This window comes from Dipodomys spectabilis, unplaced genomic scaffold, assembly GCF_019054845.1.
Source record: "Dipodomys spectabilis isolate Male_0828 unplaced genomic scaffold, ASM1905484v1 ptg000079l, whole genome shotgun sequence".
Taxonomy (NCBI): domain Eukaryota; kingdom Metazoa; phylum Chordata; class Mammalia; order Rodentia; family Heteromyidae; genus Dipodomys; species Dipodomys spectabilis.
In genome coordinates this window covers 1,749,970-1,886,371 of record NW_024870756.1, presented here as the reverse complement: position 1 = coordinate 1,886,371, position 136,402 = coordinate 1,749,970, and the positions used below count along the sequence as shown (strand labels likewise).

The window sequence follows — 136,402 nt, the reverse complement described above, 5'->3', positions numbered from 1 at the left end:
CGAACCCAGGGCTTCATGCAAGCTGGGCAAGCACTCTACCACTGAGCCACCTTCCCAGCCCCCAAACTGAACTTGTCTACCTTGAAGCTTCAATGGTTTTTGTCCCTTCTTGGGAATCCTTGTATCTCATACATTGTTATAAACTAAGATTACAAGCCGGGCCCCGGTGGCTCACGCCTGTAATCCTAGCTGCTCAGGAGGCTGAGATCTGAGGATCGCGGTTCAAAGCCAGCCCGGGCAGGAGAGACCGTGAGACTCCTATCTCCAATAAACCACCAGAAAACCGGAAGTGGCGCTGTAGCTCAAGTGGTAGAGCGCTCGCCTTGAGCTGAAGAGCTGAGGGACAGCGCCCAGGCCCAGAGTTCAAGCCCCACGACCGACAAAGACCGCAACTTTGCTTAGTGGTTAAAAGGGGGGAGTAGCGAGGCTGAGGAGGCCCGACATGTGTGTTCCTCACGTATTTTTTTTTCTTCGTATTTACTATAACGAACTTCGATAAGTTCCAAAAATAAAATGAAGGCGGAGGAAGGGGCACGAAGTGGACCGCTCACCCTCCACCCGCGCAGGGGCGGAGGAGGAGGGGGCGCCCGGGGCGCCGCGGGCGGGGCTGTCACGCGGCAGTCGCCCACCCGCCTCCGCGAGGTGACGTCAGTGGGTCACGTTCGCCGGGCGCCCGCTCCACCGCTTCCGGTAGCCTTGGCGGCTTGCTTCCACCAGGCGGCGCCACAGGACGTTCAGTGACGGACGCTGCAACGCGCAGCCGCACTGGTGTTCCAGACACGTCACCGCCTTCGCGTCTTTTCTGGAGTGCGCGGGAAGGGGAGCATTGGAAGGCGGTGACGTCACCGGGGTTCCCCGCGTGGCGCGCGGGGGCGGAGCGGGACTGGGGACGTGGCGCGCGCGGAGCCCCGCTCGGGGAGGGAATGAGGGACGGGAGGGAGAGAGGAAGGAAGGGAGGAAGAGGGTGGAAATTAACCGGAGCGGGAGATGGGCCGGGACGGAACCTGAGCTCGGGTCCCGCCGGGGCGGACCAGGCCGCACCCGCCTCGTGACTCGCGTTGGGGCCGAGCCGCGGGCAAGGTGCACACTAGGCGGGCGCCCGGCGCCCCGGCCTAGACTCCGGAGGTCGGTTGTGGGCCGGCCGGACGTCCTCTTCCCGTCAGCCGCCCGGGGCGGCCGCGCCCTGCGGCGGGCGGGCCCTGGCCTGGATCCCCGCGGGCCCTCCGCCGTGGCCCTGAGGCACGTGGGCGCGGGCTGCCGCGAGATCTCGCGCGTGCGCCGTGGCCGGGAGGTCTCCGTCGGGGTAGGGCCCCCCTCCAGCCGCGAGCTCCCCGCGGCGCCCTCCCCCTCGGCCTCCCCTCCCCCTCGCTGGCCGCCGCCACCCCCGCCCGCGGGCCGCCCGCGGCGGACGGGGATTCGGGCGCCCCGGAAGGGGTGGGCAGGTCGTTCTGGCCGCCGCTGGTGGCGGGCTGGCTGTGAGCAAGCCCTTCCGCCCCTCGGTCCCCGGAGCTGAGCCCTGCCCTGGCTAAAGCATTCCTAGCCCCGTCCACTTCCCAGACTTGAAGGATAAGAACCTGTCTTCCTTTCCGCTTCTTCCCGCCGGGCCCCCGGAGCCTGCGGGTGAAGGCATCCATTTCCCAAATCAGTCTTAAAACAAAAGGCTTTGTTCCCAACCCAGGCAGTCCCCTTTAGGAGCTTCCCTTCGAACGAACAGCTCCACGGCCCACTGACTGGAAGAAAAGGTGGTGAAGGGCTCCTGACACCTGCGACCCCATCAGAGTCGGGGGGGGCCAGAAGTGGTTACGAGTTTCGCACCTACATAACTCCTAAGCCCGAGGAGCTCCATCCAGAGCACCCTGCCCAGAATCCCTGAGCTCATGTGACATTGCCATGGCCAACTCCTCTGTGTGAGGATGGCCCAATCCCAGGAGACAAGCCAGACTCTGTAGCTCGATTGAGGCTGGTCTGGCAAGTTCTGACAGACGTAGGGTGAGGAAGGAAGAAAAGGGATGCAGCTGTTGCGTGGTTTGGGACTGACAAAGTTTTCCAACGAGAGATTTCATTTGATCACAAAAGTGCTTTGAGTTGTGAGGAACCATCTCTCTCTGCTTGAGGAAACTGAGTCAGCAAGTTTCAATAGCTCACCTCCCATCCCCATTGCAAGGATGTGTTTGGGGGTGCTCTTGGGGATTACTGGGGTTTTGTTGTAGGGCTGTTGAGCAGGAAAAGCAGCACTTCTTTCCTAGATCTACTCTAGGATCTGAGGTGTCCAAGACCATTCCGGGTGTGTGGATGAATGGCATCTTATACGTTGCAGACTTCCCTTCCATGTTCTGTCTCAGCTGCTGTTACCATTTGCATTAGAACCAAAAGCCCATGTTAGCTGACACATGAGGACAAGTAGAAGCCCTTAAAGGCAGAGGAGAGGCAAACCTCTCCCTCTTGGCCTTGGTCATGGAAGGACTCCTGTGAGTCACACTTAGGCCTTTTTTTAGCCCTCTCTGGCAAGAGTCACCCTGCCTGCACCTGCTGCTTCTACAAACCATTGCTCATTTGCCAGTCAGCAATGTAAAAGCAGATTCCAGGCATGGGGAGGTGGCTCTGGTAGAGTACTTGCCTTGCATGCATGAGGCCCTGGGTTCTATTCCTCAGTACCACATAAACGGAAAAAGCCAAAAGTGGTGCTGTGGCTCAAGTGGTAGAGTGCTAGCCTTGAGTTGAAGAGCTCAGGGACAGCGCCCAGGCCCAGAGTTCAAGCCCCATGGCCGATAAAAATAAATAAAAAAGGCAGATTCCATGCCGATTCAGTATGTTCTCTGCATCATATCAAAAGAGAAGCAACAGTCCCTCCTTCTTTTTGCCTCCATAATCTTAAACTTGGCTAGAGCATGGAATAGAGAAATACCCAGAATAAAGCAAACACATAAAAAAGTAGAGGTATTTCCAAGGAGTTCTTTGTAGGTAAAGGTAAAGGACTCATAGTTTTGCACATGACAAGTAGCTTCCGTGTTCCATATGGCTAGAGTATGTGAATGTGATTAATACAGGAATCCTTTAGATGGGAAGTAAGTCTTCCTTTTTTTTTTTTCTTTCACAAAGCAGCCTTTCCTGTCCTGAATTAGTTGACATACTTACTGGGACCTACAAGGCTTGGACCTCAGAAAGTTACAGACTGGACAAGAACTATTATAACTTAAGTCTAATCAATTGAGTTATAAGCCAGTTTGGAGAACTGAACAGGAAGGGGTTTGGCCATTGGAGAAGTACAGAAGTAAGCTCTAGCAGGACCTATTGATGGTCCTGTCTAGAGTAAGAAATTTTAAGTTCCATGATTTCCTTGGTCAGGTGCTGGCTCCTCTTAGCCAAAGGACAAGCTCCTTTCTTAAAAACGTAAGTGGTGGGGCTGGGAAGGTGGCTCAGTGGTAGAGTGCTTGCCTTGCATGCCTGAGGCCCTGAGTTCTATTCCTCAGCACCACATAAGCAAAAAGAAAAAAGCCGGAAGTGGCGCTGTGGCTCAAGTGGTAGAGCGCTAGCCTTGAGCTAAGAGCTGAGGGACAGCGCCCAGGGTTCAAGGCCCACGACCGGACCCCAAAAAAAAAACAAAAAACGTAAGTGGTGGGGCTGAGAAGGTGGCTCAGTGGTAGAGCGCTTGCCTAGCATGCATGAGGCCCTGGGTTTGATTCCTCAGCACCACATAAGCAGGGAAAAAAAGCCAAAAGTGGCACTGTGGCTCAAGTGGTAAAGTGGTAGCCTTGAGCTGAAGAGCTGAGGGATAGCGCCCAGGCCCAAAGTTCAGGCCCCACAACCGGACCTCCCCCCCCCCCCAAAAAAAAAAAAAAAAACCTAAGTAGTTAGTCTTTTTTGTTTTTTTTGTTTTTGATTTTTACTGTTTTATTGGTAGTAGGGCTTGAACTCAGGGCCTGGATGCTGAGCTCTTTTGTTCAAGGCTTGCATGCTACCACTTTAAACCACAGTGCCACTTCCAGTTTTCTGGTGGTTAATTTGAGACAAGTCTCATGGATTTTCCTGCCCAGGCTGGCATTGACCGTGATCCTCAGATCTCAGCTCCCTAAGTAGATAGGATTACAGGCCAGAATCACTGACACCCAGCCTTTTTATTTGTTTTGAGCAGCACCAGGGTTTGAATTTGAAGCTCAAGCTTGCCAGACTAGTGCACTAATAGTTGAATTACATCTCTAGCCCTGCCTTTTGCTGGTTATTTGGAAGATGGAGGCTAGAATTTTTCTCTTTGAACTACAATCTGCTTAGTAGCTAGGGTTACAGGCATGAGCCACTGGTGCCCAGCCAGTTTTAAGTTCACATTTAGGTTCTGGGAAGGTGGCTCAGTGGTAGAGCGCTTGCCTTGCATGCATGAGGCCCTGGGTTCGATTCCTCAGCACCACATAAGCAAAATGAAAAAAGCCAGGAGTGGCGCTTTGGCTCAAGTGGTAGAGCGCTAGCCTTGAGCTGAAGAGCTGAGGGACAATGCCCAGGCCCAGAGTTCAGGCCTCACAACCGGACCAAAAAAAAAAAAAAAAAGAACTTGAACCTTAAGTTCACATTTACTAACCATGGAGTAGTTAACTAATCAGGTTAGCCAACTAAAGCATTCCAGTCTACCTATCATGTCCACCATTCATCAGTGTGAATCAGTGTGAGTAAATTGGCATTGGGTTTATGTGTCCCTCAACTCTGTGTGACCTTGGTAAATAGATCGTTGAGACATGACTTCCCTTCAGTGTGCCAGGCCCACATCTGAGTGCTTACTTAAATTTAGCAGTGGCTTGTAAGCCATGGGAAAGGCCTGGAAAAGGAAGACAGGAAACCAGCTTTGTCCAGGAAAAACTAATGAGTGTTACTGTTAGCCTTACTGTAGTCATTCAGGAAAATAACAGCAGCACAAAAAGCAGGAAATTCTAGAGGAAGGACATGTGTTGGGTGCTCTGGAACAAGAGAAGGTCAGAATGTTGTGGGAGGGAGGGGATTGTGCCACAGGGGGGTGAGGACTTACAGAATGGATGAGACGTCCATAGCTAGCGATAAATGGTATGGAGAGGAACTGCCACCACTCCAGTATCGTCCACCATAGGAAGTGATTTAGACTACAGGGTCATCTAATTTCCTAGCTGTTTTAACCTACGGAAAGAAATGGTTATAGCTGGAGAGATGAATACTAGGTCCCAGAGAGAAAGAAGGAAAAACTCTATTCAACAATTTGTTCAACATTTATTGATTGGTTATTTGAACTGACTCTAAGATACAGCAATGAACAAGATAAAAAGACCTCATAAAACTTACAGTCTAATGAGAAACTATAGAACTAGGTGCTGACTCAAGCCTATAATCCTAAATACTCAGGAGGTGGAGATCTGAGGTTTGAAGCCAGCCCAGGCAGGTCAAGTCCCCTGAGATTCTTTTTTTTTGGGGTCCGGTCGTGGAGCCTGAACTCTGGGCCTGGGCACTGTCCCTCAGCTCTTCAGCTCAAGGCTAGCACTCTACCACTTGAGCCACAGCGCCACTTCCGGCTTTTTTTTTTTTCATTTTGCTTATGTGGTGCTGAGGAATCGAACCTAGGGCTTCATGCACGCAAGGCAAGCACTCTACCACTGAGCCACCTTCCCAGCCCCTCCCCTGAGACTCTTATTTCCAATTACCCAACAAAAAGCTGGAAATGGAGCTGTGGGCCCAAATGGTAGAACACTAGTCTTGAGCAAAAAAGCTCAGAGACAGTGCTCACCCCAAGTTCAAGCCCTTGGACTGGTACATACACAATAACAATAACCTAAACAAACAAAACTAGTATGTCAGATGGTGACAGGTGCTATGGAGAGTATAGAAACCAGGGATGGGGAGGCAGAAGGAAATGTTGTGGGGTTTTTTCCCCTCTTAACTTTAAACAGGAAGTAGAATTTCTTAGCTAGTATCAAAAGGTGCAGCATGGCAGAAAGCTTCAGCTTGCAATACCCACCACTTATCCAGAGGCTTTTACAGGGATGTATTTGACCCCAAAGCCATATAGGATAAACTGTCTTATCTTTTGCCCACTAGGAATATATATATATATATATATATATATATATATATATATACACACACACATATATATATATGTGGTAAATTAAATAGGTACGTTTGTTTAGGTAGCCCATAAAGAGGATACCATGAGGTATTCAGGCAGGAAGAGAAGTTTATTTATTGTTTTACTGAACTGCTGCAAGGTGGAAACTACCTGGCTGAAGGAGCAGAAGACCCCGCTTGGGTTTAAGTAGGGAAGGAGGCAGGGAGAAGGTACAGCCAGGCAAGGGAAAGTGTGGCCACACTGGATGTGACGTCCTGGCCTGGGACCCTCCCTCGATTGGAAGTGTGACTGGGCAGCCAGTCTGGGTGTGCCAGTTACCTAGATGACACAGGTACTAGGCAGAGACCTGTCTTCTCAGGGCTGACTATATTTTTTTCCCTTTTTTGTTTTTGCCTATCCTGGGGCTTGAACTCAGGGCCTGGGTCCTGTCCCTGAGCCTCTTTGTGCTCAAGACTAGTGCTCTACCTCTTGAACCATAGTACCACTTCTGGCTCTTTTGTTGTTGTTAGTCATGGGGCTTGGACGCTATCCCTGTGCTCTTCAGCTCAAGGCGAGCACTCTACGGCTTGAGCCACAGTGCCACTTCTGGTTTTCTAGTGGTTAATTGGAGATGAGAGTCTCACAGACTTTTCTGCCCAAGCTGGCTTTGAACCATGATCCTCAGATCTCAGCCTCCTGAGTAGCTAGGATTACAGGCGTGAGCCACCGGCATCCGACTCACTTTTGGCTTTTTTGAGTAGTTTATTAAGAGTCTGACAAGGACTTTTCTTGTTCAGGCTGCCTTCAAACTGCAATCTCAGCCTACTGAATAGCTAGGATTACAAGTGTGAGCCACCAGTACCTGGCTCCACTAGGAATATTTCTGTGTGTGTATGTGCTAGAGATTTAACCTGGAGGTGCATGTCTGCTTACCTAACCTGTGGCACAAAATAAATCCATATAGGACCCTGCGTGGAGTTTCAATCACAAATTTCTGGGTCTGCAGCTTAGTGTGGATGACCATGATGACTTGGGCTATGTAAACCCTGGCCACTGTGCCCTGAGGCTTCCCAGAGGCACCCTATACCTTTCTAGTTTCGGAACCACACAAGGTCAGAGTTATGAATGCCACTCGAAGAGGCAGCCCCTGCAAGGAACAGGCTGCATTGACTATCAAGCATGTTGTTTGCCTCCGTTTTACAATGGGCATACTTCCTCCAGACTTTACATAAATTTTGTACAAGTGAATATAAGGGTAAAAGAAGTATAACAGGTAAAAGAGGTCTTTAATAATTTTTGGTGAGTTGGAGGTGAACGTGTGTCATTGGAGACAAAATTTATGACTATGACTCACTGCCTGAAGAAAAATAAGCCAGGATCTCTGAATGGATCAAATTCTCTGAAAGCTAGAAATGCCAGGTGCAATGATAGGGAAAATGGAATTTTACCCTAAATATAAACACTGTAGTGTAGTTCTAAGAAAATAACAGTGTTGGCCTGGTGGGCTGTGTTAGAGCTAAGCAGGGAAGAAGAAAAAGCTGAAGAACTGCTTTCTCAGCTCCTTTTCCTGTCCAAGAAGCAGAGTTGGGGGCAGGGAGGAAGTCAGCCTGGAGACTGTAGATCATGTGTGTTTGCTCGGCAGGCTCCCTGCTCCCAGTTGAAGGCCTGCACCTGGAGAAAGGAACTGCTAGTTGAAGGCTATTCTTGGTGTGCCTACCTTGCTCTCTACATCACTGGTTTCTTTTCTTATATTTTTATTATCTTTAAGTAGCTGTACAAAATGGTTACCATTCAACAAATCAGTTTGTAAGTACAATGCACCTTCATAATACCCCTTTCATTATTCTCCCCCATCCCTCCTAACCCTCCCCTCCAATACCACTGGTTTTTGTTGTTGTTTTGTCGGTCATGGGGCTTGAACTCTGGGCTTGCGCGGTGTCCTTGCACTCTTCAGCTCAAGGCACATGCTCTACCGCTTGAGCCACAGCGCCACTTCCAGTTTTCTAGTGGCTTAAGAGTCTCATGGACTTTCCTGCCCGGGCTGGCTTTGAACCGTGATCCTCAGCTCTCAGCCTCCTGAGTAGCTAGGATTGAGTTTCAAAGCTCTAAAGATGATCATGTCAGAAATTAAATTGGAATACACACACATATGCACACATATATATACACACACACAGGCATTCTTGTGTAGAGATATAACAATGAAATCCTCCACCACCACATCTAACTAATATATGCCAATAAAAACTAAAAAAAAAAAAATCTATATGGTTTGATAGGTGAAATATCCCAGCATCTCAGGGATGGTGGGACCCAAACCCACAATCAGTGAAAAGAGTCACTAGCAGTCAATCAGCTAGGAACCTTTATTAGACAGGCCATCTGACCTCACTATGAAGCCCAGTCCTGAAGTCAAAGAGCTCTGGTATTTAAAGGCAAGATCCATGGGGGGGAGGGGCAGCTTGCTGGTGGTCAGTGGCAGTTTCATAATTGACAAGCAAGTTACAAGTGGCATCAAAGCAAAGTAAGGTGGCTGAGCCGAACAATTTCCTGGTGCCTAGGCAGGATATGGGGGCTGTGCACCCAGCTCCAAGGCCTGGAGGTGGGCAAGTCTTCCTTTGAAGTGCAGAAATCTGGCTCGGTGGGGTGTGGGTAGTAGGGCTCTGCTTTAGCCCTTAAGAAAACATTACCTCCCCTAATGGCCATCCTTGGAAATACAGATTCCTACCTTAGCCATCCCAGTGCTTAATTTAACATTTGGGTCTATTCTTAATCAATTCAAATGGTCAAATTTCAGTCACTGTCAGACTGTTCTGTTCCCAGGTTCTGTACCTATGTTTCTGAGGTTACTTGGGACTTGTTTGTCTCAGTTAAATTTCCTTGGTCTAATCCATACCCTATCTGCTTAATTTGACCTGGTCCTAACAATTGCACATTTTATATTCTTTTTTTTTTTTTTGGGGGGGGGGGTCATCACTGTCAACAGGGAACCACTTGGAAGCAGTCACCTCCCCCCACTCCCCCCCACCCTCACCCAGTCACATTAGAATCCGGGGTGGCCACACCCTCTTCCGCCCCTGGCCTTGATAAGTCCTGACTCAGCTGTGGTTCGACCCTTTTTTTTAATTCCTGCTTCTTGGGCTTCCAACTTGACCAGAGGTGGCCTACAAATAAACCTTTCCCTTGCCTGAATACCATGTGCTGCTCTCTTTCCTTGGCTGCCAATTTAATTTACCTAACAATCACAATAGGGAATAATGACAAGGAAAAAACAGTTGGCATTCTGAAGTGTTGGTGGTTTATGATTATAATGGAAGAAGACTGTAGAAGGAAGTAAAAGTTTGTGGTTGAGGAGAGAAAGATCAAGATCAAATACAGGATAGTGTGACTCCTAGTGTCAACAGATAGTACCCATATGATGAGACTGAGGTTTACAAGGTAAGAGTCTACACTGACCTGTATGACCTCTGGGACAATGGCCAGATGTATTAGCTTTGAAAACTTCGAAGCTGAGGAAATGGAGGAGTGAGGGCAGAGTATATTTCAAAACAAAACAAAACAGCTGGTAACTGAACTGTGTTTTTGTAACTTATGTTCCTGTTCCTGAATCATGTACCTCCTCTACTCTCCCCTCTGTTAATTTTAAGATTAAGGGGAAATAAAATGGTCCAGACAATAGTAATTGTTAGTATTATGTTCACCTTTGGTCCTCAGCTCCACCCAGACCGCCCCCCCTCCCATTCCTAGACTTCCTGCCATACAGCTGTCCCCTGCCTCTCTGTGCCCAGATCCACCTGAACTCCCCGCTACCTCACCCCCTATCTCTCAGACCCTCTGGCTACCTGGATGGGGACAGAGGCCTTGTGCTCCCTCTTGGGGGAAATATGGCTCCTCTAACAAACCTTATAATAATCTTTCTCCTGTGCCTGCCTGCCTCTGCGTGGTCCCCTGGGATGGATGTGTGGGATCCTCCTCTTTCAGTAGTAATGTTAAGTGGAAACCACCAGATTTTATACTCCAAGAAACAGCATAACTGTAGTTTTGAAGAATCTGCAAGTTGCCTAATACTTTCTACATGTTGTATGGTAATTACTGTAAGAAACAATTTTTTTTAAATCCATAGGGCTGGGAAAGTGGTTCAGTGGTATAGTGCTTGCCTTGCATGCATGAGGCCCTGGGTTTGGTTCCTCAGCACCACATAAGCAGAAAAGGCTGAAAGTGTTATTGTGGCTCAAGTTGTAGAGTACTAGCCTTGAGCTGAAGAGCTGAGGGACAGCACCCAGGCCCAGAGTTCAGGCCCCACAACTGACAAAAAAAAGTCCATAATCTTTGGCCTAAAATGGCAGCCACCTCTCCTTATATACATGCAGAACCTATATCCACCCACTTGTCCAATTCTCATTGGCACTGACTTAGTTCGGCAATCTTCATCTTTCTCCTGCAAGGTACTCCTGCTCTTCTTGATTCTGCTCACCCTCTTCAAGTCTTCCCCTAGCATGCCTGTCTGTCCACTCTACATGCTGTTTCCCTGCTTAAAACCATTCAGTGGCCAGGTACCAGTAGCTCATGCCTATAATCTTAGCTATTCATGAAGCTGAGATTTGAGGATCACAGTTCAAAGCCAGCCCAAGCAGGAAAACATCCGTGAGACTTCAATAAAGTATCCAAAACACCAGAAGTGGAGCTGTGGCTTATGTGGTAGAGTGCTAAACAGGAGAAAACAAAACAAAAATAAAAAGCTCAGCGATAATACCCAGGCTCTGAGTTCAAGCCCCAGAACCAGCACACACACACAAAAAAAAGCAAAAGGTATTGGAGGCATGGCTTAAGCCCCACCTCAACATCATACCAAGGATCTTGGTCACCGGGTTCTGTTCCTTTCTGCATCTATCCTCATCCCTTCCGCTATACCCTGTCTCACCCTTCATTCTCTCTTTATTCTCACCCTTCATTCTTTTGCTTGAGTCATTGGTTGTTCTTACTGCACCATACTTTCTCTCTTCTATACATGTTACAGTTTTATACATGCTGGTCCCCACTCAATCATCCTTTCCTTTCCCCTTTTTTCTGAACTGATTCCTCCAGGCTTCAGGTATCAGTCTCTGACTACTTTTCCTCAACTATCTGTGGGACACTTTTTTTTTTGGTTGGTTGTAGGGCTTGAACTCAGGGCCTCAGAGTTGTCCCTGAGCTTTTCAGCTCAAGTCTCTCTACCACTTGAGTCACAGCTTCACTTCTTACTTTTTGTGGTTAATTGGAGATAAAAGTTTCATGTACTTTCCTTCCCAGCCTGGCTTTGAGCCATAATCCTCAGCTCTCAGCCTCCTGAGTAGCTGGGATTACAGGTGTGAGTCACCTGTACTCTGCTTGTCAGTCCTGGGACTTGAACTCAGGGCCTGGGCATTCTCCTTGAGCTTGTTTTGCTCAAGGCTAGTACTCTACCACTTGAGCCACAGCACCACTTCTAGCCTTTTCAGTTTAAGTGGTACTGAAGAATCCAACCCAGGGCTTCATGCATGCTAGTCAGGCGCTCTACTACTAAGCTACATTCCCACTCCTTGCCACCATTCTTGGAGTACGGCCAGATATATAAGTGATAGCAGCAGTACTCTGAACATAAACCCATCATGCTGTCTTACACTAATGGCTCTCTGCTGTTAGACTGGAGACTTGTTTAATCTTTAAGTAGGTGTACAAAGAAATTCTCATTCTACAAAACAGTATATGAATACAAAGTGTCTGATAACCTTGTAACCCATTGCTCCTAACCTAGACCTGGTGACTTTTTTTTTTTAAATCAACTTTGTGTACTATTATTTTATTTTTTGTCGGTTGTGGGGCTTGAATTCTGGGCCTGGGCACTGTCCCTTAGCTCTTCAGCTCTAGGTAACTTGAGGTAGTGCCCTACCACTTGAGCCACAGTACCACTTCCGGATTTTTTCTGCTTATGTGATGCTGAGGAATTGAACCCAGGGCATCATGCATGCGAGGCAAGCACTCTACCACTGAGCCACTTTCCCAGCCCCAAACTGGAGACTTTTTTTTTTTTGGGGGGGGGGGGTCCGGTCATGGAGCCTGAACTCTGGGCCTGGGCGCTGTCCCTCAGCTCTTCAGCTCAAGGCTAGCGCTCTACCACTTAAGCCACAGCGCCACTTCCAGCTTTTTTCTTTTTGCTTATGTGGTGCTTAGGAATCGAACCCAGGGCCTCATGCATGCAAGGCAAGTGCTCTACCACTGAGCCACCTTCCCAGCCCCTGGAGACTTCTTAAAGCCAACAAATGAGCCATCCACTTCTGCATTTCCAGCACCTAGCACAGTGCTTGAAGCCTCACAGGTGTTTTTGTTGTTCTTGTTTTTATTTTTTGTTTGTTTTTGTCAGTCATGGGCCTGAACTCTGGGCCTAGGCCCTGTCCCTCAGCTCTTCAGCTCAAGGCTAGCACTCTACCACTTGAGCCATAGCACCACTTCTGGCTTTTTCTGCTTATGTGGTACTGAGGAATCGAACCCAGGGCCTCATGCAGGCAAGGCAAGCACTCTACCACTGAGCCACCTTCCCAGCCCCTCACAGGTGTTTTATGAATGTGTATAGAAGGACTGAAGTGGGTGAATAAATGGACAGGTGGCCTTCTGGTCCTGAGCTTACAAGATGAGTCCAGAGTGCAGAGTCCTAGCCACACTGCTATCTGTGGATTCGCCTTAACCCCACAGTTTTCTCCAGAAAGACAGCTTGTACCATTCAAATGTATATCCTTCAATGTATGCCAGGTAGTTAGGTATGCAGAGTTCATGGGCAATGGGGAATTCACAGGTAAGCTTCAGAAACAAGCAAAATAGGGCCTGCCACTTGAATGTAACATTTGTGTAACATGAGCTTGACACAAATTTGGTTCAAGGCCATTGGTTTAAAACAGAGCCCAGTCTACTTGGAATCTGTGCACAGAGCCTTCACCAAGCCATACAACTTGAAGCAGTTCCTGCCACATGTTCCTATGTTCCTCTGTATCTTGAGGAAAATATATTTGTCATGAAGTGGAATAGGTAATTTTCATACTAGGTTTGAACTGCATTTCACAAACTAATAGATGTATTACATCATCCTCAAGGACATGATCTAGCAGGTTCCCATCTGTCAGTTCATCATATGTCTTCAGTGACAGTCCTGTGTGGCAAGCCAGGATGTCCCGGCAGAAAACCTGGGTAAGATATTGTTCTTTCTTGTTGGCATGTTTTGTGTAGGAGTCATCAGTGTGCAATAGCTTCTTGCCTTTTTTTTTTTTTTTTTGTGCCAGTTGTGGGGCTTGAACTCAGGGCCTGGGCATTATCCATGAGCATTTTTGCTCATTTGAGCTGAGGCTCAAAGTAGTAGAATGCTGGTTAATTGGAGATTAGAATCTCACAGACTTGCAAACCAGCCTCCTGGATAGGGAGGATTACAGGCATGAGCCACTGGCACTAGACACTTCTTGCTTCTTAAAGTCTGTAGTATACCTGGGGTTTTCTCTGTCCTTCTTTCTCTTGTTCTCTCTCTCTCTCTCTCTCTCTGACTCTCTCTCCTTTCTTTCCTTTCTTCCTCTCTCTCTCTCTATTTTTGCTAGTACCAAGATTTGAATTCAGTACACTTTGTTCTCTTCTCTGATGCTCTACCACTTGAGAGGCCTCTAGTCTTGCTTTTGCTAGTTATTTTGGAGATGGAGTTCAGGAGACTTTTCTGCCTGGGCTGGCTTCAAACCATGATACTCTGGTTCTCACTCTCCTTAGTTACTAGGATTTCAGGCATCAAATACTAGAAAACAAACTGGAAAAGAATGTATCTCTAGGTGTTGTTCCTGGTGACCCTGTACAGGTGTGTTAGGGAGTGAGCATGCTGCTCACTGGCTTGGGGGTGGGAGCGGGGGTGGAATCTGGTTTGCATTTCCAGAAAATTTAACAGCACTCCAGGGAAGGAGGTGTTCTGACCCAGTATCCTGGGGTGGGGGTGGGGGGTTATGGTGTGGTTCTGTGTGAAATAGGTAATTTTCATACCACACTGCCACACTCAGCGTTTGTGAGAATTTGTTTTTATACTTACATTTAATGGGGGGGGGGCGGGCGGGGAAACCTCTCATTGAACACACCTGGCAGACATTTCAAATTTCCTGCAGATTAGCCAAGGATTTCTAAATGAAAACTAAAAGCTGAAAGCTATGACACTATTAGAGATTAATTCACACTCTGAAAGGTTAGTAGTTCATATAAAGATTACATTACCTAGAGTTTGATCTTAGCAATAGAAAAGCTTTTTCCAAAAAGTTTAAAAAGAGAGGGGAGGAAGCCATGCCTGTAAACATATTTCTGACACATAGATAGCCATGATTATGTCCACAATTCAGTGATATAATTGATACCTTGCAAAAAGATTGTTAAAACAATTTAAGTAGTCAGAGTGACAAACTGGAAGTCTCCTAACAGGATTGTTAAAGATTTGAGGTCAGGAACTGCATCTCATGGTTGCTTATTTCCCTGGGCCAGGACTTCAGATACACACTTGATGTCGGTGAACACTCAGGGAATGGAAATTTACTGGGGCTCACTGCAGGGTTAGGCTCCACACACAAATTAGGCCTGCCCCATGGGGTTCTTCACAACAGCAGATATTTTATGAGCACTGTCTCTCTGAGTTGATTGCATTGACAAAATGAAACCAAGGGATCGTGTTTCAAAACCAAATCGATTTACTCTGCTTGATTTTACAACAACATTTCTGCTTTGGGTTGGGATTTGTACAAAATAACTTGTAATTTAAAGTATCTGGGTTCTATAAAGAATGGAGGTATTTTGTTTTTGTTTTTTAAAAGCAGATGAACCCAGCAGGCAAGTTGGCAGGAAATCTCACTGCAGTCCTTGTGGGAAAGGATGACACAGGCCACAAAGAGAAGGAACACAAGGCAGCCAGAGCTACTAAGGCATTGAGTAAAGTAGTTACAGAGCTTTCCAGGTTTTTCTGGAAAAAAGAAGAAAAGAAGAGTAAAGGGCAGCAAGAGGATTGGTTAATAATTGCCTTCAGAAAAGCTGACTGGTGGATTTACCTCTTGGTTTTGTTTTTCTAAGTCAGAAGTAAGGCAGTGTTTGGTCCAGCTGCTTGTTGGTAGGGCTTTGACCTCAGTCTGTGGTTTGGCAGCCCCAAGACCTCAGGGGCCTATCGTCCTGAGGAACATTAAAAAGGGGACAGCAAATACTCTCCAAAGACACGTGCATAGGTAATACAGGAGTTTTGTTTCATTTTACTTTTAAGATATTTTTATACACATTTACTTCTTTGAATAAGTGATTCTTTTACATGGTTCAAAACACACACACACACACACACACACACACACACACACACACACCACATATATGTATGTCTCCTTTTCCTCTCCCTTATTTGCTCAGTTCCCTAATCCCAAATAGAAAACCCCTTTTTTAGGTTTTTGTTTATCTTCCTAAAATGGTTCTTTTTTGTTTGTTTGGTGTTAGGGGACAGAACTCAGAGCCTCCAGTGTGACAAGCACTGAGCTAAAGCCCCAACCCCTAACATTGTTCTTATGCTTGCACAGACTAAAAAAGTCTTTGTTTTACTCAAGTTTTAATGTAAACAACGTTGTGCTGTACACATGTTCTGCACCTTTAGAGTCCCCCCTCCCTCATTTAACACTAAGCTCAGTGACATTTTCCCATCAAGTGGAAAGTAACCTCATTTTTTTATTTCATTATGACTGCAAAATATAACATGGTAATTCCCACAAAGAAACATTAAAGTTGTTTCTAGCCTTTTGATATTACAAATAAAAGTATGGATAGGGCTGGGAAGGTGGCTCAGTGGTAGAGTGCTTGCCTTGTATGCATGAGGCCCTGGGTTCGATTCCTCAGCACCACATAAGCAAAAAGAAAAAAAGCCGGAAGTGGTGCTGTGGCTCAAGTGGTAGAGTGCTAGCCTTGAGCTGAAGAGCTGAGGGACAGCACCCAGACCCAGAGTTCAGGCCCACGACCGGACCCAAAAAAAAAAAAAAAGTATGGATATAAGAGTCTCTCTATGCAGCCTAGGCTGGCCTCTTGCTTCTGCCTTCTAACAGCTAGGATTATAAGCATGTACCACCACACCTGGCATCGAGCTTGGGCTTCGAAGACCGATGCACAGGTGGGAAAGACAGAGATTGAGCAGTGTGAGAAAAAGCCTGTTCTGGTATACTGTTTTACAGTAAGACAGTAATAGATAATAAATGTTTTGTGCATGTGTGTATAAATATTTTTTTTCATTTTATTAAAAGCTAGAAGAGGGGCTGGGAATGTGGCTTAGTGGTAGAGTGCTTGCCTACCACGAATGAAACCTTAGGTTCAATTCCTCAGTACCACATAATCAGAAAAGGGCAGAAGTGGCACTGTGGCTCAAGTGGTACAATGCTAGCCTTGAGCAAAAGAAGCTCAGGGACAGTACCCAAGCCCTGAGTTCAAGACCCAGAATTGAGGGAAAAAAAGAGTCTCAGGGACTTCACTGCCTGGGATGGGTTCAAACTGCCATCCTTAGATCTCAGCTTCCTGAATAGATAGGATTACAAGTGTGAACCACTGGCACTTGGCATTCATTTGTTTTTTATTTTTTATTTTTTTGGGTCCACTTCGGTGCTTGCCTTGCATGCATGAGGCCTTGGGTTCGATTCCTCAGCACCACATAAGCAAAAAGAAAAAAGCCAGAAGTGGCGCTGTGGCTCAAGTGGTAGAGTACTAGCCTTGAGCTGAAGAGCTGAGGGACAGCGCCCAGGCCCAGAGTTCAGGCCCCACGACCGGACCCAAAAAAACAAAAAAAAAGAGTCTTACAGACTGTCCTGCCTGGGCTGACTTTGAACTTTGATCCTCAGGACTGAGCTTCCTGAGTAGCTAAGATTACAATGTGAGCCAGTGTCATCTGGCAAGTGAGGGCAGTTTCAGAAGTAGTAAATAACATACAATGGAACAAGCAGTGTGCCCTTCAGCTCTCTGGCTTTTTCCAGTGATGATTGTGATCACCTAAAACTAGGCCTTTCTCTCTAGGCCATGTAGACACTGCTGCACAGCCAGGAGAGGTGGGAGAGGAAAGTGAAAGAGGCTGGCAGTGTTCCCACCTTCACTTTGGGCTCAAACAGTTTTTCAAGGTTGGATGCTCAACCCAGCTCTCTGAGTCATGAAGAATCAATTGTCATCCTTTGTGTGGCTAAAGTGGGGGAAGGACCTGTGCTGGCTGCTTTCCATATTGTTTTTCCATGGAGCAGGGGAAACAGAGTCAGCCCTGAGTGGAAGCTGGCCTTACAGGGAACCGGAGTAGTGGTCCCTTAACTTTACCTGAAGACATCGTTAGCCCTGGTCCATCTCAGTATCCTTTTCAAACTGTGCAGACAGTGTTGGATTCCTCCAACTCAGAGGCCTGCAAGTAACTCTCAAAGAATGCGTTTTGTGATAGAAGAAAACCGGTTTGCAGGAAGGGAGGGGAAAAGGTTAGACTCCCCCAACTTGGTCCTACTTCTCATTTGGACCCCTGAAAGTCTAGGTACATTCTAGAAGCCTGTTCAGAGAGACAGACTGGGGTAACTGGACTAGCTGGTCACCCACAGAGATTCTCATGGTATCAGCTCATCCCAGAGATTAGTCTGACTGGTTCTCAGCCTTGCCTGGCTGAGTTAGCAGCATACAAGGACTGGGTCAGCTGCTGAAGGCTGATTTCCTAAGCCAGCCAGCCAGCAGTATCACCCTGCATGTACAGCAGGTTAATACTTCATCTCCCATGCACTGGGCTTCCTTCAGTCTTTTCCACCGCACTGTGACTCTCCTTCCTCTTGGGATGGCAGGACAATGATGCATCTTTGCCTCAAAGTTCCACTATAAAGCCGAAAGCTGACAACAGAAGACAGGATTTAGAATAATCAGATGTAGTATCCTTCCCTACCTACCCAGACTAAGCCAGGCCCTTGTGACTCTTTCCTATAATCCTAACTACTGAGGAGGCTGAGATCTAAGGATTGTGCTTCCAACCACTCCAGGCAAGAAAATCTGTGCAATTCTTTTTTATTTTTTATTTTTATTTTTTTAGTAACCATCAGTTTATTATAAAAGGGAGATAATGGAAATTATTTACATGATGAAAGATCTCAGAACTTGCATGGAATGTGCAGCTTCACATGATGCCATTTCAGTGATATATTCACTCTACAAACTTCCCAAGAATGTCACCATCCCTAAATAAGAAATAATCCTTGTCATCTAGAACTACTTTGGTGCCTCCATATTTATCACCCACTTTCACACTAACTGGCTGAATCTCTCCACCCTTTCTTTTAGAGCCTGATCCCACGGCCACTACGGTGGCTTGCAATACTTTTCCTTGAGACTTTTCTGGAAGTGTAATGCCTCCTTTGGTTACAGTTTCGGCTGCACTCCTTTCGACCAACACCCAGTCAAACAGAGGAAGAAACTTCCTAAATGCTTGTCCTGCCATGACTGTCGGCGATCGCTACTTGGACTCGGCTCTCATGCCGATGCTCCAAGAAGAGACCCGCAATCGGGCTAGGGGACACCCAAATCTGTGAAATTCTTATGTCCGAGATAACCACTAAAAAGCCTGAAGTGGAGCTTTGACTCAAGTGGTAGAGTGCCAGCCTTGAGAAAAAAGGATAAGGGAGTTCAGGCTTCAGTACTGTCACAGAAAAAAAATAAAGTTTTCTCACGTGGGAAAACACATACAGACTAGAGGCATGACCCCAAATACCTGTGAGGGTCTGCGCTTATCTCTAGCTCCATACTCAAGGGAGTGCAACAGTAAACAGCAGGTAAACATCATGACACATTGTGAGATATTTGAAGAACAAAGCTTTCCCCCCTCCTTTTATTTAAGAAAGAGAGAGAGAGAGGAGAGAGAGAGAGTGCAACAATGATGTAGCTGTAGCTGACGGTGGCAGATAAAACATTCCCAAAGTAGATAGCCAGAAGTCTAAGAATATTCTGAGGTATTGTGGCTTAAGCAGAATGTCAGCCCTGTCCAAATTTGGAATAATATTGGGGACTATTTCAAGCCATGTGAAATGTCAACACCTGTGGCAGAGAGCTATCCACAAAGCAAATATGTAGTAGCTGCACATGGGACGAGAAGAGAATCGGACTCACTAGAATGGGATTGCTGGCTATGGGACTGCATTGGGAAGCCCAGGTAGAAAAGGTGCTGGGACTGGTCTCTCCCTAATCTTCACATCACAACAATCAAAACTCCTAGATACCTTCTTTGGCAAGAGAGCTGATCCCCCAGCTCTTTTATGTTAGGAGTCCCCAAATTCTAGTATTTTCAATTCATTTCTCAACAGTGGTATCTTATTTTTTTTATTTTTGATTTTAAAGAGTGTTTACTATAAGGGTGTCTTTTTGACCCCCTTCCCCCAATATTGGGGTTTAAACTCAAGGCCTTAAGCTAACTGCTGAGCTATGTCTCCAGCTCATGCTTTTTATTTTATTTAAAAAGCAACATATTTAGCTAGGCTCATGCCTATAATCCTAGCTTCTCAGGAGGCTGAGATCTGAGGATTGCTATGTGCAGCCAGCTCAGGCAGGAAAGTCCAGCAAAAAAGCTGGAAATAGAGTGGTGACTCTGGTGGTAGAGCACTAGCCTTGAATGAAAAGGTCAGGACAGCACCCAGTCCCTGAGTTTAAGCCCCAAAATTGGCACCATAAAAAGGTAGATGTTGCCAGGTGCCAGTGGCTTACACCTGTAATCCTAGGTACTTAGGAAGCTGAGATCTGAGGATCACAGTTCAAAGCCAGCCTGTGTAGGAAAGTCCATGAGACTCTTTTCTCCAATTAACCACCAAAAAACCAGAAGTGGTGCTGTGTGTGGCTCAAGTGGTAGAGTACTTACCATGAGCTGAAGAGCTCAGTGACAGTGCCCAGGCCCAGAGTTCAAGCCCCCTGACTAACAACAACAACAACAACAAAAAACGTAGATCTTTTATTTTACTTTGTATATGACTGGCCTGCTTGTCTCTCTGCCTGCCTGCCTGCCTTCCTTCCTGCCTTCCTTCCTGCTTTCCTTCCTTCCTTCTTCCCTTCCTTCCTTCCTCCCTTCCTTCCTTTCTTCTCTTCCTTTTTATGGTACTGGAGATAGATGGAATTCAGAGACTGTGCTTGCTAGAAAAATGCTTTATCACTTAAGCCATACCTGGATCCTGTTGATTTAGTTTTTCAGATTGAATCTTGAACTTTTTCTCAGGCTGACTTCTGAGCTCCATCCTACTATCTCCACCTCCACAATAACTGGAATTATAGGAATTAATCTAATTGGCTAATTTTCCAAAGTCAGACATTAAGAGTGCTAAATTGATTCTGGGCACTGGTGCCCACACCTGTAATCCTAGCTACTCAGGAGTCTGAGATCTGAGGATCATGGTTCAAAGCCAGCTGGGGTAGGAAAGTCTGTGAGACTTTTTTGGGGGGAGTCTGGTCGTGAGGCCTGAACTCTGGGCTGGGTGCTGTCCTGAGGGACAGCTCTTCAGCTCAAGGCTAGCGCTCTACCACTTGAGCCGTAGCGCCACTTCTGGCTTTTTTCTTTTTTCGCTTATGTGGTGCTGAGGAATTGAACTCAGGGCCTCATGCATGCAAGGCAAGCAATCTACCACTGAACCACCTTCCCAGCTCTCTGTGAGACTTTTTTTTTTTTTTTTTTTCTTGGGTCCGGTCGTGGGGCCTGAACTCTGGGCCTGGGCGCTGTCCCTCAGCTCTTCAGCTCAAGGCTAGCACTCTACCACTTGAGCCACAGCGCCACTTCCAGCTTTTTTCTTTTTGCTTATGTGGTGCTGAGGAATCGAACCCACGGCCTCAGGCATGCAAGGCAAGCGCTCTACCACTGAGCCAACTTCCCAGCCCTCTGTGAGACTCTTATCTCCAATAAACTACCAGAAAACCAGAAGTGGTGCTGTGGCTCAAGTGGTAAAGTACTTGCCTTGAGCTGAAGAGCTGAGGGACAGCACCCAAGCCCCCAGAGTTCAAGCCTCACGACTGACAAAAAAAAAAAAAAAAAAAAGCAAATACAAGAGTCTTATGGACTCTTATGAGTCTTATGCCTCAGCTGGCTTTGAACATTCTTAGATCTCAGCCTGCTGAGTATCTAGGATTATAGACATGAGCCACAGGTACCCTATAGGGTCTTGCTTTTTAACAAAATTGCTTCAGGGGCTAGGAAGGTGGCTCAGAGGTAGAGTGCTTGCCTTGCATGCCTGAGGCCCTGTGTTCAATTCCTCAGCACCACATAAGTAAAAAGAAAAAAGCTGGAAGTGGCGCTGTGGCTCAAGTGGTAGAGCGCTAGCCTTGAGCTGAAGAGCTGAGGGACAGCGCCCAGGCCCAGAGTTCAGGCCCCACGACTGGACCAAAAAAAAAAAAAAATTGCTTCAGATATTTGTCTTATTGTTTGAATTTCCTATTCCTATTTATTTGCAAGCACTTCCTATCTATGGCCTTAACTTCCAGGAATAATAGGTTTATGCAGTCTTTTAACTTAGTCAGTGTGGAATGTCTCCAAGCCATGTGATCTGATAGTAATGAATTAGGTCATCCTAACTATAATACCAAAATCTCATTAATTCAATTTTAGTAATCACCTAATATCTGCTAACAATTGTGAACATTTACTGAACTTGTACTAAATACTTAATATGCTATTAATCTTCAAAATTATCCTATAAAGTGGGCACTGTTATTAGTTCCATTTTATAGATCAAGACACAGAAATAGGAGCAAGTAATTTGCCCAGTTACACAGCCTAGTAAGAGATGGCATGCAGATCTAAAATGCAGACCTAGCCAGACACTGGTGGCTCACATCTGTAATCCTAGCTACTCCAGTGATCTGAGGATCTCCAGCCAGGGCAAGAAAGTGAGATTCTTATCTCCAATGAACTACTCCCCCCAAAAAAACTGGAAGTGGAAATGTGGCTCAAGTGGTAGAGTGCTACCTTTTAACAAAAAGAAGCTCAGGGACAGCACAAAGGCCCTGAATTCAAGCACCATGATTGGCACAAAATTAATTTAAAGAATGTGATCTATCTCATTATTAAGTTTTAAAGTATTACATATTGAAATAACACTACTTTGGGTATATCTTTTTTTTTTGGTAGGTCATGGGGCTTGAACTCTGGGCTTGGGCGCTGTCCCTACACTCTTTAGCTCAAGGTGCATGTTCTACCGCTTGAGCCACAGCGCCACTTCTGCTTTTCTAGTGGTTTATTGGAGATAAGAGTCTCTTGGACTTTCCTGCCTGGGCTGGCTTTGAACCGTGATCCTCAGATCTCAGCCTCCTGAGTAGCTAGGATTACAGGCGTGAGCCACAGGCATCTGGCTTTTTTTTTTTTTTTTTTTTTTTGCCATTCTTGGAACTTGAACTCAGAGCCTAGGCCTTGTTCCTGAGGCCTGACCCCAAGCTTCTTTTTTTTGTTTGTTTATGGTCCTGGGGCTTGAACTCTGGGCCTGAGCACTGTTCCTGAGCTCTTGAGCTTAGGGTAATACTTTACCACTTTGAGCCACAGTGCCATTTCCGGTTCTCTGGTGGTTAATTGGAGATAAGAGTCTCACAGACTTTTCTGCCTAGTCTGGCTTTGAACTGTGATCCTCAGATCTCAACCTCCTGAATAGCCTGTAATCCTAAAATGAAGGCTCCCTGAGCTTTTGCTCAAAGCTAGCACTCTACCACTTGAGCCACAGCACCATTTCTGGCTTTTTCTGTTTATGTAGTTCTGAGGAATCGAACCCAGGGCTTCATGCATACTAGCAAGCACTCTACCACTACGCCACATTCCCAGCCCTAAAATACCTTTTTTTCCCCTCCCTGGTTCTGGAGCTTAAACACAGGGCCTGGACACTATTCCTCAGCTTTTCAGCTCAAGGCTAGCGCTCTACCACTTAAGGCAAGCACTCTACCCTGAGCCACCTTCCCAGCCCACCCTCCTTTTTTTTTGGTCTGTCGTGGGGCTTGAACTCTGAGCCTGGGCACTATCCCTGAGCTCGGCAGCTCAATGCTAGCACTCTACCACTGGAGCCACAGCACCATTTCCGGTTTTCTGGTGGTTAATTGAAGATGAGAGTCTCCTAGACTTTCCTGCCAAGGCTGGTTTTGAACCACGATCCTCAGATCTCAGCCTTCTGAGTAGCTAGAATTACAAGCATGAGCCACCCACGCCAGGCTGAAAACACCCTTTGTGGTCCCTGAATTCTCTTCCTCAGTTACATCACACTGTTGGCACCTTAGAAGTTTGAAGTTAAACTAAACTTTTCTAGATTTTTAAAATTTGTTTTGAGTTTTTGTTTTGTTTTTAGGCAAAGTCTTGTTATAGAACCCAAAATAGCCTGTAACTTGCTCTGTAGTCTAGCCTGACCTCCAATTTATGATTTCCCTACCAGCTTCCTGAGTAGGATTACAGACCTGAGCCATCAGTGTCAGACTAGAATTTTGTTGTTGTTTCTTTTTTTCTGTAAATTGTAATCATCTCAGGTCCTCACTTTCTGGACCATTCTTAATTTTACTGTTTTTCATATATGATTTCTCATAGATAGGCTTCTGTCTTTCTTGTTGCCCACAATGGATATATTCTACCATCAAAATGGTACCGCAGCCCTCCAGAGGATCACTGATGATGCCTCCAAGTTTACAGAGACAGGAAGTGAAATGGAGGTTGGTGGGGGAAGACAGAAGGAATGGGGAATTATTGTTTAGTGGTACAGGATTTCAGTGTGGGATGATAAGAAAGTTTGGAGGGGGAAGTGGCGCTGTAGCTCAAGTGGTAGAGCGCTCGCCTTGAGCTGAAGAGCTGAGGGACAGCGCCCAGGCCCAGAGTTCAAGCCCCACGACCGACCAAAAAAAAAAAAAAGGAAAGTTTGGAGGGGCTGGGAAGGTGGCTCAGTGGTAGAGTGCTTGCCTTGCATGCCTGAGGCCCTGGGTTCGATTCCCCAGCACCACATAAGCAAAAAGAAAAAAGCCGGAAGTGGCGCTATGGCTCAAGTGGTAGAGTGCTAGCCTTGAGCTGAAGAGCTGAGGGACAGCGCCCAGGCCCAGAGTTCAGGCCCCATGACCGGACCCAAAAAAAAAAAAAAGAAAGTTTGGAGACGGGCACACAACCATAAGATTATATTTAATGCCATGGAACTAAACATTTGAAATTGGGTTACCAAATGGGGATGATTGTTGCTCAGTAGTAGAGCCAACCATCTCCAGAACAGTAACAAAAGGGAGAAAAGAAAGAAAAGGGGAGGAAAAAAAGAGAAAAAAAAAGGAAGAGAAAGGTTAAAATTGTACATTTTGTTAGGTGCATTTTACCATGATCATCTTCCGATACACAAATGTTCACAGCAGCTGTATTTACAAGGGTCCCAAATTGGAAATAACCCCAAGGCCCAACAATGGCCAGATGAATAAAACAAATTGTGGTATGGCCATACACTGGAATGCTTTTCAACAATAATTACTGTAATTATGTTTTAGGAACTGGAGTGGCATAACAATTATTTCTCCCAGTTCTATTGGCTAGAAGTCGGAGTTCATGCTGCGGTGGGATCTTGGTGAGGGCCTCCTGGGGTATCCATTCATTGTACCCTCACATAATGGGGCCACAATACTTTTTTTCTCTTAAGAAAGCAATGAATTTGTCACATACGCTATAACAAACTTCGAAAAAAAATTAAGCCAGGGAAAATAAGCGTGACACAAAGGACAAATATTGCATGATCCCACTTACACAAAATACCCTGACTAGGCAAATTCCTAGAGACAGCAAAAGATCAGCAGTTCTGGGGCCAGAGGGGAGGAGGAAAAAGGAAAAAAATCCAGGGGTGGGAAGCAAATGGCCGCGAGGAGGAAGAGGGGGCGGCCCGGTGGCTCCGGGTCGCGTGCAAGCCCTGTGCGCCGTGCCTTTGTCCCCTTTCCCCGCCAGCCTTCCAGAACAAAGGGCTTGGGGCGCCCGCGCTGTCACCCCTGGCTCCGGGTTCTGGGCTGAGCCAAGGGCCTGGGTGCGGGGTGCGGGGTGCCGGGTGGGGGTGGGGGGTGAGGGGTAGTTTTTCCACTTGGTCCATTTACTGTATAAGTGTCACGGATTCCCTCCCTTCCTCTTCCTCATCTGCATCACTCTGATCCAGCAAGCAGAAGTGAACGCGCACGCGCGCACGCGCGCACACACTTGCTTTTGTTCTCCAAACTGCATCAGGCGCAGGCGCCCGCTGGAGTCTGGCTCTGCCGGCACCGCGTGGACGCCCCGCTCAGCGCTGGCTCTGCCCACAGCGGCTCTGGCGCCCAGCGCCGGAGGCACTCGCTCAGATCATAAGCCCTTTGTTTCTGGGTTTGCCACCAGATCTGGGCAGCAACGACTACTCAAGGCCCAGAACGGGAACATGCCCGGTCTCTGAGACCATTGCTTTATTCTCAGCCCCTTTGGCCAGCGGGGCTTGGGGGTGGGGATTGTCCCTAGCTGTCCCTGGCTTCCACCAGCATGGCCGCTCCCGATCTGCTTTGCGCCCCCAAGATCTCTTTTCTTTTCCTTTTTGTGGATTGTGGAACTGAACTTTGGGCCTGGGCACTGTCCCTCAGCTCTTCAGCTCAATGCTAGCACTCTGCCACTTGAGCCACAGCACCACTTCTGGCTTTTTCTGCTTATGTGGTGCTGAGGAATCGAACCCAGGGTCTCATGCATTCAAGGCAAGCACTCTACCACTGAGCCACCTTCCCAACCTCTCTGCCACTTGTTCTTGAGCCAGTACCATGTCCTATTCCAGGGAAATGGCTCCTGAGTTTTAGGTGATACCTAAGGTTTATTGCATGAAAGGAGCACTGGCCCTAGCGAACTGAGGCCAAGTTTAGGATGTGGACCCTGTCTTTTCCTTTCTTTGCTTGACATTGCTTGAGCAAATTGCCCTACATCTCCCCTTTCCTAACAGATCTCCAATATCCAGGTGGCCCCAACCTCTCTGAGGCTACAATTGCAGTTCTGCTCCTCTCTTCCTTCCCCATTCAGCTATACAGCCCACTCCCTGCACTTCTGGGAAATCCCTTCTTGAACATCAGACCCTGCTCACTCTTAGGGATCCACTTGGGTCAAGCTTCTCCCTGGAGCCTTCAGCATGTCATTTAGTGAAAGGAACTGCTCTGATTTGCAAAGCCACTGTTGATCACACTTATCTGTATCATTCTAGAGTCTCTGACCCCTGAGCCTGTGGAACTGCCATTGATCTGTCCAGCTGTCTCCCAGCTATCCCCACCACTCCAACAGTGCTGTGCAAATGTGCAAGTACTTAGGAAGCAGGGTACAAATGTTTGTAGAGAGGTTTCAAAGCTCACACCTATAATCCTAGCTACTCAGGAGGCTGAGATCCAAAGATTTCGGTTTGAAGCCAGCTTGGGCAGAAAAGTCCACATAAGACTCATCTCCAATTAACCACTCAAAAAATGGAAGTGACACTGTGGCTCAAAGGTAGAGCGCTAGTCTTGAACACAAAGAGGCTCGGAACAGTGTCCAGGCCCTGAGCTCAAGCCCCACCACCAACAAAAGTGAAGAGACATTTTTCCACCACTCTCCCAAGCTTTTTACTAGGCCTCCAAATTGGGGTGCCTAGAGGCAAAAGAGATTGAGACACATTCCAGGGCGTGAGTCTTACACAAATTGCTCTTTCCCTGCCTCCCAAGAGCCAAGGATTGAGGACGGTGAACCAGGAGTCTAGCCTCTCCAGGGAGGCCCTGGCCTGTCCCATATCCAGGGACTGCCTTTGGCCTGCCTCTTTGTCCTGGTGGCCTGACATTCTAGCGCCCTCCTCTCTCCACTACATGGCCCTGGTGGGCTATGGACCTCACACAAATAAAACCTCAGCTCTTGCTTTGACACCATATCTAGAGTGGCTTTGTAGGAAGGGGCCTCACTAGCCAAAAGCAAGCTCAAGGTAGAAACGCTGGAGATAAAGATTCAGAACAGAGGTCCCATGTGCCACATGGGCAGACAAGAGGGAGGGGGAGGGAGAAGTAGAGGGGGTTCAGGAAGCAGCAGGGAGGTGCTGGTCTTCAGGGAAGGAAGGTATGAATTTGGCAAGTGAGGGGGATGGTTATTTAAATAAAGTTGTGTGGTTTCATTTCTTTGTTTTATGTTTTGTTTTTTTTTTTTGGGTCCCGTCGTGGGGCCTGAACTCTGGGCCTGGGTACTGTCCCTCAGCTCTTCAGCTCAAGGCTAGGGCTCTACCACTTGAGCTACAGCGCCACTTCCGGCTTTTTTCTTATGTGATGTTGAGGAATCGAACCCAGGGCCTCAGGCATGCAAGGCAAGCACTCTACCACTGAGCCAACTTCCCAGCCCTTATGTTTGTTTTTGTTGGTACTGGAGGTTGAACTCAGGACCTGGAACTTGCTAGGTAAGTGCTTTATCACTTAATTATATCCTAGCCTTTTTTTCTTTTCTTTTTTCCTTTTTTTTTTCCCCAGAGACAGGGTCTCAAGGGGTAGTATATACTGACTTGGAACTCATCCAAGTGCTGGGATTACAAGTGTGGACCACCATACCTGCCTCTGTCTTACATTTTATATTTCAGAGTATAGTATAGGATTTAAACTATGCTTTAATCTCTCATTAACTTTTAGTTCAACTGGTGGCACATTCCTCTAATCCTAATTCTAGTATTCAGAAGGCTGTGGCAGGAGTTCAAGGCTATCCTGGACCAAATAGTGAGACCTTATCTCAGAAAAGAAAAAACAAAGGACAGGGGCATAATTCAAATGGTAGAGCATTTTCCTCACAATTATGAGAAACTCTGAGTTCAAACCCCAGGACTATCAAAACAAACAACACTTTGTATTCTAGAAACCCTCTAAAATAAAGGTAAGAGCCAGGTGGCTTACGCCTGTATTCCTAGCCACTCAGGAGGCTAAGATCTAAGGATCATCATTTGAAGCCAGCCCACTCAAGAAAGCCTGAGAGGGGGCTGGGAATGTGGCTTAGTGGTAGAGTGCTTGCCAAGCATGCATGAAATCTTGAGTTCCATTCCTCAGTACCACATGAACAGAAATAAAACAGAAGTGGTGCTGTGGCTCAAGTGGTAGAGTGCTAGCCTTGAGAAAAAGAAGTCAGGGACAATGCCCAGGCATACATTCTGACCCCTCTAACTCTCACATTTTCCTCCATAACTAACAAAACCTGCCAGTCTACCTGACACATCTCAGTACCTTCTCAGGAATCACCGGCCCCAGTCACTGCCTCAGCAGTCTCTTAACTACTGTCCCACTTCAATTTTCAACCCCTGTATCTGACCTTAACTAAGTCTGTCCTTCATATTGCAGTCTCTGGAGTGATCCTTTAAAAGCATAAGTCAGGCCAGGTGCCAGTGGCTCATGCCTGTAATACTAGCTGCTCAGGAGGCTGAGATCTGAGGATTATGGTTCAAAACCAGCCCAGGCAGGAAAGTCCATGAGACTCTTTTTTTTTTTTGGGGGGGGGTCCGGTCGTGGGGCCTGAACTCTGGGTCTGGGCGCTGTCCCTAAGCTCTTCAGCTCAAGCCTAGTGCCCTACCACTTGAGCCAGAGCGCCACTTCCAGCTTTTTTCTTTTTGCTTATGTGGTGCTGAGGAATCGAACCCAGGGCCTCAGGGATGCAAGGCAAGCACTCTACCACTGAGCCACCTTCCCAGCCCCCATGAGACTCTTATCTGCAATTAACCACCAGAAAACTGGAAGTGGTGCTGTAGCTCGAGTGGTAGAGCACTATCCTTGAGCTGCAGAGCTGAGGGACAGTACCCACGTCCAGAGTTCAAGCCTCATGACCAAAAAAAAAAAGTGTAAGTCAGGTCAGGTAATCCTAGCTACTCAGGAGGCTGAGATCTGAGGACTGAGGTTCAAAGCCAGCTTGGAATCAATGAGATTCTTGTCTCCAATAAGCCATAAGTGGTGCTGTGGCTCCAGTGGTAGACTACCAGCAAAAAAAAGCTCAGGGACAGTGTCTAGGCCCTGAGGTCAAACCCTAGCACTGACATGAGAAACAACAACAGAAAACAAAAACAAAAACAACAAAAATCCTGGTGCAGGTTCTGAGTGAGACAGAGCCTCCATTGAAGGAAGTCATGCTCACACTTGCCAGTCAGAATGGCCTCTCAGACTTCCCCAGCCAGCCAGCCTTCTATTTCTGATTCCCAGGCGCTGCCAATACTGCCAAGTCTGAGCCTTGGGTGACCCTGGAAGCCGGGCAGTACCCAGGAGTCTTGCCCCCATTTAGTACCCCCTTTACCTGGCTCTGCTCCACATTCCTTCCTACCTGTAGCTCCTCCTGGCCAGGTCTGTCTGACCCATCTAGGGCCTCCAAGGAAAAGTGGGAGGGCTGAGGTCCATCGAGTGGCCTATCTGTGAGTAGGTAAGGACCTGAGCAGATTCTGCCCCAGACTGCCCTCTGTCCTTCTGCCAAGGTTGCCTTCCAGCTTCTGCTGTCCCAGCTCCCAAAAGGTTTATCTGGGGCAAGGGACTGTCCTGGATGCCTATTCTTTGCAGGACTCTAATTCCTGGGCTTCTGGCCTACCTTGATGGAACTTAGCCTGTGCTTTGTGATAAATGTCAGTTTTCTTTCTTTCATTTTTATTGTAAAGATGCTGTACAGAGGGGTTACAGTTACATGAGTAAGGCCATGACTACATTATATGTTGATCACTGTTACCCTTTCCTTGTTGTCCCCTATCCCTTCCCTCCCCCAAGGCACGTTTGTTTCTTGCCTCAGATGTTACATTCAATAAACTGCATTGGACAAGACAGAAAAAAAAAAGCAGCTTAAGTTAGGTCTTGTCCTTCTACTCAAAATCCTCCGATGGCTTCAAAGTCAGAAAAATCAAGTCCCTGGATTGGCCACAATGTCCGACAGACCTGGCCCTGCTACTCACTAACATTGTCTCCTTTCTTCTCCTCTGTGCTTACTGTACTCCAGCTACTTACTGTCTCTCAAATATTGCAAATGTATTGCTGCTTCAGGGCCATTGGATACCCAGACTATTCTCTGGCTAGTCTCTTAGCCTAGATTTGCTTTGGTAGTTCTGGTGTTTGTTCATTCATTAGAGGCATCTTCCTTGAATCCTCTAAATAACCATGCAAAGTTCACCTAGGGCCCACATCCCTATTCCCTTTTATTGTATTTATTTATTTATTTATGCCAGTTGTGGGGCCTGAACTCTGGGCCTGGGCGCTGTCCCTCAGCTCTTCAGCTCAAGGCTAGCACTCTATCACTTGAGTTACAGCACCACTTCCGGCTTTTTCTGCTTATGTGGTGCTGAGGAATCGAACCCAGGGCCTCAGGCATGCAAGGCAAGCACTCTACCACTGAGCCACCTTCCCAGCCCCCCTATTCCCTTTTATTTCCTATACTTTTCTCTTTTTTTCTCAGCACATGTATAATATCTTTCTTGCTAATCTGTAGCATTAGATTTACAGGCTCTCCATCTCTCCATATCTGTCATGGTTTTTGTTGTTGTTGCTGTTTGTTGTTGTTGTTGTTGTTGCCAGTCCTGGGGCTTGAACTCAGGGTCTGGGCACTATCCCTGAGCTTCTTTGTGCTCAAAGCTAGCACACTACCACTTGAGCCACAGTGCCACTACTGGCTTTTTCTGAGTAGTTTACTGGAGATAAGAGTCTCAGGGAAGCTATCGTCAGTTGGTCATGCCTGTAATCCTGGCTACTCAGGAGGCAGAGATCTGAGGATTGCAGTTCAAAGCCAGCCCAGGCAGGAAAGTCCAGGAGACTCATCTCCAATTAACCACCAGAAAATCCGAAGTGGCGCTATGGCTCAAGTGGTAGAGTGCTTGCCTTGAGCTGAAGAGCTCAGGTACAGTGCCCCATGACTGACAAAAAAGAACACGAAAAAAAAAGAGTCTCATGGACTTTATTGTCCAGACTTTATTGCCCGGTCTGGCTTTGAACTGCACTCCTCAGATTTTAGCCTCCTGAGTAGCTAGGATTACAAGCATGAGCCACTGGCACCCAGCTCAGATCTGTTATGAAAAGAGCTCCTCTGACCTAACATGAAACTATAACCCCTCCGTACATCACCTCTCTCTCTCTTTTTTTAAAGAGCTCCTCTGCTTTAATCTCAGACCTGTTTTCCCACTGAGATTCAACAGTCTCTTCATCTGCAGCTCCCTTCCCAGTCTGCACTCCCCAAACTTCCTCCTCCTGCTTTCAACCCTCAGCTGAAGAAAATGAACTCCCAAAGGAGGTGGCAGGCTTCTAGCCCCAAAATAGCCCATGCTCCAACTCCAGACCTGGCTTTGTAGCAAGCTGATTAATTCATTTGTTTTACTTTTTGCACTAAAAAGATTGCAACATCCCTATTATTGGATAGAGTCTTATTGGATAGAGTCTCCCCCCAACCCCCCCACCCCCCAGATTTTACTATTGTCCACAACCTTGAACACACCCATGATTATTTCCTTGAGATAAACAATTTGAAAAGGAATTACTGAGTCAAGGTGCTTCTGGTGTATGTTGCCAACTTTCCTCTAGTTTAGCTCATTATACTCCTATCAGCTGTATGTCATGGTTTTTGTTTGTGTTGTGTCAGTATTGGAGCTTGAACTCAAGACCAGACTATTCTCCCTTAGCTGCTCACTCTGAGTCACACCTCCACTTCCAAGTTTTTGCTCGTTAATTGGAGAGAGTCTCACTGACTTTTCTGCCTGGGCTGGCTTTGACCCAGATCCTCAGATCTCAGCCTTTCGAGTAACTAGGATTACAGGTATAAACCACCAATTCCTGGCTTGTATGTGATGACTTTTATAGTCATATGTCTTTGATAAAATCAGCTACTTTTTTTAAATTGGCATTTAAAATCCATTGTGAGCACTGGGCACTGGTGGCTCACAACTGTAATCTATCTAATCTGGAGGCTGAGATCTGAGGATCATGGATTGAAGTCAACCTGGGCAGGAAAGTTTGTGAACTTTTTTTTTTTTTTGGCCATTCCTCCTGGGGCTTGAACTCAGGGCCTGGGTACTGTCCCTAAGCTTCTTTGCTCAAAGCTAGCATTTTACCACTTGAGCCTCAGCCCCACTTCAGGCCTTTTCTGTTTATATGGAACTGAGGAATTGAACCCAGGGCTTCATGCATGCTAGATAAGCATTCTACCACTAAGCCACATTCCCAACCCAGCTGTGAAATTCTTTTTTTTTTTTTTTTCTTTTGGTCATGAGGCTTGAACTCTGGGCCTGGGCGCTGTCCCTCAGCTCTTCAGCTCAAGGCTAGCACTCTACCACTTGAGCCACAATGCCACTTCGGTTTTCTGAGTGGTTTATTGGAGATAAGAGTCTCACGGACTTTCCTACCCGGGCTGGCTTTGAACCATTATCCTCAGATCTCAGCCTCCTGAGTGTGAGCCACTGGTGCCTGGCTGTAAAATTCTTATCTCCAATCATCCACCAGAAAACTAGAAGTGGAGCTGTGGCTGAAAGTGCTAGAACTCTAACCTGAGCAAAGGAGACCAGGCTCTAAGTTCAAGCCCCATGACTGATTAAAAAAAAAATTTTTTTTTTTTTGGTCCAGTCGTGGGGCCTGAACTCTGGGCCTGGGCACTGTCCCTCAGCTCTTCAGCTCAAGGCTAGCACTCTACCACTTGAGCCACAGCACTACTTCCAGCTTTTTTTTTTCTTTTTGCTTATGTGGTGCTGAGGAATCGAACCCAGGGCCTCATGCATGCAAGGCAAGCACTCTACCCCTGAGCCACCTTCCCAGCCCTAAAAAAAATTTTTTTTAGAACACATTTTGACTGAGGATATAACTCAGTGCCTAGTTGTACTAGTACTTCAGGAGAAATAAAATGAATACATTTAGAAAGATGCATATTCAAGCCCAGCACTGGTAGCTCATGCCTGTCCTACTAGCTCTTCAGGAGAATGAGATCTGAGGATTGCAGTTCAAAGCCAGCCTGGGTAGGAAAGGTCTGTGAGACTCTTGTTTCTATTTTTTTGTTTTGTTTTGTTTTGGTTGTGGGGCTTGAACTCAGAGCCTGGGCACTGTCCCTGAGCTTCTTTTGCTCAAGGCCAGTGCTCTACCACTTTGAGCCACAATGCCACTACCAAGTCTGTAAGACTATTACCTCAAATTAACTGCCAGAAAACTGGAAGTGGCACTGAGGCTCAAAGTGGTGGAGTGCTAACCTTGAGCGTAAAAGCTCAAAGACAGCACCTAGGCCATGAGTTCAAGCCCCACAGCCTACTCAAATAAATAAATAATATAAAAAGACGCATAATCAAATGTTTTTTTCCTTTGTTTTTTAGTTACTTTATACTTTTTATTTGATTTTGTTTTTTTGTTTTTGTTAGTCCTGGAGCTTGAACTCAGGGCCTGGGCACTGTTCCTGAACTTCTTTTGCTCAGGGCTAGTCCTCTGCCACTTGAGCCACAGCACCACTTCTAGCCTTTTCTGTGTATGTGGTACTGAGAAATCAAACCCAGGGCTTCATGCATGCTAGGCAAGCACTCTACCACTAAAACACATTCCCAGTCCCATACTTTATACTTTTTAACACAGAACACAAATATTTATACAATCAAGTCTCTAAATCTTTCTTTTTGCAAGTTTTGATTTGGGTTTCATGTTTCTAGGTAGCAAGTTTTAAATAGCCTTACAATATTCCCTGACAGCTGAGACCTAATTTTAATTGGAAAGGGTCATAGATAGAAGACGTTGCTCAGTCCATCTCCCCAGTGGCTTTCAAACTTGTGTGTGTGTATGTATGCACACATGCACATACTAGTTCTGGGGCTTGAACTCAGGACCAAGGTTCTGTTCCTTAGCTTTTTTGCTCAAGGCTGATGCTCTACACATGAGCAATACCTATACTTTTGGCTTTTTGCTGGGCTGGCTTAACACTGAAATCTTCATATCTCAGCTTTCTTCTTCTTCTTTTTTTTTTTCCAGTCCCGGGGCTTGAACTCAGGGCTTGGGCACTCCTGAGCTTCTTTTGCACAAGGCTAGCACTCTACCACTTGAGCCTCTGCATCACTTCCAGCTTTTTCTGTGTATGTGATACTGAGGAATTGAACCCAGGGCTTTATGTATGTCAAGCAAACACTCTTACCACTGAACCACATTCCCAGTCCTATCTCAGCCTCTGAGTAGCTAGGATTACAGACATGAGCCACTAGTGCCCAGCCTTAAGCTATATTTTTAATTTTTATTTATTTATTTATTTGCCAGTCCTGGGGCTTGAACTCAGTGCTTGAGCACTGTCCCTGAGCTTCTTTGGCTCAAGGCTAGCACTCTACCACTTGAGCCACAGCACCACTTCCAGCTTTTTCTGCTTATGTGGTACTGAGGAATCGAACCCAGAGCTTCATGCATGGTAGGCCAGCATTCTATCACTGAGCCACATTTCCAGACCCAACTTTTTTTTTCTGACTGTGGCTTACAGTTAAACAAACAAACAAACTATGCTGCAAACCACAACAAACAAATCTATTAAAGGGATGAGGATGTAGCTCAAGTGATAGACTGCCAGCCTAGCAAGTGGGATCCTAATGCAGCTCAAGTGGTAGAGCACTTACCTAGCAAACCCAAAGTCCTAAGTTCAAGCCCCACTACTACCAAAAAAATTATTTGAAAATAGACATTGCATACTTCAGTTGTATATAATATAGTCAGAAACTTCTAAAGAAAAATGTCAAGCAGAATATTTTGTTTTCTTTTTTAAAAATTTTTTCTGGGGGCTGGGAAGGTGGCTCAGTGGTAGAGTGCTTGCCTAGCATGCATGAGGCCCTGGGTTTGATTCCTCAGCACCACATAAGCAAGAAGAAAAAAGCTGGAAGTGGTGCTGTGGCTCAAGTGGTAGAGCGCTAGCCTTGAGCTGAAGAGCTGAGGGACAGCGCCCAGACCCAGAGTTCAGGCCCCACGACTGGACCCCCCAAAAAAAAAAAAAATTTCTGGGCTGGGAAGGTGGCGCAGTGGTAGAGTGCTTGCCTAGCATGCATAAGGCCCTGGGTTCGATTCCTTAGAACCACATAAACAGAAAAAGCCAGAGGTGGCACTGTGGCTCAAGCAGAACCACAGCTTAGGTAGAGCGCTAGCGACACTGTGGCTCAAAATGGTAGAGTGCTAGCCTTGAGCAAAAGAGAGCTCAGAGTCAGTGCCAGGCCCTGAGTTCAAGCCCCACAAATGACAAAAAATAAAAATAAAAAACTAAATAAAAATAAAAAATCCACAGAGGGTTCAAGACTCGTGTAAGTGGACACTCAGGTTGAACAGTTTTGATTGACGGCTAACAGGCAAGAGCCCAAACTAGTTTTGAATTTCAGCCCTGAGATTAGCATGAGATTCTTTCTAATTCCACAGACCTGAAATCCTCCTCTTTGCTAGCCTTACTTTAAAGTAAGCCTAGAAAACTCCTCTTGACTACTGTGTAATCCGGAACTTGGCAACAAATGGTCCCCAGGATCTGTTCCAGCTCAGCTGTTCTTGAAATTAGAGCCTAAGAAAAAGGTGACACTACTTTCTTGGGCAGAGAAACTAATCCCATGCATTCTTTGCATGTACACGTAAGCTAGTATGAAGAAGCCAGTCCTACCCCTGAAGGGAAGAGACTCACTAGTTAGTAGCTTACTCTGAAAAAAAGATAGATGACATAAAAGAAATAAAAATGTAGGGCTGGGAAGGTGGTTCAGTGGTAGAGCGCTTGCCTTGCATGCCTGAGGCCCTGGGTTCGATTCCTCAGCACCACAAAAGCAGAAAAAAAAAGCCGGAAGTGGTGCTGTGGCTCAAGTGGAGCGCTAGCCTTGAGCTGAAGAGCTGAGAGACAGTGCCCAGGCCCAGAGTTCAGGCCCATGACTGGACTCCCCCCCGCCAAAAAAAAAAAAAAAGAAGAAAAAAAAAAATGTGACTAGCATTGGGCTGGGAATGTGGCTTAGTGGTAAACTGAAAGCCTACAATGCATGATGAAGCTCTCGTTCGATTCCTTAGTACCACATATAAAGAAAAAGCCAAAAGCCAAAGTGGTACTGTGGTTCAAGTGATAGAGTGCTAGCCTTGAGCAAAAGAGGCTCAGGGACAGTGCCCAGGCCCTGAATTCAAGCCCCAGGTTTGGGGGTTGTGAGTAGCAGAGCGCAAGTTCAAGGCCTTAAGTTCAGTATAAAAAGAAAAAGAAGGAAGTGGCACTGTGGCTCAAGTGGTAGAGCACTAGCCTTGAGCTGAAGAGCTGAGGGACAGCGCCCAGGCCCAGAGTTCAGGCACCATGACTTGCAAAAAAAAAAAAAAAAAAAGTTCTTTGGGCTGGGAAGGTGGCTCAGTGGTAGAGTGCTTGCCTTGCATGCATGAGGCCCTGGGTTCGATTCCTCAGCACCACATAAGCAAAAAGAAAAAAGTCGGAAGTGGCGCTGTGGCTCAAGTGGTAGAGTGCTAGCCTTGAGCTGCAGAGCTGAGGGACAGCGCCAAGGCCCAGAGTTCAGGCCCCATGACTGGACCCCCCCCCCCAAAAAAAAAGAAAAAAATAGGCCTAAAAAGTGACAAATAAGGGGATGGGAAGGTGGCTCGGTGGTAGAGTGCTTGCTTTGCATGAATGAGGCCCTGGGTTTGATTCCTCAGCACCACATAAGCAGAAAAATCTGGAAGTGGCACTGTGGCTCAAGTGGTAGAGCACTAGCCTCGAGTTGAAGAGCTGAGGGACAGCGCCCAGAGTTCAGGGCCCACGACTGACCCCCTCCCCCCCCTCCAAAAAAAAAAAAAAAAGTGATGAATAAGCTGGGCGCCAGTGGCTCACACCTGTAATCCTAGCTACTGAGGAGTCTGAGATCTGAGGATCCCAGTTCAAAGCCAGCCTGGGCAGGAAAGTCCATGAGACTCTGATCTCCAACTAACCACCAGAGAACTGGAAGTGGCGCTGTGGCTCAAATGGTTGAGTGCTAGCCTTGAGCTGAAGAGCTGAGGGACAGCACCCAGACCCAGAGTTCAAGCCCAAGACCAAAAAGAAAAAAAGTTATGAATAAGTAGGGTACTACCCGCTCACGCCTGTAATCCTAGTTACTAAGGAGGCTGAGATCTGAGGATTGTGGTTCAAAGCCAGCCCAGGCAGTCTGAGACCCTGATCTCCAATAAATCACCAGAAAACCGGAAGTGGTTTGAGCTGAAGAGCTGAGGAGAAAGAAAGAAAGAAAGAAGGAAGGAAGGAAGGAAGGAAGGAAGGAAGGAAGGAAGGAAGGAAGGAGAAAGCGATCCTGAGAGCTCAGCTTCCTCAGTAGCTAGGATTATAGGTGTGAGCCACCAGTGCCTGGCTTCTTTGAGACTTTTATCTCCAATTAACCAGCAAAAACCCGGCTCAAAAATGGTAGAGTGGGGCTGGGAAGGTAGCTCAGTGGTAGAGTTCTTATCTTGCATGCATGAGGCCCTGGGTTTGATTCCTCAGCACTACATAAACAGAAAAATCTGGAAGTGCCCAGGTTCAGAGTTCAGGGCCCAAGACCTTAAAAATAAATAAAGCTCAAGGAGAGCACTTATGCTCTGAGTTCAAGCCCCAGTACAAAACAGAAAAAATAAAAGATGTCAAACTATTGATTGTTGGATTTGGATAGTGATTTTGCCGGTCATGAGACTTAAACTCCGGGTCTGGGTGCTGTCCCTGAGCTTTTTCAATCAAGACCAGTGCCCTACCACTTTGAGCCACAGTTCCACAGTTCCACTTCTGCTGAGTAGCTAGGATTTATAAGCATTAGACACTGGCACCCAGCTCTTTTTGTGCTTATAATTTAACTCCAGTCACAGCTAATGGTTCTAAATGTGTGTGTGTATGTGTGTGTGTGTGTGTGTTAGGGTTTAATGTCAGGGCCTTGGTGCCTGCTAAGGAGGTACTCTACCACTTTGCCCTATACCTTCAGTCCAGCAGTCTTCTGGTTACTTGGAAATGAAGTCTTGCAGACTTTCCTGCCAGAGCTGGCTTTGAACTTTGATTTTCCAGGTCTCAGCCTCCTAAATAATCAGGATTACAGGTGTGAGTCACCAGTCCCCTGACTGCCATACATTTTTACTTTCTCTTGTAGACAGCCCTCAGAGGTTCCTGGAGAGCAGAGATAAGCTGGCTCCCTGTGGGGGTGCACCTTCATTCTCTCTGCCATGAGCAGCCCTTCACCCTCCAGGGTGTCTTTGGGAAATAAGCTCTAGAGCAGCAACTTTGGTGTGACTAGGATGAGCTTTAATACTTCAGGGTCACAGAGAGGTGAACATGGCAGATTCAGTGGTCAAGTTAGCAACCCCTGATAATGTGGACAGTAAATGCAGCCCCATTCAGCCAGGCTGAATTCAGAGTTCAGAACATTTCCATGAGGTCCTCTTGGATGTCAGCCAGGGCATTCCTATTGCTTTTTTCTCCTCCCACAGAAAAGTTCTGGTGGGTCTGGAAGCATAGTAATGCCTTTGCCTAGTAAGGGTGAGGTCTTGAATTCAAACCCAGTACAAGCAAAGAAAAAAGAAAACAAGAAGTTCTTGCTGAGTACTTCTGGGGAGACTGTCGGCTCACAAGGGACTTCCCTTCTCTCAAAAGAGCTGCACCTAGGGGACATAACTGTGGCCAGAAGCTGCTTCCCCGGGCAGAGCTGACGGAGCTTGCAGACACCTAACCCAGGCAGGCAAGCCGGATTCTCTCTCCTGGGAATTTGAAACTTGAACAGCAAGTCTCTGAGCTGGGCTGGCGTGGAGCAGTGTCACATGAGCCAGCATGCTTTAGAAAGAAGGTCCCCAGGCTGCCCCCGTTCCTGCCTGTCTGCTGTCTGATAGTTCTTCCTTTACCTTCCTGAGCCACCCCATTCTTTAAAAAAAAAAAAAAAGTCTCATTGCGTTAGATGGTCAGAGTTGCTTTGGGAGGACTTAGAAAACAAACAAAACACAAGCCAAGCATAAAAAAATTGATAAATATTATAGCATCCAATAAACAGGTATGAAATGGGCTGTGTGTGTATGTGTGTGTGTGTGTGTGTGTGTGTGTGTGTGTGTGTGTGTGTGTGTGTTGCAGGGACTGGGCACTGAATTCTTTCCCTTAAAGCTAGTGCTTTACCACTTTGAGCCACAGTGCCACTTCCAGTTTTCTGGTGGTTAATTGAAGACGTTTACTGACTTTTCTGCCCTAGTACCTATATACTCACACAAAAAGTTGTGTGTGTGAGAGTGTGTATGTGTGTGTGTGTGTGTGTTCACAAGTCCTGGGGCTTGAACTAAAGGCCCGGGCACCTTTTTTTGCTCAAGACTAGCACTCTACCACTTGAGCCACAGTGCTACTTGCAGTTTTTTCTGTGTATGTGGTGCTGAGCAATCAAACCCAGGGCTTCATGCATGTTAGGCAAGCACTCTACCACTAAGCCACCTTCTCAGCTCCCTCTTTTTTGGGGTGGGGGTGGGGCCTGAACTCCAGGTCTGGGCGCTGTCCCTCAGCTCTTCAGCTCAAGGAGAGTGCTCTACCACTTGAGCCACAGTGCCACTTCTGGCTTTTTCTGTTTATGTGGTACTAAGGAATGGAACCCAAGGCCTCATGCATAGCACTCTACCAGTGAGCCACCTTCTCAGCCCCACCCTAAGCTCTCTCTCTCTCTCTCTCTCTCTCTCTCTCTCTCTCTCTCTCTCTTTTTGTCAGTTGTGGGGCTTGAGCTCTGGGCTGGGAGCTGTCCCTTAGCTCTTCAGCTTAAGGCAAAGGCTCTACCACTTGAGCCATAGCTCCACTTCTGGTTTTCTGGTGGTTTATTGGAGACAAGAGTCTCACAGAGGGCTGGGAAGGTGGCTCAGTGGTAGAGTGCTTGCCTTGCATGCATGAGGCCCTGGGTTCGATTCCTCAGCACCACATAAGCAGAAAAAACCGGAAGTAGCACTGTGGCTCAAGTGGTAGAGCGCTAGCTTTGAGCTGAAGAGCTGAGGGACAGTACCCAGTCCTGGAGTTCAGGCTCCAAGACCAACAACAACAACAAAAAAAGAGTCTCACAAACTCTCCTGCCCAGGCTGGCTTTGGACTGCAATCCTCAGCTCTCAGCCTTCTGAGTAGCTAGGATTGGAGGCATGAGCCACTGGCTCCCATTTCTAATTGTACAGTTCAGTGACATAGACTACAGTCACATTGTTGACAAGAAAGAATAGGATGGTCTTGTTTCAATATGATTCCAAATATGTAATTGCATTGTTATTCAAATTTTTGTTGTTGTTGGTGGTTTTGGGGCTTGAACTCTGGGCCTGGGAGCTATCCCTCAGCTCTTCAGCTCAAAGCTACACTTGAGCCACAGAGCTACTTCCTGTTTTCTGAGTAGTTTATTGGAGATAAGAGTCTTTGGGAATTTCCTGCCTGGGCTGGCTTTGAACCATGAACCTCAGATCTCAGCCTCCTGAGTACCTAGGATTACAGGCGTGATCCACCAGTGTCCAGCCTGTCATTCAATTTTTACGCCTCTGAAAATGTATCATGTGAATGCAAATCATTTAAACCCTTTGTCAGCCTATCTGTTTTTCTAGTTTGGAAACTACAGTAGCTCTTAGTCTGAACTGGGTCAAGTTCTAAGCAGCTTTGAGCTCTGCCCTGGGGAACCATTCTCAGGAGTTAGAGCTTAGGGTTTGTGTAGTCTAAGGCCTCAGTATACATGGTCCTCACTCATTCAAACATCAAATCTTTATTGATTCCACATAGCAGGAACTGAAATAGGTACTAAAGGAAAGACCCAAGCCATTGTTGTTCCTGGTGGAGCTCATGACCATCCAGAGACTGATATGATCACAGGGCTGTAGGGGAAGAGGCTCAGAAGGCTGGAGAGCATAAGACAGGCACAGATCTCCATTAGATGAGATTACAAAAATAGCCTGGAAGCCAGGTACTGGTGACTCACACCTGTAATCCTAGCTACTACCCAGAAGCCTGAGATCTGAGGATTGCAGTTCAAAGCATGGGCAGAAAGGTTTAGGAGACTCTTATCTCCAGTTAATTAGCAAAAAAGTCAAAAATGGAAGATGTGGCTTGCATGGTAGGGATGAGAGAAAAAGTGAGAACTCTAGGCCTTTAGTTCATATATATCATACACACACACACACACACACACACACACACACACACACACACACACACACACACACACGTGTGTGAGCCACCAGTGCCTGACTCAGATATGTTTGTTTTGTGTGTATAGCCACGAACCAGATTTTTTGTTTTTTGTTTTTTTATGCCAGTCCTTGGGCCTGGGCACTGTCCCTGAGCTTCTTTTGCTCAAGGCTAGCATTTGAGCCAGTTGAACCACAGTGCCATTTCCAGTTTTTTCTGCTTATGTGGTACTGAGGAATTGAACCCAGGGCTTCATGCATGCTAGGCAAGCACTCTACCAGTAAGCCATATTCCCAGCCCCCTGAGTTTCTTTTTTTTTGGGGGGGGTCTGGTTGTGGGGCCTGAACTCTGGGCCTGGGCACTGTCCCTCAGCTCTTCAGCTCAAGGCTAGCGCCCTACCACTTAAGCCACAGCGCCACTTCCGGCTTTTTTCTTTTTGCTTATGTGGTGTTGAGGAATTGAACCCAGGGCCTCATGCATGCTAGGCAAGCACTCTACCACTAAGCCACCTTCCCAGCCCCCCTGAGTTTCTTTTGCTCAAGGTGTGCGCTCTACTAGTTGAGCCACAGTGCCACTTCTGGCTTTTTTCAATAGTTTTTTTTGAAATTTGAGTGTCACTGAGTTTTCTTTGTGGGCTGGCTTTGAACTGTGATCCTCAGATCTCAACCTCCTGGATAGCTAGGCTTAGAAGAGTGAGCCACCGGCACCCACCTTAGATTTTGGCTTTAAAGATAAAGTATTGCTGTAGCTAAAGCTGCTTTCAAACTCTCTATTCTCTTGCCTCAGGCTCCTGAAAGATGAAATTATTGGTATGGGCCACCATGCTTACCTAGCTCATATATACTTGGCAAGTGCTGTATCACTGAGCTGTATTCTTAGCCCCCATACCAGTTTTTTAAAAATACTTTATTTATTTATTTATTTATTTTTTACCTTTTTTTTTTTTGGGTCCGGTAGTGGGGCCTGAACTCTGGGCTTGGGCGCTGTTCCTCAGCTCTTCAGCTCAAGGCTAGCGCTCTACCACTTGAGCCACAGCGCCACTTCCGGCTTTTTTCTTTTTGCTTATGTGGTGCTGAGGAACCGAACCCAGGGCCTCAGGCATGCAAGGCAAGCGCTCAACCACTGAGCCATCTTCCCAGCCCACTAAAAATACTTTATTAAAAAAATTATTTATGTTTTACTGTTACTATAAAGGTGATGTATACAGAGGTTACAGTTACATAAGTCAGGTAATGAGTATATTTCTCTTTGGACAATGTCACCCCTTAACAGATTTTTTTTTGTCATGGGACTTGAATTCTGGGCCTGGGCTTTGTCCCTCAACTCTTCAGCTCAAGGCGAGTACTCTACCTCTGAAGCCACAGCATGACTTCCAGTTTTCTGGTGGTTAGTTGGAGATAAGAATCTCACAGACTTTCCTGCCTGGTTTGGCTTTGAACCATGATCTTCAGATTTCAGCCTCATGAATAGCTAGGATTACAGGCATGAGAACCCAGCACCCCCAGCCTACACCAGATTTTTTTTTTTTTTTTTTTTTTTTTTGTCAGTCATGGGGCTTGAACTCTGAGCTTGGGCACTGTCCCTGCGCTCTTCAGTTCAGGCGAGCGCTCTACCGCTTGAGAGTCTCACGGACTTTCCCGTCCCGGCTGGCTTTGAACCGTGATCCTCATATCTCAGTTTCCTGAGTAGCTAGGATTACAGGTGTGAGCCACCAGCACCCAGCGCCAACACCAGATTTTGAAGGGCTTCAAATAGCACAAAGAAAAGTTTAGACTCTTCAGCTGGGGTTAGAGTAGGGGTAAAATCAGATGTGCGCTTTAGGGCAAAGTCAGATTGCATCAGTGCAAAGAATAGGCTAAAGAGCTCAGAGAGAAGCCAGGGGATTCATCGGCTTTAGAATTATTAAATGTCTTTAAGCTAGTGCTCTGCCACTTGAGCCACAGTGCCAGTTCCAGTTTTCTGGTGGTTAATTGGAGATAAGAGTCTCACAAACCTTCCTACGAGGGCTGGCTTTGAATCAAGATCCTCAGATCTCAGCCTCCTGAGTAGCTAGGATTACAAGCTTGAGCAACTGTCACCTAGAGTCCCCGAGCTTCCTTTGCTCAAGGTTAGCATTCTACCACTTGAGCAACTGTGCCACTTCTGGCTTTTTCTGTTTATGTGATATGGAGGAATTGAACCCAGGGCTTCATTCGTACCAGGCAAGCACTCTATCACTCAACTAAATTCCTAGCCCTAAATGTCTTTAAAAATTACACAGTAGAGCCAGGCACTGGTGGGTCACACTTGTAATCCTAGTTATGCAGGAGGCTGAGATCTGAGGATCCCGGTTCAAAGACAGACCCGGCAGGAAATCTGTGAGACTTTTATCTCCAATTAACCACAAGAAAATTGGAAGTGGTGCTGTGGCTCAAGTGGTAGAGCCCTAATCTTGAGCTTTAGAGTTGAGGTACAGTGCTCAGGCCCAGAGTTCAAGCCCCAGGACTGACAGAAAAAAAAGAAAGAAAGAAAGAACCAAAGAGGACTTCCTTCTACTCTGTCAGAGCCCTTTTCAGAGCAGTCCCCTCCTAGGAGAACAGAGTTGGTATGAAACCTGCTAGAAAAATGTGAAGCATTCCTAAACACTACCTCACACCCCAGGCAGACTTTGCAAGGCTATCTTTGTATCTTTCAGATAAAAGAGACTAAAGTTTCTCAAGATCTGATTTCCCAGGCTGGTTTACAGGAGGAGGGGTGAGGATGGGGAGGGAAAGGGATAGGATGATCTGCGAGAGGAAGCAGATGGAAATTTCTGTTCCAAAGGTGAAGCCTCCATCACTGTTGGCAGACCTGCTCTCGGCTGCAAGATCACACACGAAATCTAGGTCAGAGTGTGGCCTCAATCCAGAACACTGGAAGCTTCAAATGGTAAGGGTCCATTTAAAGCCAACTCCCTCATTTGACAAATGGGGAAATTGAGTCCCTGAAAGTGTCAAACAGATTTAAAGCTTCCGGCTCTGTTCCTTCCCATAACCTCCAGCATCTTTCATCCAGGGCTTCTGGATATATTGGTATGTGTTTATAAATAAGGTGACCAGCAAAGGTGGTTCACTCTTGTAATTCCAGCTACAAGAAATGTAGGTAGGAGGATCACGATCCCAGGGCCCAGAAAAAGTAAGACCCTATCTGAAAAACAACCTCAAGCTAAAAGGGCTGAGGGTATAGCACTGAGGTGGAATGGCTGTTTAGATGGACACGCATGATAGATAGGCAGGTTGGTAGGGAGGTTCAAAGGAGGAATGAAAGCTGGGCGCCGGTGGCTCTTGCCTGTAATCCTAACTATTCAGGAGGCTGAGATCTGAGGATCACGGTTCAAAGCCAGCCTGGACAGGAAAGTCCGAGAGACTCTTATCTCCAATAAACCACTAGAAAACCAGAAGTGGTCCTATAGCTCCTGTGGTAGAGCGTTCACCTTGAGCTGAAGAGCACAGGGATAGCGCCCAAGCCGAGTTCAAGCCCCACAACCAACCAAAAAACAAAAAAACAAAGGAGGAATGAGAACAGAATGTCCTCTCTGATATTCAGTACCTTTTTTTTTGGTCAGTCCTGGGGTTGAACTCTGGGCCTGGGCGCTGTCCCTCAGCTCTTCAGCTCAAGGCTAGCAATCTACTACTTGAGCCACAGCACCATTTCTGGGTTTCTGGTAGTTCATTCGAGATAAGAGTCTCACGGACTTTCCTGCCCAGACTGGCCTTAAATCGTGATCCTCAGATCTCAGCCTCCTGAATAGCTAGGATTACAGGTGTGAGCCATCAGGCACCAGGTTCCAATTACCTTTTACTCCAGTGGTTTTCAAACACAGCTGTACATTAGACTTATCTTGGCAGATTCTAGAACTCTCAAAACCTTGGTTCTAAATTACAACAATTAGAGATGATTCTCTAGAGATGGAGCCCTGTCATCAGGATTTTTCAACTCTAGGTGAGCATTAGGAGGTGTGGCTCAAATGAGACAGTTTGCAGCCAGAGATAAAACCAGTATTGTCAAAATAAACAAAAATGGGGCTGGGAAGGTGGCTCAGTCTAGAGCGCTTGCCTTGCATGCCTGAGGCCCTGAGTTCGATTCCTCAGCACCACATAAGCAAAAAGAAAAAAGCCGGAAGTGGCGGTGTGGCCCAGGCCCAGAGTTCAGGCCCCATGACCGGAGCCAAAACAAACAAACAAAACTCTTCTTTTTCTTTTTGCCATCCTTAGGATTTGAACTCAAGACCTTTCATTTGCTCAGTTTAGCTTGCTTAGTTAGCTCTCCACCACTTGAGCCAAGCCTTCAGCCTGTTTGCTGGTGATTTTTTTGGACATGATGTCTTCCTGCCTTGATTGGCTTCTAACTGAGCGGCTGGCTAGGATTACAGCTGTGAGCAGCTGCCCAAATTACCTAAATACAGAAGAAAAGCTTGCCATCTCTGCCTCCATTTGTATGTGTGTCTGCTTTAGGCCATTTTCTACAGTCACTTTGGCTTCATCTTGTGATCCAGGAAGGACAGGAATGAGAGATATCAGGTTTGTGACTAGGGAAGAAACTATCCCTAAGGGAAGAACAGAACCTCCACTGACCTACCACCCAACCAGCTGACTGACTTCAGAGTCCTGACCCGAGAAGGCAGAGATAACTTCTACAAAGCCCCTCCAGATACAGACTAAGAAAATAGCCAACCTAGCCTAACCTGTGACTGACTAACCATGTATACCTTTTCAACGGCTGTCCCATGGGATCCCTGTCTAAGCATATGGCTCATGTCTGTACCCCAAAGATAGATGTAGATATACTAAAGTATCTCTTCCTGTGTCTCTTTATTTGGAGTAAAGAGGCGAGTGGCTAGACCTGACACATGGAGCTCCTAGAGTTTGGAACTTGAGTCTAAAACTCCCAGTTCTTAGTCATAGGGCTGGAACTCAGGGCCTGGCTGCTGAGCTTTTAGGCTCAAGGCTAGTATTCTATCACTTGGAGCCACAGTTCCACTTCCCTTTTACTTGTGGTTAATTTGAGATAAAAGAACTAAAGCCATTTTTGCCTAAGCTGGCTTTGAACCTGAATAGCTACAAGCAGCAGCCTTGGTTTCAGGCTTTGGTTGGCTTTTTGTTTGTTTTGGTCTTTTGCCAGTCCTGAATCTAGAGCTCAGGGGCTGGGCACTGTCTTTGAGCTTCTTTTTGCCTAAGGCTAGCACTCTACCACTAGAGCCATAACACCATTTCGGCTTCTTCTGTTTATGTGGTACTGAGGAATTGAACCTAGGGCTTCATGCATGATAAGCAAGCACTCTACCACTAAGGCACATTCCGAGCCCTTAGTTGGCATTTTTATTTATTAATTTGGAGAAACAGTGCAGGGCTGGGAAGGTGGCTCAGTGGTAGAGCCCTTGCCTTGCATGCATGAGGCCCTGGGTTCGATTCCTCAGCACCACATAAGAAAAAAGAAAAAAACTGGAAGTGGCACTGTGGCTCAAGTGGTAGAGCACTAGCCTTGAGCTGAAGAGCTGAGGGACAGCACCCAGGCCCAGAGTTCAGGCCCCATGACTGGACCCCCCCAAAAAAAGAGGCCCTGGGTTAGATTCCTCAGCACCACATAAGCAGGAAAAAAAAAGCCGGAAGTGGCACTGTGGCTCAGGAGGTAAAGTGCTAGCTAGCCCTGAGCTGAATTGCTGAGGGACAGCACCCAGGCCCAGAGTTCAGGCCCCACGACAGGACCAAAAAAAAAAAAACAAAAACAGTGCAGACAGATTACTAAGTTTTTCAATCAGGTTAAAAACAATCAAAAGCAAATGTCAGCTAGGCACCAGTGGCTCATGCCTATAATTCTAGCTACCCAAGAGGCTGAGATTTGAGGCTCAGTGTTCAAAAAGTCAGAAGTGGTGCTGTGGCTCAAATTGATGCTAGCAGTGAACACAAAAGCTGAGGGACAGTACCAAGTATGCAGTCTGGAGTTCAAGCCCTAGGACTGGCACAAACAAAACAAAAAGTAAACGTCTTTCTTCAGATGGTATTCTTATTTGTTTAAATATGACCTTACCAATTTTTTTGTTTTGTTTTTTCCCTGACACTGTTTTTTTTTTTTTTTTTTTTTTTTCTCCTCGGTCGTGGGGCTTGAACTCTGAGCGCTTGGGCCCTGACCCTCAGCTCTTCAGCTCAAGGCGAGCTCTCTACCACTTGAGCCACAGTGCCACTTCCGGTTTTCTAGTGCTTTATTGGAAATAAGAGTTTCACGGACTTTCCTACCCAAGCTGGCTTTGACCCGCAATCCTCAGTTCTCAGCCTCCTGAGTAGCTAGGATTACAGGCGCAAACCACTGGCACCTGGCCCTGAGACTGTTTTTAAGTATTCTCAGCTTTGGTTGTGTCATGATGAGTTTTTTTCTGGTGAACTCCAAATAGAATCTTTGCTACCAAGAAGGCTATTTGACCTCATGGTCAATAATAGGGGTTCTGAAAGTGGCATACTAGCTTTCTAACTACGGCAGTTTATTAAATCAGAGCAAATTGCTTGGTCAGTCCTCAACCCTGTAAAGACAGGAGCTATTATTGCTATTATTATTATCATTAATTGCTTTGCCAGTCCTGGGTCTTGAACTCAAGGCCTGGGCACTGTCTGAGCAGCTGCTGCTGCTGCTGCTGCTGCCTCCTCCTCCTCCTCCTCCTCCTCCTCTTCTTCTTCTTGTCGGTTGTAGGGCTTGAACGCTGGGCCTGGGCGCTGTCCCTCAGCTCTTCAGATCAAGGCTAGCACTCTACCACTTGAGCCACAGCACCACTTCTGGCTTTTTCTGCTTATGTGGTGCTGAGGAATCAACCCAGGACTTCATGCATGCTAGACAAGCACTCTACCACTAAGCCACATTCCCAGCCCAGGAGCTACTTATTATTATTATTGTTGTTGTTGTTATTTAGGGGTGGGGTTTGAACTCTGTACCTGGGCGCTGTCCCTCAGCTCTTCAACTCAAGGAAAGCACTCTACCACGTGAGCCACAGCACCACTTCCAGTTTTCTGGTGATTAATTTGAGGTAAGAGTCTCACAGACTTTCCTTGCTTGGGCTGGCTTTGAACCGTGATCCTCAGTAGCTAGGATTACAGGCATGAGCCATCAGGGCCCAGCTATTTATTTTTTAATTATCTTTAAATAACTGTACATTCATTAAACCAAGTGCCAGTGGCTCATGCCTGTAATTCTAGCTACACAGGCTAAAATCTTAGGATCTCAGTTTGCCAGCCTGGGCAAGTCCCAGAGACGTTTTTTTGTCGGTCGTGGGGCTTGAACTCTGGGCCTGGGCGCTGTCCCACAGCTCTTCAGCTCAAGGCAAGAGCTCTATCGCTTGAGCCACAATGCTACTTCTGGTTTTCAAGTGGTTTATTGGAGATAAGATTCTCATGGACTTTCCTGCCCGGGCTGGCTTTGAACCGAGATCCTCAGATCTCAGCCTCCTGAGTAGCTGGGATTACAGGTGTGAGCCACCGGCGCCCGGCTGAGACTTTTTTTTTTGCCTGTCCTGGGCCCTGAACTCAGGGCCTGGGCACTGTCCCTGAACTTCTTTTGCTCAAGGCTAACACTCTACCACTTGGGCCACAGCACTACTTCCAGTGTTTTCTGTGGTACTGAGGAATTGAACCCAGGGCTTCATGTATCCAACTTCATGTATGTTCAGCAAGAACTCTACCACTAAGCCACATTCTTGTCCTCCCAGAGATTCTTTTTTTCCCCTGTTCTGAGGCTTGAACTCAGGGCCTGGGCACTATCTCTGAGCTTCTTTTGCTCAAGGTTAGCACTCTACCACTTGAGCCACAGAGCCATTTCTGGCTTTTTCTGTTTATCTGATACTGAGGAATCCAACCCAGGGCTTCAAGCATGCTAGGCAAGCATTCTACCACCACGCCACATTCCCAGCCCCCTCCCAGAGACTCTTAACTTCAATTAACTTCCAAAATAGGTAGAAGTGGAACACTCACTTTGATTAAAAGAAACTCAGGGGGACTGGGAAAGTGGCTCAGTGGTAGAGTGATTACCTTGCATGCCTAAGGCTGTGGGTTCGATTCCTTAGCACCACATAAACAGAAAAGGCTGGAAGTGGCACTATGGCTCAAGTGGTAGAGTGTTCACCTTAAGCTGAAGAGCTGAGGGACAGCATCCAGGCCCAGAGTTCAAGCTCCATGTCTGACAAAAAAAAAAGAAAAAGAAAAGAAATTCAGGGACAGTGCCTAGGCCCTGAGTTTAAGCCCCAGGACCAACCAAAAAAAAAAGTCTCTGGGAGGGCTGGGAATGAGGCTTAGTGGCAGAGTGCTTGCCTAGCTGTTGTTTTTTTATATCTTGAGACTAATCACATTTCAAGTCTTCAAGTTGCCACCCATGTGGCTACTCTGTTGGATGGACAGTGTAGGTTCAGTGTAGATTTCCTTCCTATCCTCAAACTTGCACACTGTTAAGTTCCCATTAAATGTGTTCCTCAGGGTAGTCTTTTTTTTTTTTTGGTCGGTTGTGGGCCCTGAACTCTGGGCCTGTGCGCTGTCCCTCAGCTCTTCAGCTCAAGGCTAGCACTCTACCACTTGAGCGTCAGCCCCATTTCCGGCTTTTTCTGCTTATGTGGTGCTGAGGAATCGAACCCAGGGCCTCATGCATGCAAGGCAAGCGCTCTATCACTGAGCCACCGTCCCAGCCCTCTCAGGATAATCGTTTCTCCTGTAAGGTCCCCTCCTCGTGCCATCTCCTGTGCTCTGCCCTGGCCTATTGTTCCAGGTTGAGTATGTCCTGGAAAAGGTGATGCAGGATTTTTTTAAATTTTCCAGTCTTGTGGCTTGAACTTGGGGCCTGGGCACTGTCCCTGAGCTTCTTTTTCACAAGGCTACCTACCACTCTACCACTTGAGCCACAATGCCACTTCCGGCTTTTTCTGTTTACATGGTATTGAGGAATCGAACTAGGGCTTCATGCATACTAGGCAAGCACTCTACCACTAAGCCACATTCCCAGCCAAGGCTATATGTTTAACCTAACTTGGTACACCCCAAATCTTTGCAAGATTGCTGGTTAACACTGGTACATTTGTGATGGTAAGAGGAAAATTACATTTTCTGTGTAATTTGATTGGTCCTAGAAGCAGCCCCGTGAGACAGAGTGGGAAGAATCTGTAACCCTCAACTCTCTCCACCCACCCAGGCTCCACCCCAGTGAGCGGAGGCAGGCCTGCGGGCCTCTTAGCTCAACCGGATCAATCATCACGTGGTCAGTTGTTAAGCTACACACACACACACACACACACACACACACACACACACACACACACACACACACACACACACACACACACACACACACACACACACACACACACACACGGTCAAAAAGATCAGTTACTTCTTTTTTTAAATTAACCACACTGCTCTTTTAATCAATGGACGCACCCCCCCCCCCCCCCTTGCACTTAGCTCAGTGTTGATTTGAATCAAACACCAAAGAAAAGCCCAGAGAAGTTTCTGTACATAAACCAGTGAAGAAAATGTGTGTTACACATTGTCATCATAATCACTCCATGAAGAGGGGAGGGAAGGGTCAACATGAAGACCAAGGCTCAGTTAGATTTTCAGTGGGAGAACATTGAGGTAATTACTATCACAGCTCTAAACCTCTTCTTCCACATCACCAGAGACTGTGTTAAGGAAGCTGATGGTTTCCCTTAGGGTAGGAGGTTGGGTGAGGCATTCAGATCCTGTCTGCTGGGAAGAACAAGGCAGAAATCCTTCCTGTTCTGACTGTGGAACTGCTCAATTCATCCTCTTTCCTTAGTCTTTTTTTTTTCTTCTTCCTCTTCCCCCTTCTTTCCCTTTCTCCTCCTCCCCCTTCCTCCCCTTCCTCCCCTTCCTCCTCCTTCTTCTTTTGCTAGTCCTGGGGCTTGAATTCAGGGCTTGGGTTGCTCAAGGCTAGCACTTGACCACTTGAGCCACAGTGTCACTTTTTCTGCTTATGTGGTAGGAGAAATGGAACCTAGGGCTTTATGCATGCTAGGCAGGCACTCTACCACTAAGCCACATTCCCAACTTCTCTTCCCTCAATCTTTTGCCCACATTTTCAAGGAGGTTGATGTTCTTCTTTTCACATGCTTTTCCTTATAAATATCCTTGAGACAATACTTTAAAAAATCCAAGTTCTAACCAGATGCTGGTAGCTCATGCCCTTAATCCTAGCTACTCCGGAGGCTGAGATCTGAGGATCGTGGTTCAAAGCCAGCCAGGGCAGGAAAGTCTGAGACTCTTATCTCCAATAAACCACCAGAAAACCAGAAGTGACTTTGTGGCTCAAGTGGTAAAGTGTTCAGCTTGAGCTGCAAAACTCAGGGACAGCGCCTAGGCCCAGTGTTCAAGTGCCATGACTGGAAAAAAAAAAATCCCTCCTTTAACTTAGTACCTGATCTCTTGCTTATGTTTATTTTTATTTTATTTTATTTTGTCGGTCGTGAGGCTTAACCTCTGGGCTTGGGCGCTGTCCTTGGGCTCTTCAGCTCAAGGCGAGTGCTCTACCACTTGAGCCACAGTGCCACTTTCGGTTTTCTAGTGGTTTATTGGAGATAAGAGTCTCACAGACTTTCCTTCCCGGGCTGGCTTTGAACCGAGATCCTCAGATCTCAGCCTCCTAAGTAGCTGGGATTACAGATGTGAGCACCGGTGCCTGGCTTATGTTTATTTTTAAATTTATTTAATTAAGTCTTTTTGTTGTTGTTCTTGTTGTTCCAGTACTGGGTCCTGAACTCAGATAATGGGCACTGGCCCTTACCTTTTTATTCAAAGATTGTGCTTTATCACTAGAGCCATACACCTCCAACTTCAAGCCTTTCTTCTTTTTCTTTTTCTTTTTTTCCTCTAGTCATGGCACTTGAACTCTGGGCCTGCGCCTGTCCCTGAGCTCTTCTGCTCTAGGCAAGCTTTGGACCACGAGAGCCACAGTGCCACTTCCAGTTTTCTAGTGGTTTATTGGAGATAAGAATCTCACAAGACTTTCCTGCTTTGAACTTCGATCCTCAGATCTCCACCTCTTGAGTATATAAAATTACAGGAGTAAGCCACTGGCACCCGGCTAATTTGTTTACAAATTTTTGCTAGTCCTGGAACTTGTATTCAGGGCCTAGGTGCTTCCCTTAGCTTCTTTTGATCGTGGCTAGTGCAATAGCACTTGAGTCACAGCACCACTTCTGGCTTTTTCGGAGAAGTTTATTGGAGATAAGAATCTTAAGGACTAGGGCTGGGAAGGTGGCTCATTGGTAGAGCGCTTGCCTTGCATGCATGAGGCCCTGGGTTCGATTCCTCAGCACCACATAAGCAAAAAGAAAAAAGCCGGAAGTGGCGCTGTGGCTCAAGTGGTAGAGCGCTAGCTTTGAGCTGAAGAGCTGAGGGATAGTGCCCAGTCCCAGAGTTCAGGCCCCACGACTGGACCCAAAAAAAAAAAAAAAAAGAAAGAAAGAAAAAGAATCTTAAGGACTTTCCTGGCCAGGCAGGCTTACGAATGGATCTTCAGATCTCAGCCTCCTGAGTAGCTAGGATTACAGAGTGAGCCACTGGTGGCCAACAGTTTGATATTGTGTAAGAAAGTACAAGAACAGCACAAGCTGGAAAGAAAGAAGTTATTAATACTTGCAAATATAGAACAATTCTGAGAATCATGTAAAAAAAAATAACTAATCAGTTTGGCAAATTTGCATGTTGCAAAGAATAACACACAAAGGTAAAAGCATTGTTTTATTCTATTATTCATTAAAAAAATAAGCTAAGTATGATGGCAAATGTCTATAAACAGCACTCAGGAGGCTAGGGCTGGAGGACTTCAAATTCAAAGTGGGCATGGATTACATAGTGAAACCTTTCAAAAAAATAACAAAAGGTTTTTGTTTTTATTTTTGGTCAGCCGTGAGGCTTGAACTCTGGGCCTGGGCACTATCTCTCAGCTCTTTAGCTCAAGGATAGTATTCTACCACTTGAGCCACAGTGCCAGTTGTGTTTTTCTGGTAGTTTATTGGAGATAATAGTCTCATAGACTTTCCTGCCCAGGTTGGCTTTGAACCATGATCCTCAGATCTCACTCTCCTGAGTAGCTAGGATTACAGGTGTGAGCCACCAGTCCTTGGCAGCATTGTTTCTTAAATACTTTTTTTTTTTGCTTGTGGGCTTGAATTCTGGGCCCAGGTGCTGTTCCTGAGCCTTTCCAGCTCAAGGTGAGAGCTCCACCAATTTGAGCCACCGAGCCACTTGTGAGTTTTCAGTGATTAATTGGAGATAAGACTCTCAGACTTTCCTGCCCAGGCTGGCTTGGAGCAGTGATCTTCAGATCTCAGCTTCTGGTTTTACTTTTTGGCAGTTCTGGGGCTTAAACTCTGGGCCTGGGCACTGTCCCAGAGCTTCTTTTGCTCAAGGCTAGCACTCTACTACTTAAACCACAGCGCCATTTCAGGCTTTTTCTGTTTATGTGGTGGTACTGAGGAATCAAACCCAGGGCTTCATGAGTGCTAGGCAAACACTCTACCACTAAGCCAGTCTCTGAGTAGTTAGGATTACATGTATGTACCACCGATGACCAGCTGGCCTTTCTTTTTCTTTTCTTAAATTCTAAGGGTGTACTTATATACAAATGATAGAGCTTTTATGAAGCTTACATTGTAATAGAAAATTAGAGTGGAGGGGCTGGGAAGGTGGCTCAGTGGTAGAGCGCTTGCCTTGCATGCCTGAGGCCCTGGGTTCGATTCCTCAGCACCACATAAGCAAAAAGAAAAAAGCCAGAAGTGGCGCTGTGGCTCAAGTGGTAGAGCACTAGCCTTGAGCTGAAGAGCTGAGGGACAGTGCCCAGGCCCAGAGTTCAGGCCCCACGACTGGCCCCCCCCCCAAAAAAAAAAAAAAATTAGAGCAGAAAATTATACTGGAAAAAAAATTCTGCCAGGTGCTGGTAGCTCAAGCCTGTAATCCTAGCTACTCAGGATGCTAAGATCTGAGAATTGCAGTTCAAAGCCAGCCCAGGCAAGAAAGTTCTTGAGACTCTTTAATTAATCACCAGAAAAGCAGAAATGGGGCTGTGGTTCAAAGTACTAGAGTCCTAGCTTTGAGCAAAAGAGCGTAGGGACAATTCCTAGCCCCTGAGTTCAAGTCCCATGACCAACCAAAAAAAAAAAAAAATTCCACCAATGGCCAGGCATGGTGGCTCATATCTTCAATCCTAGTCCTTAGAAAGCAGAAATGTAGATCATGTGGGCTGGGAGGGTGGCTCAGTGGTAGAGTGCTTGCCTTGCATGCATGAGGCCTTGGGTTTGATTTCTCAGCACCATATAAGCAGAAGAAGAAGAAAAAAAAAAGAGTCTCACAGACTTAAAAAAAAAAAAAGAGGGGGGGAGGGAGGGAGGGAGGGGTGGGAAGATTGGATGAGGGGGCGGGAGGAGGATGGGAAGGGATGGGAAGGGGAAACAAAGGAGGAGGCTACAATGCTTGGTAAGAAATATACTCATTATCTTGCCCATGTAATTGTAACCCCTCTGTACATTATTTTCACAATAAAAAATTAAATTAAATTTGAAAAAAAAGAACTGTAGATCATACTTTTTGAGGCCAGCTGGTGTGTATGTATGTGTATGTGTGTGTGTGTGTGTGTGTGTGTGTGTGTGTATACATGTATGATAATGAGAGCTGATGTAAATCAACAAGCCAAGTGTGGTGGTTAATCTGTCATTCCAGCTATTAGGAAGGCCATAAGAAGGAATTTAGGCTCCAGGTGAGTCCAGGGTAGAAATCCAAGACCCTATCTGAAAACAAACAAAAAACTAAGGCAATCAATTAATGAATGAATGAAGAAATGAAGAGGGTAAAGGTTGGAGGTATGACTCAAGCATTTGCCTAACAAGTCTAAGGTGCTAAGTTTCTTTTTTGTTTTTGTTTTGTTTTGTTTTTTGGTTGGTTGTGGGGCTTGAACTCTGGGCCTAGGCACTGTCCCTGAACTCTTCAGCTCAAGGTGAGCACTCTACCATGTGAGCCACAAAGTCACTTCCAGTTTTCTGGTGCTTAATTGGAGACAAGAGTCTCATGGACATTCCTACCTGCCTAGGCTGGCCTTGAACTGTGTCAGATCTCAGCCTCCTGATTAGATAGGATTACACGGGTAAGCCAACGACACCCAGCTTAAACCCCAATAACACCAAACAAACAAAACCTCCAACCATAAATGTGAAACTTGAAACAATAAATGTAACTAGTAATGTTAAGGGCCTTGTGCTTGCTAGGCAGAGTGCTCTTCCACTTGAGCCATTCCCCTAGCCCAAAAAGCTGTTTTTTAATAAAGGCCTCACACGTCAACAGGAAAAAGGATGGATTGGTAGGGAATGACAACTTTCTATTTTTCTTCAACACATGTCTCTGGGGTAGAAGGTGGCTGCCAGAAGTCATAGTGAGGCTGCCGGGGCCTAGTCTAGGTTTAGTCAGGAGTTCTGTGATTGATTAGAAATGTCTTTCAGGGATCCTGGTGCAGGGAGACTGGCTGCACTGGGCCATTTACTGGCTATTCATGGATTATTCATGAATAATCCTGGGACAACATCCCAGCAATTTAGGGGCAAAATTGTCCTACTCAAACTATATGCCCAAACAAATTGTATTTCTTGATGAATTAGATTTAAATATTATACATACATGAAAACTACAGAGGGAGAAAACAAAAACAGGATTTATTCCAGACCAAACAAAACCAACTCTTAGCAAAATTAAGATTAATAGACTTTCCCAGAGAACCATGCAGACATCCAGGTACAGAGAACAAAGAAAAGTTTATTGCTGGGAAAAGGGGCCGGCAAAACTCCTTCTCACAAGAGAGGAGTGAGAAGAAGCACTGGCTATTGTCTGGAGTGACCTATATAACCTCAGAGGTTTAGGAGGGGCTAGAAGGGGGGCTGGGAGGTGGAGATCCTGGTTTGGACGTGTGGGCCAGGGGCTTCATCGTGTTGGACTAGGATTTATGGTTGCTATGCTAATAGCAGGGCAACTGCTCAGACCTGAAGGTCACTCTAAGGGGCTCCTGTTGCTTTATACGGTGGTAGCTGCCCAGAGAAGTGCCATCCCAAAGTAAAGGGGGTTAGAAGTTGATTATTTACTGCCCTTACTACATGGGCCTAGCGTTGCTTAGGAAGGAAGCATGCTAAGCTGTGGAGAGGGGAAGGAGTGGACTAAGCTGTAGGAAGGGACTCATTTCGCTCACATTCCAACCAACAAAACAAAAACTCAAGTGCTGATCTTAGGGAAGGGCTTCCCAAGCATAACTTTAAAGACAGAACCTATGAAGTTAACGATTGATAGGTTTAGAAACTTCTCTCCAGTAGAGTGTAAAAGGAAACTGACAAATTAAGAATTCAGTATATTTTAGTATTTAGTGAGTCCCTCCATTAATAAGGCAAATATCAACATCCTAGTAGAACAAAAAGTAAGGAAGAGACAAGAAATCAGCAGTCCACTGAGAGAAACGTAAACTGCTGAGGCACAGGTTAGCAACCTAAGAAATGAAAATTAAAATGATATTATACCATTTTCATCTGCCAGAGTGGCAAAAACATCCTAGCTGGGCACTGGTGGCAGATGTCTCTTATCCTGGCTACTTGACAAGCTAAGATTTGAGGATTGAGGTTTGAAGCCAGCTTAGGCAGAAAAGTCTGTGACTTGTGTGTGTGTGTATCGGTTGTGGGGCCTGAACTTGGGCCCTGGGCGCTGTCCTTCAGCTCTTCAACTCAAGGCTAGCGCTCTACCACTTGAGCCATAGCACCACTTCCGGCTTTTTCCGCTTACGTGGTACTGAGGAATCAAACCCAGGGCCTCATGCATGATAGGCAAGTACTCTACCACTAAGCCACCTTCCCAGCCCAGTCTGAGACTCTTATCTCCAGTTAACCACCAAAAATCTGTAAGCAGTAAGCAGAAAAAGCTCAGGGACAGTGCCCAGTCCTGAGTTCAAGCCCCTGTACCAGGACATACACAAGTTCAAGTCTCAGTACCAACACATACACACACACACACACACACAATCACACAATAACCTTAAGGATGTGAGAAAGGTTTTGTTGGGTTTTGTTTGTTTGTTTTGGTCAGCTTTGGGGATGGGCTTCAGAGCCTTGGTGTTGTGCCTGAGCTATTTTGCTCAAGCTAGTGCTCTAGCACTTTGAGCCACAGTACCACTTCCTGTACTTTCTGGTGGTTAACTGGCTGGTTTTGAACTGGGATCCTCAAATCTCAGTCTTCAGTAGTTAGTGGAGTCTGGCTTTGGAAAACATTTGAAGAGCAGAAAAACTCTTGTTTGTGAGGTCTAGTTCCTTTAAACACAAAATCCACTCTTCTTTTTTATAATTGTTATTTGTTTTGTTGTTTGAGAGCAGTCAAGCAGCAGAAGATAGCTTTTACTGCCTGGATCAGTCAGAAGTTGTGGAAAGAGATCTCTGTGGCTCCATAGTTAGCAAGGACATCCTGCCTGCCAGTTCAAGTTTCTTTTTTCTTATGCTAAGAGGTATTGCCAGAGGAACTAGGTCTGTGCCTGTAGGCTATTTCCTTAAGAAAGCTTTCACTTCTTAGATACCTAAATCACTGGCTAAAATGTTAACTCTCAGCTTGCCCCACTTTTGGGTAAGCTTCCCTAAGTCCCTCCTGAGGCCAGGAAGCCCACTCAGAAGGATGGGCCCCTCCCCTGCACCTGCAGACATCCAGCCTCCAATCCGTACCTCAGGTCATCCGAGACCCCCACACCTTTGTCACTTTGTTTTGGTGAGCAGGAGCTTGCTCCCCTGGGGCATTTGGTGGGAAGCATCTTGGGGTGGTGTCAAAGATCATCTTTATTATGACTCAGATGTGATATCACTTTCATTTTGAAATACCCAAATAACCAACAGAATGAGAAGATTTTATTAATACTACAAGGGCTGGAGGCATGTTCAAGTGGTAGAGTGCCTTGGAAGCTTGAGGCCTTGAGTTAAAATTTGGTTCCACAAAAACAAGTGAATTAAAAAGATATGTGTAGGGCTGGGGAGGTGGCTCAGTGGTAGAGCGCTTGCCTTGCCTGCATGAGGCCCTGGGTTCGATTCCTTAGCACCACATAAGCAGAAAAAGCCGGAAGTGGCGCTGTGGCTCAAGTGGTAGAGCGCTAGCCTTGAGCTGAAGAGCTGAGGGACAGCGCCCAGGCCCAGAATTCAGACCCCACGACTGACAAAAAAAAAAAAAAAAAGATATGTGTATGTGTACGTTCATGTACTTGTACATGCATACAGAACTGATCATCTACTAATGCTTTCCTAGGCCAAATAAGCACTTTCTCCCCCGTTTTTGCCAGTCCGGGGCTTGAACCCAGGGCTTGGGCACTGTTCCTGAGCTGCTTTTGCTCAAGGCTAGCTCTACCATTTGATCCACAGCGCCACTTCCAGCTTTTTCTGTTTAATTGGTACTGACTTCATGCATGCTAGGCAAGCACTCTACCAATAAGCCACATTCCCAGCCCAATAGGGACTTTTTTTTTTTTGGTCATTCGTGGGGCCTGAACTCTGGGCCTGGGCACTGTCCCTCAGCTCTTCTTTTGCTCAAGGCTAACGCTCTACCACTTAAGCCAAAGAGCCACTTCCGACTTTTCTGCTTATGTGGTGCTGAGAAATCAAACCCAGGGCCTCATGCATGCCAGGCAAGCACTCTACCACTGAGCTACCTTCCCAGTCCCCCAAATAGGTATTTTTAAACACTGGTGGCAAGAAATTAAATTGGAGGACAACTTATTTCATATGACAGAAAACAAAAGCAAAGGATGTTGGGAACCAGGCACCAGTGGCTCACACCTGTAATCCTAACCACTCAGGAGGCTGAGATCAGAGGATCACAGTTCAAAGCCAGCTAGGACAGTAAAGTCCAATTAAACACCAAAGGCTGGAAGTGGAGCTGTGCTCAAGTGGTAGAGTGCTGGCCTTGAGCTGAAGAGCTCAGGGACAGAGCCCAGGCCTAGAGATCAAGCCCCATGACTGACCTCTCCGCAAAAAAAACGAAAGCAAAAAACCATAGACCTGGGTTTTCTCTCTAATAAGGGGGAAAAAAAAAAAAGCTCTTACAATCAGTAAGATGTACCACCCAAGGAAGAAAATACGCAAAAGATGTAAAAAGACAACCATAAAGAAAAGGATATATAAATGAGTGTTGTGTTTAACAAATTAGCAAAGGCTAAAATAGCCAAAACCCAAACCAAATATGTAATGAGCAGTGTTGGTACAGATACATTAAAATGGGCAATGGCGGGGGGCTGGGAAGGTGGCTCAGTGGTAGAGTGCTTGCCTTGCATGCCTGAGGCCCTGGGTTCGATTCCCCAGCATCACATAAGCAAAAAGAAAAAAAAGCCGGAAGTGGCGCTGTGGCTCAAGTGGTAGAGTGCTAGCCTTGAGCTGAAGAGTTGAGGGACAGAGCCCAGACCCAGAGTTCAGGCCCCACGACCGGACCACCCCCCCCAAAAAAAAAAAAAAGGGCAATGGGGAAGTGGCGCTGTGGCTCAAGTGGCAGAGCGCTAGCCTTGAGCTGAAGAGCTCAGCAAAAGCGCCCAAGCCCAGAGTTCAAGCCCCACAACCAACCAAAACAAACAAACAAATAAATAAATATGCAATGGTGAGAGTATGGCTCAGTTAGATATTTCTATAGAGCAAGGCTTCTCAGAGGCTCTAGAGATGCTTTCCTGGCTCTAGGAAGTCAAAATTGTTTTCATAAGCCAGCCCAGGCAGGAACGTCCATGAGACTTATCTCCAATTAACCAGCAAAAAACAGAAGTGGCACTGTGGTTCAAGTGGTAGAGTGCTAGCCTTGAACTGAAGAGCTCAGGGACAGCGCCCAGGCCCAGAGTTCAGGCCCCACGACCAACAACAAAATAAAAGAATTTTAGGTTTTGGAAAATAGTTGTCCTTGACAAAAACAATATATATGCTAAAATGGTTATTTAGCATATTTATTCATATATATACTAGAAAGATTCTTATCTGCAGTTAACCACCAAAAAGCCAAAAGTGGAATTATGGCTCAAGTAGTAGAGCACTGGCCTTGAGGGGGGAAAAATGCAGAAGACTAGTGCCTAGACCCTGAGTCCAAGGTCTAGGACTGGCACACACACACACACACACACACACACACACACACACACACACACACACACACTAAAAATAATAAAATAGGGGCTGGGAAGGTGGCTCAGTGGTAGAGCACTTGCCTTGCATGCATGAGGCCCTAGGTTCGATTCCTCAGCACCACATAAGCAAAAGGAAAAAAGCCTGAAGTGGCACTGTGGCTCAAGTGGTAGAGTGCTAGCCTTGAGCTGAAGAGCTGAGGGACAGCGCCCAGGCCCAGAGTTCAGGCCCCATGACCGGACCCCCCCCCCAAAAAAAAATAACATAATAAAATGAAGTGGGTTAGTATGAGGACTGGTATGGCACAAGTGGTAAAGCACTTGCTTAACATGCTTATGGTTCTTGATTCAATCATACATTGTCAAGAAAAAAAAAATAGGTGGTTGTGTGCTAGGTCCTGGGTTCATCCCAAGCACCAGCATAAAAAGGAAGGAAGGAAGGAAGGAAAGAAAGAAAGAAGGAAGGAAGGAAGGAAGGAGGGAAGGAAGGAAGGAAGGAAGGAAGGAAGGAAGGAAGGAAGGAAGGAGGGAGGGAGGGAGGGGAGGAGAGAGAAAGAAAAAGAGAAAGTAAAAGAAAGAGAAGGAAAAACAAAAAGAGCCCAGTGCCAGTGGCTCACGTCTGTAATCAGGAGGCTGAGATGAGGATTGAGGTTTGATGTTAACCCAGTCTGTGAAACTCTTATCTCCAATTAACTACCAAAAAGGCAGAAATAGAGGGGCTCAAGTGGTAGAACACTGAAAAAGCCAGGCCAAGAAAAGCCCCGCAATAGCCTAAGGGCCTGAGTTCAGGCAAAAAGGTGGGGGGGGGGGGGAGGGGGGGGGAGAAAAAATCCCAGCTTTGGTGATTGCAGATACTGACACCCTGACACCACAAGACTAATCCACGGAAGGTTTACTATCACTGAAGTAGAATTGCCTCAACTTCCCACAAGGGTTCAACCAGCCTGGTAGCAGATGTCAGCCATGAGGAGGTGGGGGTGGGGGGGGAGGAGGAGGAAGGGGAAGAGGGGGAGGAGATGTCAGGAGGCGTAGTCAGCCATGGGGGAGGGGGAGGAGGAAAGAGGAGGAGGGGAGGAGGGGGAGGAGGGGGAGGGGGCTGCAGTAATACTTTCCCTACTAACTAGACACAAAGTTTAGGAGATCATTTGGGGAGCTACAGCCCTCTGAGAGCCAGTCTTTGGGGCGAGGGGAAATAAGGGAAAGGGGTCTTGGGTCTGCCTTTGGGGACAACTCCTCATTGTAATCTTCTCTATAACGACCCTGTTTGTTCTTCTCTCCTCTTTTGCAGTCTGTGACAGGCGGGACTGAGGATGTCAGCACAAGTCTTTGGCGTTCATTGCTTTCTCTGTCCTTCTCCAGCAAACGCCGGTGGATAGTTCCCAACATGCCAAGCTGAGGCTACCGTTACCAGTTTTCGGTGAACTTCCCCTTTCCCCCGAGTGTTTACAGAAGGCCTGTGTGGCAGCAGTTAGCCCTGTGACAGGAGGTGCAGTAGGGGTGCGTGCCCACAAAGGCAGCTTTATTTCACCAGGCAGCCAGACAATTGTGCATAGTATGTCGTCCAGTCGTCTCAGATAGAGGACTGTGCCCCAGAAAAGGGGAGCATCCTTGTTCAAGATCACCCAGAGAATCAACGCTAGAGCCAGGCCTATGTCTCAGGTCCACTAGCCCTCAGCAGAGTGGAGTTTTTCTTACAGAATGTTGATGTTCAAAACAGGAACCGCATAGCCTCAGGTAGATGTGGAAGAGTATAGTCATGGTCAGAAGGAAGAAGAAACAATAGCTGGGCGCCGGTGGCTCACACCTGTAATCCTAGCTACTCAGGAGGCTGAGATCTGAGGATCACGGTTCAAAGCCAGCCCGGACAGGAAAGGCTATGGGACTCTTATATCTAATAAACCATTCAGAAAACAGGAAATGGCACTGTGGGTCAAGTGGTAGAGCGCTAGCCTGAGCAGAAGAGCTGAGGGACAGCGCCCAGGCCTATGACTGACAAAAAAAAAGAAAAAGAAAAGAAAAAAAAGAAACAATTATATCCTCCAGGTTAAGAACACCCAAACAGAATGACAAAAGGAACTTTAAATGGTTTGCTACTTGGGGTAGCTCAGAGCGGTGAAGGCTGAGGTGGATTCAACTCAAACTTAAAGCTCTTAGGAAACACTGCTTACTTCCCAGGTCATAGAGACTAAGGAGGGACCTCAAAAATGACTTACCACAAAGGTGCAATGGCTGTGTGCCTCTGATCATACAAAATAATACTTATTCAAGCTGGGCACTGGTGGCTTACACCTGTAACCCTAGCTACTCAGACAGCTGAGATTTGAAGATCACAGTGTGAAGCCAGTTCAGGCAGAAAACTCCCAGTGAGACTCCTTTATCCAATTAATCACTCAAATGATTAAAAAAGAAAAGTTAAAAAAAAAACCCAACAACAACAACAAAAAACTTGTTTCCATTACTTGGAGTTCATTTCCATAAATGTTATTTTTACATTTTTTAAATTTTTACATTGATTGATTGTTGGTTGTGGGGCTTGAACTCAGGGCCTGGGCACTGTCACTGGGCTGCTTTTGCTCAAGGCTAGCACTCTACTGTTTGAGCCACAGCGCTACTTCCAGTTTTTCCTGTTTATGTGGTACTGAGGAATCGAACCCAGGGCTTCATACATGCTAGGCAGGCACTCTACCACTAAACCATATTCCCAGCCTTATTAATTTTAGTTATCATTAAGTAGTTGTGCGATGGGTTCAAGTGAACATGACAATTTTTGAGCACAGTGCATCTGGCTCAGTGTCATCCCTCTGCCCCCTCTTCTGCTCTCCAAGCATACCCATTCCATTGAAACTTTTGTCCAGGGTTTTTTTTTTTTTTTTTGGTCCGTCATGGGGCCTGAACTCTGGGCCTGGGCGCTGTCCCTCAGCTCTTCAGCTCAAGGCCAATACTCTACTTGAGCCACAGTACCACTTCCAGTTTTAGAGTCTCTCAGACTTACCTGCCTGGGCTGGCTTTGAACCATGATCCTCAGATCTCAGCCTCCTGAGTAGCTAGGATTACAGCATTGACCCACTGGCACCAGGCCTTTCAGTATTTCTTAGCTCATTGAAGAAACTATTGGAATTTAGACTTGCGTTTATGTACTTAGTGATGCTGAGGTTTGAACCCAGAACCTCCTTGTACATATTAGGAGAGTGTTCTATCATTTAGCTATATCTCCAGCCCCATAATCTTGTTTTTATTTTGTTATGCCATATTTTTGAACTCAGGGCCTAAATGAACAGTACCACTTGAGCCACATATTCACCCTGGATTTTTGCTGGTTATTTTTGTTTTTGCCGGTCCTGGAACTTAAACTCAGGGCCTGGGCACCGTCCCTGAGCCTCTCTGTGCATCTGGCTCAGTGTCATCCCTCTGCCCCCTCTTCTGCTCTCCAAGCATACCCATTCCATTGAAACTTTTGTCCAGGGTTTTTTTTTTTTTTGGTCCATCATGGGGCCTGAACTCTGGGCCTGGGCGCTGTCCCTCAGCTCTTCAGCTCAAGGCCAATACTCTACTTGAGCCACAGTGCTTTTTTTTTTTTTTTTGCCAGTCATTGGGCTGGAACTCAGAGCCTAGGCACTGTCCCTGAGCTTCTTTTGCTCAAGGCTAGTACTCCAACTTGAGCCACAGTGCCACTTCTGGCTTTTTCTGTTTATGTGGTGCTGAGCAATAGAACCCAGGGCTTCATGCATGCCAGGCAAGCACTCTACCACTAAGCCACATTCCCAGCCCTGGTTATTTTTCTTTTTGTTGGTCATAGGACTTGAACTCAGGGCCTAGGTGCTCTCCCTGAGCCTCTTTATGCTTAAGTCTAGGGCTATATCACTAGAGCCACAGCACCATTCCCTTTGTTGGTTATTTCATTTTATTTTATTTTTTTGTTAGTCGTGGGGCCTGAACTCTGGGCCTGGGCGCTGTCCCTCAGCTCTTCAGCTCAAGGCTAGCACTCTACCACTTGAGCTACAGTGCCACTTCCAGTTTTTCCTGTTTATGTGGTACTGAGGAATTGAACCCAGCTTCATGCATGTTAGGCAAGCACCCTACCACTAAGCCACATTTGCATATTTACTTATGCATCCATTTATTTTGCTGTGCTGGGGATCAAACTCAGGGCCTTGTGATACTTGGCAAGCGCTCTACCCCTGAGCTATATTTCCTGCCCAACAAATATTTTTCTAAGCTCTATTGTGTCAGATATAGTGACAGATATACAGAAGACTACTTGTTCCCTCATCTCAAGGTTATACCCCAACATTCAGCCTCTACTTCTTTACCCTTTTTTACCTCTCTCTGTCCATGTAGCTTTGACTTCTTTTCTTCAGTCTCTTTGTCATTTCTAGATACCAGTCAAATTGGGCTGGGAAGGTGGCTCAGTGGTAGAGCGCTTACCTTGCATGCCCGAGGCCCTGGGTTCAATTCCTCAGCACCACATAAGCAAAAAGAAAAAAGCCGGAAGTGGCGCTGTGTCTCAAGTGGTAGAGCACTAGCCTTGAGCTGAAGAGCTGAGGGACAGCGCCCAGGCCCAGAGTTCAGGCCCCACGACTGGACCCAAAAAAATTGTGGATACCAGTCAAATGTTTCTTCTGCCTGCCTATGCTTCTATTACCATGTCTAGACTCATTATTCCTGGCCTCTATACTGAGCATCAAACTCTTGCTTTGATTAACTTGTTCTTTTCACTTTTTCTTTCTTTCTTTTTTTTTGTTGGTCCTGGGGCTTGAACTCTGGGCCTGGGCGCTGTCCCTCAGCTCTTCAGCTCAAGGCGAGCGCTCTACCACTTGAGCTACAGCACCACTTCCGGTTTTCTGGTGGTATACTGGAGATAAGAGTTTCACGGTCTTTCCTGCCCGGGCTGCCTTTGAACTGAGATCCTCATATCTCAGCCTCCTGAGTAGCTACGATTACAGGCGTGAGCCACCAGCATCTGGCTTTCACTTTTTTTTTTTTGGTTGGTTGTAGGGCATGAACTCTTGGCCTGGTTGCTGTTCCTGAGCTCTTCAGCTCAAGGCTAGTGCTCTACCTCTTGAGCTACAGTGCCACTTCCGGTTTTCTGCTGGCTAATTGGAGATAATTGCTTGGGCTGGCTTTGAACTGTGATCCTCAGATTTCAGCCTCCAGGTGGATTACAGACATGCGCCACTGGTGCTCAGATTCTCTTCACTTGTTTTGATGCCACATTCTAGCCTATGTTATAAACTCCTTTTCCTCCAGATTTAATTTTTTTGTGCTGGTTACTAGGACTTGAACTCAAGCCTCAAGTTCTCACTTGGCGTTTCCACTCCTGGGTGGCATTCTACCCCTTGAGATATGCCTTCAGTTCTGGCTTTTTGCAGGTTGAGTTTTAGAGATCCTCAGATCTCAGCTTCCTGTATAGCAAGGGACTTCAGGATCCTGCCTTTTAAACTGTCATTTTTTTTTTTTTTTTGGTCTAGTCGTAGGGCCTGAACTCTGGGCCTGGGCGCTGTCCCTCAGCTCTTCAGCTCAAGGCTAGCGCTCTACCACTTGAGTCACAGCACCACTTCCGGCTTTTTTCTTTTTGCTTATGTGGTGCTGAGGAATCGAACTCAGGGCCTCAGACATGCAAGGCAAGCACTCTACCACTGAGCCACCTTCCCAGCCCCTTGGATCCTGCCTTTTAAGGTGCAATTCATCATATGCTTTGCTGCCCAAGTCGTTTTACAAATTGTTACCAGTTTTGCACTGTAAGGGAAATGGCAGAGAGGAGAGTTTGAGGTATGTTTGCCATATATATATATATGGGCCTGGGTGCTGTTCCTGAGCCTTTGTGCTCAAGGCTAGCACTCTAGTACTTGAGCCACAGCACCACTTCTGGCTTTTTCTGAGTGGCTTACTGGAGATGAGTTTCAAGGGGACTATTTTGCCTGGGCTGGCTTTGAATCATGATCCTCAGACTTCAACCTCCTCAGCTAGGATTATAGGTGTGAGGCATGGGGCCCCAGGTAGCTCCAGGCCTTTTCTCTTTTCTGCCTAGATAACCTTTTTTTTCCCCCAGTCTTGGTGCTTGAACTCAAGGCCTGGGCACTATCCCTAAGCTTCTTTTGCTCAAGGCTAGCACCACAGCACCACTTCTGGCTCTGTTTATGTGGTACTGAGGAATGGAACCCAGTGCTTCATGCATGCTAGTCAAGCACTCTACCACTAAGCCACATTCCTAGTCTCTACCTAGATATTCTAACAACCCTCCCTACCCCCACAAATACGGCTTTTGGTAGTTTCCTGTTGTAAGCACTGCTCTGCTTTACATACACACTTTCATTTTCTTCTCAAACACAGAGGGTATTTTTAACATTATATAAAGGCTACATGCCCAAGGCTGTGAGTGGAGTGAAAGACAAATATGAAAGCAGTCTAAGTTGGGAATTGGGGCTTCTTTCAGTGACTGGGTCTCACCAGGTCAGTGGATGTTAAGTACATGGAAATCTCACCTCCAGGAACTCTCAGAACAAGGCCTATACCTCAGGAAGGAGACGTCCTGTAGAACAGCTTCAGCAAATATTTATTATGGATAATACTTCCCTCCCACAGGAATTTCTTTGATGGTAATGATATCCTACATAGTGCCTGGGATTTGATCTGCACACTTAGGCACTAGCTTTTGTTTACAGTGCTGCCTTAGACTGATAAAAACTTTTTCCTCTCTCCTCAGGCCCAGCCTAGTTTTATTGGCTGATGTGCCATGAGGCTACCAAGCCTTCACATCTTCCTCATTCACGAGAGACACAATGGCACTCAAAGACCCTTAAGAACATTTAAAAAGCAAATTTTCAGGTTGGTTTTTAAGTAGGACCCAGAAACCTGCCTTCTGGACACCAGGATCCTCCTTAGGCTGTAGTCAATGATCAATCTCTAAGCTGTGAGGAATATCCCAATTAAGGATTTCCTGACAATTCTCCAAAACACTGCACAGCTGAAAAATTAGAAACTGGGCCTCTTTTGTTTCTGAATATGCCTGACAGGTGTAGTAACATCCTGACAAGCCGCTAGCCACAGGTGCATGCTTGCCACGTGGTTGATTAGTACCAGCCCCCTCCCTGTCCAAGACCCTCTTATTCCCACCACCCTGCAGCTGCTGCCCTCCTCCTACCCTTCCCTCCCTCAGGCTGCCCCACTTCTAATACTGTATTGTTCTTGGATAAGCTTTTCCAGGGGGGGTGGGGGATTGGTTGGAAAGGTAGCTATTCTTTTTTCAGGTCTGAAGAGCGGACATTTTCCTCCCGAGAAAACCTGAGGTTTTCTACCAGAAAAACGGGCAGAGGCTATTCTCCGGCACTTGGAGATATCACTCCCAGGAAAAGACCGTTGGTCTTTGTACACCAACATCCCAAAGCAGGCCCAACCTGCTGTTTCTTTGTTGGGGCAAAGGGAAAGGATTCTTAAGAGATAAGGTGAAAACAGTTCCAATACCCAGGGTCCACCCACCCTTCTCCCTTCAGCCTCCAAACACTTACACTGAAAGGGGGGAAAAAAGGCACCAACAAAGAGTTTTAAGATAGTAATTCCCAGGTTTTTTCAAATATGAAGCGTTTTTTTTTAACCAATCCATTTTTTAATTCTTAAATTCTTGACATTACAGAACTAAACTGAAATTTATTAACATTCCACTCTTACATTTCTTTTTATCGACAAACAGAAATAAAATCCATGAGCCAAAAAACCCAAACAAAACTAAAAACAGGGAAAAGCTTATAAAACTAAATATGGATCCCAGCATTAACAGCTGAACAGAGAATGTGATTTTTAAATTCTTAGCGGATGATAAAGTGTAGAAACTGAACACTTACAAATTATTTAAAACCTGGAATCACTGACCAGAAATTACACAGTTGGATCATGGGAAAAACAGCAGAAGGGGGTTATGAGTGACCCTACACTGTTCTAGCTGCACCCCATGCCCTTCTCAGAGGAAAGCCTGGCATTAATTAGATACTGGGCCAGACTAATACTGGCAGCCGAGCCAGTGATAGTAACCTGCCTACCAGAGGAGCCTTCCACTGGGTTGGCAATTTTGATCTGGGCCCCCGACATCTGGCGGATCTCATTGATGTTGGCGCCTTGGCGCCCGATTATGCAGCCAATTAAGTTATTTGGAATGGTGAGTTCATGGGTGGTTTGAGTAGATGCATCCAAACTTGCCCAATAGCCTTTCACCTCTGGAGAGCTGGAGTCAATTCCGGCGAATCCGGTCCCGCCGTGCATCATGGCAAAGTGCGACTGTTGTCTTGCCACCTGGTTCAGCTTGGCCAGATCGAGCGGCGAAATGGTGTGTTGTCCTTGAATGGAGTAGGCATCTAGAGGTGGTCCCTCCAGGTCATGGGTGGCGTGGGGGTAGCCCGCGGCGTCGCTGCACCGATCTTGGCCGCCCGCGCAGATGACGGGAGAGCTGGCCGGCATGGGCTGGTACGGAATGGTCATGACTCTCCCTTGCGGAGACTGGGAGAGCGTCTCCAGCATGACCAGGCAGATCTGCTTGACACACTCGGTGACAGACTGCGGTACACCAGCGATGGTAATGGCCCGCTCGGTGGAGTTGGGCAGCATATCCCCCGCCACCTGGACCTGGGCCCCTGTGCTCTCGCGGATCTCTTTGATCTTACAGCCGCCTTTCCCAATCAGGGAGCCGCACTGGGTGGCCGGCACCACCAGCCTCAGGGTGACCGGGGGCCTGCTGGCCGCCGTGCTGTTGGTCATGGAGCTGTTGATATCTTCCTCCAGCTTGTCGATGATCATGGCGAAGGCCTTAAAGATGGCATTGGTGGGGCCGGTCAGAGTGATGATTCTCTCCGGACAATTCCCCTCCGAGATGTTGATCCGCGCGCCACTCTCCTCGCGGATCCTCTTAACCGACTCCCCTTTCTTCCCAATGATGCTCCCCACTTCCTTCCCGTGCATAAGCAGCCGAATGGTGAGAGTCACATTTAGTCCGCTTTCGGTCACACCGGCGTCCATGGCGAGCGGCGGGCGGCGTTCGGGGGAGTTGGGCTCGTTACGTGGTCAAGTCTTTGGTGGCTGGCGGGGGGAGGGGAGGTGTAGGCCCAAAACTGCCGGCGCGAGGCGAGCGAGGGCCGCGGGAGCGAGCGGGTGCGGGCGGGAGGCCGCGGCGGCGTCGCAGGGGCGGGCGGCGGCGGCGGAGGGGGCGAGCGGGGCCGGGAGCGGCGGGCGGGCGGGTGGGCGAGGGCGCGGCGGTAGCGACTCCGGCGGCAGCCTCGGCGGTCTGGGCGGGGCGGGAAGCCCGCTTTCAACCCCGAGTACCCTCTGACCCCGGAAGTGCTTGCCGCGCAGGACCCCTTGAAAAAAATGAGGACCCACAACTTTTAGGTCCCAAGTTCGTGCCCACCTCCACGCGGTACTACAAAAAAATGTCCCAACCCCACGGTAGTGAAGCTGATGCACCCGGAGGGTGGGTGCTGCGGGACCGGCAGACTTCTAAAGCGAACATATATTTTACCGGCTTTCACGGCCGCGGGGCCGCGGCTGGAAATATTAGTGTTTAGTGTGGGACACGCATATCATTTCCCGGCTTTAATAAAGGGACTTCTGCATGCGGAACGACACAGGCAGCCCGGCGGCCACTGCAGGCGGTAGCTAGGACGCCGCGGGTTTAAAACGTGCGCGTGAGGTGCCCAGAGCGCATGCGCACAAGCGTGGGGGGGGGGGGACGGGAGGGGTAGCCTCCATCTTCCGGGGGGGAGGGGTGGCGAGGCGCGGCCTGGCGCGCGGGTGCGCGCGCCGGCGGGCACGTGGGGCCTTTTCGTCCCTGGCGTCCGAGCGCCCCGCGCCATCCCCCATCCCCCCCCAACCCCTACCTAGGCTCGGTCGCGGCGGCTGAGGAGAAAGTTACTAAACTGGGCTCCTGTCGCTGGCAGAGCTCCGGCTGTGGTGTTTTGGTGAAGCGTTAGAAACACGGCCATAAAAAGAATGGCGCCATTTATATAATGCTTTGTTTGCACTTTCCTGCTCTCTTGGCAAAACCCGGAGGCCCCCCCCCCATCTTTTGCCCTTGTGTCGTGCCTGCTGCGGCAGTGTCGCGCCTTGGAACAATAACGGGCCTCGGTGCAGGCCGAACTCCGAGGGCGCGGGGTGGGACTGCGGGCTCCGCGGCCTTCCCGGCGCGGTGGGCGCTCGCTCCCGCCGCGGCCGCTCAGCCGCCGCCGCCGCCGCCGCCGCCGCCGCGCCCCGCTCTCCGGGGGCGGCTCGAGGCTGGGCCGCCATCTTGGGAAGCCTTTCTTTCCCGAGCGCCTCCCGCTAGGAAAGGTTGAGGGCGCTGGCGTCGGAGTTGGGCTTTGCCCTTTCTCTTTTCCTCCTTGGGCAGAGCCAGGTCGGAGAAGGTGGTGTGGAGAGCGTGTTTGAGGATGCCGCAGAGCAAACGGCTAACGTGGCACCCCCCCCCCCCCCCCCCCCCCCGCGGGCTTGGTCCGCGTGGGTGGCCGCCATGTTTACTGAACACAAAATGGCGACACGTGGCCGCGGTTCGTCGCCAATAGGAAACTGGGGTCGGCTGGAAAGCTCTAGAACGCGTCCCCTCTGGTTCCCCTCGGGCTTCCCAGCACCGCGCGTGTTATGATTTCCCCCTGGCAGGTTAAAACCTCCAAGCGTGGTGGGACACTGGCCTCCCCACCCCGGTCTGAACGGGGCACGTGACACATGCAGACACAATGGCGGCCCTCCCGGCCCGCTCGAGTTCATTAGTGGGGGGGGGGGTGCAGGTGCTGGGCCAAGGTATGGGTTGGTTTTCCTCTACCTCCCTGCGGAGGACCCGAAAGCACTTAGAAACGACTGCTTTAAGGAAGGAGATGGGAAACTCCTAGACCTACTGTTTTGCTGGAGAAATCACGGTGTTTTTTGGTTTGTTTTTCAGTTTATCTTAACGGAAGACTTTAGTTTTTGCCCTGTCCCAGCAGGCCAAAGACCTGAAGTTGATTATAGTTGTGTGTCCACTGTTGTAGTCGGAACAGGACAGATCTGATGTTAGGGATTTCATTACATACGATCTTAAATTTTTACCACAATTCCCTAAGGTATTTATATATCTCTCTCACTTTTTTTTTTTTTTTTTTAACAGAAGAAGACATTTTAGGTCCTAGAGAGATGAAGTGACTGGTTCAAGGTCACACAGTATCGGGGATGGAATCCAGACCTCCTGATATCCATACTGGTGAGCATGTTTTCCAGATTTTTTTTGTTTCTCTTAAAGGTTCTAGATTATTATTTATGCCAGTACTGGGTTATTAGTTCTTATTTTTGTCATAGCTGGTACTCTACTCACTTAAGCCACTCCTACAGTCCAGCATTTTGCTGGGTTTTCTTTTTGGAGCTAGAATGTAGGGAACCTTGCTGCTCAGGCAAGCTTTGAAGGAACATCAGCCCTCTGGATATCAGCCTTCTGAGAAGCTAGGGTTACAGGCATGAACAACTGGCACACAGCCTTATTTGTAGAGCTGGGGAAAGAGCTCAGGCCTTGCATTTATTTGCAAGAGCCCCCCCCCCCTTTTTTTTTAATGTGGCATTGAAAAATCAAACCCAGGGCTTCATGCATGCCAGGCAAGCGCTCTAGCACTAAGCCACCTTCCCACCTCGAGCCTTCTTTTTTTGAGTCTCACTGAGTAGCTTAGGCTGGCCTGGAACACTGGCCAAACACAGCTTTACAATTTAAGTGCAGTCTTCAACAGAGTAGATGAGTTGTCTCTTAAAGGAACCTTCTATGGCTGGGAAGGTGGCTCAGTGGTAGAGTGCTTGCTTTGCATGCAGGAGGCCCTAGGTTCATTTCCTCAGCACCACATAAGCAGAAAAAGCTGGAAGTGGCGCTGTGGCTCAAGTGGTAGAATGCTAGCCTTGAGCTTGAAGAGCTTAGGGATAGCGCTCAGGCCCAGAGTTCAGGCCCCATGACCAGCAAAAAAAAAAGGAGCCCTCTAGTAACCCTTTGTTATATAGTCAGCACCTATTTATGTCTATTTGGGAACTTCCAGTTTTTATTGAGATGATACCTGTTTAGATAGGCTCAGCTATTGTTTTAGGACATATCTGGATGTAGATAGGGAGAAGGAAGTGATTCTGATCTGCCCAAGGCATCAGTCCACCCCACCCCCTTTTTTTTTTGTCAGTAATGGGACTTGAACTCTGGGCCTGAGCGCTGTCCCTCAGCTCTTCAGTTTAAGGCTAGCGCTCTATCACTTGAGCTACAGCGCCACTTCCAGTTTTCTGGTGGTTTTATTGGAAATAAGAGTTTTACGGACTTTGCTGCGTGGGCTGGCTTTGAACTATGATCCTCAGATCTCAGCCTCCCGAGTAGCTAGGATTACAGGCATGAGCCATAAGCACCTGGCAGTCTGGCCCTTTGTTTGGCACATTTGAGTCTATCTACCTCTGGGGAAGTGAACAATTTCGTTTAAATTACATGTTTGACTTTACCTCATCGCTTGACTCCTGTCTTCCCTTACCTTAAAGCTCCAACCAGATAAAAATGTTATTTTATTCTGGCATCAAGCCTCCATTTTTCAGCAAATATTAACAGAGTGTAATGGAGTGTTAGGTAAAAGTCAGGAATCTGTGGACTTATCAATTCCATATGTAGCATAGCTAGTGGGCCAAGAAACAAATTGTGCATATGTAGTGCTCTATGTCAGTTGGTATCAAAAATGGAGGGAAGGGCCTTTTGCTTTTTCACTTACGTTAATGTTTTCCAAAGTGCTTTCACATTATTGTATTTAAGCCTGCAAACAATCTTAATAGATAAGTATATAATAGCAATAGTGGCTATAATAGAAGCACCAAGCACTTAATATGTGCTAGGCACTGTTCTAAACATTATTCTACACTGGAGTTCAATGACTGTCACCTTTTTTTTTTCCCTTGGTATCAGTCCTTGGACTTGAATCTGGGCCTAGGCATTATTCCTGAACTTTTGTTCTCAAGGCCAATGCTCTACCACTTGAGCCACAGTTCCTCTCCCTGCTTTTTGGTAGCTAATTGGAGATAAGGGTCTTGTGGACTTTCCTGCTTGGACTGGCTTTGAACCTCTAGCCTCAGATCTCAGCTTCCTGAGTATCTAGGATTACAGGTGTGAGCTTTCGCCCTTGGGTAATGGCTGTCACATTTAAAAAGTAAATTAATTTTATATCATAACTCGTGTACACACACACGTGTGTGTGTGTGTATATATATATATATATATATACACGCACACACATATATAACAAAACTTTAGTGAAATAGAGTACTACTACTTGGCATTCCAAGTAGTACTCTAGAAATGTATGTTCACTATTATATTAAAAGAAGCAGTCAGGGCTGGGAAGGTGGCTCAGTGGTAGAGCGCTTGCCTTGCATGTCTGAGGCCCTGGGTTCGATTCCTCAGCACCACATAAGCAAAGAGAAAAAAGCCGGAAGTGGCGCTGTGGCTCAAGTGGTAGAGCGCTAGCCTTGAGCTGAAGAGCTGAGGGACATCGCCCAGGCCCAGAGTTCAGGCCCCACCACCGGACCCCAAAAAAAAAAAAAAAAAAAAAGCCGGGCGCTGGTGGCTCACGCCTGTAATCCTAGCTACTCAGGAGGCTGAGATCTGAGGATCGCGGTTCAAAGCCAGCCCGGGCAGGAGAGACCATGAGACTCCTATCTCCAATAAACCACCAGAAAACCGGAAGTGGCGCTGTGGCTCAAGTGGTAGAGCGCTCGCCTTGAACTGAAGAGCTGAGGGACAGCGCCCAGGCCCAGAGTTCAAGCCCCATGGCTGACCAAAAAAAAACAAAAACAAAAACAAAAAACTGAGCAGTAGAGCTGGGAAGGTGGCTCAGTGGTAGAGTGCTTGCCTTGCATGCCTGAGGCCCTGGGTTCGATTCCTCAGCACCACATAAACAGAAAAAACTGGAAGTGGCACTGTGGTTCAAGTGGTAGAGTGCTAGCCTTGAGTGGAAGAGCTGAGGGACAGTGCCCAGGCCCAAAATTCAGGCCCTAAGACCGACAAAAAAACAAAAAACAAACCCAAAACTGAGCAGCAGGCCTGGTATTCAAACCCCAGTATTGGAATGTATACCCAAAAAAAGGAAATATTCCCTAAAGAAAATTTTACTCACATGTCTTCGCCCCCAAACAACCTATTTTAAGTCTTTCCTTTCTCTAGGACTCATTATGCTTCCTCAGGAAAACCTTTTGTTTTCCAACTCTATTTCCCAAGCTGTTCTTCCATTAGATTTTTCCGCCCCTACTTTTAGGCCACATTTTGTTGTTAAGTTTTACAGTGATTATTTTTGGTATTGGTCCTTGGGCTTCAACTTAGGGCTAAGCACTATTCCTGAGTTGTTTTTGCTTAAGGCTAGCATTCTGCCACCTGAGCCACAGCTCTACTTCTAGCTACTAGCTACTCAGGAGGCTGAGATCTGAGGATTGTGGTTTGAAGCCTGCTGGAGCAGAAAAGTCCCCATAATTCTAATTCCTGCTTTTTTTTTTTTTGCCAGGCCTGGGGCTTGACCTCAGGGCCTGAGGCTTGACCTCAGGGCCTGAGCACTGTCCCTAAGCTGCTTTTTGCTCAAGGTTAGCACTCTACTACTCAAGCCACAGTGCTTTTGGCTTTTTCTGTGGTAGAGCACTAGCCTTGAGCACAAAGATGCTCAGGGACAGTGCCCAGGCCCTAAATTCAAGCCCCACAACTGACAAAAAGCAAAACAAAACAGCAACAACAAGAAAACAGTGATTCATCCTGGACTGGTTTCAAAATGTGATCCTCAGATCTCTGCCTTCTGAGTAGCTAGGATTACAGAGGAGCTACTGATGCCAGTCAAATGTGTTTTGATGATGATAATGTACTCTACGGGTTACTGGTAGGCCTTTGAGTGGTCCTGTGATCTGGCCTAGAGAGCTCTAGACTTTGGAATCCAAGGCTTGTGTCTAGCCCCTTGCTCAGGGACTGATTAGCTCTGAGTCTTCTATAATCCATATATCTGGGCTTCAGTTTTCTTATCTGTAAAACAAAAGATTAATGATCTCTTAAGTCCTTTTCTGATTATTTCCAAGTAAGGAAAGCCATTTGATAGCTTTGTTTTTTGTTTTCTTTTTGGTGGTGGTGGTGGTGGGGGGAGGTTGGTTTGAACTCTGGGCCTGGCTGCTGTCCCTCAGCTCTTCAGCTCAAGGCTAGAGCTCTACGCTTGAGCCACAGCGCCACTTCCAATTTTCTGGTGGTTCATTGGAGATAAGAGTCTTAGGGACTTTCCTGCTTGAGCTAGATTTGAACTGTGATCCTCATATCTCAGCCTCCTGAGTGGTTAGGATTACAGGCGTGAGCTGTCAGCACCTGGCTCTGGCTATTTATTTTTTGAGGGAGTAAAAGCGTTATGTAAATACTCACTTTTTGCAAATTCTGCACTCCTTCAGACCCATCCTTCAGACCCACACCACCAACTTTATGGAGGAAGCCACTGAGATACGGAATGGAACAACAGATTAAATAGTCAATGTCTCACTCTGGGAGCCTCACACGTGACTCTTCTTTCATTCAAGCAACCACAGGTTGGTGAAGGGGTTTAATGGGGTAGGGATGGGATAGCAAGTCAGGCCTAGACTGGAAGTTGAAGCACAGGATTTATACTCCATCAGAGGAATAATTTTTCTTTCCTTACCCTTGCTGGTATACTACATAGAACTTTTTCCAAGTGATTTTATAGTACTTGATCATCATAGACAACTGCCAACAAGTTATGTTTACTTTATGGATGAGTGATCTTTGGATGGAAGAGTAAGGTGATTTGCTCAGAGTTACACAGTTTGTTAGTACCAAACCTAGGCCTCTTGATTCCTAGTTGTGGATTGTTCTCCTTGGCTTCTGATGCTATGGCATGGATTTGGACATGTGAAATAAGTACCCTAAACTCAAAAGTTCTTCCAGTCAGTCTTTTTTTTTTTTTCTCTATCTCAGTTACCCACAGGCTCTTGACTTTCTTAAGATAATCTTTTCCTTTTTACTCTTATTATTTATATTTATGAGTTCCACAAAGGTAGGGATGATTCCTGATTCTTTCATTCCCTGAGAGGGCATTTAAGAGTAGAGATCACATTCATTTTCTTTAAACTCAGGGCTTGGGCCCTGTCCGTGAGCTTTTTTGCTCAAGGCTAGTGATTGATCTGCCACTTGAGCCATAGCTCCACTTCTGACTTTTTTTTTTAACTGTATATTTTTTTTTGGTCTTTTCTTTTTTGGTACTGGGGATCAAACCCAGGACATTGCATTTGGTAGGCAAGTGCTTTGCCACTGAACTACATCCCAGCCCCACTTCTGACTTTTTAAGTCGTTAATTGGAGAGAAGAATCTCATGTGTGGGGCCGGGAAGTTGGCTCAGTGGTAGAGTGCTTGCCTCGCGTGCATGAGGCCCTGGGTTCGATTCCTCAGCATTACATAAGCAGAAAAAAGCCAGAAGTGGTGCTGTGGCTCAAGTGGTAGGGTGCTGAAGAGCTGAGGGACAGCACCCAGGCCCAGAGTTCAGCCCCAATGACCGATTAAAAAAAAAAAAAAAAAATCTCGTGTAGGAGCCAGGACTGGCTCAGATCTTGGCCTCCTGAACATCTAGTTTTACAGTGCCGGGCATGATAGTTATTTAAATTTGTTCTGCTAACATGTAGCAATTTTTCCAGAATATGATTTCAAATTACTCTTCCTCTTCAGGTTTATCTACTTATCTCTCTCTCTCTCTCTTTTTTTTTTGGTTGGTCATGGGACTTGAACTCGGCCTGAGTGCTATTCTGAGCTTTTCAGCTCAAGACAAGTGCTCTACCACTTGAGCCAAGTGCCACTTCCTATTTTCTGGTGGTTAATAGACTTTCCTGCCCTGGCTAGCTTTGAACCATGATCCTCAGAGCTCAGCCTCCTGAGTAGCTAGGATTACAGGCGTGAGTCCGGCACCTGACACCTATATTTTTTATTTAAAGTAATAGTAGAAGCTGGGTGCTGGTGGCTCACGCCTGTAATCCTACCTACTCAGGAAGCTGAACTTTGAGGATCACGGTTCAAAACCAGCCCGGGCAGGAAAGTCCGTGAGACTCTTATCTCTGATAAAGCACTAGAAAACCGGAAGTGGCGCTGTGGCTCAAGTGGTAGAGCACTTGCCTTGAGCTGAAGAACTGAGGGATAGCATCCAAGCCCTGAGCTCAAGCCCTACAACCTACAAAAAAAAAAAAAAAAAAAAAAAAGTAGAATGGGCTGGAGGCATGGTGTAAGTGGTAGATTATCTGTTTAGTAGGCTCTGCGTTCAACCCTAGTACTTCACACACGAAAAACATAGCCTAGGCTTTTGATAGAGGGCTTGTATGGTATGAATGAGGCCCTGGGGTTTACCTATAGCTCTGCTACTACTCCCCCTCCCACTTACCTCCCCCCCAAAAAAAAACAAAAAACAAAGCCAGGCACTGGTAGCTCATGTTTGTAATCCTAGCTACTGAGCAGGCTGAGATCTGAGGATCATGGTTTTTTTTTTTTGTTTTTTTTTTTGTCTTGGGGCTTGAACTCTGAACTTGGGTGCTGTCCTTGAGCTCTTGAGCTCAAGGCAAGCACTTTACCACTAGAGCCATAGGCACAGCCATAGCACTACTTCCAGTTTTCTGGTGGTTAATTGGAGATAAGAGTCTCACGTACTTTCTTGCCCAGGCTGGCTTTGAAACGCAATGCTCATATCTCAGCCTCCTGAGTAGCTAGGATTATAGGCCTGATCCACCAGCTCCCTGCTGAGGATCATGGTTTGAAGCTAGTTCAGGCAGGAAAGTCCCTGAGACTCTTTAATTATTCACCGAAAAGCCAGAAGTGGGGATATAACTCTTAAGTGGTAGAGAGCACTAGCTGTGAGCAAAAAAGCTCCAGGATAGTGCCTAGGCCCTAAGTTCAAGTCCCAGGTCCAGCACAGAAAAAATAATGAAAGAAAATTAAGGAAAGAAAACCTTGGGCTAGGAATCTGGCTCAGTGGTAGAGTGCTGGCCTAGCATGCATGAAGCCCTGGGTTCGATTCCTTAGTTCCACATAAACAGAAAAAACTGGAAGTGGTGCTGTGGCTAAAGTGGTGGAGTGCTTTGAGCACATTGAGGCCCAGGGACAGAGCCAAGGCTCTGAGTTCAAGCCCCAGGACTGGCCAAAAAAAATGAAAAGAAAGTCTTTATTGTATTTTAGATTGCTATACCCAAGAACCATGTCTTTTTTTTTGTCGGTAGTGGCGCTTGAACTCTGGACATGGGCACTGCCCCTGAGCTCTTCAGCTCAAGGCAAGCACTTTAGCACTTGAGCCACAGCACCACTTCTGTTTTCTGGTGGTTAATTGGAGATAAGAGTCTCATGGACTTTATTGCCTGGGCTGGCTTTGAGCTGAGATCCTCAGATCTCAGCCTCTTAAGTAGCTAGGATTATAGGCATGAACCACCTCTACTCTTTTTAAAGATGGTAAATAATGGGGTCCCATGCTGATGACCTTGTACTGCAATTAGGAGGTCACATCTTAGTTCCCCTTAAAACATCAGAATAAAGCTGGAGGCTTGTTTCAAGTGATAGAGTGACTTGTTTAACAAGTGTGAGGCCCTGAGTTCAGATCACCACCCCTCTCAAAAAAGAAATTAATTCGTACAGTTGATGGAAATAACCAGGAATTTAGTTTTTCACATTGATTTAGTTTTTTACATTGGACAAAGCCAGGGCCCATGTGAAACCTGTACCTAAAGTCCAGGGAGGGCAGGGGAAAGCTAAAGGGAAAATTGAGAACAGAATGAAAATACAAAAGCATAGAGAATGAGGAAAGGAGACAAAGGTAAGAAGGGGAACAAAAAAATAAGGTAAAAGAAAATATAGGATTGGTAGGAGGGATGTGAAGACAGTAATCCAGAGCTCCATCAGTTCCTCTGACCTCCAGGCTTGCAGAAGCATAGGCTGTTACCTTGTACCAAAGAACAGGTAGCATGATCATGCTTTCTGAGCTTATTTTAGATAGCAAGTGATTCCTTTTTTTTTTGGTACAGTTTTAGAGCTTGAACTCAGGGCTTGGGTGCTGACCTTAAGATTTTTTTGCTCAAGGCTAGCATTCTATCTCTTGAGATGTAGATCTAACTTTGGCTTTTTGGTGGGTAATTGGAGATGAGTTTCACTGACTTTTCTGCCTGGACTGATTTTGAACCACAGTCCTCAGCTCTCTGCCTCCTGAGGAGCTAGGATTTCAGGCCCAGCCAGTTCCATTTTTTTTTTTTTTTGGGGTCCGGTGGTGGGGCCTGAACTCTGGGCCTGGGCGATGTCCCTCAGCTCTTCAGCTCAAGGCTAGCACTCTACCACTTGAGCCACAGCGCCACTTCCAGCTTTTTTCTTTTTGCTTATGTGGGGCTGAGGAATCGAACCCAGGGCCTCATGCATGCAAGGCAAGCGCTCTACCACTGAGCCACCTTCCTAGCCCTTCCATATTTTTTTTTTTTTTAATCCTTTATTTTCATGATCTGATAGGGGCATTTTTTTGTTTCTGCTATCAGCTAGAGATGGGATTGGATGGAGCAATTTTAATATTAGCCTGAGTTCAGTTGATTTATCAGGGAAAATCTGTTTAAAAAAAATCACAAAAAGATTCTAAATGAAATTTATTGCACTCATTCATTCATTAATTCATTCAACAAATGATTATTGACTGAGCTGGGCACTGGTAGTTAATGCCTATAATCTTTTTTTTTTTTTTTTTTTGGTCGGTTGTGGGGCTTGAACTCAAGGGCTTGGGCACTGTCCCTAAGCTCTTTTGCTCAAGGCTAGCACTTTACCACTTTAAGTCATAGCTCTACTTGCGGATTTGAGTGGTTAATTGGAGATAAGAGTTTCACCAGGATTTTTCTTTCTGGGTTGGTTTCAAACTGTGATCCTTAGATCTCAGCCTCCTGAGGTAGCTAGAAGGTGTGAGCCACTAGCTCCAAGCTGTGAGAGTGTTATCTCCAATTAACCACCAAAAAGCCAGAAATCGAGCTGGGGTTTAAGTGGTACAGTGCTAACCTTGAGCAAGAAAGCTCAGGGACAGTGCCCAGGCTCTGAGTTCAAGCCCCAGGACTGGCACAAAAAAAAAAATTAAAAAAAAAGATTATTGACCATGGGATATCCTAGAAACTACTGATATAAACAAGAATGAGATTTTGTCCTTGCCATCCATATGAAGATGTTTATGGTCTAGAGAAAGAGACAAAAAAAAGCTACAGAGACAATTTGTTATATATTAGGATGTGAGTTAGCAAAGGGTGCAATGGTAGACTAGAGGCAGGGGCCTTAATTTAGCCTTGGAAGAGACCTGAGTCTGCATAAATAAGGTAAGGTGACATCTAGACATGTGTTGGGATTACCACTATGCTTGGCTTCAGCTTTTTGTCTTTAAGGAAGAAAGAGAGAGAGAGAGAGAGAATGTGTGTGTGTAATTTAAGGTCTTTGTTTAACTGGCTAGCCTGTTTGAGCTAGGGAGGAGGGAAAGGAGTTCAAGAATAATTGCTACTTTATGCAGAACAAAAGAAATATGTTTAGCTCATTTTTCTGATTCCACCTACTGAGCACAAGCAAGACCTAGAGACTTGGTTTTAGAGAGAAAATTACTCCAACCAGACAAAGATACATTCACTGTATAAAATCTGTTACGTCTAGATTAAGAGCCTTGACTTTTTTTTTTTGAGACATGGATATAGCTGCATTAAACAAAAATCTATTGTATAGCTGCGCGCCGGTGTCTCACGCCTGTAATCCTAGCTACTTAGGAGGCTGAGATCTGAGCATCATGGTTCGAAGCCAGCCCGGGCAGGAAAGTCCATGAGACTCTTATTTCTAATAAAAACCACTAGAAAACCGGAAGTGGCACTGTGGCTCAAGTGGTAGCGTGCTTGCCTTGAGCTGAAGAGTGCAGGGATAGCGCCTAAGCCCAGAGTTCAAGCCCCACAACTGACAAAAAAAACCCAAAAAATCTAATGTATATTTATTAGACATTTCTGGGATTTTATCTGGACTAAAAAGGAAAAAATGTTATATTGGAAGAACATCTAAAGTGAACACTTAAACTAAGTGGTTGTTATTCAGCCATCTTCTTTTCTTAACTTTTTTTTTTTTTTTATCGTGAGAATACTGTACAGAGGAGTTACAATTACATGGGCAAGTCTCTTAACTTCTTGTTAGCATTAATACTCCTTTCTTATACTCAGCTTACTTGGCTACTAGAATAGCAGTCCTTTGTCTCTCTTCTGACCTCCTTGGCTTTCCTCAGCCCTTTCTTTTTTCTCCCTGACATTCCCCTCATCTCAGCTTCTAATGATAGAAAGAGGAGAGAAGTATTACTGCTACTACTCAAAAGCAGTCCTTGTATCCCTGTTCTGTCTGAACTCATTTTTTAAGTGCTTACAGTCAAGATTTTTTTTTTTTTTGACAGCTCTGGGGCTTGAACTCTGCCTGGGCACTGTCCCTGAGCTTCTTTTGCTCAAGACTAGAACTCTACCACTTGTGAGCCACAGTGCCACTTTTGACTTTTTTCTGCGTATGTGGTATTAAGCAATTGAACCCAGGGCTTCATTGCATGCAAGGCAAGCACTCTTCCACTAAGTCATATTCCCAGCCCTACTGTCAAATTTTTATTTATTTTTTGCCAGTCCTAGGGCCGGAATTCAGGGCCTGGGCATTGTCCCTGAGCTTCATTTGCTCAAGGCTAACACTCTACCACTTGAGCCACAATGCCACTTCTGGATTTTTCTGTTTATGTGTTACTGAGGAATCGAACCCAGGGCTCTAGACCACATTCCCAGCCCCTACTGTCAAGATTTTTTTTTGGGTCCGGTCATGGGGCCTGAACTCTGGGCCTGGGTGCTGTCCCTCAGTTCTTCAGCTCAAGGCTAGCGCTATATCACTTGTGCCACAGCACCACTTCTGGCTTTTTTTTTTTTTCTGCCTATGTGGTGCTGAGAAATAGAACCCAGGTCTTCATGCATGCAAGGCAAGTGCTCTACCACTGAGCCACCTTCCCAGCCCCTGTCAAGATTTTAAATACCATATACTCCCTGACAAATTCTAACTCCCTCTTCTCTCTCCTTCCCTCCTACTGGGATTTGAACTTGTTTGCCATTGAGCAACATCTCCAGTCCTTTTTTACCTTGATATTTTGCTGTCAAGGTCTGTGCCTGAACCTTGCGCACCTATTTTAGGCTTCCTGTCTTAGCTCAGGTTACAAGTATAAACCATCTTGCCAGGTTTTTTTAATGAGATGGAGTCTCACATACTTTTCTGACCAAGCTGAGCTGAAACTTTTTTTGTTTTGTTTTGTTAGTTGTGGAGGCTGAACTGAGCTCAAGGCTAGAGCTCTACCATTTGAGCTACAGTGCCACTTCTGGTTTTCTGGTGGTTTATTGGAGATACGAGTTTCATGGGCTTTCCTGCCTGGGCTGGCTTTGAACCATGATCATCAGATCTCAGCCTCCTGGGTAGCTAGGATTACAGGTGTGAGCCACCAGTGCCCAGCTGAAAAAGACTTTTTCTATTTTTTTTCCTTTTTTGTTTTAGGCAGGTTGTTATCTAGGCTTGTCTCAAAACTCATAGACTCAAGTAGTCCTTTTGCCTCTGCGTCCTAGTATCTGGGACTTCAGTAATCTTCTCACAGAGCCACCACCTCCCACTAACTTTACCTTCTGTCATATCTCAAAGTTTTTTTTTTTTTGTCGGTGGTGGGGCTTGAAATCTGGGCTTGAGTGCTATCTCTCAGCTCTTCAGCTCAAGGTGAGCTTTCTACCGATTGAGCCACAGTGCCACTTCCGGTTTTCTAGTGGGTTATTGAAGATAAAAGTCTCACGGACTTTCCTGCCCGGGCTGGCTTTGAACCATGATCCTCAGATCTCGGCCCTCTGAGTAGCTAGGATTACAGGTGTGAGCCCCCAGCGCCAGCTTCAAAGTTTTTTTTGTCTAGTCATTCACTTACTACCTATGTGGTCATGAATCTCTTTGAACCTATTTTTGCACCTTTTGAAAAGATTGTGAGTATGAAATAACATACATTAGTTTTGAAAATACAGTATAAAGGGAAGAAGGGTAGAGAACTGATTGTGTATGGGTGTGGTTTGTGTGTGTGTGTTTGTATGTGAGTGTATTAGTCTTGGGCCTAAACTCAGGGCCTGGGCACTATCTCTGAGATATTTTGCTCAAGGATAGCACTTGCTCCAGTTTTAGCTTTTTGGTGGACTTTTTTTTTTTCATGGGCTTTTCTGCCTGAGCCAGCTGCAAACCATGATCTTAGCCTCCAGAGTAGCTAAGATTAGGTGCACCCAGTATGTGTTTTTTTTTTTTTTTCTCTTGTCAATCCTGGTGCTTGAACTCAGCCTGGGCACTGTCCCTGAACTTTTGCTCAAGGTTAGTACTCTACCACTTGAGCCACGGCACCGCTTTTGGCTTTTTCTGTTTATGTGGTACCGAAGAATTGAACCCAGGGCTTCATGCATGCTAGGCAAGCACTCTACCACTAAGCCACATTCCCAGCCCATGTATTTGTTTTTTAGTAAATGTGTCTCTGCTTTTATTTTGAGAAAAAAAAAATGTTCTTTAAAAAAAAATTTTTATTTTTGATGCTGGTCCTGGGGCTTAAATTCAGGGCCTGGTTCCTGTCCCTGAGCCTTTTCTGTTCAAGGATATAGTACTGTCCACTTGAACCATAGCTCTTCTTCCAGTGTTTTGACGTTTCATTGAAGATAACAGTCTCATAGAATTTCCTGCCCAGGCTGGCTTCAAACTGAATCCTAAGACCTCAGCTTCTTCAGTAGCTTGGATAACAGGTGTGAGCCACCAGCACTTGGCTTTTTTTTCTTTTTTTTCTGATACCAGGGCCTGAACTCTTGCTTGGCTTGCTTGCTTGTTTGCTTGCTGACAGTGGGGAAATCTACCACTTGAGCCAGGCCTCTTGCCCAGCTTTTTTCTGGTTAATTGGAGATAGAGTCTCTTGTTCTTCCCAGGCTAATTTGGAGCTGATATTCTCCATGTCTCAGCCTGTTGCCTAGTAGAATTATATGTATGAGCTACTGGTATCTTGCTATGTTTTCTTTTTTTTCCCCTCCCTCCCTCCCTCCCTCCCTTACTTCCTTCCCTCTTCCCTTCCACCCCTCCCTCCCTCCCTCCCTCTCTTCCTTCTCCTTCCCGCCCCTACTCTCCTCTCCTCTCCTTTTTTTCCCTTTCTTTCTTTTCTTTGTGTTGATCCTGGGCTTGAACTCAGGGCCTAGGCACTATCCCTTAGCTTTTTAGCTTAAAAGCTAGCATTCTACCATTCTAGCTAGCTTTTTTGCTGGTTAGCTGGCTATAATGAGTTTCAAAAACTTGTCTGACTGGGCAGGCTTTGAACTTCCATTCTCAGAATGGAAGTTACAGACATGAGCCATCAGCCTTGGGCTTATGTTTTCTTTTCTAAAGAGAATAATAAGAATTTTGTTTAGTTTTTGATAGAGGGTGTTAATGTGTAGCTGAAAGTAGCCTTGAACCCAGCCTTCTGCTGTAGTCTCCCTGAGGTTTTCCTGATAATTTCAGCCTTACCCAATCCAGTCTCAGCCCCTCTATCATCTCTCTTCCCTCCTCCTTCACTTCTCCAAGCAATTTTAACAGGGTTCATTGTTCTGTTCTCATAGTTGCAAATAATCTATTCTGATAGTACTTATTTTCTTCCATCCTCCTTGTTATCTCAACCCCCTCCTCCTAGTACCAACCTCCCAGTAGAGCTTATATCTCTTTCCCTGCCCTCCTGTCCTCCTGTTGACCAGCAGCTTTTATTGTGTATGTTTTTGATGTTACTTTCCTATATATTATACTGCATTTTTTAGTGTGGAGGTTTTTAATAAATGATCCATTACTCTCTACTGAGGTAATCAGTCTCTGTATTATATGAGGGAATGAAATATTAGAATCCCACCCCAAGCTAGCCAGGGAGCTGGTAGGAAAACACCTCTTTTCCTTCAGGTGAAATTGGTACTCAGGAAGGAGGAGTAATCATTAGGATAAGCTCAAAGGAATTGATATAATGATGATGATGATGATGATGATGATGATGATGATGACGATGGTGACAGAATCAATAATTGTAATTTCTGTGGGTTGCTCACACTGTAAGTCTAGCTATTTGGGAGGCCGAGATTGAGGAGGGTAAGTCCAGGCAGAACAGTTCAGAGGACCCCATTTTAGTAGAAGAAATCTGTCCATTCCAGTTGTAGTGGAAGAGAAAATAGGCTAATGATTCAGTTGCAAGAAGCAAGGCCTTATCTCAAAAATAACAGTGCAAAAAAAAAAAGGACTAGAGACAGTGGTGGAGTGGCTCTGAGTTCAAACCCCAGTGAAACACATACATACACGCACTAATGATCATAATGGTTAGCTTGATTAAACAGACTCTGCTAAACACATCCTGTAAATTGGTTTACTTTAACAACACTACATGATAGCAGTATTTCAAGAAGCAGAGCAGTTTAAGGAGTTGTTGGGACTAGACCTTGTGCATTGACATCTCTGCTCTATCAGTAATTGATTTTGTGGCCTCAAATAAGAAAACTGCCTCATTTTCCAAACATGCATTATGCTTATTGCCATGTTAAGGATTGAACTGAGGTGAGCGCTAGGTAAGTTCTCCACCACTGAATTACATTACCAGTCTCATCTGTAAAATGAAGATAATAATAGTATTTGCCTTACAAGACTTTTGTGACACTTAAATGACTGACCCAGATAAAGTGCTTCACACAGTACTTGGCACATAGAAAATACATTCCAGGCTGGGCGCTGGTAGTTCACGCCTATAATCCTAACTACTCAGGAGGCTGAGATCTGAGGATCGTGGTTCAAAGCTAGCCAGGGTAGGAAAGTCCCCTCAAGACTCTTATTTGCAATTAACCACCAGAAAACTGGAAGTGGCACTGTGTCTCAAGTGGTAGAGTCCTGGCCTTTTTTTTTTTTTTTTTTTTTTTTGGTCAGTCGTGGGGCTTGAACTCTGGGCCTGGTGCTGTCCCTCAGCTCTTCAGCTCCAGACAAGCGCTCTACGACTTGAACCACAGCGCCACTTCTGGCTTTTTCTATTATGTGGTGTTGAGGAATTGAACCCAGGATCTCATGCATGCAAGGCAAGCACTCTAGGCACTGAGCCACCTTCCTAGCTCAGAGTGTGTGAGGCAAGCACTCTAGCACTGAGCCACCTTCCTAGCCCAGAGTGCTGGCCTTGAGCTGAAGAGTGCACCGACAGTGCTGAAGCCCAGAGTTCAAGCCCCATGACCCACCAAAAAGAAAAAGAAAATAAAATATATTCCAATTAGTGGGATGCCCGTGGCTCACGCCTGTAATCCTAGCTACTTAGGAGGCTGGGATCTGAGAATCATGGTTCAAAGCCAGCCTGGACAGGAAAAGTCCATGAGACTCTTATCTCTAATTAACCACTAGAAAACTGGAAGTGGCTCTGTGGCTCAAGTGGTAGAGCACTAGCCTTGAGCTGAAGAGCTGAGGGACAGCGCTCAGGCCCAGAGATCAAGCCTCATGACCGACAAAGAAAAAAGAAGAAGAAAATACATTCCAATTATTAGCTTTTATCATAATGAAAATAGTTGTGATCATTTAACATGGAAAAACAAAAGCTTAGAGAAAAGTAACTAGAGTGGCCCATGTAATTGTAACCCCTCTGTACAGTATTTTCACAACAACAATAATAATAATAACATAAAGTAACTAGAGTGTACTCAGAGTGAAACTTCACAGTGATTTTGCTCTTACTTATTATCTTGCATCACATAGTAGGTTGAAGGAAGAGACTGGACATAAAATGCATTTTGTGGAACTTGAGGTATGTGTTGGTGAATGTTGGCAGGCTTAGGTTCTGACCTTCCTAACCATGGTTTGTAATTTTTTTTTTTTAAGGTGCTGGTATTAGGGCTTGAACTCAGGGCTGTGAGTTCTTTTTTTCACTAGACCACTGTCATTCTACCACTTGAGGCATACCTCCCTCTGGCATTTTTCTGGCTAATTGGAGATAGAGCCTTGCAGACTTTTCTTCCTCGGCTAGCTTTGAACCTCCAACTTCTGGGATTACGGAAGTGTAGTGCAATGCCGATGGTCCCACTATATCTTAAACCATACAGCCATCATGTTGAACAACTCTTCAAGATTCAGGTTTGGGATTTTCAGATTAGGGATGCTCAACCTCTAAAATTATGCAAATATTAAAAAATCAAAACATCTGAAGCTGCTGGGTACTAATAGCTCATGCCTGTAACCCTAGTTACTTAAGAGGCTGAGCTCTAGAAGGATATCAGTTTAAATTCAGTTGGGGCAGAAAGGTCCATCAGACTTTATCCCCCCAAACTAGAAGAATGTGTGAATCAAATGGGACAGTGGGCATAGTAGTACACTCCTGTAATCCTAGCACTTGGGAAGCTGAGGCAAGAGGATTCTAGTTCAAGAAGAGTGGGCTGTGTGAAGTAAGGATAGTTTTCTTTTTCTGCCTGAGAAATAGAAAAGTGTTGCAGACCCAGTGGCTCATAATTGTAATCCTAGCTACTCAGGAGATGGAGGTTTGAAGATCATGCTTTGGAGCCAGCCTGGGCAGGAAAATATGAGTGAGACCCTCATCTCCAATATCTAGTGATAGGGCAGTAGCTTTGAAATAAAGTACAAGGGGGGGCTGGGAAGGTGGCTCAGTGGTAGAGCGCTTGCCTTACATGCATGAGGCCCTGGATTTGATTCTTCAGCACCACATAAGCAAAAAGAAAAAAGCCGGAAGTGGCGCTCTGGCTCAAGTGGTAGAGCACTAGCCTTGAGTTGAAGAGCTGAGGGACAGCGCCCAGGCCCAGAGTTCAGGCTCCATGACTGGACCAAAAAACAAAACAAACAAAAAAAAAACTGTCTTCAATAAAAAGCACAAGGGATGGTATCAGGGTTCAGAGTCTATTGTGTGAACACCCCTCTCCCCCTCCCTCCCCCCGCTCCGAAAAGCCAGAAGTGAAGCTGTGGTTCATGTGGTAGAGCACCAGCCTTTAAGGAAAAACTTAAGGGACAGCACCCAGGCCCTGAGCTAAAAAACATTAAAAAACAAATCAGGCCAGAAAAATTTGATCACTAGGAATAAAGAGACCTGGGACTTTTTTTCTCTTTTCTTTTTCCTTCCTTCCTTCCTTCCTTCCTTCCTTCCTTCCTTCCTTCCTTCCTTCCTTCCTTCCTTCCTTCCTTCCTTCCTTCCTTCCTTCCTTCCTTCCTTCCTTCCTTCCTTCCTTCCTTCCTTCCTTCCTTCCTTCCTTCCTTCTCTTTCTTTCTTTCTTTCTTTCTTTCTTTTTTGTGGTTGGTTGTGGGACTTGAACTTGGGGCCTGAGCACTGTCCCTGAGCTCTTCAGCTCAAAGCTGTTGTTCTACCACTTTGAGCTACAGTGTCACTTCTGGTTTTCTGTGGTTAATTGGAGATAAGAGTCTTATGGACTTTCCTGTTTGGGCTGGCTTTGAACCAAGCTCCTCAGTTCTCTGAGTATCTAGGCTTACAGGTGTAAGCCACCAGTGCCTGGCTTTTCTTTTCCTCTCTCTCTCTCTCTCTCTCTCTCTCTCTCTCTCCTCTCCTCAATCCTCCTGGGGCTTGAACTCGGGGCCTGGGCACTGTCCCTGAACTGTTTTTGCTTAAGGCTAGCTCAAGCTACCGCTTGAGCCACTGTGCCACTTTGACTTTTTCTGTTTATGTGGTACTGAGGCATCAAACCCAGGGCTTCATACATGCTAAGCAATCAGTCCACCACTAAGCCACATTCCCAGACCTGTGATTTTTTTTTTTTTGGTCATGGGGCTTGAACTCCAGGCCTGGGCACTATCCCCCAGTGCTCAAGGTGAGCACTCTACCATTTGAGCCACAGCGCTGCTTCCGGTTTTTGAGTTGTTTGTTGGAGATAAGAGTCTCACAGAGTTTCCTGCCTGGGCTGGCTTTGAACCATGATCCTAAGATCTCAGCCTCTTGAGAAACTAGGATTATGAGCATGAGTCACTGACTCCCAGCTTCAGACCTGTGATTTTTTTTTTTTTTTTGGTTGGTCGAGGGGCCTGGAAGCTGGGCCTGGGCGCTGTCCCTCAGCTCTTCAGCTCAAGGCTAGCACTCTACCACTTGAGCGTCAGCCCCACTTCCAGCTTTTTCTGCTTATGTGGTGCTGAGGAATTGAACCCAGGGCCTCATGCATGTAAGGCAAGCACTCCACCACTGAGCCACCGTCCCAGCCCCCTGTGATTTTTTTCTTGTCCCTACCACAAACTTGTTATGTCCAGAGCTTCACTTTCCTTAGCTTTGTTGTTCTAATTTATTAAATGAAGGAATTGCTTTAGGCAGATCTCTCAGCCCCCTTTGAATTGTGATGTTTTTGCCATTGATCATATGAAGCAATAACAATACTTTTCAGCTTCTTGAGTTTAGAGAAGTGATATTTGCTAAGTTTCAGCATGTAGTGAAGAGGCCAGATTCCAGGGTAAGGTATGAGCCACCTCATGAAAAAGGTAGGTCTGGGCTCTTTTTTAAGCTGGTTGCCAAGGGAACTCAGTGTCTGGTCAGCAATAGCCACGAATGGTTTGGGTAAAGCTTTGATACAGATAACTAAGAACAAGTAGGTTTCATTGCTTGTCTTTTTTTTTTTTTTTTTTTTTGTCGGTCGTGGGGCTTGAACTCTGGGCCTGGGCGCTGTCCCTCAGCTCTTCAGCTCAAGGCGAGCGCTCTACCACTTGAGCTACAGCGCCACTTCCATCATTGCTTGTCTTATCTCCCCCAGTTACCTTCCTTTTCAAGCTGCCACTTTTTTTTTTTTTGGTTGGTGGTGAGGCTTGAACTCTGGGCTCGGGCACGATCCCTCAGCTCTTCAGCTCAAGGCAAGCGCTCTACTGCTTAAGCCACAGCGCCACTTCTGGTTTTCTAGTGGGTTTATTGGAGATAAGAGTCTCACAGACTTTCCTTGCCCGGGCTGGCTTTGAACCATGATCCTCAGATCTCAGCCTCCAGAGTAGGTAGGATTACAGGCATGAGCCACTGGCGCCCGGCTAAGCTGCCACGTTTGAATACTGAGATGTATAGGACACTGGCTTAAGCATGTTATAATTTTATCTATTTATTTTTTAAAAATAATTTCTGATAATTTTTCATTGAGAAATTAGTGTCACTGCTTTCCTCACCAATGTCTGCGTGTCAGTGCAATAAGGCATTACTTCTGAGAACTACCTACATATCAGCTACATGTATTTGATCTAAAATATATAAATTCAGTATGAAAACAAGGATGCAGCAAGGCAATATTCTTTTTTTTTTTTTGGTTGGTCGTGGGGCCTGAACTCTAGGCCTGGCAGCTGTCCCTCAGCTCAGCTCAAGGCTAGCGCTCTGCCACTTGAGCCACAGTGCCACTTCATTTTTTTCCTGCCTATGTGATGCTGAGGAATTGAACCCAGGGCCTCATGCATGCCAGGCAAGCGTTCTACCACTGAGCTACTTTCACAAGGCAGTATTCTTTTGACAGTTGCACAGTTCACCCTGGATACAGTAGTTCCAGGGAAAAAACAAATAGTGATTATTAGAGAAGGGAGATCTCCAAACAATTGTAGAATCTTGTAATTTGTCACATTCTTTTTTTTTTTTTAATTGTGAAAATACTGTACAGAGGGGTTACAATTACATGGGCAAGATAATGAGTACATTTCTTTTCAATCATTGTAGCCTCCTCCTTTGTTTCCCCTTCCCATCTCTTCCCATCCTGCCTCCCCCCACCCCCCACTCAATCCTTCTCCCCCCCTCAAAGTGGTAAAGTTCATTTTCCCACAAAATTATGGAACGCTTCACGAATTTGCGTGTCATCCTTGCACAGGAGCCATGCTAATCTTCTCTGTATCGTTCCAATTTTAGTATATGTGCTGCTGAAGCGAGCACTGTCACATTCTTGATATTCTATTTTTCCATATAAATTCAGATATATTCATATAGTGGTCTCCATTATGGAGAGATGTGCCTGAAGAAACTTTATTATTAATATTATCTTTAAGTAGTTGTACAAAGAAGTTCTCATTCAACAAAACAGTATATGAGTACAAAGTGTCTGACAACATTGTCACCCATCTCTCCTAACCCATCCCTTCTGTCCCTTTTTTTTCTTTACATAAATTTCCCAAATTTCACAGCATTGTGGGATAGTGATAGTTAAAGTCACAAACACATTTTAACCTTCACAAGGCAAATTGTTATTATCATGGTCTATACAGTTTGTGAATTCTATGAGCTTTGACAATACAAGTTATTTTTTCCATATCAGGTGATGTTTACATTTTTTTCCTTTTGCTTAGTGTTTAGGATTGTGGTTCAAAGCCAGAATGGGCAAAAAAGTCCCTGTGAGAGATGCTTATCTCCAATCAACTACTCAAAAAAGCTGGAAGTGGTACTGTGGCTCAAGTGGTAGAGTGCTAGCCTTGAGCACAGAGAGGCTCAGGGACAACACCCAGTGTGAGTTCAAGCCCCAGGACTGGCCAAAAAAAAAAAGTATCAGCAGGGTGTCCATGACTCACAGCTGTAGTCCTAGCTACTTAGGGGGCTAAGATCTGAGTATTGCTGTTCAAAGCCAACTTGGGCAGACAGATCTGTAAAACACTTACCTCCCATTAACCAACAAAAAGTTAGTGGAGGTATGACTCAAGTTGTAGAACACCAGCTTTGAGCAAAAAAGCCAGGCAAAAACATGAGGCCTTAGTAGTGTTGCATGCATGTGCATGTATACACACACACACACACACACTCTCTCTCTCTCTCTCTCTCTCTCTCTCTCTCTCTCTCTCTCTCATCTATGCTTTTAGCTGCTAAGTTATACCACCTGGGTAGATAAAAACAAACCTTTATTTTAATTTTATTTTGTTTTTTGATCAGTTGTGGGGTTTGAACTCTCAGCCTGGGTGCTGTCCCTCAGCTCTTCAGCTCAAGGCAAGTGCTCCACCACTTGAGCCACAGCACCACTTCAGGTTTTCTGGTGGTTTATTGGAGATTAGAGTCAGCCTATGCTGACTTTGAACTGTGATCCTCAGATCTCAGCCTCCTGATTAGCTAGGATTACAGGCATGAGCCACCGGCGCCCAGCTAAAAACAAACCTTTATAATAACATAAAAAATAAAAAAAGGATTCTAATTATTTGTTAGTAATTTTGTTTGATTTAGGATGATAGATTCTTGAAGCTAGAAGAGCCTTTGATCTAATTTAATATGATCTCCCTGTCTCTAGTCTATCATTCAATTACAGGAATGCTTTCTATTGTCATCCTGACAGATGATCATCCCAATTCATTTTGAGTACCTCCATTGGTGGGGAAGTGTATCGTTTGTTGAAATTGCTATTATATTACTGAATAGCCATCAACAATAGAAAATTCTTTGTTTCATATCTTCATTCTCCCTCTTTTTTTTTTTTTTTTTGAGACAGAGTCCCTACTATGTATTCCAGGATGACATAGAACTTACTATGTAGCTTAGGCTAGTCTTGAACTTTTTTCTTTTGACCGGTCCTGGGGCTTGAACTCAAGACTTGGGCACTGTCCCTGAACTGCTTTTGCTCAAGGCTAGCACTCTACCACTTGAGCCACAGTGCCACTTCCAGCTTTTTCTGTTTATGTGCTGAGGAATCAGAACCCAGGGCTTCATGCATGCTAAGCAAGCATTCTACCACTAAGCTGCATTCCCAGGCCCTAGTCTTGAACTTTTAAGTCCTCCTGCTTCAGCCTCCTGAATGCTGAAATTGCAGGTATATATCAGCATACCATATCCAGCAGCTGCTGTCACCTTCTCTTCCTCCTCCTTTCTTCTCTCTCTCTCTCTTTTAAAGGGGGGAGCAGATGACAAGTTATCACTATGTAGATCAGGCTTTCAAACTTCATGCCTCAACCTAATGGCTGTGATTACAGGTATGCACCATTGTGTCTATCTTTATTTATTTTCTTGGTTGTAGGGGCTGAACTCTGGGCCTGGGTGCTGTCCCTCAGCTCTTCAGCTCAATACTAGCACCCTACCACTTGAGCCACAGCCCCACTTCCAGCTTTTTTCTGCTTATGTGGTGCTGAGAAATCGAACCCAGGGCATCATGAATGCAAGGCAAGCACTCTATTACTGAGTCAACTTCCCACCTCCAACTTTTTGTTTTAAATTGAAATCTAATAGAGACTTCTTGTTAATTTTAGACTACTCCAATGGAACTCTATTGGAGAAACATTCGTCTTCCTCATGCCAATATTGTGAACCTTTGAAGATAGTATTTCTATTTATAAATCATATTTGATACTTTCTTAGCATCTGAACTTTTTTTCAGTTTAGATCAGACTGCACAAAAGCAATTGCTACCTATCACTGCTTGCAGATGCAGCCTTGCAAATTGGTACTTCACTTCTTGTGATTATTTAGGCACAAAATGGGCCTTTCCTATATGCTTGGAGACTGAATGGGTCATGAGCTAAGTCTTTATAATTGCATATTAATCTGGAAGTTTCTGGGTGCCAGTAGCTCATGCTTCTAATTCTAGTTACTCAAGAGCCTGACATCAGGATTGAGATTTCATGTTCATGCCATCGGAGGCAGAAAATTCTGTGTCTATGTCCAATTAACCACTAGAAAAAGCCGGAACTGAAGCTGTGGCTCAAGTGGTAGAGCTCTCAGGAGCTGAGTTTAGGCCCCCAGTATTGCCATATTAAAAAAACAAAAAAGAAAAGGCTGGGTATTGGTGATTCACACTGTAATCCTAGCTACTCAGAAGGCTGAGATCTGAGGATTGAGTTTCAAAGCCAACCCCAGGCAGGAAAGTCCAGGAGATTCTTTTTTAAAAAAATACTTTTTAAAAAGTCACAAATACCTTTTAATCTTGAAATGATAGTCATCATTATCTTAATCTACATTGCTTATGAACTCCGTGACCTTTAACAATAAAACTATTTTTTTTTTTTTTTTTACAAATCAGGTGATATGTACAGTTCTTTCCTTTCGCTTAATATCAGCTGTGCCCTCTCTCTGTCATTCCCACCCTCCCATCACCACCCTTGAGTTGCTTAGTTCACTTTCATCAGTGTCCATGCAGCGGATGGGTCCCTTTGCTGTATTTTTCACCTACTTTCCACTGATTCTGTGCTCAGCTCCCACCTTCCCTCAGATGTACAGGTGTAAACACCATATATGAGGTAAAGAATACACCATCATCTAAAAAATGATAGGACAAATTAAGAAGAGGTCCTTTGTTTCCTTATCGTTGGGGTTCTTTTTTAGTATGCCTGTCATTTTATATATACAAATGAAGGGGTTGCCTTGGGTATTGCAATTTGGTGCTTTTCTCTTGAGTCCATGAGACTTTTTATTCTAATTAATCAGAAAAGCGGAAATTGGACTTTTGCTCAAGGCCGTATAGCTTTAGCCTTAAGCAGAAAAAGCTCAGGGACAGCACTCAGGACCTGAGTTCAAGCCCCATGACTGACAAAAAAAAATTGTGTAATTTTTTTAGTCTGACTGCTGTTTCGAACATGGTAGCAGAACTCACAAAATGGCTGGAAGTTTATCCCAGGACTTTGTAAGCTGCATTTACTTCATTATACCACTAGGTGATGAGCGACTCACAAACCCAGCTTGCCAGGAACTATTGTGTACAGGGCAGTTTCTTTTAGTAATTGTAAAGGCTGTTAGAAGTCATCTGGTCCAACTTCATTAAAAGATTTCTTTGTGGGGGTGTGAAGATAAATGTGTTTCTTATGTACTTCGTCTTTCCTGACTTTATTCCAGTTTTAAATACTAATTTGGCTAGACTATATCTTTGATAGAAGGCCCAAGCCGCTTTTCATTTTATGCCAAAAGTTAAATTAATTTTTAATTAATAAAAACATAAAAATTAAACATTTATGTGGGTACCATGTGATGTTTCAGCACTTATATACATTGTGTAATGTCTAAATAAGTTAAGTGACACTGTGGCTCAAATGGCGCTTGTTTTGAGCTGAAGAGCACAGGGACAGCGCCCAGACCCAGAGTTCAAGCCCCACGACGACAAAAAAAAAAAAGAGAGAACTGAATAGATAAATATCCCCTCAATGATTTATTATTATTTTTCTTTTTTTTTGTGGTCATGGGATTAGAACATAGGACCTCTCACTTGTTAGGCTAGCCGTCTTATCACTTGAGCCAAACCTCCAGTCTTACTTTTTGCTGTTTGTTTTGGAGATGGAGCCTAGTAAACTTTTCTGTCCTGGCTGGTCTGGACCCAGAATCTTTCAGATCTTGACCTCATGGATAGCTCATATTACAGGAGTGAACCACCAAAGTCCAGCTTCATTTATCATTTTGTTATTGTAAAAACTTAATTCTTTTTCTAGCTTAAAAAATATACACAGTGCATTAATGTTACCTGTAGTCACCTCTACTGTGCTTCAAATAGCATACCAAAACTTTTTGATCAACTTTTCTACCTCTACTTCATCCTCTTAACTACCATTCTACTCTCAACTTTTATGAGATTAATGATTAAAAAAAATTTCTACATGTGAGATCATGTAGTACTTGTCTTTCTCTTCCTGGCTTATTTTCCTTAACATGTGATCATCTGATTCCATTCATGGTGGTGTAAATGACAAGATTTAAATTTTTTTTTATTAGTGACCAAGTAATAGTCGTGATGTATATGTTTTTACATTTTTGTTCCTTTAAAATATTTTATTCTTTTTATATGCCAGTGCTAGTGCTTGAACTCAGTGCCTGAGCACTGTCCCTTAGTTTTTTTGCTCACAGCTGGTACTCTACTACTTGAGCCACAGCTTCACTTCTTGCTCTTTGGTGATTAATTGGAGATCAGAGCCTCACGGACTTTCTTGTATGAGCTGGCTTTGAACCATGATCCTCAAATCTCAACTTCATGAGTAGCTAGGATTACAGGTTGTGAGCCACTGGCATCTGGCTCCTGTTTTTAATTTTTTTTTTTTTTTTTTTGCCAATCTTGGGGCTTGAACTCAGGGACTGGGCACTACCCCTGAGCTTCTTTGCTCAAGGCTAGCATTCTACCTCTTTAGTCAGAGCCCCACTTCGGGCTTTTTCTGTTTATGTGGTACTGAGGAATTCAGCACTTAATGCATGCTAGGAAAGCACTCTACCACTAAGCCACATTCCAAGTCCTGTTTTTAATTTTTAAATCTTAAAAATTATTTTTTTTTATAGTACTGAGTTTTAAACTCAGGCAGGTACTACTAAGCCATTCCTCCAGCCCTTTTTTTTAGGGGGGGGAGGGTCCGGTCGAGGGGCCTGAACTCTGGGCCTGGGTGCTGTCTCTTAGCTGTTCAGCTCAAGGTTAGTGCTCTACCTCTTGAGCCACAGTGCCACTTCCGGCTTTTTTCTTTTTGCTTATGTGGTGCTGAGGAATCGAACCCAGGGCCTCATGCATGCAAGGCAAGCGCTCTACCACTGAGCCACCTTCCCAGCCTCAGTACTGGATGTTTTGGAATATGATCTTTCCTTCTCTGTGCCTGTGCTGAGATCTGTCTAAGCTTTCTATCATTGTTGGGATGAGAGGACACCCAACTTCTTCCATTGAATTAGAGTCACATATACCTCTGCCCAGTGATTCTGGAACCATATCCTCCTGATCTCAACCTCTTATTTACCTTGGATGACAGGTTCACACTATGGTGCCCAACTATTAGTTGAGAAGGGTTTTCTTGTGTATACCTGAGCTGTCCTCAAACTATGGTCCTCCCAATCTCAGCCTTTCAAATAGCTAGGATTACCAGTGAGAGTTGTTGGTATCTGGCACATTTTGTGTGTGTGTTGATCCTGGGGCTTGAACTCAGAGCCTGAGCTTTAGTGCTCAAGGCTGGTGTTCCACCACTTGGGCCACAGCTGTATTTCTGTTTTTTTTGTGGTTAATTGGAAATAGGAGTTTCACAGACATTCCTACCCAGGCTGGCTTTGAATCGTGTGATACACAGATCTCAAGCTCTTGAGTAGCTGGAATTACAGGTGTGAGCTACTGACACTTGGCTCATTGTCCTATTTTCATACGTGCAAATAAACTACATGCTCTGTATTCATCCTCATTCATCTCTTTGTTAGCTTTCCCTCTCCTTTTTCTTTCTTCTAGTACTGGGGTTTAAACTCAGGGCCTGGGGATTGTTCCTTAGTTTTTTTCACTCAAGGCTGGTATTCTGACCTCGGAGTCACAGTTCCACTTTTGGCTTTTCAGTGGTTAATTGGATAAAATTGGTTAATTGTGTGTGGCTTCCTTTGAGCCCTTTGACTTAAAAACCTAAGTCTTTTTCTCAGTTTAAGAATATTTTATACTTGGATGGTGGTAGCTCATACCTGAAATTCTAGATATTTAGGGGGCTGAAATTCAGAGATTGAAGTTAAATTAGCCTGGGCAAAAAAGGCCAAAAGACTCCATCTCCAAAATAACTAGCAAAAGGCCAAGCTGTAGATATGGCCCAAGTGGTAGAGTGACAGCCTTGGAAACAAGCTGAGCAAGTGCTAGGTCCTGAGTTTAAATCCTAGTACTTCTAAAAATATCACCATCATAAAAAACAAAACAAAACACCTCTTTTGTAATTGGGTATGATAATGTATGCCTGTATTCACAGCACTTATGAGACTGAGGCTAGAAAATCATGAGTTAAGGTCAGCCTGGACATAAAAAACAAAAACAAAAAGAACATTTTATGGCTTCCCTTGTATTTCTAACTTCCTTACTTTACAGATGAGGAAATTGAAACTGAGCTCAGAAAAGTGAAGTTACTTGCCTAAAGTCATATGGCTAGTTATAAATGGACTTCAAGCAAATAAACTGACTCCTTATATGAACTAGAATTTTGTTGTGTTACCATTGCTCCAGTGAGAAAAACTTTTATAAATAACTTGGAAATTATTTATTTATTGAGATAGGAATTTTGTCAGATATTCATGAGGAGATAAAAAAGGAAGAGAGGTAATAAAATTCATTACAGTTAAGTGATTTGAAGACTGAGCAATTTATAAGTCTCCTGATATTTCAGGTATTGGAGCTTCCTCAAAGTTTTAAAAGTTAAGCACTCATAGAATTAGATATGCAGGGGCTGGGAAGGTGGCTCAGTGGTAGAGCACTTGCCTTGCATGCTCGAGGCCCTGGGTTCGATTCCTCAGCACCACATAAGCAAAAAGAAAAAAGCCGGAAGTGGTGCTGTAACTCAAGTGGTAGAGTGCTAGCCTTGAGCTGAAGAGCTGAGGGACAGCGCCCAGGCCCAGAGTTCAGGCCCCACGACCGGACCCAAAAAAAAAAAAAAAAAAAAGAATTAGATATGCAGAATTAGATATTTAGTAGTCAGGAGTTGGGAAATTGTGGTCATACCCTGTTGTAAATATTGAAAAACATGTAATTGGCATCTGAAGGCTTGGAGACATACATCGTAAACTGTCTTATCAAGGTCTGGTTTCTGTTTTGAGTTCCAGTCTACGACCTATCAGAAAACTGATAGGAACCACTTATTCCTGGCCCTGTTGATCTTTGGAGTTCCCCAGACCTTCATTTGCTTTCAGTTTGGAAATGAAACCTACCCCAGAGGGTGAGGTCAGCTATGGAGAGGACTTTGACAGCTCACACTGACTTGTTTTTTCTAGAGCCATCTGGTATGTGATCGTGTGTGGTGTGAGGTACAGCAGGCTGTGATAGAGACTAATTGGTGGTGAATCAGTTGTTACGTAAGATGTAGGTCGTGTTGTTACTTTGGGAAACCACAGGAAAACACAACCAAATATCTTAAGTTTCATCCTCAAAAGTAGAAAGTTAAGAGTACAGTCACCAGAGATATACGCATGATCTTTGTGCCTTTGGTTTGCTGAAGAAGGAAAGGCTTTATCTCTACTTATACTCTCATTTGTACTTACCTCCTTTTTGTTCAAGCTTCTAGACTTTTTTTTTTTGCCAGTCCTGGGGCTTGAACTCAGGGCTTGGGCACTGTCCCAGAGCTTGAACCACAGAGCTACATCTGGCCTTTTCTGTTTATGTGTTTATGTGAGTAATTGAACCCAGGGCTTCATGCATGCATGGCAAGCACTCTACCACTAAGCTACATTCCCAGTCCCTTCTAGACTCTTTTCACTCCTCTAGCTACTAAACCTTTATAGTGTGCCTCTTAAGATTGCCGCTTTGTGAAATGGCTCCTCTAGAACCCTCCATTCTAATCAGCTTTTCACAAAATTCAGCTTATTTTGCTCCCTTTGCCATAACCTGGTTTCCACCAGATTATATCATTTTACTTGCAAACTACTGGTAGAACTAACTCATCCTTCAACTCATCCTATATTGCTAACTTGGCCTGTCACCTAGCCCCATTTCTCAGCATCCTAGAACTGTGTATAAGTCTTGAACACCTTTCCCTCTTTGATTCTCTGGTGGCCAGTAAGGTTACCTGATCCTTGAAGTTAGCATTAATACCTCTTTCTTTTGTGCCTGTTCAAGATTTGTGTTTTGATCTCTCTTTCTGGGGCCTCTGGGTCTCGTGAAAGAATTGATAGACAGGGCTGGCCTGGGGCTTAAGGGGTTCAGGATACATGGAATAATGAGGTTTGGTGTTAACATTTTCACACATGGGTAGATGCAAATCCAAAAAAAGGGACTCGGTACATAGATTAGGAGGTAGAGCACTTGACTAACATGAACAAGACTTTGGGTTCTATTTCTAGCACTACCAACACCATTAAAATGCTAGGAATTGCACCTAGGGCTTCCTGCATGTTAGACAAGCATGCATTCTACTACTGAGCTATATCCTTTGACCTGATACCTTGTATTCATGGTAAAACACACTTCCTTCTTTTTCCCACTTGTACCTTCTCCAGCATCCTATTGTGTACATTGTAAACAGCATGTAATGGCTAAAGCCTCCAACTAATAGTGACACGGAGACCTTCCTTCCCTTGCCACCAGTCAGTCGCTAGGATTTGACAACCAGTCTTCACTAGGATTTGTCCTACTTTCTGAGTATTTCTGGAATCACATCTCTTACTTTATTGTCATTACTCTGTTCCTTCTTAATTTATAAATTAAGAGTATTTGTGAGGATTAAACAAATTAATACATGTAAAATGCTTAGAAGAATAGGTTAGTACCTAGTAAGTACTACACAAATGTTTGGTCTCTAATCTGCTCTCATCTTTGTCTAACATTCTTTTTTTAAAAAATATGTTTTGATTGTAAAAATACTGTATAGAGGGGTTACAGTTACATGAGTAAGGTTATGAGTACATTTCCTATTGAGCATTATTACCTCCTCCTTTAGCATTTTTACCTTTTTAGTTCAAGTCCCAGGACTTGAACTCAGGGCCTGGGCACTGTCCTTGAGCCTCTTTATGTTCAAGGTTAGCACTCTACCACTTGTACCACAGCACCACTTCCGGCATTTTCTGAGTAGTTTTCTGAGATAAGAGACTGCTACTTCAAACTGCAGTCCTTAGATCTCAGCATCTTGAGTAGCTGGTATCACAAGTGTGAGCCATTAGCACCTGGCTCTAGGCTCTAGTATCTTATTTTTTTTATATTTTATTTGTGTGTTTTTACTACTTTGGTTTTGTTTTTTTTTTTTTTTTTACAGAAGTGAGCCTGACAGGGACTTTCTTGCCCTGGAAGGGAGTTCATATATGCTGAGGATCAAGGTAGGAAGATTGTTTACTTAGGGCTGTTGAAGATAGAATAATAGAATAGGGTGAAATTGTAATCAAGGTAGGAAAAAAGGCCTGAGGGATAAGGTGAGGCATCATTGAAACAGGAAGCTGATTCATTGGGTCCGAAACTTAGAACAGGAGAGTGGGTGGGGTGTAAGAAGGGACAGAAGCATGCAGTTCAGGATTAGAGTCATAAATAATCTTGGCAATTACTTAAATTGTCTAACATTCTTTTTTTAAAAAATATGTTTTTATTGTAAAAATACTGTATAGAGGGGTTACAGTTACATGAGTAAGGTTATGAGTACATTTCCTATTGAGCATTATTACCTTCTCCTTTAGCATTTTTACCTTTTTAGTCTAGAGCCAGCTTTTTGGGAAGGATCAGATAGTTGACATATAAGGATTTGAACAAGGTTACATAATGTTTAAAATCAGTTACTTAACATCAGTTTCAAGAAATTAGAAAAACATTTCAAACTTCCATTGTAGTATTATTCTTTACATTGTTTACGATTATTTAAAATTGTGTTTTCTATTCTTTTATTTAACTAGCTTATTTTGAGTCATTTTAAGCTAGTCATTTTTAACTAGCTTAGTTTATCTTTGAAACAGGTTTCCTTTATGGAAGCCTACAGCAGCCCTGGGTCTACCTTCAGGTAGGTTGGAGGAAGTGAACATTCTTCAGATTACCTCTTCTCACTGAATGAGACCTAGGAGCTTGCATCATTGGCCTTAAGAGTTCAGGGTTCTGTCAAACCTGAATGTAGAATTTCTTTTTGAATTTGAATTACATAGTTCATTGTTTTACACAATTCTCTTTGAGTTTTGGGGAAGAACAGGAGTGTTTAAACTATAAGCTAGGACTCTACTAGTGAAGCATAGTAAGAAGTAGTGGAAAATGCTGATATAGTGGCATATGCCTGTAATTCTGCCTGTAATTCCAGCATTCTGGAATTACGTAAGTTCGGAGCTAGTCTTGTGAGAGACTGTCTCAAAAAACAAAAATAAAAACAAGACAAGTCGGAGGCTAGGTTGGTGACTGTAGATGCTGAAATCTGGGAGTATGGAGTGAACATCAAATTATCTGACCTGGCATGGTCCTTGATTTTTTGGTAGGGATAGGAGGCTCTGAGGTACCAAGTCGATAGTTGTGAGCAGTGCTGGTCATTACCCTTAGAGGTGCTATGAGTGCTTCCTATGTAGTCTAGAGCTGTACTGCAGGATGGAGATTAAGGGAATGGGTTGTGGAATCATGAGAATAGGGGGAAAACCCCAAAAACGTTTCTGAAGAGAGTTGTGTTGTCTTCTGAAGGTTGGATGATTGTGTACACAGACTGGACAGTCTATGCAGATCATTTGGCCTATATGAAGGAGGCAGTTTTACATCCCTCCTAGGGTTCTGCTGGGAAAACCATCACTAGCTAGCTTCAAATAAGAGCCTTCCTCTATTATTACTCTTTGTAGAGCTATGGTTTTGAAGCTTCAATGCATCAGAATTATCTATAGGTGTTGGGGACTGGATATTTTTTTTTTTTGCCAATCCTGGGGCTTGAACTCAGGGCCTGGGAACTGTCCATGAGCTTCTGTCCATGGTAGGCTAACGCTCTACCACTTGAACCACAGCACCACTTATGGCTTTTTCTGTTTATGTGGTACTGAGGAATTGAACCCAGGGCTTTATTTATGCTAGGCAAGCACTCTACCACTAAGCCACATTCCCAGCCCTGGGACTGGATATTTTCTTAACATAAAGATTCGTGTTTTCGGGCTGAGAAGATGGCTCAGTGGTAGAGCGCTTGCCTTGCATGCTCAAGGACCTGGGTTCGATTCCTCAGCACCACATAAGCAAAAAGAAAAAAGCCAGAAGTGGCTCTGTGGCTCAAGTGGTAGAGTGCTAGCCTTGAGCTGAAGAGCTGAGGGACAGCACCCAGGCCCAGAGTTCAGGCCCCACGACCGGACCCAAAAAAAAAAAAAAAAAAAAATTCGTGTTTTCTTCTAGATAATTCATGTTTTCTAATTGAATGGATAGAGAATGATGAACAGGAATCAAATTTGATCATCTTCACAGTTGATTCTGATACCAGTCATCTTAAGATCATATTTAAAGAAACTGACTAGAAAGGGTGTGTCTTTGATAACTCCTCACCCCTAAAGGAACAGGAGGTTTATTTGAATCCTAGGAACCTTAGTCTGTTGCCTGTCATGCAGTGAGGATGATGAGGGTGTCTTTATGCTCTGGAACCTCATCTCCTGGTGTTCTGTAGGGGCAGATGAGGTAGAAGCCCTTAGTGTTTGTCCTGTCTGCCCAATTGCAGATCAGTATCTTTGGGCCTTATAAGGACTTTGGCTTCAGAGCTAGGAGAGCAAATCTGGGGGTTGCCTCTTGAGTTATTTTCATCTTAGTGTATATTGACCCTGTTCTAGTGTAGGCCTTTCTCATGTAGTATGTGCAATCTTTTTTTTTTTTTTTGGTCCGGTCGTGGGGCCTGAACTCTGGGCCTGGGCACTGTCCCTCAGCTCTTCAGCTCGATGCTAGTGCTCTACCACTTGAGTTACAGCGCCACTTCCGGCTTTTTTCTTTTTGCTTATGTGGTGCTGAGGAATCGAACCCAGGACCTCAGGCATGCAAGGCAAGCGCTCTACCACTGAGCCACCTTCCCAGCCCCAGTATGTGCAGTCTTTAGTCACTTGAGATTCTCATTCATCTTCCTATTAAGAACCGATTTTACCTTTCTTCTTCAAAAATCCTCTGTTGCATCCATGTTACTTATATAGACAAGTCCAAATGTCTTAGTTTGGAATAGCAGTCTTCACAATTTGGCCTAAATAAAGGCCCTGAAATATCTGGTTCCTGCATGTGTCTCAAATCTCATCCCAGGCTATACTTTCTTCTTCCCTGTTAGATGTACCATCATTTGCTTTTATTTCCAACTGTCTCTTGCTTCAGGACCTTTTTGATACTACATGTTTCCACCAGAAATACTCTTTACCCTGATCTTTAACTGTCCTTTGCCTTTAAGAACCCACTAGGCAGTGCTTCCTCTTAGAGTTCTTTCCTGACCACTGTATATAAGGAAAAGTTTGTGTTAGTACTCCATTTACTTCAGATAGGTCACTTGATGCCGTTTACCCATTCATTTTCCTCTTCTAGTAGCTTATAAATTCCGTGAGAGTAGGGACCCTCTCATTTATAGTTGTATTTTCAGTGCTTTTTGCATAAATGTACTCAATAAATACTTGGCAGATCTACACATTTTTATTTTTTAATTTTTTTTTGTTGTTGTTGTTGTTGGTCATGGGGCTTGAACTTTGGCCTGGGCACTGTCCCTCAGCTCTTCAGCTCAAGGCGAGCGCTCTACCACTTGAGTCACAATGCCACTTCTGGTTTCCTGGTGGTTTTTATTGAAGATAAGAGTCTCACCGACTTTCCTGCCTGGGCTGGCTTTGAACTGTGATCCTCAGATCTCAGCCTCCTGAGTGGCTAGGATTACAGGCGTGAGCACCAGTGCTCAGCCAAATCTACATATTTTTATCTTGTTAATTTCTGTTTTGCTTCATTGTGGCACTGCACAACTCTAGTCCTTTGAGTTTTCTCTTTGCTGTGCCATAAGCATTATTTCTTTTTATCAACTCGTCTGATTCGTCTTTTTCTTTTTTTCCCTCTTTTTATTTTTATTTTTGGTGATGGGTACTAATACTGGAATTTGAACTCAGAGCTGCACATGTGCTAGACAGGTACTCTACTACTTCTGCCCCTCCTCTAGCTCTATCAGATTTCTTCTTCTCCTTTACAGTTCTTTTTTTTTTTTTGGGGGGGGGGGAAGGGGGGGCGGGTCTGGTCGTGGGGCCTGAACTCTGGGCCTGAGCGCTGTCCCTCAGCTCTTCGGCTCAAGGCTAGTGCTTGAGCCACAGTGCCACTTCCGGCTTTTTTCTTTTTGCTTATGTGGTGCTGAGGAATCCAACCCAGGGCCTCAGGCATGCAAGGCAAGTGCTCTACCACTGAGCCACCTTCCCAGCCCCATCCTTTATAGTTCTTTATATATATTTTGACTTTTCCAAGAAGTCCTACTTCACAATTAAGATAGCACTTTGTTGCTTTTAATTGTTTTTTTTTCTTTCCCTCTCTTTTTCCTCCTGTCTCTCTCTCTTTTGTTCTTTTGTACTTTTTGAAACAAGGTCTCTGTATGTGTGGCTCAGGCTGGTCTCACACTCACTATCCTCTTGTTTCAGCCTTCTGAGTACTCGAATGATAGGGGTCTGCTACCACATTCAACTTATTTATTTATTATTATTCTTATGAAATATTTGTACAAAGGGGTTAGAATTCCATAAATCAGGTTATGAGTATAATCCTTCTTGGTCATTATCATTCCTTCCTTTTTTCTCCCCCATTTTATCCTTCTCATCCCTACCCTCAGGTTATGTAGATCATTTTTATGTAATGTACATTGTATATTCAACTTTGTATATTCAACTTTGTTCTCCCCCGCCCCCCCCCTCTCAGTTGTGGAGCTTGAACCCTGGGCCTGGGTGTGGTCCCGCAGCTTTTCAGCTCAAGGCTAGTGTTCTACCACTTTAACCACAGCACCACTTCCAATTTTCTGGTGGTTTATTGGAGGTAAGAGTCTCATGGATTTCCTGCCCAGGATGGCTTTGAACCATGATCCTCAGATCTCAGCCTCCTGAGTAGTTAGGATTACAGGTGTGAACCACTGGCACCAGGCTTAGCTTTGTTTTTTGTTTTTGTTTTTGTTTTTTTTTGCCGGTTGTGGGGCCTCCTGGGCCTGGGTGCTGTCCCTCAGCTCTTCAGCTCAAGGCTAGCGCTCTACCACTTGAGCCACAGCGCCACTTCTGGCTTTTTCTGCTTATGTGGTACTGAGGAATCGAACCCAGGGCCTCATGCATGTAAGGCAAGCACTCTACTGCTGAGCCACCTTCCCAGCCCCGTTAGCTTTGTTTTTTTAACAGGCTTCTTTCCCCCACTCTGTGTCATGATTTCACTTGCTTAAAACATAGGTAGTATTGCCTCTGTTTTACAAATGGCAAACTAACGGTTTTGAAAGATATATTAACTTGAAAATAGTAGGACTGATATTTGAACACTGATGTATCTGAGGAGTATTTATTCTATCTCACTTTTTTGTTTTTACCTGGTTGTGGGACTTGAACTCAGGACCAGGGCACTGTCCCTGAGCTCCTTTTTTTTTTTTTTTTTTTTTGGGTCCGGTCATGGGGCCTGAACTCTGGGTCTGGGCGCTGTCCCTCAGCTCTTCAGCTCAAGGCTAGTGCTCTACCACTGGAGCCACAGCGCCACTTCCGGCTTTTTCTGTTTATGTGGTGCTGAGGAATCGAACCCAGGGCCTTATGCTTGCAAGGCATGCACTCTACAGCTGAGCTACCTTCCCAGCCCCCCTGAGCACTGTTTGAGTGAGGCTAGTGCTCTACTACTTTGAGCCACAGTGACACTTCCAGTTTTCTAGTGGTTAATTGGAGATAAGAGTCTCAAGTTTCCTGCCCCAGGCTGGCTTTGAACTTTGATCCTCAGGCCTCAGCCTCCTAAGTAGCTAGAATTATAGGTGAGAGCCACCAGCGCCTGGCTCTATCTCACTGTTGTTTCTTCACAATAAAGTTTGCAGACCCCAGAGAAATGAGCATCTGTGTTCTAGTTTGCAGACCCCAGAGAAATGAGCATCTGTGTTCTTCTGTTCCATCTAGTAGAAATCTGGGAGCCCCCCCTCCCACTTTTGTGGGGCTTGAACTCAAGGCCTGGCACTGTCTCTTAGCTCTTTGCTTAAAACTGATACTCTACCACAAATGGTAGCTCCAATTTTGACTTTTTTCTGGTTAATTGGAGATAAGAGTCTCAACAACTTTCCTATCTGGGCTGGCATCAAACTACCATCCTCAGCTCTCAGCCTCATGAGTAGTTAAGATTATAGGCATGAGCTACCAGCGCCTAGCCCAGTTGGCTTTTTTGTGTGTGTGCCAGTCCTGGGGCTTTAACTCAGGACCTGGGCACTGTCCCTGAGCATTTTTGTTCAAGGCCAGCATGTGAGACGCAGCTCTACTTCCAGCATTTTGGTGGTTAATTGGAGATAAGAGTCTCATGGACTTTCCTACTTGGGCAGGCTTTGACCCATGATTCTCAGATTTTAGCTTCCTGAGTAGCTAGGATTATAGGTGTGAGCCACCTGTGCCCAGACTAGCAGGCTTCTTCAGTGCAATTTTTGTTTTTGTTTTTTTCTTTTTGCTTATGTGGTGCTGAGGAATTGAACCCAGGGCCTCAGGCATGCAAGGCAAGCGCTCTACCACTGAGCCACCTTCCCAGCCCCTTCAGTGCAATTTTTGTATCAGCAGAATCATACCTTCTTCCTCCCCTCTTTGCCTCCCCCCACCCCCCAACCCTCCTTCTCTGACAGTCTGTCTATGTGTGGTCCAAGCTGGCCTTCAAATACTGGGATCAGGTGTGTGCTAGCCTCACTGACCCTGTTTTTTTTTTTTATTTCTTTTCTCTTAATGTTGTTTCATGATTTTATTATTGTTTATTATTACTATTTTTTTTTTTTTTTTGGTCCGGTCGTTGGGCCTGAACTCTGGGCCTGGGTACTGTCCCTCAGCTCTTCAGCTCAAGGCTAGCGCTCTACCACTTGAGCCACAGTGCCACTTCCGGCTTTTTTCTTTTTACTTATGTGGTGCTGAGGAATCGAACCCAGGGCCTCAGGCTTGCAAGGCAAGCGCTCTACCACTGAGCCACCTTCCCAGCCCCTGTTATTACTATTTTTTAAGACAAGGTTGTGCTGTATAGTCTAGGGTAGTCCCAACCTGCCTAGATTACAGGCATATGTTACCAAACTCAGCTGATTTTATTTTTTTTTGCTTAGTATTGGAAACATCTTTTAATATCAGTAAATACAGAATAAATAGCTGAATTACTTCAGTGAGTGCATATGCTATGGATTTTCATCCCTAATATATAATCTGGTTATCTCATGTTTTCATGAGCATTTTCTAACCCTCTTTTTATTTTTTTGCTAGTCCTGGGGCTTTATCTCAGGACCTGGGCACTGTCCCTGAGCTTCTTTTGCTCAAGGCTAGCACTCTCCCACTTGAGGCACAACCACTACTGGCCTTTTCTGTTTATGTGGTAATGAGGAATTGAACCCAGGGCTTCATGCATGCTAAGCAAGCACTCTACCACTAAGCTACATTCCCAGCCACCCTCTTAATTTTTTTTTTTTTTTGGTCAGTTGTGGGGGCCTGAACTCTGGGGCTACGCACCATTCCTGAGTTCTTCTACTCAAGGCAAGCGCTCTACCACTTGAGCCACAGCACCACCTCTGACTTTTTCTGCTTATGTGGTGCTGAGGAATCGAACCCAGGGCCTCATGCATGCAAGGCAAGCACTGTACCACTGAGCCACCTTCTCAGCCCAGACCCTCTTAAAATTTTAATGATCTCCTTTCCCTATCTCACTTGTTGTATTTTTATATAATGTTTAATGCCACCTGATACAGTACATATTTTTCTTGTTTATTGCCTAAGTCTCTTGATTAGAATGTAAGTGCCATGAAAATAAGGACTTTTTTCTCTTTTTAAGCTAATCAACAGTATTTATTATATAGTTGTTGAATGAATGAATTAGACTATAGACAAACTTTTTTTTTTTTGTTGGTTGTGGGGCTTGAACTCTGGGCCTGGGTGCTGTTCCTCAGCTCTTAGCTCAAGCAAGCACTCTACCACTTGAGCCACAGTGCCACTTCTGGTTTTCTGGTGGTTAATTGGAGATAAGAGTCTCACGGACTTTCCTACGTGGGGGGCTGGCTTCGAACTGTGATCCTCAGCTCTCAGCCTCCTGAGTAGTTAGGATTACAGGCATGAACCACCAGTGCACATAGAACATTGTCCCTTTCTATTGTTATTTTTGGTTTTTGTCTTTTCCATCTAATAGGTCAAACATAGTCTTAAAACATCGTGATTGCAAATGGATTTTGAGCTGAGGATGCTGTAATTACTCAGGAGACAGGTCTGAGGATGGGGGTTTGAAGGCAGCCTAGGAAGGAAAGTCTGTCAGACCTTTATCTCCAATTAACTGCCCCCAAAAAATAAATACGGAAAAAAAGCCAGAAGTAAGGCTGTAGGTTAAGTGGTAGAGCCCTAACCTTAGCAAAAAAAAAAAAAAATGCTCAGAAACAGCATCCAGGCCTTGAGTTCAAGTCCAGGACCAGCACAGACACACTCACACAAAGAATGGATTTTGAACAAAGAAAGGCAAGATATTACCCAAGAATTGTACTCATTACTAAACTTACAGAATTGTAATTCCTTATAGCTCCTTGTATAAATCCTTAATAATGATAAAATTATATTAAAAAAAGAAATGGAGATGTGGCTAAAGTGGAAAGAACACTAGTCTTGAGAAGAAAAGCTGAGTGAGTATAAGCCCCCAAATTCAAGCCCCTCTACCAGCACAAAAAGAAAAAACAAAGAGGGGCTGGGAAGGTGGCTCATTGGTAGAGCGCTTGCCTTGCGTGCCTGAGGCCATGGGTTCGAGTCTTCAGCACCACATAAGCAAAAAGAAAAGAAGCTGGAAGTGGTGCTGTGACTCAAATGGTAGAGCGCTAGCCTTGAGCTGAAGAGCTGAGGGACATCATTCAGGCCCCATGACCGGAACCCCTCCTCCCCCCCAAAAAAAAGAACGAAAAAACAAAGAAAGCAAGAAAGAAGGAAGGAAGGAGAAAGGAGGGGAAAGGAAAGGGAAGGGGAAGAGAAGGGAAGGAGAAAGGAGAAGAAAGGAGAAAGGACCCAGAGTGGATTTGGGAACTAGCCTATTTGGACCTGAATTCTGACTTAACCACCTACTATGTGACCTTGAGTAAATCCAACATTCCTTCATCTGTTCCTCAGTTTCATCTTTAATAAAGTAGAGATAAAAGATAGTGCTGTGTGTGTGTGTGTGTGTGTGTGTGTGTGTGCGCGTGTGTGTGTGTGTGTGTGTGTGCATGTGTCCGCACGCCATTGTGTGTGCCAGCCCTATGGCTTGAACTCAGGACCTAGGTGCTATCCCTGAGATTTTTTTGCTCAAGGTAAGTGCTCTCCTACTTGAGACACAGCTGCACATGCAGCTTTTTTTTTTTTGGGTCTGCGCGTGGGGCCTGAACTCTGGGCCTGGGCGCTGTCCCTCAGCTCTTCAGCTCAAGGCTAGCACTCTACCACTTGAGCCACAGCGCCACTTCCGGCTTTTTTCTTTTTGCTTATGTGGTGCTGAGGAATCGAACCCAGGGCCTTATGCTTGCAAGGCAAGTGCTTTACCACTGAGCCACCTTCCCAGCCCCTCATGCAGCTTTTTTGATGGTTAATTGGAAATATGAGTCTCACAGACTTTCCTGCCCTGCCTGGCTTCAGACCATGTTCCTCAGCTCTTAGCCTCTTGAGTAGCTAGGATTATGGTGTGAGAGCCACTGGTGCCCAGTACACAGTTCCTATTTTAAGGAATTGTTATGAAGAATGTCAGTCTAAGTAAAATGCTTAGACTATAGCAGCTGAGACAATAACTGTCAACAAATATGGTTTATTTGTATATATGCATTTTTGTGGTGCCTGAGATCAACCCTAGAACCTTACATATGGTAAGCAAGCACTAATAAGATAATTTGATTTGCACTTCTTTGACTATAAAGATTAAACAGCCTGGCGCTGGTGGCTCAAGCCTGTAATCCTAGCTACTCAAGAGACTGAGATATGAGGATCGTGGTTCAAAGCCAGCACGGTCAGCAAAGTCTATGAGACTTATTTCCAATTAACTATAAGAAAACCAGAAGTGAAACTGTGGCTCAAGTGGTGTAGCATTAGCCTTGAGTTGAAGAGCTCAGGGATAATGCCCAGGCCCAGAGTTCAAGACCCAAGATGGACAAGAAAAAAAAAATTAAACAGCTTTACCAGTGTATGCTTGTTAAGTACCCTACTATTGAATTTCATCTCTATCACCAGTGATTTTTATTAACTTGTAAGAGTTAACATATTGATTATCATAAAATACAAAACCATTGCCAGTTGCCTTTCAACCTTATGGACTTGTTTTCTGTTTGTAAGCTTTACATAGTTTGGAAATCAAATGATCTTTTCCCATGTATATATATATATATATATATATTCATTTATTTATTTTGTCAGTTGTGGGGCTTGAACTCTAGGCCTGAGTGCTGTCCCTGAGCACTTCAGCTCAAGGCTAGCACTCTGTTACTTGAGCCATAGCTCTACTTTTGGCATTTTTGATTTAATGGCTAATTGGAGATAAAAGTCTCAGTTTTCTGCCAGATTGGCTTTGAACAGTAATCCTCAGATCTCTGCCTCTTGAGTACCTAGGATTACCAGTGTGAGCCTGATTGTCTGACTTATGCTTCCTACTTTTAGTCTGATGTGTTTTCTAGAAATTTTGTCTGTTTTTTTTTTTTTTTTTGGGTCCGGTTGTGGGGCCTGAACTCTGGGCCTGGGCGATGTCCCTCAGCTCTTCAGCTCAAGGCTAGCACTCTACCACTTGAGCCACAGCACCACTTCTGGCTTTTTTCTTTTTGTTTATGTGGTGTTGAGGAATCAAACCCAGGGCCTCAGGCATGCAAGGGAAGCGCTCTACCACTGAGCCACCTTCCCAGCCCCTAGTATTTTTGTCTTATCAGCCCAAGTCTCATGTTCCTTTTTATTTTATTTTATTTATTTTTATTTTTTTGGTTGGTCGTGGGGCCTGAACTCTGGGCCTGGGCGCTGTCCCTCAGCTCTTCAGCTCAAGGCTAGCGCTCTACCACTTGAGCCACAGCGCCACTTATGGTTTGTTCTGCTTATGTGGTGCTGAGGAATCGAACCCAGGGCCTCATGCATGCAAGGCAAGTGCTCTACCACTGAGCCACCTTCCAAGCCCTTTATTTTGTTTTGATACTGAGGTTTGAACCCAGGGCTTTGAGCTCTTACTTGGCTTTCTTACTCCATTGCTAGATCTCTGCTGCTTCAGCCACATATCCAGTCCAAGCCTTACGCTTTTCTTTGGAGCTTTCAAAATCTTGTTCAAGGTTGTGAGAAGAGAAGGTGCAGCTCCATGGCCCCAGTGGGTATGAAAGGCTGTAGTCATTTTGTTACTGATGGGCTCAGTCTACCACAGAGACTTTTTGTTGCCAAAGGGAGAGAGAGGATGAGGACATTCTCTGAACCACTTCCTCTTCCTAAATAACTGTTTGCCTGTTCATGGGCTTTTCATTGGCATCTCATTATTGGCTATGGGATCTTGTCTGTTTTCTAGTACAGACCTTTGGTTTTGGATCTTGCTCTTATTCTCAACTGCTCTCATCAGAATAGGGGCTTGAAGCACATAGAAACCACATTTCTTGTTGCATCCCAGAACTGAGCAAAACCTAACACTGACTAGCCCCTTAAGAAATATTTGTTGACCTAGGCATGGCAGCTTAAGCTTGTATACTAGCTATTTGGGAGGTGGAGAGTGGGGGATTGCAGTGTGAGGGTAGTCCAAGAAAAAGTTTCTAAGCGGCTGGGAATGTGGCTTAGTGGTAGAGTGCTTGCCTAGCATGTGTGAAGCCCTGGTTTCAATTCCTCAATACCACATAAACAGAAAAAGCTGGAAGTGGCACCATGGCTCAAGTGGTAGAGTGCTAGCCTTGAGTAAAATAGAAGTTCAGGGACAGTGCCCAGGCCCTGATTTCAAGCCCCAGGACTGGAAAAAAAAGTTCACAAGACTATTTCAACCAATAACTGGGTGCAGTGTTTAGTATGTATGTTATTCAAGTAACAGAAGCACAGTGCAGGGGCTGGACACAGTAGTGGGATCCTGTCATCCCCAGCAACACAGAGAAACACAAATAGAAGTATCCCAGTCCAGGCCAGTGTGGGCATAAAGTGAGAATCAATCTCAAAAATAACAAATGTAGCTAGGTGGTAGTATAATCCTAGCTATTTAGGAGGCTGGGATGTAAGGGTCATTGTTTGAAACCAGCCCAGGCAGGAAAGACCATGAAATTTTTACCTCCAGTTAATCACCAAAAAGCTGGAAGTAGAACTGTGACTCAAGTGGTAGAGCACCAACCTTGAGCAGAAAATGCTAAGAGACGGGGCCCAGGCTCTGAGTTTAAGCATATTAAAAAAATAAAAAAAAAGATAAAAAGAGGCTAGAGGTCTGGGCAAAGTGGTAGAGGCCTATCTTGCAAACCTCAAGATCCTCAATTCAGTTTGCAGTACTGCCAAAAGAGGAAATAAATAAATAAATTTTTTTTAACAATTTTATTTTATTTTGTAGTAAAGGTGATACACAGAGGGGTTATAGTAATGAGTACATTTATTGTCGAACATTGTTATCCCCTCCCTTGTTTTTCTCCCACTTTTCCTCCCCCCAAACCTCGCCTCAAAAAAATTGTAAAGTTAATTCCCAACATAATTTCTTGTAAGTATTGCTGTTGTCCTTTGTTTTTCCATTTTCTTGTTCCCTTTCCCTTCCCCAAATCAGGTGAAGTTATATACAAGACAAGGGGTACCAGAATCAAAAAGGACAGGTGACGACAGGTGATAAACCAAAGGGGGGCAAAACAAAGAAAAGAGGGAAGGTGGCTCAGTGGTAGAGCGCTTGTCTTGCATGCACGAGGCCCTGGGTTTGATTCCTCAGCACCACATAAGCAGAAAAGGCCGCAAATGGCACTGTGGCTCAAGTGGTAGAGCACTAGCCTTGAGCTGAAGAGCACAGGGACAGTACCCAGGCCCAGAGTTCAGGCCCCACAACCAACAAAAAATAACAAAAAACAAAAAAAAAATCCACACAGTACATTAAAAACAAAACAAAAAAATCCTCATTTCCATATCTTGGAGTTCATTTTGATTACATCATTTTATAAGGTCATGTGTAGATGGGTCTTGAGCTATTTGTGATCCTTTGCTTGGACTATCCTATACATATACTAATTATTACAAATTAGGGAAACCATGGAGCCTATGTTTCTTTGGGTCTCGCTTACTTCATCTAATATGATTTTTTCCAAGTCTTTCCATTTCCTTATGAATGGGACAATGCCATTCTTTCTGATGGAAGCATAGAATTCCATTGAGTATATATACCACATCTTCTTGATCCATTCGTTTACTGAGGGATATCTGGGTTAGTTGCATATCTTAGCTATAGTGAATAATTCTGCAGTGTGGCCTTGTTTGTGATTGTTTGGGTAAATGCCCAGGAGTGGAATTGCTGGATCATAGGGAGCTCTATCTATGTTTATTCTTTTTTTTTTTTTTTTTTTTTTGGTTGGTCGTGGGGGTTGAATCCTGGGCCTGGGCACTGTTCCTGAGTTCTTCAGCTCAAGACAAGCATTCTACCACTTGAGCCACAGCGGCACTTCGGTTTTCTGGTAGTTAATTGAAGATAAGAGTCTTATGGAGCCCGCTCTAGTGGCTCACACCTGTAATCCTAGCTACTCAGGAGGCTGAGATTTGAGTATCGGTTCAAAGCCAGCCCAGGCAGGAAAGTCCCTGAGACTCTTATTTATCTCCAATAAACCACTAGAAAACTGGAAGTGGTGCTGTAGCCCAAGCGGTAGCCTTGAGCTGAAGAGCTGAGGGACAGCGCCCAGGCCCAGAGTTCAAGCCCCACGACCGACAAAAGGAAAAAAAAAAGAGTCTCATGGACTTTCTTGCCCAGGCTGGCTTTGAACTGTGATCCTCAGATCTCACCTTCCTGAGTAGCTAGGATTACAGGCATGAGCCACCAATGCTCGGCTATGTTTAGTCTTTTGAGGAACTTCCATATTGCTTACCAGAGTGGTTGAACCAGTTTACATTTCCACCAACAATGTAGTAGCTTTCCCTTTTGTTTGTTGAATGAATAAATGAGTATTGACTTCAAGTATTCAAACTCCTGGGTTTTCCTTGGATCTTTCAAAGCCAAGGACATAGGAAAACCTATCCTGGGTGCTAGTGGCTCATATTTATGATCATAGCTACTCAAGTGGCTGAGACCTAAAAGATTTGAAGCCAGGGCGGAAAAGTTTGTAACTCTTCCATCTCTGTTAACCAACCAAATGGACTAGAGGTATGGTTCAAGGAATTGAATGCTAGCCATGAGCAAGAAAGCTTACTAAGAGTAGGAGACCCTGAGTTCAAGTCCCCTGACTTGTACACACACACACACACACACACACACACACCACCCTAAAACACTTTGCCCTAAGCAGTAAAAACAAATTGTTTTCTCTTATACTTTCAGTCTTTGATGTGTATTACAAAATAGTAATAAATGCAAAATAAGTATAAAGAAATCCAGGAAAGTATAAGGAAAATGCAGCAAATTCTGATTTTTAGAGTGGTGTGTAATTTGACAAATATAGAATAACTTAAAAATATTTATTATTGTCTCTGCTTTGCCAGTTCCCTAAGCACATGCTGTTGTACAATCCTGCTAAACCAGTTCCTCTTATCACTTAGACTTCATTTTTTAGTTCTTCTTTATACCATCTGTTGAAGTTGCCAGCCAGCCTTTTTCCACTTCCCAGGAGTGTCCAGCTCCTGAAAATCCAGGATGGACCAGTATCTCTAGCTCTCTGGGGCTGGTCAGGAATATCAGATAGAATATATACACTGCTAAAGAATGCCATATGAGAATTCTTTTGCTGAATTTTGATTTATAGTCAGCATAACACATTGTGCCAGGTTATAATGCTTAGGCTGATTTTAGCCATAATTTTCTGTGATCTTATATATAGAAATTTCCTTCAGTCATTGAAAGAGAAATCAGGGTATTGGTCCATCTGCTTCCTGTATTAATCTGGGCTTTTTTGAGATTATTTTGAAAAGAAAGGTTGAAGAGATGCTAGAAGTAGGACCCCAGGCCTTCCACAGACTGTTCAAGGGCTCTGACCATAGTCAAGTCCTGTTGGTTGATTTCAAAGAATTTAAAATAGTTTTGGAAAATATCCTAGGAAAAAAGTACCACAGAAACTTCTTGGCTAAGGAAGTATTATGTACTGGCTAGAGGAAGAGATATAACAAAGGCTTCCAAATTCTATTCAAGACCTGATTTGAGGTAGTGACATTCAGCAACCTGAGTTGATGTTCTCTGGCTCTTAGGGTAATGCAAGCTGTGTTTGCAGGGAAGAAGGTGATTCTCTGCTCCTTTATCCTCTAGGAAAGCCTCTCCATTAAATGTCCTTCCTTTCTTTGGAATTTTCAGAATCCCTTTTAAAATACAGAAATGCCCCTGCAGAGTTAATATGGGAACCCAGCAACACTGTTTACATTGGATTTGAATTCATTTAATTAGACAGGCTCTCTTTTTTTCTTTTCCTTCCTTCCTTCCTTCCTTTCGTTTTTCCTTTCTTCCTTCCTTTCTTTGTTTTTGCCAGTCCTGGGGCTTGAACTCAGGGCCAAGGCACTGTCCCTAAGCTTCTTTTGCGCAAGACTAGCACTCTACCACTTGAGCCACAACACCACTTCTGGCTTTTTCTGTTTATGTGGTACTGAGAAATCAAACCCAGGGCTTCATGCATGCTAGGCAAGCACTCTACCACAAAGCCACATTTCCAGCCCCTAGACATGCTTTCTTTCTTTTTTTTTTTTTTTGGGTTTGGTCATGGGGCCTGAACTCTGGGCCTGGATGCTGTCCTTCAGCTCAAGGCTAGCGCTCTACCAGTTGAGCCTAAGTGCCACTTCCGGCTTTTTTCTTTTTTCTTATGTGGTGCTGAGGAATCAAACCCAGGGCCTCATGCATGCAAGGCAAGTGCTCTACCATTGAGCCACTTCCCAGGCCCTGGACATGCTTTCTTTTGAACAGTTATGTTTACATCAACTCTTGTAGGGGATTGGAACTTGGACAGGGTATATATGCGAAAGAAAGAGAAGGTTTGTGGGACACTCTTGCTGACCTTGGACAGCAGAAAATAGCTTGAGGGCACCAATTATATGATGAGTTAGATAAAAAGAAGCTCATATCCCTTTAGAACCACGCACAAGTTAGATGCTTTTTGTATATTTTCTTATTTAATTACAATGCAATGAAGTGTCAGTCCCCATTTTTGCACATAGGCAAGCTGAAAGCCAAAGAAGCTATATAACATATTCAAAGCCATACAGCTAATGAGGCTTAAACTAGGATTTATTTCTCGTCAGGTCTATCCAACTCTAAAGCCATGGTGTTTCCCACTTTACTGACTTTGATAAGATTTAAGAAAGAAGAATGGGGCAAATAGGAAGATACCATCTTTCTTCACCTCATAACTTTGTTTATAATGACCTGTTTAGCCAAAGCATCCTATTTCTAGAATTCTAGGGTCTATATATAGAGATACCGTAACAGCATGTTTGAGCAAGATACCGATGGCTGTAAGGGAAGGATTTAAAAAGCTTTTGTTCTTCTAGGTCTTCAGGGTTACCCCCAACTATCAAAATACAAGAGTAACTGGTTTACTGCTTAAGTGACCCTGTCTTTTTCCTAAACATAAAATCTGATGTGTCTCAGTGAGAAAGTCATGATTTGGTAGAGGTGAAGTGTAGTATATGCTGGAGCTAGTTACTATTTTATGATTAAGAAGTTAATAAAAGGTGTCACTTTTACCTTTGTTTATTTGTTTTGACAGTTCTGGGATGTGAACTCATAGCCTTGTGCTTGCTAAGCTGGCATTTTACTGAGCTATTCCCATAGCCCTGCTTTTGCTGGTTATTTTAGAGCTGGAATATAGAGAACTTTTCTGCCTGGGCTGTCTTTGAACAATAATGATCTTTTGAATCTCAGCCTCCTGAGGAGGTAAGATTACAAGTGTGAGCTACCAGCATGCAGCTTCTAATTTTATTTTATTTTTTTGTTGGTCGTGGTGCTTAAACTCTGGGCTTGGGCGCTGTCCCTGAGCTCTTTAGGTCAAGGCGAGCGCTCTCAACGTGAGCGCTCTATTGCTTGAGCCACAGCGCCACTTCTGGTTTTCGAGTGGTTTATTGGAGATAAGAATCTCACAGACTTTCCTGCCTGGGCTGGCTTTGAACCCTGATTCTCAGATCTCAGCCTCCTGAGTAGCTAGGATTACAGGTGTGAGCCACCGGCGCCTGGCTCAGCATTCAGCTTCTTTTGTTTGTCTTCTTCCTCCTCCTCCTCTTCTTCTTCTTCTTCTTCTTCTTCCTTCTGTCTTCTTTCTTCTTTCTTCTTGTCGGTTGTGGGGCTTGAACTCTGGGTTTGGGTGCTGTCCCTGCACTCTTCAGCTCAAGGCGAGTGCTCTACCACTTGAGCCACAGCGCCACTTCCGGTTTTCTTTTGCTTTTCTAAGAGAGACCAGATGGTAATGAGTGCTGGCACAGGGGATCCTAATCTCTGAAGTAGCAGAGAAGATGTCTTAAGAGTGTCATATAAAAGAGGACTGGTCTGTCAAGTAGTACAATTTCAGGGTGACTAAGAATGCTGCTTGTTCCTCAAAAACTTCCAACAGTCATTTGCTATTGCTTGGAATTCTACAACTAAATTTTCATTTCCTTGATTTAAAACTTTGAGATCTAATTGAAAATGAAGGTTGAGGGTATAGCACAGTGATAGAGGAAATACATACTTAGTGTCTTGAGGGCCTAAGTTTTGATCCTTAGCACTGGAAAGAAAAGTACTTTGGGCTAGGAAGGTGGCTCAGTGGTAGAGTGCTTGCCTTGCATGCCTGAGGCCCTGGGTTCGATTCCTCAGCACCACATAAGCAAAAAGAAAAAAGCTGGAAGTGGTGCTTTGTCTCAAGTGGTAGAGCACTAGCCTTGAGCTCAAGAGCTGAGGGACAGTGCCCAGGCCCAGAGTTCAGGCCCCACAACCGGACCAAAAAAAAAAAAGAAAAGTACTCCAGGAAGGTATTTGATCTTGAAGCATCTTGGTTATGTAAGTGGAACTGAGTGAAATGATGGTATTTATGGTGTTGATTTCTGACAACCAGACTAAGGAAAGAATAGAGAGGAGAAACCACTGTGCCATAGTTGGAGGGGCAGGAAAGAGACACCAATGAGTTAAAGATAAAAGCCCTCAAAAAAGGAGCCAGGGGTCTTAAGAAACATTTTTCTTTTCTTCAAGAGTTTTGTCTAGGGGCTGGGAAGGTGGCTCAGTGGTAGAGCGCTTGCCTTGCATGCCTGAGGCCCTGGGTTCGATTCCTCAGCACCACATAAGCAAAAAGCCGGAAGTGGCGCTGTGGCTCAAGTGGTAGAGCGCTAGCCTTGAGCTGAAGAGCTGAGGGACAGCACCCAGGCCCAGAGTTCAGTCCCCACAACCAGACCAAAAAAAAGGAGTTTTGTCTATAAAAAGACAAGCAGCTGAAGTTGCTGAGGATGGAGGTTTTAGGACCCCAAAGTAAGAGGGTTGGATTGAGAGATTTCCCACTAACTAGTATGCTGAGATGTAGGCAATCTGGATAGTAGCAGACAGAGTGTAACCAGGAGTGCAGAAGCTTTGAGTCTGTGGTTAGCTGTGATGTCCTCAGACAGGAGATGAAACCATCACAGATCTTAGGAAGGGTGGAGGAGGCCTAGCTTACCAGAAACAATGCAAAATAGTGGCGTAAGAGAGGATGCCAGTGACAACACGATCAGAGTACTTCCTTCATTACTGCTGGTCACAGACAACTTAGGATCTCTATTTCTCCAGTGACTTATTTTGATGTTATTTTTTTCTTTTCTTTTTCTTTTTGTCAATCATGGGGATTGAACTCTGGGCCTGGGTGCTATCCCTCAGCTCTTCATCACAAGGCAAGTGCTCTACCATTTGAGCCACAGTGCCATTTGCAGCTTTCTGAGTGTTTTTTTTTTTTTTGGGTCCAGTCGTGGGGCCTGAACTCTGGGCCTGGGCACTGTCCCTCAGCTCTTCAGCTCAAGGCTAGTGCTCTACCACTTGAGCCACAGCGCCACTTCCGGCTTTTTTGTTTTGCTTATGTGGTGCTGAGGAATCAAACCCAGGGCCTCATGCATGCAAGGCAAGCACTCTACCCCTGAGCCACCTTCCCAGCCCTTTCTGAATGTTTTATTGGCGATAAGGGTCTCTCCTTTCCTGCCCAGGCTAGCTTTGAACCTGGATCCTCAGATCTCAGCTTACACGTGTGAGCCACCGACGCTCAGCCTCCACCAGTTTCTGATTCTCCCTCATCTCACATTTATTTTGTCGTTTACCCAGAAGTATCAAGATCTATCCAACTTCCCTTCCTAGACTCCCTACTTTTGTCTAGTACTGCAGCTCTTCTGTGGATCTTGTGTGTGTGTGTGTGTGTGTGTGTGTGTGTGTGTGTGTGACTTTGAACCATAATCCTCAGATTTCAGCCTTTTGAGCAGCTAGGTTTTACAGTTGTGAGCCATCAGTGCCCATCACTGCTGTAAATCATTTTATTTTATTTGATTTGTTGTGCTGGTCCTAGGGCTTGAACTCAGGTTCTGGATGCTATCCCTGAGCTTTTTTGCTCAAGGCGAGTGTTCTACCACTTGAGCCGCAGCTCTGCTTTTGGCTTTTTGGTAGTTAACTGGAGATAAAATGCCAGTGGACTTTCTGCTTGGACTGGTTGAACTATGATTCTTAGATCTCAGTCTCCTGAGTAGCTAGAATCATAGGTGTGAGCCTAGAACTCTTTCACCAAGGGCTCCTACCTTTGTCTTCTCTGATACTAGAATTTTATTTATTTTTTAAATTTTTATCCTGGAGACTGTCTTAGGGCCTCATGCTTGCAAGGCAGATACTCCATCTCGAGTCAGGTCTCTAGTCCCTTCTTGCTTTGGTCATTTTCAAGGTAGTGTATTTTTTTAAATGCTCAGGTCAGCCTGGGCTGTGATCTTTCTACTTTTGTGCTTCCCATGTTGTTAAGTATGACAGGCAAACTATGCTTCCCCTGTAGTTGTAACATACTCATGTCATTGAGTGAGATGAGTCTTTTAAGCCTGGTCTGGCTTCAAACTGCAGTCCTCCATCTCTGCTTCCCAAGTAGCTAGGATCATAGCACATAGCAGAGCCTTTTTTTTTTTTTCAATTTTTTTTGGGTCTGGTCGTAGGGCCTGAACTCTGGGTCTGGGCGCTGTCCCTCAGCTCTTCAGCTCAAGGCTAGCGCTCTACCACTTGAGCCACAGCGCCACTTCCGGCTTTTTTCTTTTTGCTTATGTGGTGCTGAGGAATCAAACCCAGGGTCTCAGGCATGCAAGGCAAGCGCTTTACCACTGAGCCACCTTCCCAGCCCCCCTTTTTTAAAAAAATAAATTTTTTATTGTAAAAATACTGTACAGAGTGGAGAGGTATTAACAGTTACATACATGAACAAGGTAATGAGAGTACATTTCCTATCAAGCATTGTTACCTCCTCCTTTGTTTTCCCCCTACCATCCCTTCCTTCCCACTTCAACTACACTCCCCGCCCCCCCCCCGCCCCCCCCCCCCCACCTAAATTGTAAAGTTTGTTTTTCAACATAGTGTCTTATGGGTCTCATTGCTCATTGTTACAATGGGTCAACCTGTATCCCCATTTAAGCATTTCGTTTTTTTCCCTTCCCCTCTCCAAACTAGCGAAGTGTATATATACAAGATGCAGGGCACTAATATCAAATACAGTGAAGACAGGGGTTATACCTTGGGGGAGGAACATACAAGAGAAACAAAAAAATCACATGGTACATTATAAATACATTAGAAACAATAGCAAGAAAGAAAAAAACCACTTGTGTCCCTATCTTGGGGTTCATTTTACTTAACATCATCTTATCTGGTCATATGTACATAGCTTTTGACCTTTTCTGCTTGGCCCAGACATATACTAGTTATTGCAAATAAGGGAAACCATGGGACTTATGTTTTTTTGGGCCTGGCTTACTTCAGTTAATATAATTTTTTCCAAGTCTTTCCATTTCCTAACAAATGGGCCAATGTCATTTTTTCTGATGGAGGCATAGAATTCATATATATATATATATATTTCACATTTTCTTGATCCATTCATCTACTGAGGAGCATCTGGGTTGGTTCCATATCTTAGCTATGGTAAATAATGCTGCAATAAATGTAGTTGTGCTGATAGCTTTAGTATTGGTCTTATTTGTGATCATTTGGGTAAATGCCCAAAAGTAGGATTGCTGGGTCATAGGGGAGCTCTATGTGGAGTCTTTTGAGGAACCTCCATGCTGCTTTCCAAAGTCGTTGAACAAGTTTACACTCCCACCAACAATGCGTAGGGTTTCCTTCCTTCCTTCCTTCCTTCCTTCTTTTTTGTCAGTTGTGGGGCTTGAACTCTGGGCTTGAGCACTGTCCCTGTGCTCTTCAGCTCAAGGCTAGCACTCTACCACAACACCGCTTCCGGCTTTTTTTCCCCCTGCTTATGTGGTGCTGAGGAATTGAACCCAGGGCCTCATGCTTGCAAGGCAAGTGCTCTACCACTGAGTCACCTTCCCAGACCTAATTGCACTTCTGTAGGTAGAATGCTGCCCCTGCACTACTCTCCTTGTACTGGTCATCTTGAACTCTGCCTTCTATTCTTTGAGCTAAGTGGATATCATGCTTCTCTGTCCAGCTGCTCTTCTGGAACAAGGCTCTTAACTTAGCTGTTTTATTTTTCTTTTGTTCTGGATTTCATGTTAGCTCTCTAACTGCCAGTGCCACACACAAAATTTTTTTTTTCCCTTTGCTGGTATTGGGTTTGAACTCAGGACCTGGCTCTTATTGGGCTTGCTTGTTCTGTTGCTCTATCCCACTTGAGCCACACCTTCAGTTCAGCCTTTTGTTGGTTATTTTGGAGAAGGAGTCTTACAGACTTCCTGGCGCCCAGGTTCAAAAAAGAACTTTTAATAAGCATTGTAAAACTCCAAAAGGGAAAATCAAGAATGAATTTTCCAAACCTATTTAGAGAAATCCCCTCCCCCCTTGGTGGGGGTATTTATTGAGGTTTCACAGAATATGGTGTTTGGTGAATCAGTTTTGGAAAACTTGAGGCCCTATTCCAAAAGAAGACACAGAATGTAGAGTAATCTCAAGTGAAGGAGATGGGAAAATTAGTGAAAGAAATTTTGAGGCATCTGGTCCCTCATGGGCACCCTTTGTATAACTAACGCCCAGCTGAATGCATCTGAGGCCCTTGGGTTTGACCTCCCTCCAGCACCACACTAAAAAAGAAGAAAATATTTGGTGCTAACTGGGCCGAAAGAACAGGAAGTCTTATTTTGTGGCTGGGAATTTAAGTTAGTACAGCCTGAATTTCAGTGTGTGTGTGTGTGTGTGTGTGTGTGTGTGTGTGTGTGTGTGTGTGTGTGTGTGTGTGTGTGTGTGTGTGTGTGTGTGTGTGTGTGTGTGTACACTTTACTACGTGTGTGTGTGTGTGTGTGTGTGTGTGTGTGTGTGTGTGTGTGTGTGTACACTTTACTACTTGAGCCAGAGCGCCACTTCTGACTTTCCAGTGTGGGTGGCTTCAAACCATGATCCTAAGATCTCAAACTTCTGAGTAGCTAGTATTATAATGTAAGCCTTAAACACCCAGCTCTGACATTAGTTTTACAATATCAAAACTTAAGGTATACACACTTTTTTTTTTGGTGCTTTTTTCTTTGTTTTCTCCCTCCCCTCCCCTCCTTTCTTCCCCTCCTGCCCCGTGGTGCTGGGATTTGAACTCAGGGACTCAAACTTGCCAAGCAGGTACTCCATAAATCACTTGAAGTATGTCCCAACCCTTAAAGTGCACACATTTTTTTTTGGGGGGGGGGGGGCAGTTGTGGGGCCTGAACTCTGGGCCTGGGCGCTGTCCCTCAGCTCTTCAGCTCAAAGGCTAGCGTTCTACCACTTGAGCCACAGCGCCACTTCCGGCTTTTTTCTTTTTGCTTATGTGGTGCTGAGGAATTGAACCCAGGGCTTCATGCATGCAAGGCAAGTGCTCTACCACTGAGCCACCTTCCCAGCCCCAAAGTGCACACATTTTAAAAAATTAATTAATTAATTAATTGTATTTATTTGTTTATTTTTTTCCCTGGTTATGGAGCTTGAACTATGGGCCTTGGCACTGTCCTTCAGCTCTTCAGTTCAAGGCTAGCGCTCTACCACTTAAGCCACAGCACCACTTCCAGTTTTCTGGTGGTTAATTGGAGGTAAGAGTCTCACGGACGTTCCTGCCTGGGCTGGCTTTGAACCATGATCCTCAGATCTCAGCCTCCTGAGTATCTAGGATTGCAGCCAGAAGTTGCATTGTGGCTCAAGTGGTAGAGTGCTAGCCTTGAGCTGAAGAGCTGAGGGACAGTGCCCAGGCCCAGAGTTCAGGCCCCACGACCCACACTGAAAAAAAGAAATTCTTATGGACTTTCCTGCCTGGGCTGGCTTTGAACCACTGCCCTCAGATCTGAGCCTGAGAAGCTAAGATTACAGGCGTGAACCACTGTTACCCAGCTCAAAGTGCACACTTATTTTTCTTTTTCTCTTTTTTGTTGTCGTGGGATTTGAACTCAGAGCCTGGGCACTGTCTCTGAGCCTTTTTGTGCTCAAGGTTACCACTTGAGCCACAGAGCTAGTTCCAGTTTTGAGTGGTTAATTGGAGATAAGAGTCTCAGGCAGACTTTTCTGCCCAGGCTTGCTTTGAACTGCGATCCTCAGATCTCAGCCTTCTGAATAGCTAGGATTATATGAGTCAGCCACCATCGCCAGGCTAAGTGCACACATTTTTAAACCATCATTTCTACTCCTATCTAGGTACTTATCCTAGGGTCAGGATTACAGAGACAAATCTATAATGATATTTGTTACTATAGAATTTGGAAAATAAGGGCTGGGAAGGTGGCTCAGTGGTAGAGTGCTTGCCTTGCATGCCTGAGGCTCTGAGTTCCATTCCTCAGCACCACATAAGCAAAAAGAAAAAAGCTGGAAGTGGCACTGTGGCTCAAGTGGTAGAGCGCTAGCCTTGAGCTGAAGAGCTGAGGGACAGCGCCCAGGCCGAGTTCAGGCCCCACGACCCGACCCAAAAAAAAAAAAAGAATTTGGGAAATAATCAAAATGAGGGCTGGGACATAGATCAGTAGCACAGCACTTGTCTACATGTGCTGGGTTTGATTCCCAGTGCCAAAAAAGAAAAGAAACTACAGTTAATAATCAAAATGGTCATTGTTGATAAAAGATGGATCAAATTGTGGTATATTCATACATTGCTAAATAAATTTACAATTACTGAAATGAAAAGATGATTATAGCTGGGCATCAGTGGCTCACGCCTGTAATCCTAGCTACTCAGGAGGCTGAGATCTGAGGGTTTACTGTTTGAAGCCAGCCTGGGCAGGGAAGACTGTGTGACTCTCATCTCCAGTTAATCACAGAAAAATCCAGGAGTGGTGCTACATCTGAAGTGGTAGAGTGCTAGCCTGAGCAAAAAGGAGCTTAAGAACAGCACGCAGGGGGTGGGTGGAGGTTGGGGGGAGGAGGGAGGTGGGAGATGGGAAGGGATGGGAAGGGGAAACAAAGGAGGAGGTGGGCTGGGAAGGTGGCTCAGTGGTAGAGCGCTTGCCTTGCATACTCGAGGCCCTGGGTTCGATTCCTCAGCACCACATAAGCAAAAAGAAAAAAGCCGGAAGTGGCGCTGTGGCTCAAGTGGTAGAGCACTAGCCTTGAGCTGAAGAGCTGAGGGACAGCGCCCAGGCCCAGAGTTTAGGCCCCACAACCGGACCCAAAAAAAAAAAAAAAAAAAACAAAGGAGAAGGCAACAATGCTTGATAAGAAATGTACTCATTATCTTGCCCATGTAATTGTAAACTCTCTGTATGTTATTTTCACAAAAAACAAAAAAACACAGCACCCAGGTCCAGTTCAAGGCCCAGGACCATCAAATAAAAAAAGATGATCACAATATTTGTGTGAAAAAATATTATGTGAACCTCTTTTACTTGAACTAAACATAGCCATAACTGTGTATGCATTTTAAAAACTACACAGCAGCCAGGTACCTGTGGTTTACTCCTGTTATCCTATCTACTCAGGAGATGAGACCCGAGGATTGCAGTTTGAATGAAGCCAGCTCAGGAAAGAAAACTCCATGAGATTCTTATTTCCAATTCACCAGAAAAAGCAGGCTCTAATATGCCTCTAGTGGTAGAAGGCTAGCCTTGAGCAAAAAAGCTCAAGAACAGTATTTAGGCCCTGAGTTTAAGCCCTAGTACTAGCACCAAATAAATAAATAAAATTTTCACGTCAGAGGGCTGAGATGTAGCTCAGTCAGTAGGAGAGCACTTGCTAGCATGTGCAAAGCCTAAGGTTTGCTCCCTAGTACTGCAAGACAACAACAAAACTAAAAGCCATAAAAATTATACAGCACAACGTTAACAGAAATTATCTTTTCTGATGGGGAATAAAAGTTGCTGGAAAAATAAGATTTTGACTGCACTGGCTGAAAAAAGCTATTTTACCTTGGTGACCTAGGTAATGAAGAATCATTGTAAGTTCTTGAACAGATATTGGTAATAAAGATGGTGATGAAAGAAGGTTTTATGGTATGGCATGTGAAATGCATGAAGCAGAAAATGAGGTTCAACAAATACATTAATAAGTTGGAAGGGCAGTGCAGCTTCCTAAATAGTAGTAAAGTGTCACTTACAGTAGGCAGTGGGATATGCAGAAAGAATCAATTTAAAGGCAATGTATGGAGAGGGGGGAACCACTGTCAAACAGGAAGAGGAGAAAGAACAGAGTACCTGGAACAAACAGATAGTACCAAGATGTTTGTCTACTTTAAGAAACTGGGTAGAAAAATGGGTAACTAGAAAGAGAACCTCTCTTCTAAAACAGGTAGATGAATTTGTTTCCTTGAGTTGAATTTGAAGGGCTTGAGTTACATCAAAGAGGAAATGTTCTGTAGGCTTCAGATTCCCTTTCATAGAAAAAGTTACTTCTAACTGAGTACTGGTGGCTCACATTTGTAATCCTAGCTACTCAGGAGGCTGAGATCTGAGGATCCAGCTTGGGCAGGAAACCATGTGAGACTCTTATCTCCAGTTAACCACCAGAAAACTGGAAGTGGCACTGTGACTCAAGTGGTAGAGCTAGCCTTGAGCTGAAGAGCTGAGGGATAGCGCCCAGGCCTAGAGTTCAAGCCCCACAACCAACAGGAAAAAAAAAGTTATTTCTAAAGTACAGGCAATAGATTGGAGTGGAAATTCCTTGTCACCCTTTACAGGTATAGGGAAGCATGGTGATGTCTTTGTTCCTCCTTTCTTGCTATAGGTCTTGAGAGACACTAGAAGAGAAGGGTTTGGCAGAAGGTAGAGTTTAGGGGAAAGTAGGAGTGAGCAATAATCATAACAAATAGCTGCAACAACATGTAAAAATCACTGTGCCATCTGTACATGTGTGCCATATGTACACCTCTTTGTATATGTAGGATAGGTAGTACTATCCTATATGCTTTCTGTTGTTGTTGTTGTTATTATTATTATTGATGCTGGGCCTGGAACAAATATTATTTGTGCCAGCCCTCGTTTGATCTCAGGGCCTGGTTATGGTCCTTGAGTTTCTTTTGCTCAAGGCTAGCACTCTACTACTTGACACACAGTTCCATTTTACAGCTATTTTGGTAGTTTAGTGGAGATGAGAGCCTCAGGGACTTTCCTGCGTGGGCTAGCTTTGAACTGCAATCCTCAGATCTGTCTCCTGAATAGCTAGGATTACTGGTGTGAGCCAGTGTTGTCTGGCACCTGTTACTACTTTTTTAGGTGGCTACAAGCTAAATGAGAAAGTAGAATTCAAATTCAGATATTCAGAGCCAGATTCCATTTCTATCTTCTCGTTGAATTTTCCAAGGAGGGAAAGTCAAAAGCAAAAGCTGAAGCCTAGAGCTAGGAATAGTGAAGAATTGAGCCAGGGAAGATACCATGTTACAGTCAGTACACTGTTCTGTAAGCCTGAGAACTTGGGATGTTCCATTGAATTCAATGAGCAAAAAAAGTACTAATCTGTTCACAAATAACTGTATTTGGAAGTAAGCTCTTCTAGTTTGATTATGGCAGAGTTAGTGGTAGCTTAGTTGTTATTGAATTCTGGCTTCATTCTTTTGAGAGCAACACAGTAGAAGTATATTGACTTATACCAGAGAGAGAGAGACTTGACTGAGTTAAATGGAAAAAAAAAAAAGTTTTTGGTGATGTCACTAGGTTTGTTTATTTTTAGAGCCTCCACTTGTGTATTCACTAGCTAATAGGGATCCTGAGAGGACCTGCTTTAATGAGTAAATGATCAAGAGTCCCTGAAGTCACTTCAGTTTTCCATCTGGTAGTCATATTTATGGGATTAGATTATTGAATGAATGAATGTATTCTTTTTTTTGTTTTTTGTTTTGTTTTGTTTTTGGTCTGGTCGTGGGGTCTGAACTCTGGGCCTGGGTGCTGTCCCTCAGCTCTTCAGCTCAAGGCTAGCGCTCTACCACTTGAGCCACAGCGCCACTGCCGGCTTTTTTCTTAAGTGGTGCTGAGGAATCAAACCCAGGGCCTCTGGCATGCAAGGCAAGCGCTCTACCACTGAGCCACCTTCCCAACCCTAATGAATGTATTCTTATAGCATAAAAACAAAAGAAAGTCATGCCCTTTCAGAAGTTTTGAATTTATAAGGTCAACTTTAAAGACAGACTCCTGCAATCACTAGTCTGGTATCTACCAAGAATCCTGCAAGGAATTTTTGCCGCCCCATTCTTGGAGCATATGGACATTTGGGAAATAATGATTAAATCATTGAATAAATGAGTTAATGAAGGACTGAGGGAATCTTTCTCCCTGATGCATGTTGAGCCGTATACTGTCTTTCCACAGCCTCACACTACAGCTTTGATTAGTTGCTTTAGGACAAATCTCATTGCTCAGAGGAGGAGGTAATGAAGCATCATGGAAGTTTCTGCTCTGTGACTTGTAGCTTCACCAGTGTTTTCAGAACTCACTAGCTGGTGTCACTTAGGTCCTAATTATCTGATCTCTCTGCCTAAAAGGTTAGGCTGTTGAGATTCTGGAACAAATGAACAGGATCACAGAGGTAGATTTTCTACTGGCAGATGTGAATTTTACCCAAAGTGGGCAGTTACTTTATAGGTCCTCTACAGGAGGGTCTTGACCTCTCTTCCCTGATTACTTGGATACTAAATCAAGAGCCTTATCTCTGAGTTTTGTTTGCCTTAACTCCGCCTTACTTTATGGCTATGCTTAGTTAGGGATTTGAGTCTTCCTGGAAATTATACCCTCTACCAGGGTAAAGCAAACTTAGGAGGTACTAGTTCTGGTTTCATAGGAACTGGAACCTATCACCTGGCCCTGCCCTGTGTTTTCTGGCCTATATTCCTAGCCACCTTTTTTACCCTTGGTGCACTTCTTCCAAGCCCATAATTCTACCTAAGTAAGGATTATCCACTAGCTCCTTCAGGGAGACTGTAGGAACTGTAATATCAGTACTATGGAAGAAGCTGTTGGTACAAATCTCCATGTCTCACCATGGAATTATTGGTTTCATACAGATGATGTAACAGTTCTTTTTTGGGGGAATGGAGTGTATTCATAGCATAAAAGAATTTACTACTGTGCTCAAGCATTCAAACTTTTTCAAAATAAAATCTGAGCAAGGTGCTGGTGGCTCACACCTATATTCCTAGCTACTCTGAAGGCTGAGATCTGATGAACATGGTTCAAAACCAGCCTATGCAGACAATCCAAGAGACTCTTATCTCCTGTTAGCCAGCAGAAAGCCAGAAGTGGAAGTGTGGTTCAAGTGGTAAGGATCAGCACTGAGCAAACCAAGTTAAGAGTACAAGGTCCTGAGTTCAAGCCCCAGTTCTGGGGGGAAAAATCTGATTTCTAAATAGTAATAGATAATCATTCAGATTATTAATATCAGAAATAAGTTTTTTGGGGTTAGAGGTATGGTTCAGTTGGTAGGGCACTAGCCAGTGAGCTAAAGTGGCAGATACTGAATTCAAGTTCTGGTCTCAGAATTTAAAAAAGTTTTTTTTCTGGGCAAACCTCATTGTTTTAGAAATAAAATGGGGGAGGGGGAGTATCCAGCAAAGGCAGAGTTCTCTGCTGAAGGGCTGACACTTAGGTTAATTATGAAAGAAATTAAGCCAGGCACTGGTGGCTAACACCTGTAATCTTAGCTACACAGGAGGCTATGATCTGAGCATCACAGTTCAAAGCCAGCCTAGGCAGGAACATCCATGAGACTCTTATCTCCAGTTAACCACCAGAAATGGTGCTGTGGCTCAAGTAATAGAGCACTTTCCCTGAGCTGAAGAGCTGAGGGGACAGTGCCCAGGCCCAGAGTTCAAGCCCCACAACTGACCCAAAAAAAAAAAAAAGATTTTTCAAAAACACGTTTGTTTTAAAAAAACATGTTAAATAACCTTTTTGTTTTTTGGGTGCCGGTCCTAGGGCTTGAACCCTGAGCTTTTTTGCTCAAGGTTGGCTTATTGATAGTTAATTGGAATCTCATAGACTTTCTTGCCTAGGCTAGCTTTGAACCCTGATCGTCAGATCTCAGCCTCCTGGATAACTAGTATATATAACTGATGGCATGAGCCATCAGTACCCACATATTCTTTCTTTTTCATTTTTCTTTTCTTTTTTGCTGGTCCTGGGGCTTAAACTCTGGGCCTGGGTGCTGACCCTGAGCTTTTTTAAAAGCTCAAGGCTAGCACTATACGACTTGAGCTCCACCTTTGTCATTTTGATAGTTTATTGGATATCAGAGTCTTTAAAAAGTTTTTTTTTTAATTGATTTTTTTGTTTTGTTTTTCTTTGGATTTTTTGGCCAGTCCTGGGGCTTGAACACAGGGCCTGACAACTGCCCTGAGATTCTTTTATTCAAAGCTAGCACTCTATTGCTTGAGCCACAGCACCACTTCTGGCTTTTTCTGAGTAGTTTGTTGGATATTAGAGTCATAGACTTTGCTGCCGGAGCTGGCTTTGAACCACAACCTCACATAGTTAGGATTACCGACATGAGCCACCCATGCCTGGCTGCAGTTCACTCTTTTGCTCTGCAGCTAGTAAAAAGGGAGGCAAAGGTTTGCTCAACTCTGGAGGCCACTCCCCTCTCCTTCCTTTTCTAGTCATCCTCTTCTTCCCTCCCCTCCTTTTCTTTCCTCTCCTATTCCACCCTCCTTGCTTCCTTCCATTTATTTCGGCATAACTAAAAAAATTTAAGCTGGGTGCTGGTTGCTCATGCTTGTAATCCTAGCTACTCAGGAAGCTGCCAGCCTGGACAGGAAAGTCAGTGAAACTCTTATTTCCAATTAAATAGCAAAAAGCTGTCTGGAACTATGACTCAAGTGGTGTAGAGTACTAAATTTGAGTAAAAAATCTCAGGGACAGTGATGCCCAGGTCCTGGGTTGAAGCCCCAGGACTGGCACACATATTAAAAAAATTAGCACACATTAGTTATGGGGGGGTTCATTGTGACATTTCCATGCATACAATATATCCTAATCAAACTGGCCCTCTCTGTTACCCTCTCTTCCTCACTTTTCTCTTTCTTAAAACAATTTCAACATTTCATTGTTCTATTTTCATACAAGTAAACTATTGTATCCTTATTTATCTTTATTCACCCTCTGTTCACCCTCCTCTGTCTTCCTGGCACCCCCCCCCCCCCCCCAACAAAGCCTGTTTTACTGGGAGCTGTTTTCTCTGGGCAGAAGTGAAATCATCTACTCGGAGCAATTTGGGATAATGGAGGAGATAGGAATGGTTTCAGAGAGCTCCTCTGTCAATTACAGTGATAGGAGGGAGATGATGTGGGATAGCTGAAAGGAAATGAAGGGATAGCTGAGCATTGATGAAGACCTAGTGTTAAGGAGGATGGATTTTTTTAAAAGATAAAAAGCCTTCATGACTCAATGGAGCACGTAGAAATTAAAGCAGAGGACATCTGGCTGGACCTATAACCCCACATACTTGTGATGCTGAGATCGGAGGAATTTCAGTTCAAGAGCAGCTCAGGCACACACACATAAGACCCATTCTCAACCAGTAGCTGGATGCATGACATGTGCCTGTCATTCCAGCTGTGTGGGAGTCTGAGGTCAGAAGGATTGCTGCTTTAAGCCAGCCTAGGCAGAAAATCCTGCCTAGATTCCCAAAGAATCTGATATGAACGGGCTTGGAGTGTGGCTTAAGTGTTATTCAGCAAGTACAAGCCCTGAGTTCAAACACCAGCGCCATGAAAAAGAAGAAGAAAGTTGTGCATGGTGGTATGTACTTATTATCCCATTATGATAGAAATCATAAAATAGATTGTAGTCCTGGCACACCTGGGAAAAAAACAGGACCTTCTCTCAAAACAGTGCAAAAAGGGACTGAGGCATGTCTCACCATTAAAGTGCTTGCCTAGCAAGCTTAAGGTCTTGAGTTCAAACCCCAGTACTGTCAAAAAATAAAGCAAAAGACATCTGTATTCAGAAAGAAGCTATGTGTTGTGGGACAATGAAGACATGGGATAAAGGATTCAGAGAATTGGCAGAATAACTGACTGAAGAAAGTGAATCAAGGAAAGGAATGATGGGTGGCAGTGTGATAGGGAATGAGTTCTTTGGGGATGGAAATAGCAGTGAAATTGAAGAATAGAAGCTGTAGAAGAAAAGATGAGGGGAAGTATAAATATAGAGAAGGTCATGACCAGGCAAGGTCTGACTTGTTGTGGAAAGACAGACTGCAGCTGAGTTCTTGATGACCAGGAGGTCAGTAGATGACAGTAGTAATGCCTAGTGTAGTTGTTGGGTGCACTTGGCAAAGGGGTGTAATAATAATGATTTTGAGACATCATCAAGACGGATATTTGTTTTTCCTCTTTGTACTACTGGGTAGGTAAGAGTGCCTTTATCGTGGAACCTTCATTGTCTAGAAAGCAAGTTCCTAAAGAACTATTAGGAGCATTTTCAGGCTCACCTTCTACATTGCCTGCCTAAATAACATGAAGTTTAATGAGATTGGTAGGGGTGCATTCTGGACAAGTAGAATGATTTCTACAAAGTCCTGGGCTATGGCCCTCTTGTAGACAAAGTCCCCTTTGGTCACTAGGTGTTTTTGGTTAGCTGGATCAGATTGGACCAGTGCTAATTTTCTCTGAGGCTGAATAAGGTGCTTGTATTTGTTTTTGAGGTAGAGTCTTGTTGTTTCCTAGGTTGAATCACCTGCCTCTACCAACTGAATGCTGGGACTACTATACCCAGACTTGCATAGAAACTTTTAGAAAGTTTCTTGTATAAGATTCCAGGAGTTAGTAGACTCTTAAACCTTTCTATTTTGGCGGGGGCGGGGGTGGGAGTGGGGTGGGGGTGGTAGTGGTGAGGGGGTGGGGGAGTAGGGGGTTGTCTGAAGTTTATTTTTCCTGGGCTGTCTTTTTTTGGGGGAGGGGGAGGGTCCGGTTGTGGGGCCTGAACTCTGGGCCTGGGTGCTATCCCTCAGCTCTTCAGCTCAAGGCTAGTGCTCTACCACTTGAGCCACAGCATCACTTCCGGCTTTTTTCTTTTTGCTTATGTGGTGCTGAGGAATCGAACCCAGGGCCTCAGGCATGCAAGGCAAGCGCTCTACCACTGAGCCACCTTCCTAGCCCCTTCCTGGGCTGTCTTAAGTAATTCCCTTCATAGTGACAGCAAATAATGCCTCAAAGTGTACATACATAGTTTGAGGAGTCTAGACACAACATTATTTGTAAAGTTATTTTTGAATTTTCACTAGTTTAGGATTTCTTCAGCATTATTAGTCCATAATTCCAAACATTTTTATAAAAGAAACTTCCACTAGCTGAAACAAAAATTCACAATTGCCGGTTGTTGGTGGCTCACACCTGTAATCCTAGCTACTCAGGAGGCTGAGATCTGAGGATCGAGGTTCAAAGCCAGTCCAGATAAGGAAAGCCCGTGAGACTCTTATCTCCAATTAACCACCAGAAAACTGGAAGTGGCGCTCTAGCTCAAGTGGTAGAGCACTCACCTTGAGCTGAAGAGCTCAGGGACAGTGTTCAGGCCCAGAGTTCAAGTCCCACAACGAACAAATAAATAGATAAATAAAATTCACCTTTTTTTTTTTTTTTTTGCCCTTCCTAATTTAGTTTCATCTTCACCTTGACTATAAACCAGATGAGTATGTTGGTGGCTCACACCTGTAATCAGGAGGCTGAGATCTGAGGATTGAGGTTCAAAGCCAGGCAGGAAAGTCTGGGAGACTCTTACCTCCAATTAATCGCCAGAAAACTGGAAGTCGCACTGTGGCTCAAGTGTAGAGCACTTGCCTTGAGCAGAAATGCTCAGGAACAGCGTCCAGGCCCATAGTTTAAGCCCTACAACTAACAAAAACAACAACAAAAATTCTACTAGACTTGATCAGCTCTAAAAACAATTGCCTAATAATCCATTCCAGCATAGGAACCTGCGTAGAAAAGGCCATGCAGCTCAGGGCATGAAGTACATTGTTCCTCTTCCAGTACCTTTTGGTTTGTAATTAGCTTTGCCACATAAAAATGAAAAACAAATACCTGGCAAAAATCATTATAAACAATCACATAGCCAACTCGTTAGCACAAAAGAATAGAAATTAGAGTCAGAGAGACTACTAAGAGTATTAGCATCTTGGAATTTGCAGATATTCTGGGAAGGCCATTGAACTTCTCATGGAACTTAGCATAGGGAAATCTAAGCAGCTTGATTGCTTGCTTTCTTGCTTTCTTTCTTTGCCAAACCTGGGGTTTGAACTCAGAGCCAGCCTGGGTACTGTCCTTGAGCTTCTTTTGCTCAAGGCTAGCACTCTACCACTTAAGCAACAGCACCACTTCTGGTTTTCTGGTGGTTAATTGGAGATCAGAATTTCATGGACTTTCCTGACCAGGCTGGCTTTGAACTGAGATCTTCAGATCTCAGCCTCCTGAGTAGCTAGGATTACAGGCGTAAGCCACTGGTACCTGGCAGGATGTTTTAACAATAGACCAAAGATCTTGTTCTGTGGATACTCCAGTAACTCTCTTGTTATTTATTTCTCTTTTTACACAAATGGAAGTAATTTTCAGTTAGAACTTCAAGCGAGAAGCCAAACTTCCTAACAAAAGAAGGACTTTGTCTTATTCTTCTTTTCCTATGAGTTACAGAGAACCTGAAGATACTGGTTAAAAAAGCAGAGACTGTCAGCTTTTCTAGCCATACTACTGCTGAGTGGAGGACATTATTTAGGTCAGAGAACAGTAGTTGATATGGGCATCACCCCACGTCTAGGCCAATCAGAACTCCATGTTAATTGGAACTATTAAGAAGTGCTCTTATTTCTTTACAGCCTCATGCTACTAGGAACCATCTTGCTGTCCCAAGAATGCTGTCTGAGAAAGAAGCCAACATGGGTGAAATCTAAGTTGTGAGATAGAGAAAGCTGGAGACTAGATGAAGTCTTTTTGAGTACCTGGATCTAACCATGCCTTAAGCGAGTATAATCCTGGACATCTCCTTTACACGACCCCTATATCTCTTTCCCCTCCTACCTCACTTTTGTTCCCCTTATGAAGAGTTGGATTTGGATTTTTGTCACTTGTAGCCAGAAATGTTTTAACTAATTCATGCCATAAATTGTATGTAGTTCTCATTAGAGTATAATTCAGTTTTTATTTTTTATAGATCCGTTAGTGTTAAAGTGCTAAATTTGAATTGTTATAAAAATCAGATTAAGCTGGGTGCCAGTGGCTCACACCTGTAATCCTAGCTACTCAGGAGGCTGAGATCTGAGGATCACGGTTCAAAGCCAGCCTGGGCAGAAAACTCTGTAAGACTCTTATCTCCAATAAACCACCAGAAAACCAGAGGTGGCACTGTGGCTGAAGTGGTAGAGTGCTAGCCTTGAGCTGAAGAGCTCAGGGACAGCACCCAGGCCCAGAGTTCAAGCCTCATGACCAACCAAAAAAAAAAAAAAAATCAGATTAAGATCTAATTGGTTAGAGTGTAAATTACCTAGCATTATCCCTTGCATAGTAGAAACCCAGGAAATCTTAGCTAGAGGAAGCAAAGAAGGAGGGAGGGAAGGGAAGGGAAGGGAAAGGAAGGAAGAAGCAGTGCTAAATTAAAAGAACCCTGAGACTCCTTAAGGTAATCTTAAGAATCCTGAGACCCTCTCCAGGCTCCCTGTTCTAAATGTCCTGAGCACCCTATACCTTCCCCTCCTAATCATTCTTTTTTTTTTTTTTTTTGAGCCACAGTGCCACTTCCAGTTTTCTGGTAGTTTATTAGAGATAAGAGTCTCACAGGAAGTGGTGCTGTGGCTCAAGCGGTAGAGTGCTTGCCTTGAGCTGAAGAACGCAGGGATAGTGCCCAAGCCCAGAGTTCAAGCCCCACGACCTACAAAAAAAAAAAAAAAAAAAAAAAGAGTCTCACAGACTTTCCTGCCCTGGCTGGCTTTAAACCGTGATCCTCAGATCTCAGCCTCCTGAGTATCTAAGATTACAGGCATGAGCCATTGGCACCCAACTCATAATCATTCTTTGTAGT

The 136,402-nt window shown here is 45.0% G+C and overlaps 2 protein-coding genes, 1 long non-coding RNA gene and 1 other non-coding gene across 9 annotated transcripts; 1 reads left to right on the top strand and 3 right to left on the bottom strand.

Moving 5' to 3' along the window:
• Window positions 1-18,178: 18,178 nt before the first annotated feature.
• On the bottom strand, window positions 18,179-18,551 carry LOC122110529 (10 kDa heat shock protein, mitochondrial-like). Its single transcript, XM_042683109.1, has one exon. The coding sequence runs from the start codon at window positions 18,540-18,542 to the stop codon at window positions 18,249-18,251; it is 294 nt and encodes a 97-aa protein (XP_042539043.1). The 5' UTR covers window positions 18,543-18,551; the 3' UTR covers window positions 18,179-18,248.
• A 49,292-nt stretch (window positions 18,552-67,843) lies between these two features.
• Pcbp1 (poly(rC) binding protein 1) lies at window positions 67,844-69,556 on the bottom strand. The gene has a single exon (XM_042683099.1). The coding sequence runs from the start codon at window positions 69,264-69,266 to the stop codon at window positions 68,196-68,198; it is 1,071 nt and encodes a 356-aa protein (XP_042539033.1). The 5' UTR covers window positions 69,267-69,556; the 3' UTR covers window positions 67,844-68,195.
• Window positions 69,557-70,516: 960 nt separating this feature from the next.
• On the top strand, window positions 70,517-135,509 carry LOC122110523. 6 transcript variants are annotated; one of them, XR_006147892.1, is made up of 4 exons: window positions 70,517-70,635; window positions 71,380-71,472; window positions 75,678-75,812; window positions 135,204-135,509. It is a non-coding gene; the product is annotated as an uncharacterized LOC122110523 (long non-coding RNA). The 6 variants fall into 6 exon arrangements; XR_006147894.1 differs by lacking the exon at window positions 70,517-70,635 and adding an exon at window positions 70,735-70,786; XR_006147893.1 differs by lacking the exon at window positions 70,517-70,635 and adding an exon at window positions 70,793-70,895.
• On the bottom strand, window positions 91,086-91,192 carry LOC122110540. Its single transcript, XR_006147897.1, has one exon. It is a non-coding gene; the product is annotated as a U6 spliceosomal RNA (small nuclear RNA).
• Window positions 135,510-136,402: the final 893 nt, after the last annotated feature.

Excerpts from the sequence above, each read along its gene's own strand:
- LOC122110529 (XM_042683109.1), bottom strand. The coding sequence starts at position 18,542 with ATGGCAGGACAAGCATTTAGGAAGTTTCTTCCTCTGTTTGACTGGGTG.
- Pcbp1 (XM_042683099.1), bottom strand. The coding sequence starts at position 69,266 with ATGGACGCCGGTGTGACCGAAAGCGGACTAAATGTGACTCTCACCATT.